Here is a 141,622-nt window from a genome sequence, read left to right as displayed (position 1 = left end):
CTATTTTTGACCCTGAAAATTTTCATTGTAGGGTAGTGTTATTTTTGTTTTTTCATCACAGTTGAAAATCTTTGCTTTATTTTTTGTCATTGTTCCCTAATTTTTACTTCAATTTATTTTAACTTATTAGGTAAGAAAATTACTTGTTCTCTTCAATCCAGTGTACATATCTTCTTTGTATGTAAGCTTTTGTTTCATCTCATGATCCAGCTTGTACCGTATATCAAATATATTTTTCTCATGCTCAAATTCTCTCAGTGCTTCTATCTTCACTATGAAGATCTATCTTGATATTTCTGAGCTTTAATTCCTTCCATCTTTATTAGAAAGATTTTGCCTTATGCCTGAATTCATATTTTCAATTTGCTACTTATCAATAGAACTTAGTATATAACAAATCCATATTCAAGTAATTATTAATGGATATAACAATAACCGCTACTTTATAATACATAAAAGTATTTTTATTATTTTTTTATATATTTCCTTGCTTATCGTACATCAGTACTTTTACACTAATTTCATCTGCTTTCTTCAGTTTGATTCTATCCCCAATTCAAATACAGATTTTTTTTATTCTCAGACATTAATCCTCATCCCTAAATAGTTATTTCTTCCCTTACTTACCTTTATGTCAGATAATAATACCCATTCTTTTGTTCATATCATATTCCTCGATCCCATACTCCTCTACCTCATATATATTGCAATTGTCTTTCTGATTTAATTCTTGAATCTCAACATTAGCTTACTTGTACTTAATCATACACATATTACACTACTTGCCTTGATAACATACACATACTTCATTAAATTATCTGCAAATCTTATTCGTTAACGCCTTGAAATCTCAATCTTTGATATTATTATACTACAATTGCTTGAGTCCATATTTAACACTACATAGATATGTTCATTCTTTGAATCCTCATGATATGCTAATACAAAATAATTATCTGGGTATTATTTTTAATTGTAGCTTGCACCGACTCTACTGCATGCTCCCTACTTATTCCTGCTACCCACAGTGGTGAAAATGTAAACTTCTTTGTCAACTCCACTTCTTTCTCTTGCCAAATCACATTTGTTTGTGCCATCATAATAATTTCCTTAATTGATTCTATATCACTATGCTTTAATCCATTGCTATCTATTAACTCAACTTCATAATCCTTCAATATATACCCACTAGGACTCCTTGGTATTTTCTCCTTTTGTAAATATAACTATTAGCTCTCTGCCTAAACCCCTATCTACTCCTGGTAAATATCCCCCACAGCTCTTGCTTCTTTTCTTTGCTTGTTAACTTATATATGCTAATGCTGACTTACTTGCTATGTATGACTTTTGATCAATATCTTTTTAGTTCTTTTTATATCGCCATTACTTCTCTACATATACTGACATATATCGTACTCTGCTATGCTTTTTAAATAAATATATTCTACTATTATTCTCTATTCCCTATATCTTAATTAAAGATCTTGCAGATCTTTAATGTTCCAAACCAAGTCCTCAATATCTTCTATATCCTCATTTCTTACTACCTTATCCTCCCACAGTATCCTAGTATCTTATTAATATTACTCCCTAAAATATTAATAAATGATCTGATCTCTTATTAACTTCGTCTCATCATTACTTTTTTTACCTCACTTACTGATGGTCCTAAGCACTCTACTTTTATTTATTTTGTTAAATTTCAGCTGTTATCTCTTTTAATATCTCTGCTGCAGACTTTTGTATTCAAAAATGATGTATTATATCCTCTTTATCCATTTTTGCACCTACTTCCTGCTCTGCATATTCTATTTTTCTATCCTTTACTTTCTCCACTATTATCTCAGTTAAGGCCTGGTTCAGAGAGAGAAAGACTTGCTTTCTCTCTCTGATATTTCATTTGCTGTCCTTAATTCTACCTTTTTTCCTTTATCTTATTTTTTATCTTCACTTGTCATCATTCTAATACTTCTATTTTTTCTTAACCTAGTATTTCTTCTTTCTTTTATGCCTATTATCAATAACTGTTGCTGTATGTGTGACATGACTGGCTGCACCTGCCTCCAGTTACTAAACTAAAATACACAGTATAAAAATGAATTAAAATCTTAGCTTATAAGGTAAATTTATTACATTGTGAGACTGAGAAACTTTATATTAAAAAAATTTACATTTTTTTTAACAGTATATTTTAATTCATAGTTGTAATACTCATCATCAATTTTAATTGTACACATTATAAATTGTACATCCTGTTACATATATTGATTATATAAAGTGCATGTTATTAACAGAAGTGTTTTAAGTCCACATTAACATGTGTATATTATTTTGTGTATTATCAGAATTTATATGTTCATATATTTTGTAAACAAAATCTTTTATTACAAAGAAAGAGTCAGTAATAAATGGTTACAATACTTAATAAAATTTCAAAAACATGTAATGATCCAATAAAACTTACATATTTTACATACTTTCAAAATTGATAGTGCGTAAATTTAGTTATTTTCAGCCACAACACTTGGACCACACACCTTTTGTAAGACCTCAAGACAAATAGGTTTCTTCCTGCATCAACACTAATATTATGCTTTTCTAGTATTACTTCTAAATGTTTCAGTTCATTTATATATTTTTAGTTGTTACTCTGAAATTTTGCACAAATTTATTTTTTTTATTTTCCTTAATCCTATCATAATGTAAATTTTCTTGTGGTTTTTTGGCTGTTGTACTAACTTTTTTTTTTTACCTCCGGATCCACCGTTAGGCATTCATCAGAGGATGAAGATGAATGATTTGTAGCGTGTGTGAAAATGTCATGCCTGACCGGGATTCGAACCCGGGACCTCCGGATGAAAGGCCGAGACGCTACCACTCACGCCATGGAAGCCGGCCTGTTGTACTAACTTAACTAAGCCTGACTGGTTTTATGATATGCTGTTTTGATTATTCTTATTAAAAGGCTCAGATAGTCAGCACTATCCAGTAGAACTGTGTTTTTTTTTCTGTTTAGCGTCTGGGAATCATCGTCAGGTATTAGTTCAGAGGATGAATGAGGATAATATGTATGAGTGTAAGTGAAGTTTACCCTTGTACAGTCTCAAGTTGACCATTTCTGAGATGTGTGGTTAATTGAAACCCAGCCACCAAAGAACACCGGTATCCACGATCTAGTATTCAAATCCGTATAAAAGTAACTGCCTTTACTAGGATTTGAATGTTGGAACTTTTGACTATGTTCTTGATAACAATAAATCCTTACATTCATGAGGTAGCCTGATACATCATTTACTTACTTTCATTATTTACAATAACCACTTCAAGGATCAGAAGTAAAACCATCTAAAGCATATTTGGCTGGCTTTTTTTGGAGTGTACATTTTGAATTAACATTTGCCTCTGAAAGGAATTAACATTTCATCAGTACAAGAACCTTCTAGTATAGTAAATATGTCCTGATAATAGAAAGAAAAGAGTAACTCATCAGTGGCAGCAAAAAAGTTAACTTACATTTTTTCAGTTAGATCAAATCATGGAAGAGAAATTTAATTTAAAAAACACATTTCTTGCTCATGATACATCTGAAAATTTCTCATCCAGATCCATCAATAGTAAAAAATGAATATGTTTACAATTTTGATTGAATTTGAATATAGCTGTGGGAAGTAACAAGCCCAGAAGAGCTTTTATTTCTATTTCATCTGCACCTTTCATTCCAGTTACATTGTGATTTTTATAATTCAACCATGTAGCTGCCAATTTAATATTAGTTCAACAAACTCTAAAATTTTACGGCACCATGAAACATAACGTGCCATCTGATTGTAAGTCAAGTTATGTGATACACAAAGAGTACAAAACTTTGTAGCTTGAAGGTGATCTTGCAGAAAAACACAAACTGTTGGTACTTTAATTCCCAAGGAAACCTCTAATTGATGGTAGGTCACACACCTCTTTATCTCAAAATATTTTCCATACTACAGCAATGTTTCCCTCAGTCACAGACAAAGATGATCAACCTGACCTTTGAGCATCTTCAAGGCCAAAATTTCCTCTTTCAAACTCTCAGTACCGCCTAAATACTATTGTAAGATGAGGAGAATCTTCTCCAAGCGCAGGAGTCATTTCCTTTAAACACTGATCAACACTTAACCCATGAGCAAAATTTCTTGGTATTCATGATTACCTCTTTTCACTTATACAGCTAAAAAAGCAAATGACACTGAGACAGTGACTAGAGCAATGGCAGTTCAGCTTGGTGCCTGTCTTAGCATGTGCTAACCGCCTGTGATGATCCATTCTGTTGTATTACAAAACTTTCCTTGTGCCCTTTGTATTTAAAATTCCAAAACTTTAAGTGAATCAGAATTAGCCATAGGAGAATATTAGCAGAAGAGTTTTCACCTCTAAAAACCTTTTGACTAAAATATTTAAAATTTGGCATAAATAATTTTTATCTTGTTTTAGCCTGACCTTCACCCCATGAGACAAAGGGTATCTCGGTACCCATATCTTTCTTACTTTTTCTCTGGCAGGGACCCTTAAGTTTGTTGACCACACTTAAGGTACTGATTCAGGACAACAAAATAAAAAAAAGGTTCATGTGGACAAATCTCCTATTAGCTTACTTTATTCCTCCCCCTCCTGCAAAAACTATATGGATTGTCCTGGGAGGTGTCAGTCAAACTTATGGGGCTGTTTCAGGAAATCAAAATAAACAAGAAACTTCATGTAGGTAAATACTCTTACCTCACTTTATTTTTCCTGTTTGCCATTTTCTTTTTTTTCAATAAAAGTTTATTTTTGAAGAATGGATTGAGGAATTAAATGAAATTTAGTACACATTTCCCCAATATCTTCTTCAAAATAAATAAGTTTGAAAATTTTACCTGACAATTCCATGGCGGCCATTTAAGTGTTTGGATCATTAATAACTCTATAAATATTAGTTTTATTGAATAATATTTAATTAAATAAATTAGCCTTTTACTGTGAACAGTATGTTCCCTCACTTACTCTAATCAATTGATAAATAGCTGTGATGTGACTATAATTGTGAAAGTGGAACAAAAATTATGTGTAAAAATATGATTAAAATTGTCAGTCTGCACCCGTACAGACAAGTGGTAAGGTAACACTTGATTTTACATTTGTTAGTCTTCAAATATCATTAAACAAAAAACATTATCAAGCTTTTGTCAAAGGAGTCTTATAAGCTAGTAGACTTAAGCTGCCAATTTTGGATAATTTTAGAGCCTTACAAGCTAACAGGTTATTTTTTGGATGGTAAACAGAAAATAACATTTTAATGGTCTTCATATATTCATGCATATTTTTCTAGGGGTGTGTGTTTTTCAAGCAAAAGGAATTGTAAACTAGGTAGGAGTAAAATATCTGAAATTTTATTTTTAATAAAATAAATATATTTAAACTGAAAACATTCTTGCAATATTAAGGTGAGCCATCAACTTATTAATAATACTTCATGTGAAATGGTTTATAAATTAAACTTACTGGAAAGAATGTTCGTTCAGTAAAATCCTTTGCCAGTTACTCTTCAAATAGCCTACAACCAAATAACATGAAGGATTTTCTACTTTACATGGCTTATTACTTTGAAGAAATTCTTCAGGTTACTGATAATACTTTATAAGTTTGTCATGTCATGTTAGTGGGCATATGAATTATGCTCATTGTAGGAGGAAACCAATATTATTTTCAAACTAAGAAAAGCACTTAAAGTACAACAAACTACTGAATGAATTACTTTGAAATTTTAGAATACAATGATCTTAACTGTTAATTTATTTTATTGTAAAAAAAACATTTTATATACTAAAATATGATTTTTAATTCACAGTTTTTCTTATATCTTGCATTTTCTAACATATCTTATATCTTGCATTTTTCTAAAATACAGAATTGTAGTGAATAAATAAAGGCCAGTTTATTCAGGATTGTTACTATTTTAATGAATTTACTAGTAATTTATAAGTCTGTTGGGCAGTTATTTATAAAATATAATTTCAATGAAAATGTCTGATATAAATAAAATCACTGATCTTTTTAATAGTCAGTATATTATTTTGTATAAGTAATTATAAAACACTGTTTTATTAATGTTCATTTTTTCTTCCATATTTCTTTAAATATTTTTTCTAGTAATTTTTTTTTACAGACTTTTCAAAGGAAATTATGGTATTACTTTCGGTTGCATGATTACTTTTTAGATATTCACATGCAGATTACACACATCAGTAATTAAGTTGATCTCTTCATTTTTTACTGAGAAATAAAAAAATTATATTCTTTCAATTAGGCAGATTCTCATTTTGAATGCGGGTGAAATATGTATTTTATTTTATTTATGACCGACTCTATGTTTATCTATTTATAATGTTCTAGTATTAAGGTATCATCCTTTAGCTGCACATGCATAGAATGCACATCATTGCTGACAGTGGAGCAGAACAGTTCAGTTAATACGTTCCAGGACCATCTGGCCATTGTGTTTCAACAATCAATGAACAAACATAAATCATCACTACTTCTTGCATACACTTAACCAAAAATAAATGAATTGTGATGTCTATAAATAATTTTAGTAATGTTTTTTAATGTTGAGTTCCATGTGAAGTGTGTTGTTGAATAGAAATTATAAAGATCCAACCACCTTTATTAACTCATCATGGAGGTTTTCAAATAAATCAGTGAGTAGCAGCACATGAAACACAAGATAGACATTGCAGTAATCCAGTGCAATGTTCAACAATTTCATACCTTACTTATAGGATTCTTTGTTAGTTGTTTAATTCTTTAGTTTGTAATTAAATCAAATTTCCTTTGTTCTTAAGTAAATTTGTTAAAATCAATAAAACACAAATATATTTAAAAACACTTATTATTAAAGCTTTCTTAACTTATTATTTAATAAAATAGAAAAAAAATTATTTTTTATTAATGTATAAAATTATGTAAATGTTATTTTCATGTTACTGTTAAAAAAAATAATAAGTTGAGAATACTTGTAATTATATGTTACAGTGGTTTTATTTTCATGTTCCATTAGTGCTTCGTGTTCTAAGTGTAATATAAAAAAATTATAATTTTTTTTTTTTTTTGGTGTGTAGTGCAATTATCATTTACTACCTAACGGATTTATTCATTTTTTAAATAATAATTTTTATTGTATTATTGAAGCCTTGCGTTAACAAGATTTTGTTTTTGAACCTTAAGAGGATCATCTTAAAGATAATGCAAATGAAACTGAAGATTTCTGCAACCCTTTAGTGTCCCAGGAATATACCAGCAAATTATTATGATGATGATTAGATAATCAAATGAATTTGAAGGAAAAAAAGGAATATCTAGTTGTGTTATGTGTTGAGCAATCTATTAGGTAACATTTCTTTACTTTTAATTTTTGTACTGATGGAATAGTTTTATGTAACCTTTAACTTAGCTTACTTTCCCTATTCTAATTTGGCCAGTTGAGATACAATGTCTTTTTTTCTAACAATGAACAAGGCCATTCACAATCTGATTAGCTTTTGGCACAGAATGAACATTTGCCTATTACTATCTCATTTTTTGACCCACAGCAATAATGTTTTTCTGTTATGTACTATAATTGGCAGGAAAGTAAAATTATTATACAGAAAATACAAAACGTACTTGTAGATTTCTTGCTAGTTCAAGAATTTTCACAGATTGATGCAAGGGTGCTACTGAATGTATTAAGTTAGTTTCTACATTGAAGTGTTACAGATCAGAATTTTTATATTTAAGTATGGTGCAAAGCAAAAAAATTGTCTTTACAGGAGCAAAAAGGAACAAATTGAAATTGAAGGATATAAATCTTATTATTGCTGGGAGTGAAAAAATATTCATTCATAAGAATGACAGAACTGACAACACAAAAATACTTCAGAATATAAATGAATTAAAGATGATGTTTGATGTAAAAATATTTTTTTTCTAGTTTTAACAGATAGAAGCGTAAGAAAAGGTTTTAGATTATTTATTCATTTAAATTACGTACATGAATAACTTAGTTGAAATTTCTTTTTTTTTATCACAGGTATGAATTACAAATTATACTTAACATTAATTGTAGTATTATTTCAAGATCAAGGTAAACAATGATTGCTTTTATTAGTAATTTGATAACAGGTACTACTAATTCAGCAAATATGTTTATCAGCTAGTACTTTAATTTAAAAAAAAATATTGTCGGATAGATCTCACTATAACTGCCTTATAGATATTACTGTTTTTCTGAATTTTATAAAGGAATGAAGTGAATTTTATTTTGTTTTCAAGTCTGATTTTGTAGTAACAGAAGGTGATGTGAATACTAATAATTTATTTGATAATAGATAAAATAACTAACTAATCAGTTAAATCAAAATTATATGCATTCATCATTTTCTAACAAATATTTAGTAAATAATGCCTTTAACTGTCTATTTCTAATTCTACCAAATTTATTTCCAAGACATTTCATGTCCTCCATAGTCTCATTTACAATATTCCTGACATCTGAAAAAAGTGGATTCATTTATTAATCTTGAGTGAAATATCTATTGTACTTTTAATCTATGCTGGTAAAGCATATTATGTCTATGACAATTCTAAAATAAAATAATTTAAAACTACTCAATAATTGTAGTTAATAACCTTTATCATTAATGGTTGCAAAAGAAGTGGTAACATTTCTTTTAATTATTTTAAAAATGAAAAAAAAATGAATGATAGCAAGAATTTGTACTCATTGTGTTATGCAATACTGAATTTAGATTATTTGTTTACAGTTAATACTAGCATGAAAATTTATTAAAACAAAAAACTACTATTTGATATTGATTTTCATGTTTAACTTAATTCATTTAAATCACCAGTTGTTGACTCATCTCCAACTAGTTTACCATGTAAAAACAGTTGAGGATCAACATGTTCCTTCAACCAAGAAAAGCAAATGCATTTCGTTTTTATTTCCGGGGAAAACGTGAATCCAGTTTTACACCACGATTCTAAACAGGTGTAATTTAGAGCAGCCTCTCGGCAGTAGCTAAAGTACTACAAGGAAGGTAAATTGAAAAATTATTTACAAATAACGAATTTTTGCATGCAGTTTGTTGTACTACTATGACTACGGCAAATACGGTAACTAAGACACCTTCCTGTGGGGTTCGTTTTCTAGTGTAAAAATTCTCGGATATCGTCGTTCCAACTCGTATTCAAAAGGACCGACTACTGAACTAGAATACGGTTTACTATTCGTTTCAACATTTTGCACAGGGTACTGGTCAAGGAAATTGGACGATAACTTGAAGGGCATGATTTTTACCAGGTTTCAGTACCGGAATTACCAATGCTTCTGAACAAGAATCTGGAAAAACCTGATCAGAAAATATTCTATTATAGATACACAAAAGATGTCAAAATGCAGTATCTGGAAGTTGTGATAACGTACTGAACCTGATATTTTCATTTCAGAGGGAAGTTTTATGGGAATTATTCCAGTCATACTTTAGCTCAACAAAAGAAAAAGGTACACTTAATTCATTTCGCGAGTCTATAATCACGAATGGAGTATTTTCTACCTGCAACTCATACCTCATAAACTCAGAACAGTATGATGAAAGTGAAACTGATCTAAACGAGTTTCCAAGTATGTTCGCAAATCAGTTGGCGCGGTGACGATGATGCTGTTACATTTCAGTCCAACTGCGGTGGAGATTGTCCGTGGCCCAAACTTTTTTCCACACAGCCGATGATGGAGTTGTCCGATAAATGGTATCGACATAATTCAGCCATGATTTCCGTTTAACACAATGAAACAGTCGACGCCAAACAGCCCTCGCATTGCGGAAGGTGCAGAGAAATTAACTCGTGGGCCTTCGATCGTCGCAGGGTCTTAGCCCTGCGACGATTCCTTACTGAACGCCTGCAGTCTTCATCCCATCAAGGAACAGCAGGCACCTTGGCTTTCCAAAAGTTAAAGGGATAAACTCATTTCCACTATCGAGTATCAGGTATGTAAAATTGACAAGTTGGTGGATTACGCTATAACTCTTTTCGCATGGGCCAAAGTAAATCCTTATATGCGATCCAATCCGCCTTCTGAACCACCCATCTGCTTGACTGACTCTGAAGCAAATCACTATTACCGACTGAGATAACAACCGATTTGTCATCGCTTCCAAAGAAGCGTTTTTGGAAACGTGTCAGGTTAAGACGTGGGAAAAGGAATGCTGAACATAAAGACAAATCGATGCATGAAACTGTTCCTGATGAAGATGATATTAACGATGGGTCTTACCACATTACAACCCATTGTTAATACGCTGAGATTTAAGTTCTGCCTTAATCGATCAACTATACTGCCTCAGGAAGAACTTGATAAGCCCCATGACTGTGATGAGCATCGAAATCGCCAATTATTAGTCATGGTAAAAGAATCCTGACCCCGTAGGGGTAAACACCCACCATGTGAAGGTTATGGTCGCCACCCTACTCCCTCCGTACCTAGTCCTGATGGGCTTTACTGGAGAATATCTTCAAAACCTCGGCAAAAGGCATGTTGCAGCCTTGTTCTTGCCTCAGACAGGATGCCAACGATGCAATGTGATATTCCCACTGGTGTACTACTTATCTACAAAAACTCAGTGATTAACAAAACACAAGTCTAGTCTTCAACAAGACTGAAAGATAAAACAAAGGAACTAAAATCAATCTACCGAACTAGGTGAAAACCGAGTTTAGCACTCAACTTAGAACAAAATATAACACAAAAACAAAAGAACAGAACATCCCCTAGCAATTCTCTGTACACCTTCAACTATCCTTTCTTTAGCCAAATAAAAAAAATTCTCTACGATCATCCATTCGGCTAGGTCCCTCCAATTTACACGGAGATCCAATGCCGACCCAATAATATCGAGCCGGCAAATGATCTCTGTGCGCATTAACTCAAATTTGGAACACACATAAAACACATGATAGGCATTTATATTACAATATAAGTACATTACAATATTTTTAATGTAAATATTCTAATATTTATCAACTACTATGCGTATTTTTATTTATTTTTTTTTTTTTTATTAAATACCTTATTATATTTCTACATGTTTGAACTGCGGTTCTGGAATTTCGGTGATAACAGGAAATATTAGTGTTATTATCTATGCAGCAAAACAACTTATAACTATTAGCTATAAATCTATGTTGCTGATCATATACAATAACAACAGCTCCTTTCATCATGACCAACATTGGACTTAATATCATCATGACCAATTATGTCTCTATAAATCACATACATGAGTTAAAATAAAAATTCTTACATTGAATTTTTCAAATTATTTTCATAAGGTAAGCTTCAGTAAGCTTACAATATAATATAATTAAGCTTATTAATTATTTCTAAACCAGATTCTTATTGAAGTATATTTGCATCTGTCGCTATGAATTTTCTATATTAGATAATTGCTTATAAGTTAAATTTGCTCTTACCACACCGTATTTTGTATTATATTTATTAATCACATTTAAATAATAAGGTGATTTTAAAATGTGTATTATGTATTCCAGAGCTAAAATATCTTAAAAGTCATGTTTGATTCTAAATACAATGTAAAAACTACCCATACAGCAGCCACAAACCTCATCCATTGCTAAACATAACAAACAACAATTATACAATGCGGATTATAACAAAAGTCTCCAGTTTGTCCTTGTTTGTATGTTGGTTAATTTCCCTACCTTTTAATATTTCATTGTTAAATAAACCAGTTTTATAACTCATTCCCAAAATTCTAACATCACGTGTTGGAAATGTAAAATCTCTGTTTTTATATTACCTCATCAACTCTCCCAGCCTAATAATATTATCCTTTTACCTGTTAAAAATATCAAAATAATCATTAATCCAAAGGCTATAGCCATTCTTACTAATTTCACTTGAAGGAACCATTGCACTCATTTGCAGAATCATATCTTAAATTTTCTTACGGTTGAAAGCATCAAGAATTGTAGGTAAATCATTCTTTTAATAAGCCTTTTCCTTGATCCAAGTTCATAACCTACATTATTTACAGAAAACAAAAATGTATTAGATAATTTTTCTATTTTTCTCAAAATATATTACACTGGTGTTAGTTGAAGTATATGGTTCAAATAACTTACTAGATAATGAAACAACTGAAATATTTGATGAGTATTTAAAGATATATTCTGTAACTTTTCCAATATAACCACTCAGAAAAAAAGTTTTCTTTCACGAGCAAACAACTTCTACTATCTTGTTTTAAGCTTTGAAAGCTTTCAACATACAAATAGCATTCCTGCTCCTTGATTGTATAGGGAACAAATGACCACACCTTGTTTGTATGAATACAGTGGGTTTGTAATGGCAATATTGTAGTTTTGATCAATATAATCGCTAAGAGTGTCCTGTCTTTAGATATTATAAGCTCATTTCCAAATAATATCATATCCATTTTAGCAATTCTGACATGTTAGAGTATATTATTTATTTACACGGATTTGAATACTAGATCATGGATACCGGTGTTCTTTGGTGGTTGGGTTTCAATTAACCACACATCTCAGGAATGGTCGAACTGAGACTGTACAAGACTACACTTCATTTACACTCATACATATCATCCTCATTCATCCTCTGAAGTATTATCTGAAAGGTAATTACCAGAGGCTAAACAGAAAAAAAGAAAGAAAATATAGTATTTAGTATATGTAAGCATCATTACTGGTATGTATTCCTGGAATAGAATTTATTCTAAGAATTGTTTATTATAGTTGAAGCCTTTGTTTTGTACATTAATTTGTCCAGCACTAACTACGTTGAATGAACATCTAACTTAAACTCACTGTTAGAATGCACATCTAACATTATTTTGTACTTATTATACTCATTTTTAATTGGAAGGTATATCTAATGTATTTATATAGAAAGATTATCTATATAAAAATTAATTTGAAAAAAAAATTAAAATTTGTTTTTTTAAAAGGTATAATTTGTAAATAAATAACTTAACTGGCACAATCGATAGAACGTCTTCAGAGAGAATTAACGGACATAATTCTTCGTCGGTATCTACCGTTTACGAAGACAAGCACAACGGGAATAAAATAATATTATTCTACGGAGTGTAGTGAATAAGTGTATATAATTCAAAACAGTAATTTTTATATTGTGTTACACATTCCAAGTAAGTTTATTTAAAAGTGAAGAAGTTAAATCAACGAAAAATCAAATTAATAGAATAGTGTACGATCATATCACGTCATGTTAACAAAACAATAATCTTATTGTAAATAGAAAATAATATTTAATAATCTAACTTCAGTATTTGTTATAATTAATTTGTGTAAAATAAATTTTATTTAGCCAAAATGACAACACTAGTGTTAAAAAATGAATAGTATTTGAACATGATCTTAAATTTTTAGGTGATCCTCCGGGTCCACAGTTAGGCATTGCTTCAGAGGAGAGAGTTACAAATACTTCCAATAGTTGCAAATAATGTTTAGAAAAGTGATATTGAATGGTTACTCAGATAAACGTGATTGTTTCACATTAAATTTAGAAATGGCAGAATTAAAACAAGAAACGAATGAAACATCTTTTAATTTTTTTGAAATCGTCAAACAATTATTAAATTTGCAAATAGCTTATTTTATAAATTGAGAATCTGTAATAGTAAATGTTTTATGTGAATATGTTGTTAGAAAGTTAGCTTTAATAGTTCTATTGAGAGGATTACAGGAACCGTTAGGTTCATTTATGCGTACTAAAATCCCAGTTTACTAGAATAAGCTTTATGTTAAAAATTTTTTTTTAGTTTAAAATTAGTAAATTGAATTCTAACAGCAGTAATAATAACAAACAATTTGTAAGAAACGTGCTCCAAACAAAAACCAAAATAATTTTAAATTTTGTAAATACCAAATCTAGCAGCTTTTCATTCAAATCAAATTTACCTTCCAGAAAATTCAATACTCCAGAGATTACTTTATAGAAATCCCAATTCCTTTGTAAGACCGCAGTTTAACCAGGTACAACCAAATTTAAGTCAACGACAACCCTTTCAGAATACCATCTGAAACCAGAGACCTAGTTTAAATGGACTCAAGAAACAGCTATGAATATTACAACGAGAAATTTTGTAGAACCACCAAACAAATATCTCAAATTACATTAAACATCAGGAAATAATAAACAACGAATGTACGGGAGGCAAATCTGCATCAAACAATGAAGCAATATTTTTTCCCTAGACCTTTCCCAACAAATAGATAATCTTAATTTAGTTAACTTACAAAACAAAATTAGTTTAGAAAATAATAAACAGCTAAACAGTTTGAACCGATCATTTTTTAGAGTAAACGAATTTAGGAACAGTTTTTAATCTACGAATTTGCATTCGTAAATTAACAAACTGTCATATATGATATCACTCATCTATGAAATAGGTCAATTGATACTGGAAGTATCAAACCTCTTGTAAAGAAATTTATTGGTTTCGAAAATGTTACAGTGTCTAGGTAAAGACCCTTTCGAAGTAATCACAGCAAATGTTACGTCGAAAGAAAATCTTATACTTTATTATCATTATTAGGAAGTAAGAAGAATAAATATTATTTATTTGATTTTCATAAAGATCTTGATTTGCTATTAGGACTAGATAATTTGAAAGAAATGAACATCGGTTTGGATTTAGTAAACAATAAGTTAACGCTTGGAAATATAGTGAGTGATACCTATATATTATTTTAATGCAAGTTAAGAAATGCAAACAGAGAACACATTTGTTAAAAAGTAAGTTACATAATGCAGGCACCCACGACACAAAATATTAGTTTCATGTAGTAAACATAAGAAACAGTGAAACAGAAAGGTGAATCTTATAAAAATATAAATGTACAAGAAATACCAAAATGTATGTAATTAATATCAAGGACTATGAACCTCATTGTACAGTAATAAATCCACATTAATAGATAAGAAATTAATATGTAGCAGAACAATTTTTGCAACTGTTAAGTAGCTATAATTTTATACAAATAATATAATTGCATAAACATCTGGACAACACATGAGATACCAGTTTCTACGTGAAATTATCGATATCCTGAAAAATATTGAAATTAAGTCGAAAACCAAATTCAATATATGTTAAATAGAAATATTATTAGACCCTCATATTCGACCTGCAACTCAGCAGTTTGAATAGTACCGAAAAAACCAGACGCCTCAGGAAAACAATAATTTAAATTAGTTACTGATTTTAGGGAATTAAATTCAAAACGATTGATGACAAATTTCCGCTACTAAATATAACAAACATTTTGGACAAATTATAGGAATAGCCCAGTATTTTAGTACGTTGGATTTCGTCTCTAGTTTTCATCAGGTAGAGATGGACTCGAGTAGCACAGAGTAAACAACGATCTTCACTGAAGAAGGACACTACGAATTTCTGAGGATGCCAATCGGATTAAAAGGTAGCTCACCAACCTTCCAACGAATAATGAATAATCTACTACGCGGAATTCAAAATGAAATTTGCCTTGCTTAAGTTGACGATATTATTACTGTTTAGTCAACTAGTTTAGAACATATATTAAGACTTAAGTTTTTGTTAGACTCAAAATTAGATCTGCTAATTTCAAAACGTAGTTAGATAAAACGGAATTTTTATATAGAAGTAACTTAATTAGGGCATCATCTTGTGACCTTAGATAGTGTTAAACCCAATCCGAATAATGTCAATACCATTAAACGTTATACAATACTAAGGACCGCTAAAGAAATTAAACGTTTTTAGGTTTATTAGTATACTTCAGAAAATTTATAAAAGAATTTGCTAATATAATGAAAACGCTTACAAAATGTTTAAAAAAATACGCGAATATAAATATTGAGAATTCAAATTGATATAAAATGTTTTGAAATGTGTAAAAATATTTTGTCAAATGAGCCGATTTTCCAATAACCAGATTTTACGAAAGAATTTAACCCTATAACATATGCCAGCAATTTTGCTATTGGAATTGTATTAAGTCAGTATAAAAACGGCGCAGATCTACCCACCATATATGCAAGTCGGAGATGTCGAAACAAATTATTCCACAATAGGAAAGGAAATGCTGTAGTTTGGGTAATTAAATATATTCTTCCATTTCTTTACAGAAAATTAAAAATATTCATCGATCATTAACCTCTGACACGGCTAATTTCCATTAAGGCACCAAACTACAAACTTTTAAGATGCTTTATTAAGAATACAATTAATATAAATGAAAAACAGATAGACATTTAGAAACCACATCAGAAAATACAAATGAGATTATTAATGAACCTGTTAATTTATATTTTCCAAATTGGATGACAAATCGATAATTGCGGCTAGGCTGTATAAAGAGGACGAGATGAGGCCGGACGTCCTGGTGGAAGCGGTCACAGAGATCTGTGAGACCATAGGAGGGGTTGTTAAAAAATCAACTGGGGTCAAGCGGATCTACTGGTGTCAGCTGAACTGGCCGAATTGAGGCGAGCTTGTTGGTCCAGCAAGGCGGCGGTTGTAGAAGTTGAACCGCGGGATCGACTCGGATAAGAAGGAACAGGCGAGAGCTTCTTTCGTCGAGGGCAGGAGAGTTTATAAGCTGGCTATCATAAAATCCAAGCAATTGTTGGAGGTAGCTTTGCGAAGATATCGACGGTGACGTCTGGGACCGGAGATACTATATTGCGGTTAAGAGATTCGGGCGCAGACTGCAGGTCGTTACGGATATCAGCTGCGTAATTTTGTGGCAGCGCTCTTCCCAGCAAGTGGTGACATTAGAAGGGAGGAGACCGTTGCCGATGATATACCTCGGTTCAGTTTGAAGAAGTTGATCGCTGCCAGCTGAAATTGAAGTCCGGGAATAGTCCTGGGCCTGATGGTCTTCCGGTTTAAGTGATCATGATAATGGTTGAGGCAGCACCATGAAGAGTGCTAGATGCGTTCAACTACATCCTGATCAATGAACAGATACCGAAGGTCTGGAAGGAATCTAGGTTGGTGCAAATTAGGAAGCAGGGACGTCCAGTTGATGATCCATCTGCCTATAGACTTGTGTGTGTGTGTGTGTGTGTGTGTATATATATATATATATATATATATATATATATATATGTGTGTGTGTGTGTGTGTGTGTGTGTGTGTGTGTGTGTGTGTGTGTGTGTGTGTGTGTGTGTGATCAACAGCTTTATGAAGCTGTTTGATAAGATGCTAATGATGAGGCACGCCGATAACATTGAGAAATGCGGTGGACTAAACCCACATCAGTACGGATTTCGAGCAGACATCTCGACAATGGACACGGTGAACAACGTGAGAACATGATAATCAGAGCGGCAGCTGGGTCGAGACACAAAGGGAACATTTGAGCGCTGTTATTTTTCGAAGTCATGAATACTTTGAACAGCCTGTCGTGGTCGTCTTATTTTTGAGTCGCTCACGGAAAAGGGGATCGATGCCTACCTTTGGAGACTGTTGCAATCCCATCTCTGCCAAAGAATTGTCATCACATCTAGCATCAGTGGCCGGGCCTAACTCATGGCCGATCGGAGTGTGCCACAGCAGTCGGTTCTGAGAGCCTTATTGTGGAATATAGTCTATGATGGGGCCCTGTCTGAGGCTAGCGTTCCCTGAAGGTATTTTTCCTGTTGCCTTCGTGGATGACTAGCGTGATAGACAGGAGCAACGAAACCATCGAATTATCAGTGGATAGCTACTCGATAAAGGGCTGGAACTGGCTCCTGAGAAAACCAAGGTGTTGATTATGGCTGGAAAGCGGAGATTGGGCCCTATAATCTTCCAGGTGCAGGGTGTATCTGTACTTTCTGAAACTTCGGTGAAGTACCTCGGGATATGACTGGACGAAAGGCGTTCCCTTCGGAGACATATATCTGAAGACGCAATGAGGGCTGAGAAGATGGTGACCGCGCTGAGGAGGCTTCTTACCAATGTTTGCGGTCCTAGGTCGTCTAAACGACGTGTTTATTCGGGCGTCATAACTCGGTAATGCTTTACGGGGCTCCTATTTGAATAAGGACCCTGGCCACTGATCGTGCAGGTTGATCCTAGAGCGGTTCAGAGAAAAATATCTCTGAGAGTCTGCTCGGGTAAAGGACTATTTTGCCGGAGGCGGCGTTCGTTATTGCGGTACGCCACCGATGGACCTGTTGGCCAGATTCGGGAATGACTGCTATTGTAGGAAGGAAACGACGTGTCTAATGACATTCTTCTTAATAGGTGGCAGACCAGGTGGGAGACATTACCCAAGGGTAGATGGGCGTTCAGATTAATTGATCGTCGGTAGGAGTTTTGGGGAAGTAGATCATTTCTTAACCCAGTTCCTCTCGGGTTATAGCTGCTTCAGGACGGACCTGTTTGCACGTGGGCGCAGCGAGGATGAAATTTGTCCGTACTGCGGCACCGATGATGATATCGACACGTGATTTTTATACGTGATAGATGGACGAATTTAATGGTGCAATGAGTGGCGATGACGACGGACCCTCTAAATGCGAATAATATTGTCAGTGTCGTGTTCGACTCCGTCGAAAAATACAACGTTGTTTTTGAGATTGTTAGGAGGATTGTAGCGGGTAAGGTGGCTGAAGGGTAGGATAAGAGAACAGCCTGCGGAAGTAGGAGGAGCCCGTCGAACTCCACTGAGTTCCTGCCCTCCCTTTCTGACTGATAACCATGCTGCTCGCATCATGGTGATGAGCATTATCGCGGTGGGGAGTCAGATGCGGGATGGAAGAATAGCCTGCGGTGGGTAAGGTGCCTTTTGTTCGCGTCCGGTTGCGGATGGACAGTTGTCTGTTGACCACCGTAGACTTCACCGTTTCGCTGTCTCCTTCTGACAGTCGATCCTGTAAGTCCTACCGGCGACGGTGTTATTCTTCTTGGCGTTTATGGTCTTCGCATGTTGCCGAGGGGGAAGGGTTTTAGTCAGTGAGAGCCCGACACTATCGTCTGTATGGGCGAACGGTGGTTGGTAGAACATAAAAAGTCGAGGTTATCATTTTATTTGTTTAAAAACTAGACACTGCATTGAAATTATAAAGATGAGGCGAAAATACCAATAACTGATGAAACAGTTAATATTAGAAAAAACCAATAATATTAGAATTAATAAAAAATAACCTGCAAAAAATTAAAATACAAAAATTGTTTGATAATAGAATAGTAAAATATCTGAAAATAAACTTTTTAATATTATTAATTTTATAAGAGAATATTTAGTTCTTAACGTAAAACACAATTTGTATTTTGAAAATAATTTTTACGAAAGATTTGCAGCAATTGCAACAGAATATTTTAAGTTACCAACTACAATTAGTAAAATGTAGAAATAAAGTTTTAGATACCACTAATGAAGAAGAATTGCAAGAAATAATAAATAATTATCATGTAGGCAATCACAGAGGAATACACCAAATTTATCAACAAAATTAAGAGAAAATATTATACGCCAAATTTATAAGTACATATCCAGAACTTTATAAATAAATGCGACATTTGTTTTAAAACAAAATGTGAAAGAATTCCTTTAAATTTAGAAATAAATTTTTTTATACACCTTCTTAACCACTGAAAATAGTTCATACCGACAGCATTTCTTTTAAAAAAAATTATTTTTGTCTATTGTAGATAGGTTTTCTAGGTATCCGCAAGTATATCAGAGTACTGGATCATGGGAAATAGAAGTAGCCGATAAATTATTAAATTATTCATACAACGAAATACCTGAAGCAATTATATCCGATTATGGATCCTAATTTAATAACAGTGTAATTAAAGCAGATACACAAAATTAAAGTACATTTTACAAGCACACAACACCCACTGTCTAATAGAATATGTGAAAGATTTCATTCCACTCAAATTGGACATATGAGAATTTTTAATAACCGACTGGAATTTAAAAACGAAAGTAATGAGAACAAAATGAAATATGTAGTTATCGCATACAACAGCAGTATTCATTCCGTTACAAAATTAACGCAGTTTGTAATTTTTTATGGACAGATTAACCCAAATTCATTATTCAAAGCAGATATATAACAGCAGATAATAAACGATTACGTTAACAATCAAAGAAAATGTGAAATAATTGTATTATAACAAAAAGTAAAATTAATTTGTCAAAAATTAAACGACCTCGCAAAATTAAGCAATTCCAAAAGAAAAATTTTCCTCAAATACAGAAAGTAATCCTTACTTAAATTCTATGGCAATCCTTCCTGTTCCTAAAAGGAATTCATCCCGGACAGCAATAAATCTCATAAGAGAGGTTTATTTCGCGAATAGTACCGGTAGAATTAGGTTTACCCAAATTAGAAGCTTCCTACCATACATTCATTCATTCATTGTTACAGTTAGGATATTTAATAATTTAGAAAATCTGGCTAATATATATTAAATTGTTTTAATATTAATCAATTCAATGATCTAGGTAAAAATAAGATTTTGTAATTGACAATAGTCATACGAGTAAGTCTACAGATGAAAGTAATTATATTAGATTTATTAATCTGTCAAAAATATTAATAAATGAAAAATTAGAAAGTTTTATTAAGTGGTAAGGTAAAAAATAAAAGAGGAATTGTCAGTGGCCTCAGTTCATGTGATGCGAGAAAAATATGAAAAATCGTTAGAACAAATAAAATATAAACAAAATGATATTGTAGTCAGATTAATGACCAGTACTCTGTTAATCCAGGTATTATAAATTAATTTAATATAACAGTTTGTATAAGTGAAGATAATTTTATAGCATTAAGTAATAACTGGTTGATAATGAATAAAAGTGTTAATGATTTTATTAAATTATAAAAATTAAGAGATTTCCTTCCTTAATGGGCTAAATATTTTGTACAATATTATTTTAAGTTTACTTCAAGATATTAAGAATTCTTTGACATTTTGTAAATTAGGAATGCTGCATCCCAGCATTATATAAACTAGAGAGTTATTTAATGAAATAGAAAATGTTTCCAAATATTACGTTAGTCAACCGAAATTATAAAATGTAAGAGAATTCGTAAATTTATTAGGTAGTTGTAAGACCAGTTCTAAGGAAATAATATATTTTCTTAAGTTGCCAATTGTAGAACAGTTGGCTTGTGTTTTGTACAAATTGATTTCTGTTCCAACTAAAAGGGACTTAGAATAAGTAACAACACCTAAAGTGAAATAGTTGTTACAACTATTAGTACAAACATTAGAATTAGGAAAATCAAAAATTACAGGCTTAGTTATAGTAATAAAATGTACTCTAAATATTTATGTTCATTTGAAATACATCGTAAAAAAAAAACATTTTTTTTTTAATTTTTTGTCAATTTGTATATCATATTACATAGGTCTATCAAAAAATGTCTACAATTTTCAAAAATTATAAACCCCGGATGTTAAACAAAGAAAAGCTTTTTGAACATTTTTACGTTCTTGTTTACCTATTATTAAACGGGTTGTTAAGATTTAGAGAAAATCGAATTAAAGCTTAACCTATGAATGAATATTTATAGAATTTTTTTTTAATTTTTTCCCCACCTTTTACAAATGTAATATTGTTTTTTTTTTTTTGTCTTTAACTCATTTAATTTTTACTTCGTTTACTCCTTTATCACAATACTTCCTTTACTTCGTACAAGAAAGTATTGTGATCGCGAAAAATTTGGGTTTTCAAATTTCAACGGAAATATCCACTTTGACCTTTGCTGAATCCATTTTGACTAGTTTCGGCGTGACGTCTGTACGTATGAATCTCGTATTACTCAAAAATTATTAGCCGTAGGATGTTGAAGTATTAAATTTAAAACTGTTGTAATACCTAGCTCTGCACCTCCTCTTTTGATTGCAATCGACTGGACCAAAAGTGCCCAAAATCAAAAAAATTCGGATTTTGTACTTTTTCTTAACTACAGTAATAAGCCCTTATTGAAAGCTATTCAACGATATATCGTAAGTGGTACTTATTTTCATTGGTTCCAGAGTTACAGTTAAATAAAATTCTAATTAATGAAATATTCGGATCTTAAAAGGGGAAGGCACATCGGTTCAAATCAGACTTCACCTCCTTTTCCTTTCTTTTAAATTTTTTATATAGATTTATTAATAATTAATTATTAACCTCTGATTGTAAAAAAAACTTCTACAATCAATTATAATTCAATAATAAACAAAAAATGAAAACATATAGTTATTAATCAAATAAAATTTTATGTACTTTTCATTTAAAAAAAAAAATGTGTGTATGTAATTTAATAGTCGTACAAGAAAGTCATATGTGTCCACATCACATTTTTAATCTCTTCGTGCATAATGGTGTCATTTGACGACTAATATTTCGTGTTTTTCCCCAAGTAAACGAACTCTGATCAGCTGAACCTTGTGGTAGTACTTTCAAAAGATCATAGATCGCAGCTCTCACCAGTTAGAAACTCCTTTTTCAACTCTTGTTTCCTGCAAATCTTATTTTGTAAACATACTACTGTTGTGAGTTACAGATTAAGTGCATTTTCCTCATATTCTATTTGGTGTTAAAGACTGCATATGCGGTAAGAAAAACTGTTTTGTGTAACTGTACACTTCACATATGCCGTTTATGATATAAATTTTACTTTATTTATAAATTATAAATAATTTACATTTTAATTTATAAATTTTATGATATAAATTTAGTTATAAATTTACATACATTTATGAAGAGTGGCAAATGACACCACCATGTAATAAGTGAAACCAATCTGCCTAAAATAATTCTGTAACTACTGCATCACATATTGTTATATTTTCCCCTTTTAGGCCTTAGAAATTGATGATTATATCTTATGATGATGAGGCCATTGATACAGGTGATTTTATTCCTACTGGGTCAAAAGACAAACTATGTAGTCCATCAGATGACAATTTAGAAGGTATGTACATCTAGATGATGATACTAAAAATACCAGATGGTGTTTATGAGATCTGTACAGATCCTTCATATTTTCCTGAAGCCATTCAACAAACTATAAAAGTTATTTAAGAATATAAAAGTTATCAGGACAATAAAAATACAAATTTGTAAGATGAATCACAGTTGTCTTCCACACCGTCCATAAGTGATTATGAAGAACTGCTGTAGAAATTACACAGGATCCTAGGAAAGACAATCTTATTATTTGAGATAAAAATATGCTCCTACATTTTTAGAATAGCATACATAAATGTTACTGGTGAGACCCCATAAGAACTCGCTGAAAAAATAGTCTTTCAAAGCAAAAGATACGCTTTGTAAAACAATAAAGAACATTTCAGACATACTTGCAAGGAGTTGAAAGTTTTTCCGGAATAGATTTAGTGATGTTCAGATTCATGTTTTCATCATACTCTTGATAATTCTAAACATCCTCTCATTTTCTTATTTTGTATTTTTTAATAATAAACCAGCTGAGCTAAGTACTATTAAGCAATTAATAACTTATGATTTTACCTTTCCTTTAAAATCTCAATTAAGCATTACTAATTTTATATCTGCTCTAGCTATAACATATACATTGTATTAACTAAAGTATGAAACTATTATGATTTAATGTATTAATTAATTCAGTATAAATTTAAAGGTAAATAAAGGAAGTGTAAATTATCTATAGTTTATTTATCCGGCAATTACTTAATGTTATTACCACAACCAACGTATTAGATCGTGGTTGGAATAGCTGTACATTTATTTTTGGTCCCCGGGCCGGATACTTAAAAAAAATTGGATTGACCGTTTAATTAAATTCTAATATTGTGATATATCAAAAATACACTGCAGCTTAGCAAATTCAATCTGCATTGGTGATGTTCAATAATAATAAACTTATAATTGAACGAAAATATTATTTTCGATTTCTTCACAACAGTGAATCTGGGTTCGAAATTTACATTAACACCATTAGCTATATAATATCTGTGTAATTTAGTTTTACTTTGTTTTTTTGGCCATGTTATTTATTGTAATAATAATGGATAAAGAACAATTATTAAGACAATAAAAGTCAATTAAAGCCTCCATTACAAGAACTGCAACATTCGCAGACAACTTTAACGCGTCACAAGGTGACAAGCCACGCCTTTCAAGTCAGATTACGCATGACCTTGAATTGGTATTACGCCATATATATCAATATATGATACGCCATATACGATTACATTCAGTCACAATTAGAAATGAACGTTGATGATAGCTTGCTTTACATCGAGAACAAATCGAAGAAAATTTATGCAACATTTACTAATCAACATATTGTAAGCAATCAAGAACGTTCTGTAGACAGCTGTTAAACAATTACAATTACAACCTATAAATTTACCATTGTTGAAAGGTGACATTTTTGAATGGCCTCACTTTTTTAATATATTTAATGACTTAACCCATTCTCGAAAAGATTTAACAAATATTCAAAAATTACATTATTAGCATTCGTCGCTAAGAGACGAAGCCATTGTCTTTTCAACACATTGTTTGAATTTTTTCAACCCATTGTTAAAAAAATTCCAATACAAATGAAAATTATAGATTCGCATTAGATTTATTGATAAAACGATTCATAATTTGTATATTTTAATGCAAATCAAAAGAGAATCATTTAGATCTTCTATGTAAATTCAATGAGTTTTTCATTTGTCAACTCATTTGAAGTAATTCCAGTTAACATATAAAGATTATCAAATAAGAGCTGTCCAAATTTTCAAGAATTTCTTGAGACTAGATGACACATCCTGGAAAATCTTATTACTACAACCTCACAATTCAGTAATGGAAATGTTAAAGGACAACATTACAACAATGCATTTAATTTTCATCACGAACAAATCCCACTTCAAACGTTAACAAGAATAAATAGTAGCAATCAATGTTACTCAAATAACTTATGTGATTTATGTCAACAAAGACACAACAGATTCGTTTATACTGATAAAACTAATTTTAAATTAAGTAATGATAAATTTAGTAATAATGACTATTGTTCACAATTAAACAAAAATTTAATTTTGTCTACTGCTGTATGTAATGATGATATTTTTGGTAATTCTCTAATTTGTGTAGTCTTGTTAGACTCAGTCAGTCAATTAAACTTTTGCACATATAAGTTTGCTAGCAAATTGGAACTTCAACTCAGTAAAGAAGATTTGCCTATTTCAGGCATAAATAATGTATTAGTCAAATCTGATTATAGTGTACTAATTACATTACATTCATGATACAAAAACTTGTGTATTGTGCTGTTTTGCCAGACAGCTAATAACATTCCATTACATACATTTGAAACTTCTCATCTTAATCTAACTCAAAATCTATTCTTTGCAGATCCCAAATTTAATATATCAAATAATATTGATATTTTAATCGGATCCCAATTTTATTTAAATCTTATTTTGCCTCGTAACTTAGAGATTCAAGATGTCTTATTACTCAAGAGACTAAGCTGGGATATATTCTTAGCAGTTGTCTTCCTACTAAATTTAAACATAAGAATGCTGGTACATCCCTTTTTACTAGCAACAATATCTTAGATCATTCAGCTATACTTGATTCTAATGTTTCATTATGTGAAACACACTTACAACTTCATACCAGTAAGAAAAATCAAGGCAGATTTATTGTCCCATTAACTCATAAATCTGATAAACTCTGGGTAGGTGATTCTTTCATTAATGCTAAAAATAGGTTCTTCAATCTGGAATAAAGATTATGCAACAATTCTAATCTTAAAGTGAAGATTACTTAAGATTAGGTCATATGTCATTACTTTCTGACTATTAACTAATGAATCAGATATATATTACTTACCTCATCACCCAATATTTAAGTCCCAAATCTAACTACTAAAATGAAAGTTCTTCGATGGCTCAGCTAAAACCTCTAATGGTTTATCTCTTATGATACACTTTCAGTTGGGCCTGTTGTCCAACAGGATTTATTTTCAATAATACTTAGATTTAGAATTCATAACTATGTCACAACATTTGACATAGCGAAAATATATCATCAAATACTAATTAAACCTTATGACACTAATTTACAATGCATTTTGTGGCGTGAATCTCCAGATCAACAACTACAACATTTTGCACTTAGAACTATAACATATGGAACCGCTTCTGCTCCATACTTAGCCACTAGATGTCTAATCCAAATATCAAATGAAAACCAAACAGATCTCCGATTAGCATGTAATGCTATTAGAAAATATTTTTATGTTAATGATTTTATTTAGAGCGCTGACCAGCTAGATGAAGCTATCAAACTAAAAACTGATGTTTCTAATTTACTCAGTTATGGTTTTCCATTTCACAATGATTCTCTAACAACCATAATATTGCTGCTTCTGAGCATAATTGTTACCCACCGGGTTGGTCTACTGGTTAACGCATCTTCCCAAATCAGCTGATTTGGAAGTCGAGAGTTACAAAGTCCTAGTAAAGCCAGTTATTTTTACACAGATTTGAATACTAGATCGTGGATACCGGTGTTCTTTGGTGGTTGGGTTTCAATTAACCACACATCTTAGGAATGGTCGAACTGAGAATGTACAAGACTACAATTCATTTACACTCATACATATCATCCTCATTCATCCTCTGAAGAATTATCTAAACAGTAGTTACCGGAGGCTAAACAGGAAAAAGAAAAAGAAAGAGAAGAGCATAATTGTTATATTCTTTTAGCCCAGGAACATGAGTTTATATATCTTAGGCATTTTGTGAAACAATTCTGCAGACAAATTATCATTTCAAATTGCTCAATTTATTGATACTAAAATTTATACTAAAAGAATTCTTCTCACTATTATTGCAGTAGTATTTGACCCATTAGTCATCCCATTGGTCCTATTGTTTTCTCTTGTAAATGTTTTATGCAATCTTTATGGTAACTTAAAATTAATTGGAATGATAAATTACCTACCACAATGTTATCTCAGTAGCATAAGTTACACAATCAGTTGCACTTAATTGAATTACTTAAGATAAGTCGTCCAATTAAATTCAGCAGTGATGCTGAGATTAACTCAATCCAAATACATGGATTTTCAGATGCTTTCATAAAGGGTTACAGCTGTTGTATCTACATTCGAACTTTATTTTCTAATCAAACAATTTCATGTAACTTACTTTGTCCAAATCAAGACTTGCCTCTTTAAAGCAAATAACAACTACAAGGCTTGAATTATTTGGTTGTTTATTACTGGCATGTTTATTAGTGAAAGTAATAAATGCTCTGAATATTCATAGTGATGAAATACATTTATATTCAGATTCAACAATAGCATTATCCTAGATTCATGGGCATCAGTCTGCTTGGAAGATATCAGTAATAGAATTACTGAAATTCAAACAGATACCTCAAATGCTAAATGGTGCTACATTGTCTTTTGAAAATCCAGCCGAAATATTGTCTAGGGGTTGTAATCCAAGTAAATTAATTGATATGTCGCTTTGGTGCCATGATCCTCCCTGGCTTTTAAAATTTTCATTTCATTGGCCAAATAATCATATTAACTTCAATAACTAGGATCAGTAAGGATCAGAAATGTCTTATAGAAAAATATAAAGGCACATCAACAGCTTTAGTACATACTGTGTTTTACTTTATTACACATAACAGTTTTCATCTTTGCATAAGCTAACTCATATGTATATTCGGTTATTGTTTCTGATTTATTCACAACCTTAAATTAAATCTGACTGAATAAATCACTGGTCATTTTACTACATGGAAATTAAATCAAACCCTTACCTTTTTCATAAAACAGTCTCAACATGTATATTTTAGTGATGAAATAAATAAATTTAAAAACAATCAAATTATTTTTAACCAAATTAAATCATTTCACTTGACCAATTTCTGGATGACAGCACTATTACGAGTGGGAGGTTGATGACAACACTCTTTATTATATTATCAAGCTAAACATCCTGCTATCCTATACTCAAAGGCAAATATAACTAAATTAATTATTATTGCTGAGCATTTACATCTTTTACACTCTGGTATACAATTAACGCATCATTCATTGTGCCAGAAATACTGGAACTTAAATGCTAAATCAAGCATTTCATCAGTCATTAATAAACAACATTATAATTGTTTTTGTTTTAACACAAAAACTCAAGTGCAACAATTAGGTCAGTTATCACCTTTCAGAGTAGTACCTTCCCATCCATTCTGTCTGTACAGTTGACTCTGGAGACCTTGCATAAGTTGTGTTTGCTGCCAGTGTCTGATATTTAATTGAACACTATTTATTTAAAATAAAAAAAATACTTCATATTACTAATTGAGAATATTGTTAAAATAATTTTGTTAATTAATTAATTATACTTATTGTAATTCATTTATTGTATTTTATTAGTGCTTTAAATTGTGATTTATATTATGGTCATAAATGTTACATATTATTATTAATGTACTATTGTGTATATTTATATCTTACTCGTATGCTCTTCTAACACTACAGAATAATTATTATAGTACATTTACATGTGCTACACACTAACACATATGCAGACAACACATACAACATACACACGCACGCACACACACACACACACGCACACACACACACACGCACACACACGCATGCACACACGCACACACACACACGCACACACACACACACGCGCACACACGCGCGCACACATACGCACACACACGCGCACACACACACACACACACACACATACACACACACACACACACACACACACACATACATACACACACACATACACACACACACACACACACACACACACACACACACACATATTGTATCTATGTTGGATGCGATAAGTCACTAAATATGGAATAATGTCATTATTTACACTTTCCATCCCTGGCACTATGGTTATTCGGACCATTGGACACACATTCTCCTGCATCACAAACACATTTAAAGTAATCCTAGTCGCTGTAGATTATAGGTACAAGTATGCAAGATAGTGTGGTATATATATATATATATTTATTTTTATTTATGTACATTATTACAAATTATTAATATTATGAGCATTATGATTATTCTTATATTCTTATTGTATTACTATTCTTACATTGTCACTGATTTATGATTCACTATTATATATTGATAAAAAAATGTAAAATGCATGTGTACAATTGTATTATAACAATATACTTGATTTATCTTGTAGTACTGAATAATATTAAATATTAATATTAATTGTATTATAATATTAACATTTATATACCTTATATTATGTTCTCACATTATTAAGAAAAAAAAGAACCTCTTTCTTGACTGGCAGTATGTTCAGATTCTTGTTTTCTTCATACTCTTGAAAATTGTAAACATCCTGTCATTTTCTTATTTCTTATTTTTTAATAATGAACCAGCTGAGCTTAAGTATTATTTTAATAACTTATGATTTCACCTTTTCTTTAAAACGTCAACTAAAAAACATTAATTTTATATCTGTTCTAGCCATAATATATATTTGTATTAACTATAGTATGAAACTATTATGATTTAATGTATTTATTAATTCAATATAAATTTAAAAGTAAATAAAGGAAGTGTAAATTATCCATAGTTTATTTATCCGGCAATTACTTAATGTATGCTGTTAACGCAACCAACATATTAGAATGCAGCTGGAATGGCTGTACAAGTGATGACACATATGCCTCCCTAGATTTAGAACGTATTATAAAGCTTATGTAAAACCTAAGGGCTAAGGGCTAATGGCTAATATTGTTGACCAATATGTTCTAAATATATATTTTTTTTTAACCTCTGGGACCACTGTTATTAATTGCTTCAGAGGGTGAGATGAATGACAAATGTAGCATGTGAAAATGTCATCCCTAACTGGGATTCAAACCCGGGACCTTCAGCCTTTCATCTGGAGGTCCCAGGTTTGAATCCTGGTCAGGCATGGCATTTTTACATTTACCATTTGTCATTCATCTCATCCTCTGAAGCAATACGTAATGGTGGTCCTGGAGGTTAAAAAAAAAATTTGGAACGTATTTGTCAACAGTATTAGCCATTAGCCCTTATGTTTTACTGCTGCTTCATTGACTGTAAGTAGATTTGAAGAGATTAAATGATACTAACATTTCAAAATAACAAAGATCAAATGGAAGATGATGAAGGTAGATTTTGAAGTTGAATTCAATAACTGAGAGTCAATATAAATCATATCGCTAATCTGGTGATAACTTTTAAAGGTTGTCGTGGAGGTACAGTTTACCTAAGAAATGGGATTTTAAAATGTGGGTTCATTATAGTAGAAATAGATACATGCATTGTTTTGAGCTGTATGGAGGAAAGAAACACGTAACTCTTTTAGGTCGAGTTGCTGTTATGGTTGAAAGATAGTGCCATGACATCAAAAACAACAACCATTAAATTGTTCATTGATAATTTCTTTGTAACACCGCCTCTACATTTTTCCAAATAATTACCTAATTCACATTTGTTTTTAATTTTAGCTGTAATAAATAAATAGTTTCATGTTACATTTTTAAGAAATAAAAAGATTTTAAAAGTTTTTTGAATTTTTTTATATTTCTTATTGCATGGAGGTGTCATATACCTCTCCACCATTTTATAAAACAAACTGAAAAAATTCTGAAAAGGTTTTGTTTATATCCAGGTGGGCCCTAGTAATCAGAAAATCACAGAAAATGTTTATTTCAACTATTTCATTATTTATACACTAAGAGTTATATTTTTATATACCTCATATAAGATATATACTATCATAAGATATGTTAATAAGCACTCTTTAAGAAATACTCAAAAGCATCACTGTTTATATCACTATCAGATGCCATAAGGTTGTTTTGAAAGTTTGTTAATTTCTTCAAAAATATAAACAGAGTTAATAGAAAATTCTTTGCTAAAAGTATTTCTGTTTTACATTAATTTTAATCCATACAACATCATAATCAATTCATCATAATCAAATTATACTTGTTCATTTATAATACTATTTTTTTTTTTTTGTTATGTGTATTTTTTCAAAAGTTTCAGTTATTGATTTTTTATTTGTTTCTAGAGTTGATACACTTTTAATTTTGAACATGTATGTTTATTTTCGTGTAGAGTATGTCTCCTGCATAATTAGATTTTGTTCTTTATAATAAAAATGATAATAATATTATAAATGAACAAGTAAAATTTGATAGCAATGAATGGATTTGGGATATAATAAAATTTTATTTTTTTATATTTTAATATATATACGAGGTGTGTGAGAAAAGTAATGAGATTGGTAACACTGTGAGCAATCTGGCAACGCTGTGTCTACTGGTCTGTGCTAGACCAGTTTGTTCATCCCTTCCTCGTGCTCAGTATGATTTTCAACTCCGTTTAGCCAACACATTATTTTTGACAGCGCCATCAGTGAAGTTGTGATTTTGTTGTGTGTTACGAAAATGGAGCATCGGAATTTAGAACAACAATCTGCAATCAAGTTTTATGTTAAACTTGGGGAATCCGCGAGTGTGACCTTTGAAAAGTTGAAACAGGCCTATGGGGAACATTGCTTATCAAGAGCACAAGTTTTTTGCCGGCACAAATCATTTTTGGAAGGCCGAGAACACGTTGAAGATCAACCTTGCTCAGGCAGACCTTCAACTTCAAAATCTGACGAAAACGTTGAGCATTTGAGGGTTCTTGTGAGATCAGACCGTCGTTTAACAATAAGGATGATGAGTGAACAGTTAAATTTAAACACTTTCACCGTACATCAAATTTTGACAGACGATTTGTTCATGCGAAATTGGTGAGAGGATTGACAATGACCGAGAATTCTTCAATCGTGTGATCGCAGGTGATCGTACTCAGATATCCATCTGAGTACGATCCTGAAACAAAGCGGCAAAGCGAAGAGTGGCACCTCCGTCATCTCCACGACCGAAAAAATTTCTAATGAGGAAATCAAAGCTCAAAATCATGCTGATTTGCTTTTTTGACAGTAGGGTATTGTGCATAAAAAATTTGTTCCTCCAGGACAAACTGTCAACCAAGTGTTTTACAAAGGTGTCCTTGAAAGGCTCAGGAAAAGAGTGATTTGCGTGAGACCAGACATTGCAAACAAGTGGATGCTTCATCATAACAATGCCCCATGTCAGACGGCCATTTCCATCAGGGAATGTTTGACCTCAAAACACATTCCTATGTTCCTCAACCTCCCTATTCAGGTGATTTGAGTCCTTGTGACTTTTTCCTTTTCTCAAAATTGAAACATGTCTTAAAAGGACGTCATTTTGGAACTCTAGAGAACATTCAAAAGACTGTGACCGACCAGTTGACGCCTTCCAGCGCTGCTACCAGGAGTGGCAACAACGACTCCGCCAATGTATAGCTGCCCAAGGGAACTACTACTTTGAAGGGGATAACATTGTTGTTTGAAAAAAATAAAAACTTTGGTAAATAAAAAGTCAGTCTCATTACTTTCCTCATACACCTTGTATATAGCCCTATATTTTATTTTTATTATTTCTAGTTAAATTCATAATCACTAGATGCAATAGCAGTGGTCTTATAGAATCTTGATTAGTTTTTAAATTCTCTAAAGTTTTTAACATTTAACTAATTTTATAATATATTCCTATGATGCTTATAAATACATTATTCTTTAACACTGCTTAAAAAAATTAGCTTTTCAATACATACAATTATTCAAGAATGTAAAAAGAATTAATTTAAATAAGAAATTTTATAAAAACTGTTTGAGCAATAATTTTATTTCAAATTACTGAAAATCAAACTTAATAACAAATCAATAAATATTGTATTGTAGAATTACAAATACATTTAAATAAACATGTTAATACATTTACATGTTAATAAACATGTAAATTAATTATAAATAATTTATAAAGACAAATTAAAATCTAAATTGCATAATGTTCACTTACAATTACCAAAATATTATGGAAGTCAAACTTCCGAATTGATAAGAAGTTTATCTGTAGATGATAATAATGAACAATTTTTTATTTAACAAAGCAAAAATAATATCAATAAAAAATTCCATAAATTACATATGGATAATAAAGTAAACCAACCAAACAAGCATAAAACATAATTTAACAAACTTTATTTAACCATTTGTATGCTTATTAAATTAAAAATATACATTTTAAAAGTACATAACATTTTATTTCACTAATAACTTACAAATTTTTTCATAATTTTTTTTTTATTGTTATTATTGAATTATTATTTATTGTAATTTTTTCTTTTACAATAAGAGGTTAATATCTATGTATTTAAAATAAAAAAAGGTAAAAAAGATAAATTTAAAAAAATAATGAGATGAGAATCAGAAGTCTGATTCAAACCAATGTGGCTTCTTCTTATAAGATCCAAATATTTCATTAATTAAAATTTCATTTGGCTACAACTCTGGAAAAAATGAAAATAAGTACCACTTATGATATATCGTTCCAATTTTTTTTTGGATTTAAGCCTTTTTTGGACACTTTTGATTCAGTCGATTGCAGTCAAAAGGGAAGATGCACAACTAGATGTTACACAGCAGTGCTAAATCCAAAATTTCAACATACTACAGCTAATCGTTTTTGAGTTATGTGAGATACATACGTATGTATGTACAGATGTCACACCGAAATTAGTCAAAATGGATTCAAGGATGGTCAAAATGGATATTTCCATTGAAATCTGAAAACCTAAATTTTTCACGATCACAATATACTTACTTTATTTCATACAAGAAAGTAAAAATGTAATACTAGATTTGCTTCATTTTTTTACTGGTTCACAGTATTTCTCAAGAACACAGTGCAATTGGCTATCTTATTAACTTGGCTATTAACTATCTTCAATGTCTTCCTAACTCTATTTCACAGCTATTGCATATGTTACTGTAATACTCATGTAAGATTTTTTTACTCAACATACTTTTAACGATTGTTAGAATACGTTCACCAATAAAAACTGTTTTTAAATTTTTTTAGGTTTGCAAAAAGACTAAAGTGGTAGTGAAATCAGTTAAAGAAGGTTTGCTTGGTTGAAATATTTTGGATAAAAATGGATAAAATGAATGATATATCAGAAAACATTATTCAACAAGATGATTTTTCTTCTATGTTTAAAAATCTTTCAATTGCTGAAAACCGAGATCAAGGTAAAAATTTGTATGAAAGACAAAAAGGTAATGATTCAGATATTAGCAGTACTAAATATATAAACAAAGTAAATACAAGCTATGATGATGATAATAAGCTAATCGGGCATGGTGGCTCTGCTGTGAGCATAGAACAAGAGTATTTATCTGATTCTGACTGCATATATGATGAATTTTCTTTTCCCAGGTGTGAATACAAAACTAGATTTAAAGGCACCAGCGCATTTCCAATGGATGAGAAAAAGTATTGGGGCACATATTTTCGATCAACAGTTAGTGGTGGTAATTCTGATAGGATTGCAAAATTAACCAAGTCTAATAAAACATATAGTAACACTAGTATAAATAAATCACCTGGAAAAAAAATACAAACTATTCCAAAAGCTAAAACTGGTACTATTAAGAGTCCATGGATTCACAATGAGTATAAAAAAATTTTTAATATTGAACCTAAGGAACTTAAAATTAATAGACATAGTGGTATTTTGTTATATGATCAGCTTCTTCAGTATAAAGCACATATTTGTACTACTGTTATTAATAGTTTTTCAGCACTAGAAATAACTGATAAGAAAATAGATGTATATTTTGAAAATGATTATCCTTGCATTTTGGTACAAATCAAAAAATTTGCTGCACAACTTGAGCCAGAAAAAGAACAAGCTAGTTTGTATAATATAGTGATAGCATATTTTACTGCTATAACGAATAAAATTGCTAAAGATTACAACATACCTGTTGAATTAGTCAACAGATCAAGTTTTGGTCATAATATTCCTAGTGTGGCAGCAACTGCGAAGAATTTTAGAATAAATATTGGAATTGTACCAAAAGTTTATGCTTCTAAAGTATTAGCTAACAGTTTAAAATTACTTAATAATCAATTTTTAGTACCATTACTTAGCAGTGATACAACCAAAACATTAAAGTTAGGTTTTACCCCAGATGAAATTAAGACTCATAACAGTGACGTTACTAATTATAATCTGATAAAAATTAATAAGCGAAATAGTTCAAGAAGACAACCTTTACAAGTTGAACGTTGGAACGAGAATGAGGATTTATTTATTGTACTTTGTAAAGTTGGAGATTCAAGTGGGAGAAAAGTTTCTTTTCAAATTACTAGATGCAAAGCGTATATTGATTTACTTACTGATTATGTAACTGAACATTTACAGACTTCTAATACATGTCCAAGCAATCTTTTATTTACAAAACCTTTAATGGATATACTAAAAAAATTAACTTATAAAAGTATAGTAACTTTAGAAATTAAGAAAGATGACTATCATAATAAAAAACTTAAATTCAGCGATGAAGAAGATCCAAATATTAAAGGTGATGACAAATTTTGGAAAACTATACAAGATATCTCCTCAATTTTTGAATTATTAGATATTAATACATTATCTTCTTCTATTAACAGTAAAAAGATAAACGGTTTATACAGTATGCTTGAACGAGGAAATTTAGAATTTATCAAAAATAGTAATATCCAACAATCTGAAGAGGGATATGGCAGCGATAGTGATTGTGAAGTTAGTGTTGAAGACACTACTTTTTATTCACGAAAAATAACAGTATCTACTGGAATGAGAGCAATTAATTTAGCTCATTTTTTGTTACTCCTATTCCGCTCAAAAAATATTGATGTAGATTACATGTATTATGAGGTAGCTGATATATTAAAAAACTTAGTATGCAATATTTCTGATTCATGTTTTTTTAGCCAAACATCAACAAAATTAGTAGACAATATTTTTGATTCATTTTTTTTGAGCCAATCACCAATGAAAGTAAAATTAAAGTATATTGATTTAAATCACTGTGCAGCTTATCCTAATGATAAAGTGGATCTTAAAGAAATTCAACAAGATTTATACTTTGTACAAGCGATACTATTAGATTGCACAAGTGCTACAACTGCAAAGATTAGTGAAGCGATTAGTTTATTTATTCCGAAAGTACCTTTACTGTTATTGGTAAATAGTGGTATAAAAAATGAACAAATTGGTGCTGATATGAATCCTTATGGCACATTAAGAATTATTGCAACAGATCAGAAAAATCTTAATAAGATGTACTATATATTAAAAGCTCATTTAATTGTAGCTGAAAATTTACCAAGTGAATCACATAATATAAGAAAAACATATAAAACTGTTGGAGCTGTGGTAAAAAGTGCAGATATATTTAAAAAGGAGAGAGGATATAATTATAAGCCTAATACCAATAAAAATGATAACTCAAAATATTATGGTATTGAACCCAGTAAGTTACCTGATGAAATGGAAAAGATAGCTACTCTATTTTCTAGTGATTATGAAGATGTACTTATTAATTTAATAAAATGTCATAAGAGCCTAGATAATATACTGCAATGGGACTTAAAAAAAATAGAATTTTTAGGTTCAACCAAGGTTTTTAATGTATTAAAAAAGTTATGGCCTGGTGATATTGAAAGTAGATTTAATCAGATAGCAGAGTCATATGATACTGATTGTAGCTTTATTAGTGAATTAATAAATATTATTATGTAACTGGATATTAGACAATATAAAGATACAGAATGGATTTTAGACTCGCAAAACTTTATAAAAAAGAAAAATGCATTAAGAATGATTCTAGTGAAGATGATACAAATATTATAGCAAAAATATTGAATCAAAATAACTAATGGTAAAATGCTATTCTATGATGAAAATTATTACGATGATGATGGGAGTGGTCGTAATGATGATGATGATGATGATGATGATTATTAGTATTATGATATTGAGACTCTCAGAGAATGCTTTGTTATAGGTAAACACAGTAGTTCTATCAATTCAGCTTGGTCCACACTACCAGGAAGTAATAGTGAATCAATACATATTTAAAGCAATTAGAGTGAGTTTTTTTCATTTAGATGTTTTTTATTTTTTTCAAAAATTTTAATTCTTTCTTTATTTGGAGGCTGTATAAGTCTAGACAGATTATTGAAAAAGTATTTTCATACCCATAAAGCTAAATCATTATGAAACAATTATAGTGATACAGAATAAATTAAAATCTATGCTATGACATATTCAGTAGATTTAGGAAAAAAGTACTTGCGATAAAAGAATGGGAGGATATATTTTATGAAGTTATTAAAGTGTTTTGGTGTAAGAAAGAACATGGTATTTGTCTGGACTAAAAAACTAAACTTCTTATAAATAGAACAAAACACCAACAAAGATATCTATCGAAAGATTAAAACAAAATATAGCCCAATATAGTAACGCATATCAGTATAAGTGAGCAGTGTAATTAGGTGTCAGTTGATCTGGAATACAGAAGGCTTCCAAGAGATTGAACATCACTTATAAAAAAAAATTTTTGGTCATCCAAAGGCAAAGGAATAAGAAACAATGGAATTTAAAAATAAGATACAAAAATACAAAAAGGCAGGTAGAATTATTGTATCAATAGATGAAAGAGTTTTTATTGATAGTGTATCCAGTCTTCATGGACATTCAACAAAAGGTGAGCAGTGCCGTGGAGTTCATTATGGCATCCTTCAAAAAGAACTAATGTTATCGGTGTGTTGGTAAAATATACTTCCTTAATGTGAAGAGTAAGAAAAGTGGTTAGGTACAATTTGTTATAAATGATTGTTAACCAGGAAAGAAATTGTGCTTTTATATTTAGGAATATTATCAAAAGACACCCATGATGAATCACCAAATGCTTCAAAATTTGTATAAAAATTATTATTAGTAATAGGAATGCATAAATTTCTACAGTTGCTCAATTGGATTAAGGTAATTAAAAATCCAAAATGATTTAAATAAATTTAAAATGTAAACCAAAGATTTATATATTAATATATATTTATTTAGCAAACTAAGTTATTGTATACCAGGATATAGATATATAAAAATTCTTTTTCGACAATACATTAAATATTCTTATTTTTTTTAAATAAATTTTTTTTTGCATAGGATGTCATTTTGATGAAGTTTTATTATAAAATTATCATTATATGTACCAATAAATAAAAAAAAATTTATATATAAAAAAATATTGTTTTTTTCTACTTCCCCACCTCCAAAATCAACTTTCAAGAATATTTTTTGACTTTTTTATATTTACTATGATAAAAGGACTAAAGTAAAAATATTCCACTAAAAAATTTACAACCAATAAAAAGTAACCAGGAAAATTTCTACTTGGGAGTTGAATTATGATGAAATTTTGTTGTAATATTGTTATTAAAGATTTATTACTAATAATAAAAGTTTAAGTACTTTTAATATTAAAAGTTTAAATAGACAAAAAAGTTTTGAAAAAATTAAAACAAATTGATATTTTTAAACTTTGATCAGTTCCCCCACCTCCAGTATTGCCACCAAAGTATTTTCATGAGTAGAGTGTTTTGCGCTACTACTATGCCTAGGAAGACATTAAAAAAAAAATTATATTATTACATTAATAAGTATATAATAAATAAAAAGATAACTTTTTCGATTTTTAGAAAAGGAAGAATTTTGGTGAAAAATGTTTTATAGATGGTATATAATATTAGATAAAGTCTATAAATTTCATCAAAATCAGTTTTTTTCCAGCCAAAAGTTATTAACCTTCAAACATGTCAATACATGTATAAACATCACCCCGCACATTTTTTTTGTTTTTTGGGATATTTAGGTCATAAAACATCCAGAAATATAAAACCCATATCCCACTATTTAATCAACTACCATACTTTCTTTCTTGCAGCATAGTACTAGAGCTATGATGCCCAGGAAAGTAAAAATAGATAAAATTAAATGGAGATTAATATGAATTTAAATCAAAAAATAATAAGCCAAAATTAGGATTATTAGAATTAACAAAGAGCATAGGGAACATATCAGCAGGATGTAAAGCAATGGGATACACAAGAGATACTACAGAGAGATACTATAGATTTCAAGAGCTATTTGAGACAGGTGGAAAAGTAGCATTATATGAAATCAGCCACAAGAAATCATTAATAACAAATAAAGTCTGCGAGACGAGTGTGCAAGACTGACGTCTTGCAGACTCATAACCATGACTCCCTTCACTGTATTAATGTAGTAATGTCTCGCTGAACAGAACTGATTTTTAGCTGGTCTTCCAGAGATATTTACACTGCTAGCTTCTTTACTTGCCAGACCGGACTCAAGTCACATCGTGAGAACAGTCAACTAAGGCTTTTGTTCCCACGAATTCCAAACCTGGTCTTTTCTCATCGTACAAAGGTGTTCATTGTATGTTACCGGTAAGTATAACAAAAAACAATTGTAAAACGGACCTATCCTTTACAAAAAGGGTTCTCCTTTTTGTCCCTTTCTGGATTCTCCAATTATTATACTTTATATTACTTTCATGATAATTGGTAGGAACCGTTACTCAGGCCTGTTATACCGGTCTTGTTACAATATTAATGGAAGCACAACTAGGAAGATGTAATGCAAGAGAAGCACATGATGAAATAAACACAGAATATCCAGGTTATTAGGGATGCCAGGATACATATTGTGTAGCTAATTTTAAAGGAATAGGTAAAGTATATAGTCAAGTACTTATAGATAGCTTTACAAGAGTAGCTGATTCAAAGTTATATGATGACAAGACAGCATTAACTGCTGCTGATATGCTTTATGATCAAATATTACCATGGTATAATGAACAAGATATACCATTGCTTCGTATTCTCACTGATACAGGTACTGAGTATAAGGGAAATATAGAGCATCATGGTTTTGAGTTATTTATGACTACAGAGGGTAGAGAACATACTACAAATAAAGTGTTCACATTACACTATCAGTATGTGCAAACATTTTCATAAAACTTTGAAACAGGAATGCTTTGATACTGTTATGCATAGACAGATTTATTCTTCTATTACAGAATTACAAGATTTAGATATTTGGTTACATTATTATAATAATAACAAAACCTCTTTCTGTAATGTTTTATTAAGGTAAAACTCCTATGCAACTTTTAAGGATAGTAAAAAATTGGCTGTTGAGAAAATAACAAAAAGTTGTTTCTCAAATATATATCTGATTGTCCCGTACTAATCTGACAATCAGAACAATATTCTACACTGCCAGTAAGATTTCCGGCTTCTGTCTGGACTGTAGGGTCGATGACACCGTGGACCATGTCCTTTATATATGTCCCCGGTACGAAGCTGTCCCCGGTAGCAGAGTTGCTAGGGAACTCGAGAGAGTAAACTCTATTTTGGATCTACGAGTCAACTGGAGGACTCGTAGAGAGTGTACTATAGTTGCTGGCTTCCTTCGCTTCCTCGCCCTGAGCAGGGCTGCCGAAGGGATCTAGTAGGTGATAGGAACCTGGGTGGCTAGGGACCGCCTGGGCAGTTGACTGGCCGAAGGTAGGCGCTTAAGGCAGCGTGCCTCGGTTAGATGTATTGGTGGTATTTATTTAATCAGGCTGTCGGCGGAATTGCGGCCGTTGTCGGCGGGCGGGATTATTCTTGCCCGGTGGGTGCGGACGCGCTCCGACGGGGGCACTAATGAGCTAATGACACTGTCGGTGGGGCTTCTCTGGGTACTGCTTTGGTGGTATGCAAGGGAGTCTTGGCGGCAGTCTGCGAAAGATGGTGAATGTCATGCAGGACTCCGTGATGGCGCTGTGCGGGGTAGGTGTTAATTCTCCTCTCCCGGGCAGACTGGAACGGAGTCAGATAGAAACTCATTTTGAGTATTAAGTGGGGTTCTTAAGGGAACTAGGTCTAAATTTCGATGTACAAAACTTTAGTGGGAAAGTTTATTGTTGAGGTTGTTAGTACGCATCTGAGACATTCAGAAAGTGGCTCTTTAATAGTTAGATCTAGGCGCGGGGTCTTCGTTCCGTGGTTAGGTTTCTAGCTCAGTTCTTGAGGGCGACATGGTAGCTGCAGGTGTCCGTTGTCTTCATTCTGAAGGCATAAACATGTAAATCTATCTCGGGGTGAATTTTTACCGATGTAGATGTCCCTCGGGGCATCTCTGCGGAGCCTGGACTGAAAGCTGTGTGGCACAATCAGTTTGAGGGCGAGAAGATGTCCTCTGTTAAAGCCACTACTGGCTAGGAACGGGAGGGGGTGGTGTAGCGACCGGACATGCTACGAGGTGGGATCTTCTCCCCTCGGGGGGGAATCGAGATGCCAGTAAGATTAAATCTAAACTTTTATAAAGTTCAACGTCTCTACGAACTCTACCACAAAAGGTGGCGTATCAAAGAATACTAGAAATCATTTAAGCAAAATGCTAGTTTGGCTAAACCTCCGACTAGGATTACTCATTCATAATGTAGTCATACTTTTTCAGTACTTGTGGCTTAAGTAAATTGGATAAACTTAAAATCATAACTCGGTTTAATAATTTTGATATAAAAAATAAATTATTGGTAAAAACTAATCAAATAGTCTTTAAAGGACTGCAAAATATGATTACTACTAAAACATAGTAAATAATATCAGTATTTAAGCTTCTTCATAGGTAGATATATGCAGCTCCTATTCCTATTATATTCATATGTTCTAGAACACAATTTCTACCAATAATAAATCCGTATTCAAGCAATTGTTGATGGATATAACAATAATTGTATTCAGTATTATGTGTAAATATTTTATAAAATTTATTTAACTTAAATTTATTTTAGTTAAGTTATTGCTCCATAACAATTTGATTTTATAATACACTATAGAACAGTTAATAGCTAATAATTCACATTGACTTGCCTTTAGTAATTTATTTAGCTAGGAGTTGACAGGACTTTTTCTATTTTATAAGTCCAAGTTTTTTAGCTTTTCCACAGCCCAATCCCTCTCTATTGTGCTTTTATAAAAAGCCTTTTCAAGCTCATCAGTTTGGTCTCTAATTAATAGATCTATATATGCTTTTGTAGATTTAAAGGCTACTTTGGTTAAAAATTATTTCTTTCAATTTTGAAGTCTTAGCACTGACATCATATTTTGATGCAATTACAATTGTTGTACTAACTGACCTCTTTTAACAACTAACACTATTTTTGTTTCTCATCACAGTTGAGAAGTTTTGTTGTATTTCTTTTCATTGTTCCCTAGTATTTTAATTTTATTTTAACTTATCAGGAAACAAAATTACCTCTTATCTAATTTCTTCAGTCCATTATACATATATTTTTTGTTAGCTTTTGTTTCTTCTCTTGTTCCAGCTTGTAGTTTACACCAAGTATCATCTTCTCATGCTGAAATTCTCTCAGTGATTACATGTGTTTTCTTATCTTTCTATCTTCACTATGCAAATCTGTCACTTGGTATTTCTGAGCTTCAATTCAATCTTTATAAAAAAGTACTTGCTTCATAGCAGAATTCTATTTTCTACCTGCCACTTATTCCTCTTTGTATCTTTCCATCCCAAAATACATCCTTACTTGACATATTATGGTAGTTTTACATTAACTTCCCTGCTTTCTTTTGTTTAGTTTTATTCCCAGGTCGTATACTGTTTCTTTGAATCTCAGACATTAATGGGAATGGACTCATGCACCATTCTATAATTTATTTTTTCTGCTACTTATTGTAGCAGAATAAACCTATATTTATCTTATCTGTCATTGAATCTTTAATGACTTATTCCCACCTCAATAATCATTTGTTGCTCATCATAACAATACCAATACCTTTTCTAGTAATCATTTGGTTAGTCTCATTAGTAGGAGAAAATATAGTACGACTCCTTAACCACTAGACTCCATTCCATCACAAGCTTAGTATGTCACAAAATATATACACAGTTAAAGAGTTAAGGAAAAATGTATTAGGTGAGATATTTTAAACTATATGAGAGGGTGGCACTACCATTCATCCTCCCCCCCCCCCTATATCTATAAAGGAAAAGTTATTTGTAGAATAATTTAAAATCTTACTCTTACATAAAATATTACTTAATCCTTATCATATACAAATATACAAGTATATATTTATTGTAGTCTCTTAATACCAAATACTTTCCTAATAAAAATTGACTAAAGTAACGTGACTATGACTTTTCCACCAATCCAGAAGATGTATTATAGGTATTGTCTAAATGCTTGCATACTGTTTATTGAACGATAATCAGATCATCATTTGTTAATCTAAAATATCTTCTGCAACTATATGATGTACAACTTTAATTTGATGAGGCACTATCCTATATCGATAAAGGAGTTAGCTGAATATCTAAATTCATACCAAACATAAGATATTATCTGTAAGACTTAGAATCCTCACATTATTTGGCTAAAATCCTTTAGTATATTACATTACTTGCTCTAAAACTTCTCCAGATGTTTGACTATGCCAGACCAGCCTTCTGCTTAATAATGATTGGTATCAACTTTGTAGCTTAATCACCTTCATTGTACTGAAAGCACAGTATCTGCTAACTTATGCCAGCAATTTTTTCTAAATACAGACAAGGATTCTCTCTATAGCTAAAATTGTTAAATATCTCTGCTACAAATCGATCCTCATCTGCTCCTTTCGCTCCATCCCTATATGGTAAATTTCTTTAATGATTGTATATTTTTCCTGTGTACTTCAAAAAGAACTTCAATGCATTTTCTGACTTATCTGCTTTACTAATAGAAAGTTTTAATATCTCATCAAGACTGACATATTGAACATCTTCATGACACATGCTCTACTGATCTCATTATATTTCTTTGCATTATCAACACTATCATAAATATCATTCTTCTCTACTATAACTGTTAAATACTACCTGTTGATTTGTTAGCATTATTACAGTAATTTCTAAATATCCTCATCAGATTCAGTGTATTCTCTTTCTTTAAGTGTTTTCCCTTCATCTGTACTAAATGCTAATTCTTTTTTCTTATTATTTTTTCTATTACTTTCTGTAAATATAAATATATGTTAATATTTAGAATTTCCTATGTATAGGAAACAACCAAAAAAGAAATGCGTGAAAACCCCTAATTCCTGCTAGAGCGTAAATATGATTGTATCTGATTCATGAAAGATTGGAATCTTGCTTGAAAGGAATGGTCTCTGTCAAGACTTGCTAAATTATGACTTGTATACTCTTGAAGTAATAATTCATCTAACTCACATTCTTTTGTTTTTGCTTGCTTTGGCAGTTTTTTATTATTCATGATGACCTCCCTGATATAATTTTTAAGAGGTTGTATTAAACTTATTTACGTATTTCCTGCTAACTGATACTCTATACTAGAACTTACTCCCAGTGCTATAATCTCTTCTTGGCTCTCTAATATGTCGGTACCTACTGGTTCTTTTGCCAGATTTTTTATAACTTCATTACTAAACTGCTTTCAATATCTCTTACACCCATAATTCCAACTTCTGCAGATTTTGAGCTTCCTTGATTCTAAGTGAACCAACCATTTCAGATAATATATCTGCAGTCCTACTTGCTCTAATTAATTGTGCTATTTCACTAACAGAAGAACCATAGCTTAATCTATTGATAAAAATCTGTTTACATTCTTCAAAATCTTCCACATGCCACACATTACAGAACATATCATAACCTTAATAAATTTTTATCATCTGGGACAGTTACAATACTAGCTAAAGCAGAATATACAATGAAGTAGAATAGTCACCATGTGTTACATCATCTGGTTTAAGATAACCAAAAAATTTCAGCACTACAAATAAATAAATAACTACGTCTTAGTGTAGATAGAGTAGAATACTTTTGATTCTTCTCTAAATCCTTTTTAACTGGTCATGATATTTACTCTCATCTAAAGCTCCTATTACTGCCTTAGTATCATCATTAACCAACTATGTTTATAATCAAATGCATGAATAAAGGTAAAAATTCTTGCATTGAACTTTTCAAATTATTATAAATTTCTCTATATTATTTTTTACATAATTTAGCATATTGATTGTTTCTAAAAATCTTTGCATCTGTCGCTTCTCAAGTAATAGTATTTTAATATTAGGTAATGGCCATAGTGAATAAAAATCAGTAATTACTGATAAGTAACTGCTGGACAAGTATAACAAATACTGATGAAGTATAATAAATACTGCAATCTTTGTGAATAAACATTTGCTATTACTGATCAGTAATTACTGAAAGAAATCAGTAGTTGCGTGTAGTGTACTGAAGTATATTCAGTATTTACTTATATGATTCACTTCTTACGGACCAATAAATGTCAACACATTCATTACTAAGCTCATCTGGTACTGTCTTTTAGTCGGTATGAAAGAAAATTCAGTGAATTTTTGTTGCTCAAGTTATTCATATTTGTAATTAGTTCATCCTGCTCGGCCAAAAATATCTAGCGATAGTGAAACTCAGTTTGATATAACAAAATCTGAATGCAGTAGAGCTGCATTTATTAATGATCTTAATAAGAATTCAGTTGTATTGAACAGGTCATTAACCTCAAAAATAGTTTCCTCAAAAGAACAGGCCTGGAAAGAAATAAAAACTGAATATGAGAAAAGTATTGGCGAAACAATCTCCTTTGAAAAACTTAAGAGGATCTTAATAACCTAAAAACGGAAATAAAAAAAAAGATTGACAAAAAAGCCACTTAACAAAAGTATTAATATTAAAAAATGGGAGAAATATTTCATTGAAGTGCTGGAAAAATATGAGAACCCAACTGTAAATAAAATACCTGGTGGGATTACAGTTGGCATTGTCACAAAACAGCTAAAGCGTGACTCTAGCATTGCACACGAAGAAACATCACCTTCAAATAGCATGTTGGCTGAAAGTACCTGCCAACTTTCAGACTCTGCAAAAGCAATCCAGAAAAGAAAACGAAATAGTTTTGAGACAGATGAATCAGCTGCTTTGTCCATTGCTGAATTGCAGTGACTTGCTCTTATCGAACAACTGGCCTTGATAAGAACCCAACAAAAAGAAGTGGACTTGAAACTGGAACAATTGCAGATTGAAATAAGAAATAAAAAACAAGAAACTCAAGCAAAAGATGGAGAAGGAAATCTCTCTTTATCAGAATTTCTTGTCCTGAATTAATTTATTTAATAAATGTTTTATTGTTGTCATTTAAGTAAAGAAATAAAGAACATTCCTGTACCACCTTTTCTGCCTAAAAAAAAATAATAATTTAATATATTTTACATGAAAATGGCCTTTAAAAGTTTATAGGGCTTCCGTGCACCTCACTAACGGGCATTATCGAGGTTGGTGAGGTACAAAAATACAGATCTGGTCAACCTAACCAGACCTTGGAAAAGACAAAGGAAAAATTCTTCCTTGTTTCTTTCTTTATTTTTAGTATTTATTAGGTATTCTTTTATTTTATTAAATTAACGGATAAGATTATACAGAACAAAATGAATGAATATGATTTACAAAATAATGTTGCAATTTAAATTATTTGTTGCAAAATTGCCATCACTTTATTTCTCTTTGCTTGACCTCTTCGTCGTAGCTCGAATTCTGTGATTTCAATTTCAGCGTTTTCAAACCAGTCTTCAACGCTTGTTATACTCTCTTCTGCATTGCAGGTGTATTGCACATTAAGGCTTGCATAGCCCTTCCTGTTTATGTAGGAATCACCAAATGCTTTTGGTTTTCTAATCTCTAAGTGAGTGCACTCAACTGCTTCAGTAACACTCAGCATTTTAAACAGGTTACTCCATTTCTCTCTAGCTTCTGCAACTTCATCCACGGTTCGAGGGTAATGAATCCAATCATTAGCTTTACAAGTAACTTTCTCAAGAACATCATTAGATATTTTATTAACTGTAGTTCTATGAATACCAAAATCTTTGGCAACATCATTTTGGAATCCCAGAACTGATAGGTATCAAAGAAATACTTCCATCTTGCGTTGTGGACTTACAGCACCACCAAGTTTCATTACTTTCTTCTAAGAATAAAGTAAAGTACTGCACCGGCTCCTGGTCAAATCAAACCAGTTCCCTGTACCTATCGTCACTTAAATATTTACGTTCCCTAAAGTTTTTAGTTTTACATACTCTCATAAATACAGCCATGTTTCTCCTTCTGTATAAGTTTTCAGTATGGGTCTTGGATTACTTAAAAATTATTCAGTAATTACTGATGGCTTTAAGTAATTTTAAATTTTTATTCAGGTCTTTTCCAGCAAGTACTGAAAAAAATCAGTAATTGCGTGTAGTTTCAGTAAGTACTGAATAAGTAAAAGAAATACTGATGGAAGTAATTATGTAAAATAATAACTTACTCTTTATTCACTTACACTTCAGTATTCACTGATGAGAAGATCAGTATAAGTAATTACTGATTTTTATTCAATTAACCCAATTTCTCATAAGTTGAATTTCCTCTTACCGTACTGTATTTTGTATCAAATTTACTAATCACATTTAATAATAAGGTAATTTTAAAATGTAAGATATATATTCTGGTATTAAAATATCTTAAAACTCAAGGGATTCAAAATACAATGTAAATACTGCTTGCATAACTGCCACAAAACTCATCTGTTACTAAACCTAATGAACCAACAATTATACGATGCAAATTATAACACAAGTCTCCAATTTGTACTTGCATGTATTATTCTTTAATCTCCCTACTTTTTAGCATTTCATTGTCAAATATACCAATACTACTTTACTCACTCCCAAAATTCTAAAATCATTTGTTGTAAATTGTGAAAGCTTTGTTTTTATATTTACCTCCTCAATGTAATCTCCCACTATAATAATAATATCCTTTCACCTTTTAAAAAATTCAAAATAATCATAAATCCAAAGGCTATAAACATTCTTACTAATTTCACTAGAAGGCACTATTGCAAATTCTATTTCTTGAATTGGTTTCTTATGGTTGAATGTGCCAAAGAGTTGTCAGTAAATCATTCTCTTTAATAGGCCAACTTCATAATCTACATTATTTACAGCTAAGAAAAATGTACTTCTTTTAGAGTCTATGGTTCAAATAACTTTCTTAGTAAAGAAACATTTGATGAGTTTTTAAAGATACATTCTCTAACTTTTCCAACATCACCACTATCAGACAAAATTTTCATTTATGAGCATACCTTGTTTGTTGTGAATACATTGGGTTTCTAATAATATTGTGTTGTCATTAATATAATTGCCAAAACAGTCTTATCTTCTAATATTATATGCACATCACCAAATAATATCGTATTCATTTTAGCAATTCTGGCATTTACTGTAACCTCAAAACTATATATTGAAAATATTTTCCATTACTATATTAAAAGAAGCTCTAATTTTTATGTATCTAAAAGCTTTAATTAAAAACACACTTGTGCCACAAAAAGGATCGTAATTGTCTCAGAAATTTTTGGATTTATCATACTTATCATAGTTTCTTACAATGTTTCTTGCTATAAAACATTAATCCGAATCTTTGAATTTAAACATTCTTTAAGAAATGGTGAAAACCATCACTATTTACAACATTATCATATGCGGTAACATTACATTTTGAAAGTACATAATCAATTTCTTAAAAAATATCAATATTGTTAATAGGAAGCACTTTGCTAAAAATTACCTCTGTATTTTGCTTTAATTTTAACTCACAGAACTTCTTTACATTCAACAAGTGTATTTTCAACATTCAACTTTTTAAATTCAACAAGTGTATTATCTTCACTGCCCCACAACTTAATGCAGAAATTTCATCAAGAATTTCAAGAAATGAGATAAAGAGCATGCACCAAATCTACTTGTAATCCATCCTCTATTAAAAGATTTGCACCATTTTTAAATATTTTAAGTCTTCTCTTGAATTTTGAATAGAATTAACCTCTGAAAATATTTCAGAATCTTCATTTACATAAGGCTGTATGATAATTTATAAATTGCATAACATCTCCGTTTATTTTAAGATTTCATCTGTTATACAAAATTGTGTTCTATATAACTTCCATTGTATGCAAATATTTAAGGACTATTTAATGGTGTTGCATACAAATTATAGGCTTGGACTAATTCTTTTTATATACTCTTATTATGCTTCTTGGATTCAATTATATTCATTGGTTCATAGCTTCCATATGCTCATTGTTATTTTATCATCGCCTGGGACAAAACTATTACAAAAAAATTATATTATTTTGAATGTTAAACTTTAACGTATACGCGGTCATAAGTTTCAACGCGTCCGCAAAATTCAGTTCTAAGATAGTTTTTAGGCTTGACCCTAGGTGGCGTTCGAACAAACGAGAACGAAATTGCTTGTCTGGTATAGATAAGTTGTTAGCGCTGTCAAAAATTTGTGTGGGGTTAACTTCATTGGTTGATGTTTTGATTTGAAGTATAATATTTTGTTTTTGTTGTAATTGAGTGCTTTATTTTAACTTCTTTGCCGTTTTATTATTTTTTTTAGTTGCTTTATTCGATTACATCATATTGTTCAAATTTAAAAGAGTGTAGGTTAATTATTAATCTCATACTTGGAGGATATGGTCGGAATGACGGAGCATCAGGGTAATATTACCGAACAGCGGGAAAAGGTGCTGAAGATGATGGATGATAAAAATAAACTAGAAACAGAAATTAGAATGTTACAGTCTGTATTGGAACAGGTAATTTCGATCAGCTTATGTTTAAGTAATTTTTTTTTTAGGATATTTGTTTACTTGTGAGGTTATGTTATATGCGAAAGAAATTTAGTAGTTAATGATCTAATATGTAAAATCATGTAAAACTTTGTTTTTATTTTATTAATGCAGACGTTTAGGATTTTTTTTAGATTATATTTACTGTGATTTGATATAAAAAAATATGAGCTACAGAATGTAAAATATCAAATAAAAACGTTGCAGTTATTAGAATCTTAAAGAAATCATATGCAGAGAAAATTTATATATAATTAAAGAGATTGGGAAGATATTGGAACTTCAATAGTGAAGTTGTAAGTGCAATCTGGGTCAACAGCTCATATAGTGAAATATCATTCATTTTTTTAATATTTTGTATGTAATCTTCAGGAAAATTCAGTTGATATTTGAGTTTTTGAATCTCAGTAGTTTTGCATTCTTATAACTTGCATATGAGCCACCCTGTTTTTTACCAGAATACTCACTGATGTATGAATAGAATACCTCATTTATGTATGAATGGATAAGGTAGAAAAATGTTCTCTTATCTGCTTTACTTTCCTGTGTAATATAATCTCCAGATAAGTTTAGTGAGTGAGAAATTTTTCAGTAGAGTAAAAACTTTGACACCTTTCAGCAATGGTACTTCTCCAATTTTTTACTGAAAATATTGTTTCATTCATACAGAATCAGACTGTTATCATTCAGTTTGTAGTGACAGCTTTTCTAAACAACACAATTTCAAAGAATTTGTTACTCATAATGTTGATTGTTGTTTTGCATGTGCTAGCTTAATCCTGGGAAATAAAACACTATGTTCAATTTGAATTGATTGTAAAAAATTTAGACCTAGATTATAGTGCTAACAACTTAATGACCTGCAGTAGTTTTCTATAAAGGCTTTATTGTGTTATTCTATCAATTTTTGAGTTGAATATGAAGTATGAAAATCTTATTTACTATCAAACAAATGATAATCCATTACTATGTAATTTAATGTTTTATAAATACAGTTGTGTGTAATTTGTAATCGTGTTTTTTTTAAATTTCATATTTTATAAGTTTATATTATCATTTATAAGTTATAATCATTGTCATCTGGTTTTTTCCAAGTAGCAGGTCCCTTGCACCATCTCTATCTACCTATTTCTGTCCAAGTTTATTCCTTCAACCCCTTCTAGTTTCCAATCTTCACCTCATATTAATTTTCGTTTTCTTCCTCACTTCCTTTCTTCTTCTACTGTCCCTTCCAATGTATTGTCAAGGTTTCAATCCTTCTAATCAACCATTTTTTCTTTTCTATTGTGTACTTCCAACACAAGTGCTCTTTCTCCTTTAATCCTGTACATTACTCCTTATTCTCCCCATATAATATCTCAGAAGCCTCAGTCCAGCCCTCCTCCCTCTTCCTTATTATGCACATTTCACTTCCATACAAGACAGATTATACATACTGTTTGGATTACCATTTCCTTAACTCTAAGTCCAACTTTTATTACATAGTAATTCCCACTTATTACAGAAGACTTCTTTGCCATTCCTATCCTTCCTTTTATTTCCACTGCGGTCTTCCAACCCTCTGTCACCATAGTTCCCAAATGTCTTAAAAAGTAAAATATAGAAAAGTTTTATTTTTTCCATTCTTTTTTCAATTGCCATTTCCTCTAAATTTTCTTTATTGTTTACCTCCATTACATTAATTTATCCTATATTTATTTACATTTCTTACTGTTTCATTCCTTTCTCTAGGACTTTTAACAATCTTTGAAGTGCACCTGTGCCACCACCCAAAATTACCATATCATCAGCAAATTTTATGCATCTTATTTTTTGTCTTCCTATACTTATTTCTTCTTCTGTTTTTACTAATGTACTTCTTATCACATTTTCAATGTAAATGTTCAACATTGTGGGTGGGAGGCTGCATCCTTTTCTATCACGTAGACCCACTTAGTCAGTTACATACTTAGTACATTCTCATTTATTTGATTTGGTTTCGTGTATAATTCTTTAATTCACCTTCTGCCTTTCCATTTTATATCATTCTATCTTTAAAAATCTCCATCATTTACTTCCATTTGTTTTTATCAAAAAACTTCTCTAAATCCACAGACTCATTCCTTTTTCTCTCTCTAAATATCTTTCTTCAACCATGCTTAGTAGCCCAATGATATCTTTGTTTTCTTTCCCTTTCCTAAAGCTAAACTGTTCCTCTCTTACATTATTCTTACCAACCTATGGTTTAGGCCTCATTAACAATATTTTAGTGGCATAGACTATTAAGAATTATTTTTTGTGAGTTGTACATTTTTTGGTTTCAGTTTTTTTTAAAATCTTTTTTCATAAAATCTTAAGGCCATTCTCTTGTAATGTATATCCTATTACATAGTAGAATTATTTCTTCTACTGTTTTCTCATTTAAGCAGTTATCAAACTCTATGGGGGTTCATCTCGTCAAGTTGAACTCCCTCTAACAGTTTTTTTATTTGTTGTGCTTCATTTCTTTAATTACTTTCTGTATTTCAGATTTTAATATAAATGGTCCTTTATCCACTTAAGCTATCTCACATTCCTTTTCTGTGTTTAGTTCCACAGATTTCTTACTTGTCATATACAGGTCCTCCGTGTATTCCTCCCATCTTCCTCTTGATTCCTTCCCCTCATGTAGTATTGTACTATCCTTATCCGTAATCTCTCTCATTTCCCTTTCCATTTATCCCATATAATGCTCTTCACTTCCTCTTCAACCACCTTTCCCTAGCTTTGTTTCCCTCTTAAATTCATTATTTAATTCATAATACAACTCCTTTCATTTTCTCCTCTCTTATTCTTATACTGCCTTCTTTCTTGCATTTTCTTTAGGATTTGTTGTTACCCATGGTTTCTTGGCTCGTATTTCTCTCACAATAGCCTACTTCAACTGCTGTTTTTACTATGGCATTTTTTATTCTCATTCAGATCTCCTTACTGTTCTTATATTCATTTTTGCTTTCTTTAATTGTCTTAGATTTTTCTCATCCAATTTCTTCAATTCTAAGTTCCACTGCTTAACTACCTTCACTGTCTCCACTTTCTTTTAAGTTTTTCTTAGTTACATCATAAGTAGCACATAATAACTACTGATATCTGCATCTGGTAATCCATTGGCTTTCTTAGTAGCATTCCTAAACCTTTCATATACAAGATATGGACTATCTGGGTACGTGCTATGTCCACAGTATATTTTTTCTTTTATGGTTTTTTAATGAAGTGTTGGTTATAAATAGCATTTTACCATAGCAAAATTCTACTAATCTGTCCCCTTTTTCGATTCAACACCCCTAAGTTAAATTTTTTCACCACACTTCCTTCTTCAACTTCTCTGACCACAGCATTCAGTTTCCCATCAGTACCTTACAGCAGTTCTTTCTGATTTTATTTCATCTTCAGTACTTTCATACATCTCTTCAATATCTTCTTTATAATTCAATGTTGGCATATATATTTTTAGTATAATTAGATATTTTGGTAACATCCCCATCCTTAATGCTTTTAATCTCATTTATGTAACATACTTTCTTCACCCATTTTGCTACTTCATTGCTCATAATCATTGACACTCCATTTTTCCTTTCTTTTAGAAAAATTCACCCTCTCCCTACCTTCTTTTATTCAGTCCTAATATATTAATTTTATTTGTCTCTATTTCCCTCTTCAGATTCTCTAAATTTTCATTCTGTAACGCAATTAGTCCTTTAATTTCTTTTGTGGCTTCTCCCAGAAATCCAAATGGAAAGCTATTTTAACACCAAAATATTTAACGGAAAAAAATTGGTATCACACAGTAATGCAAGGAATTATATCTATGATCTTTAATACAGTTGTTTTTCATTACCTTCTGTATTCTAATACAGTTGACTTCATTAAGAAGTTGCTCCACTTTTGAGGGCAGTTTTCCATGCCTAGGGTAATTTAATTACTTTGTCTCCTGTACTTACCACTGCTCATCCACCCTCAGAGAAGGCCATTGGCACTTGTAAAGGAGGGAACTCCCTATACAGGAGTAATTCAATCCTTTTATTCATTAGCCGCTTGTATACTTGTTTTATTGTATAAAAGCATCCTAACAGCAATTAAATATAATAATTAAAAATAAATATAACCTGGGAGTTTTTTAAAATAAATTGTGGTAGTGATGAGTGGCAAATTTTATATTGGTATGGCCAATAGACCTATTAAAAAAGATACAAAGAACATTTACAAGCATACAAATATCAAAAACAGAAGTCAAATTATGCATGCAGAATATATAAAAACAAAAAAGAAAATTGGTAAAATTGATAATAGAAAAATACAAGAAATTAATTTTGATAAATATAAAACAATGGCAGTAGAAATTACTTATAATTAAAAATCGTAATTAATAATAAAGATATTATAAATTAGCAATTGATTTTTGATAAGGATGAGTGGATCAGAAAAATTAAAGAAAAGTTTAAAGTTTTGGATTAGTTTTAAATTGCACCACTAGGTCAATTTTGTAATTTATTGATAATAGCAATTTAGTTTTAATGAAGTCACAGAGATTAACATATTTTCTTTAATTTTTAATTCTTTAATGTTAATTCCATTTATTTCAATAAAAACACCTGCAAAAGCCTTGGCCACGACGAAAGTGCTTGTGTAAGTTTACAAGTTAGAATTACAGCAGTACTTTAAAGATAAAAAAAAAAATAATAAATGATATTTGTATATGCTAGCAGTTAATATGTAAAATCGTTACCTCCTGTATACCACAGGGAGATGAATATCAGGATTTTTTCCTCTACTGAATTACTGACCTTAACAACATTTCCCAGATTCTTTTGTAGTTTTATGAGAGAGGTTTCATAGTACATATAAGCAAATATATACACTGTATTTACCTGAATACAGTCAAGGGTTTTACCCATATTTTCTTCCACAGAATAGTGGGTGAACTGTATGTTGGGCCAGATTTGGATTCAACCGGACTTTTAAGTTGTTTCTTAGTTTATTTTCGTTTCTATATTTGTGATGGGGGACTTATTACGGTTTATTTTATTTTTACGGTTTAAAGTGAATTACAGTTTATTTTATTACGGTTTACAGTCTACCATCAGTTATTGTTATTATTATTATTAATAATTAATGTACCTAATTAAGAATTTCTTATTTTCATAAAGAATTAAATTTTCAAACTTTTAAAGAAAGGAGATGATTAGATGAGTCTACGTAACCAGGGAATATTTTTAATTTTCCCATTTCTGTGAAATATTGTTTTTTTATTTCATGTATTTTAATCTTTTCCACAGATATTAAGTAAACATTTATTTTTTGTGAGTATGTAATAATTTTTTTCTATCTTGATATGATTCAGTACAAGGATTATCCCCCGATTTATTATCTTCCTGCATTTACAGTTAAGGGTTATGAACAGTTAGGATTAAAATGTGCAAGATAAACACAGGTATCCTTTGTGTAAAGATTATTCCATTAAAACTGTGTACTTTGGATCTGGGAATTTTGAAATTGTCCTTTACATAGAGGCGTCTGTTAAACAAGTTTCACTGTAATTCATAATTGTTTTTCTTTTTTTTTATATATAAACTTGGTTTTCATTCTCAACTCTCAGTTTAAAGCTATTTGTGTTGATCACCCCATTTTAAAAGAACTATTTATTTTAATTTTTTCCCCCAGAGAGTTGAAAGTGTAAAAGAATTTCACCAAAATTTTGACACTAAATTTAAATTACAAGTAATAAATGAAGCCAGAAAGTCTAATAATTGTAGTGGAGCCAGAAAATATGGTATTAATAAAAACAACTTATATTGTTGGAGGAAGCAGAAAGACTCCTTACTGATCACAATCTCTTCCTAGAAATCTTTTAGAGGTCCACAGGTAGGCCATTATCAATAAATAGATGATTTAGTTGTCAAATTCATTTAAAAAAATATATAGAAATAAAGGTTTTTAAATTATAAGAGATGTAATCATGACTGAAGGACCTGCAATTGCTGAAGAAAAGGTGTAGACAGTTTTAAAGAAAGTTTAGGTTGGTGTAGGCACATGCTGAAAAGGGTTGAGCTAGTCATAAGATGTCATACAACATTAGCTCAACGATTACCAGTTGATTACGAGAAAAAATTTATTGCTTTCAAAAAACACATTCATTTAAGAAAAACGCACAATTATTTACTAGATAGAATTGGTAATCTGATCAAACTCCTAATTTTTTTTTTTTTTTTTTTTTTTTTTGATATGCCTACAATCAATGCAAACTGTGAACAGTAAGTGCAAAAGATGAAAAATCTGTTTTAATTGAAACAAGTGGAAATGAAAAAGTACCATTAATTGTTAATGTTGTGTGTTAGCTGATTGATCAAAATTTCTACCATTTGTGATTTTAAAGAGAAAAACACTGCCAAAAGAAACTGCTAAAAAATGTTATTTTATGAGTAAATGAAACAGGTTGGATGGATGATTGAGTCTTTGGTTAAAGATTGGTTTAAAACAGTCTGGTCCAGAAACTTAGGTCTAGAAGTCAGCAATCCATATTAGTATTAGATGCATTCAGGGGTCAATTGACTTAGAATGGAAAATTCAAAAGTAAAAAAAACTAAACACTGATTTAGTTGTAATACCTGGTGGTACGACTTTGCAGTTTTAGGATATGGATGCAGTTGTGAATAAACCTTTTACAAATAATCTTAAAAAAATTATAATAGTTGCATGATAAGCAACAGTTATCAGCTAATTTGTTTTAGAAAAACAAAAAAAAACCTTCTGTGAGCTTAAAATGTGAGTGAATACAAGGTTAGATTATGCTATCTGAAACACTACATAGCATCAGACAAGGATTTAAAAAATATTGCAGTAGCAGTACATTAAATGGAACTGAAGACGATATTCTGTGATACTCTGTAGGAGTAAGAATCAAACAATGAAAACAAAATTTTAATCTCAGATGACAGTAGTGATGATGATGTCAATTCAAGTGTTATGTGTTATAAGTGAATTTTTTTAATGCAATTTTTTCATGAAAAAATATAAAACCAATTAAATTAAAAATTTAAAAATTACAATCATTATTATTCTTTTTAAAATATCTCATACTAAAAATATTTTGTTCACAATTTTAATTTTTTTTTAAGTTGCTATTTGGGTATAAAATTTAAGCAGAAATGTATAAAATCATTATAAAACTAGTATTATTATAAAAAGTATGTGTAATATAATGTTTAGTAGATTTCAAAATTAATTTCTTATTGGTGGTAAAAAAAATTCTTCCAAAGTTTTTCCTGCAAATTAAATTCAAGAATGGGGGGGGAGGTTCGACCTACATTCAGGGTCAATTTAAATTTGAGCAAATGCAATGAATGTTTATTTATTATTTATTTGAACCTTTTCCGTTACGTGGCAGCATTTTTATTTCTAAATACATTTTTATAATGTAAATACGCTTTGTATAAGTTGGAATGACATTGTTGCATATTGCTGATAACACTGCAGTGATTGGTCCGCTGCATTGAAAAAAATTGTAGGAATACTGTAATTGAATGTTCCCAATTTTCAGTAAAATATTACCTTTTTCAAAGAAAGATGCTATGCCTTAACTGGTGTCGTTTTCCTTTTTTCGTAATCTATTTTATATTATTGCTTCCTTAAGTTTTATGTAAATGGATTTTTATTCATTAAAAATATTTGTACAAAGGACTCTTCTGTCACCAAATATCCACTGTTTTGATAATGTATGTGAGAGATTTTTCTGCTTCATAATCTGTACTTTAAACTTTCACTGCCAGTATTTTATGCATGTCTCAGTAGTAAGTTGTATCTCAGTGACTAGTTCCAAAATTATTAGTACCATTATAGTACCAAAAATATTAGTATATGTCAGAAAACAATTCAATTATACATATTACTTTTGGAAACAATAATACAGTATACTTTAAAGAAGACTGTCAAGAGTCATCCTGTCCATTGAACATAAGTATTTCAATACCTTAAAATTCTTTTGCTGTACAGATGCAGATGTTAATATTACAACTTCATTATAAATTGTGGAACTAAATCAAATGGCTTATGTACATATTTTAATATTATACTTTATGGAGCCCACAAATCTGCTTGCTCTTTGTTTAATTTATGTAATAAGTTTAATTATAATTGTCTAAATTACTTTTAGAATTTGTCGGCTTAAAATTAACTATTGGTTTGTTAATAAAAAATGAAGGAACTATTATCACTTATCAATCTTTAAAATTTTAGCCAAAACTTTCATATTTCCTTAATCTGAATATGTAAGTAGGCACTTTCATCTATAGCCCCAATTATTTTTTCAAAATTTTAAACATTTGAAAAATTATTAACCCACGATTTACAGCTCTTGTCAATTTATTAGCACCAGTTTTAGAAATTATCTCTAAAGCAAGATATTTTAGATTTTTTTTTTGTTGAGGACATTTTTAAAACTATGTCGACACACTGTGAAGACATCTTTGACAGTCATACCACTAAACCAGCAACATTCATGCAGATTACAAATCTTTCATTGCATTGACTGTAATGCTCTTATTGAATTGATGAGTATTATTCTGATTTATCTTTTTAAAAAAAAAATTAAAACATTGTCAAATTTTTGCTTAATCAACAATTAATTTTAAATGTTAAAAAGAGTTTAAAATTATAATTTTAATGCAATGGAATATTTGTAAATTAGGATAAATAAAATATGTAAAAATGTAAATATAAAAATAATAACGTAGAAAGTACAGTGGTGCCAATTTAAAAGCACAATTGCTAAAGGCATGTCCACAATGTACATCATAGATTTAAAAATGTTGAGCTTTAATGGAAAATATTTTATTTCAGGTTTTTTTTTGCAAATATAAATCCACTAGCCCTGGGTGACTAGATAATATGAGAATTACTTTTCATATTTATTTATCCATTTCATATGAAACATCTATATCCAAAGAGAATTTTTTAAAAGCTGTAGAAAATTCTATTTAGCAGTTGTAAAAATTCATTTACTTGATGGATTGTAATCTATATAACTTTAAATAAGGATAAAATCCCTACATTGTGCTTTATAAATTGCGTAGATAGTATTTTCCTTTAATGATAATAATATTATCTCTGTTGTCTATATGTACCCCCTCAACAGTATGTGTATGTTGCCCCTCAACAAGTTCCACTTTAGTCATTCTCTCTTCTCTTCAAGAGCTTTAGGTTTTAGGGTCTCTTCTTCTTGGCCAGCAGTGGAGGAAGGACAGGATCTTTGCTGGTTCCTTGCCTGGCTTTTCAGAAGATTTCTTCCATTAGTAAATCTACTTTTTCCTGCAATTTTTATCCTCAATCATCGAGCTTTTGTTTTCCACCTTCTGCAGCTGCAGCTGCTTCCTCATTGTGCCCACTCCAAGGGGGATTTTTCTCCCTGTATTTCTGTTACCCTCCTCAGATGGGACCTCTCAGACTGAACCTCGTGATCAATCCAGTTCAATTCGATTACTCTTCCTTTTCTCTTTCCTATTGGGAGAGGTCTTTCCTGTCCTCTTGTTACAGCAAGAGGTCTGCATCATCTCCTGTGTAGGGTTTTACCACATGCGCTGTCTTTCTTCTTTTTACTAGTAGCACCAGCAGTTTTTAACCATTTTCCTTCCATTTCCTTGAGAAAGTTCTTTTCTATCTCAAAGTATTCTTCCCTCCTCACCTCTCAAACCTTTCTAAGCCCATATTTTTTTTCGTTTGTCTATTTGTCTTGGCCAATGAGCTCGCTGCACCTCCTACTAACCTCATAGGTTCAGTATAGGTACAGCGTCTCTATATGATCTGCTTCTTTGCTCCCGCTGTGGGGAATTAGTTGTCGATCAAATTTCATCAACATTCATAGTCATTACATCCATAGCCGTAGATTAGTTCTTCTGCCTTGATTTTACCTTTTACCACTACTTCGTTCCTTAGTAACTCTTTTCCTCCTCCTTGATCTCCTTGGCTCTCAGATCAGTCTGCCTTTGAAGCTACTCCATTTCTTTCCTTGCCTTCCCTTTCATAAATAATTTTTTATATCATCTTGTAGTCCACTTAGTTTCATACAAGAGATACATGTTCTTCGAGTCATCACTATCTCACACTTTGTTTATGATAGCTGCAACCTAATTCCAGTAAATATTTTTAATAATAATTTTAAAGCTTTTGTCATCCAAACCCACATCTAAAAAAAATAAATCATTGTAAAATGTTGAACATTAGTAAATATATCCTTGTAATCTGTGGAACAAGCATATGTTTGAACCAATTACACTTAATGTCTCTGTATCTGTGGAAAAGTTCCTGAATGCAAAAATCTCATTATTAATGATTAAATCTGAAGAAGTATTGGTCCTATTTGGTTGCTCATGTACTCTAATCATTGATAGATCAATATTAATTAAACTTTGTAAATTTGCTCTAATGCCATATAGACTGCCAGATACCAGACAGTAATTAATACTTTGATTATACCATCATAGTGTATAAATGAAAGGTGAAGCCTGCCTTAATAAACCCTGTCTCATCAGTGAGATGTTAGAAACAATTAGATTATTGGCTTGTTTTAAAACTTGTTCTTTTTTAATTAATTAATACATTATCATTGTAATTTAAAAAAAAATATATTAGGTCATTTTTCAACTGTTAATAAAAAAGTGTTAGATTTTTATGTAGTTGAGTTTGAGGTCATATAGCTCATGCAATTTGTGTTAAAAAGGTTTTCTTGTAGAATAGATATTCTTGTATATGTTTTTAATACGTCAGAAAATCTTTAGCCTTCTTGGATTAAAAGGTTTAGGAGTTTAAGAAGTCTTTAAAAAATTGTTACAGGTATTTATATTCCCAAAGCATGTAGCAGAATTTAAATAATGCTTTACCTTGTATTATTAAGGAAATAAGGGAAAGCTGATTAAATTTTAGTTCTTGTGGAGGATTTTTCATAAAAACCAAGAGAAGTACTGGAAATAAATTCTATGAGGAATTAATGAACTGATTACCTGAATTTTCTTTTGTGATCAGTTGATTCTGAAGATTTATGTTCAAAGAACTCTGGGTTTCAATAAATAATAAGCTCATTTGTATTTCAAAATGCGAGGAAGTATTGAATGATTATTTGTTTCTTGCTTACCAGACTTTTAATTGGGATGATGTGGATATATCAATTATTCATGAAAGTGTTTAAAATAAAAAAAAGATTTATTAAGCTGACATCAGGCAAGAGATGTATTACTTGTCTCTTTATTAATGCTACTTTAGCTCAATATGTCTTCATTTTTGTATTTTCAAGGGCACAACTAATCAGATGCTAGAAAGGATGTCTCAGATGGAAGTGCTCAGAACAGTGGATACATCATTGTTACAATTTTAAATGCTGATAAGAATTTGTCAAACTAGTTAAGTCATGCAAAAGGAAACCTTTTTATTTACACTAAATGAACATTTTCTGCAGAATATTTTCGAAGAAAAAGAAATACCAAATGGTAATGGCTTAGGTTGCCTCCTCATAAAACTCACAAACTTCACTCTAGTTTATTCTATTATGAAATTTTTCAAGGACATATACAGTAAGACTTGTGGATAGGATGCAGAAAGTACAGTAAACTAGGCTTAAATGTTTCTGAACAGCACATAATGTAGTTTGTTAAGGAAAAACATTCATTGCCATTTTTGGATGAACTCCTAAAATGCTTTTAGATTAAAACCTCTTCTCTAACATATATTTTTTCCATGTATAAACTAATCAATTCCAGAATAAAATTATGTGAACAAAATCCTTTTTAATACTTAATCTGCACTAAGTAAAAGGATGTGGTTGCATTGAGTAACTATTCTTATTCTTGAGGCAGATCTTATTAGCAATTCTGTTAATGCAGATTTAGAGACAAATATGCAGAAAAACATATTTTTATCTTTTTATTCAAGGTGTAGTATCATTTTAAGAAGAATTTTGACAAATGTTTTATTAAATTTATTATCTAACCGTATGATTTTGCTCACTAAAATAGTTAATGAAACTGAGAGAAACAAACAAATGAATTGAGACATGAATGTTTTTTTTTTCTTATAATGAATATGAATTATAATTTTTATCTTTGATTTTAAGCCCCTGGAGATGAATCACTACTAGAATATGATTGTAAAACTGAGTTTATCCTATTCTGCATTTTGTCTGTGAGCCTAAATTTTTAAAGGCTGACCCAAGGTTGGATTTATTTATTTTTTTAACTAACATCACTTTCTGCTAACTCTACATTTCATAAATAAAAATAGAAAGTGCATGATGTGTAATCTGCTTCATATAGCTATATGGTGGTTAGAAAATTACATAATGTGCAATTGTGTATAATATTCAATGTTACCCATTGCATTTTGCACAATAGTTTACAGTACTAACATTTTATATGCTGATTACATTATCCACACAATGCAGTTCAAAAAAATGATAATATAATTTTATTGTGAGAATTACACAATTAATTTAGTAGTTGTTCTCTCATTGAATTACATAAAATTATTTTCCAGTTTACACTTCTTGTATTTGTATATAATATATATATTAATTTAAAAAAGTAAAATTTAAGTTTTATTACAAGCCCCATTTGTTGTATTTTTCTACAAGTCCTAGTTCATGTTGCCCTTTAAAAAAAGCTAGTAATTTTCAAATTGTCATCAATTTATATTACCCTAAATAATTGTGGGTATAAGTGATTAATCTGTTAGTTGAATGTGGGAATAAATATCCTTAACCACTTCTTAAACACATTAATTGAATAAATTTATAATGGTATTCTAAAACTTTAAATAATCTATAGCAGCCAATGCTAATGCAGTCTCCTCTAATTTATAATAAATTTTTTCTTAGTAATCATGTGAATCGCTATCCATAATACTTTTGTTTTCATTGATTTTATATAGAATGGTGTTGGAATGGATGATCCGCTAGTTGATAATCAAGGATTTCCAAGAAATGATATTGATGTTTATCGAGTGAGACATGCAAGACATTCAATAATTTGTAAGTTACATTACCTATGTTTTAATTTTTTTTTCATTATTTTATGTAAATAGATGTGTACATATTGCTTGAATGAGAATTTTTAAAATTGTTTGTTTATATTTTATGAAGCGATCTGATTGGTGTGTTTCTCATTTACCACATTCATTCAATCATTGCAGTCTTTTCAATCTTGAAAGAAATGTTAGAGCTTAAGAGGTCAGTTTATTCCAAGTATTTTTTTTTTGTCTCATATTCAGGCTGAAAACTTGTAAAAAAAACTTGATAGATTTTAAACAATTATATATCAAGATTTCCTCTGGATAATTCTGCATTGTGTTATCAATAAAAAAAATTTCAAATTGAATCAGTCCTGTCAGTTTAATGCTTTTTCTTAAGTTGTATAAAGTATTCTATATTATTGTATCTTGCAGAACATTCTGCTTAATTCATTACTTGACAATTATAATTATAAAAATTTTACCATTTTAGCACATTATGTGATTTGTCAAGTGTTTGATATTATATTGCATGCAATTGTAATAGAATCGAATTGATTATCTTATTCTGTTATTAATTACATTTTCTTTCAAATAAAACTTATAACAAAAGAATATAACATTTTCTACACAAATGTGGTCGTGTCTGTGTGTGGTATACCCATATCTGGCATGGTGTTGATTGAACTGTCCATGTAATTATATAGTTACAAAGAAATTATCCGAGTATATAAAAAATTCCTCAGAATTGTTAGCTTTAATCCATAAAACTGTTGTTTAAGTTTAGTAAATAATTTTATTCTGTTTTTAAAATGCATTTAAATAATAGTGAGGGACAGTACATAAAATGCAAATTTGCATTAGTATAAAAAAACATGGAATATTCATGAAAACTTTTTTATTTACCCTAAAGAACAATTGAAAATCCACTTTTCAATATAATCACAAAGTTTATTTCAACAATTATAATAGTAAAATGCAAGTTTTTCCATTTGTTGAAAAACTCCCATATCATATGCAATAACCATTCTTATATTACATTATGGACTTCATTAGTATGAAATTGCTGCTTCCCAAGGACCTCTTTCATAGGACCAAACAAGTGGAAATATAACAATACAAGGTTAGGACTGTAAAAAGGATGTTTACACATTTTCCACTTAAATTTTTTCTGATATATGCAGAATGAGGTGCTGCGTTCTTCAAAATCATCAATGCTTTCTTTAAGTTTTCTAGTCATCAGTGTTTAATCACCTTTTTCAACTTCTTCAGGATTTCACAATAAAGATTCTGGGATTATATTACAGTTTGTTATTGACTTCAGTATGCACATCTTTTTTGTCAAAAAAATTGGTGAGCATTTGGCAGATGGAATATTTTAGTACTTTGTTGGGAATGGTGAATAAGATTGTTTGTAATGTGAAAAATTATAGACCCAACACTCATCTCATCTCTGGTCACAATTATGTTCTTTCAAAATAATGGAAAAAACTAAGCTGTTTCCCTGTATTCTTCAGTCAACCAAGCAACTTACTGAGCACAGATTTTTTGATAATTCAGATGCTGAACTTACTGTGTGAAAATTCCTGTTTCAGCTGCAAATTTTTCTGGTGTAATTCGCATTGTATTTACAAATGATTCATAGACATCTTCAATGTTGTCAACCATCATCAAAGTTAACGGCCACCTATCCTGTAAGCTTGCTGTTTATCTGTGTGCCATTTTCAAGCAATTTAAACCATTTTGTGATCACCAGAAAACACTGCCACCATATACTTCACTCAGTTGGTAATAAATTTCTATAGGTTAATCTCCTTGGCCACAAAAAATAAGTTTGCCACTATTTGGAAATTGGAAGCCACACAGAGTTCGAATTTGGATGCTGTGGCTAATAATTGACTAATTGTTCCTGCCACATGTAAAGTATTATTACAACTGGGAAGCAAAAGTATAATCAGTGTTGTCAACAAGTTTCATCCAAATATCTGTTTTAGAAAAAAATAATAATTCAAGTGATCTAACATTTTGACTGCTGATTGTATTTATATCAGAAACATTTATGAAATATTCAATATACTTTTTCTTTGTATGTAATTATTTAAATTAAAGGGGTGGCTTTGAAGATTAAGTTTTTGTAATTTCTTATTAATGAAAAAGCCTTCATCAAATATGTTATAGTGTTAATAGTGTTAATAGTGTTATAGTGTTATAGTGTTAATTTTTTTTCTACTAGCAATTACAAAGTAAGTTATAAGTGTTATTAAAATCCATACTTATATTTATAGTTTAAAATTTGAAGATCTATTTATTATTACACCTGGAACTTGAAGTTATTTGACTTTCTTTTTTATTTACAGTGAATTATTAGATTTGCTTCATTTTTTAATGGTTCACATTATTACTCACAAACTTCAACTGCGATTGGCAAATATTAATTTGTTTATTGTCTTTGTAAACCTGTGTCATAGGTATTGCATATATTGTTGAAGTATAAATTTTTTAACCTTTTTTTTTTAGGTTTGCGGAATGACTTGAAAGTGGTAATGAAATCGATTGAAGAGGGTTTGCATTTGGTACATGCTGCTACAAATGGTGTTGGCACTGCTGATTTTAATTTAAATAATTCCAATAATGTTAATGATGTTAACACGGAACCCATTGCTCGTATAAAAGCTGTTCTTTCTGATTCACCAGCTTTCATATCTGTGAGTGTGCATGTTTCTTAAAATAGTATTTTAATATGACATATTTTGTATTTTAACCAAAATGAGTTAAACAATTTCTAGAATTTTATTTGAAGTGCAGAAACTTAATATTTTTGCGGTATAGAAAATAAAGGGTTGTTTTTTATAAAAGATTCCAGATACATAATATGATCATTGATTGTGAAATATGAATATAATTTGGCCTTAAAAAAAAAATTATAAATCAAGCCATTGCTTCTAGAATACATAAACTGAACTGCCCGCACTTTACAATTTTCTACATTGTCAAACAGGATGCAGGTTCAAGCAATGTTTATAATATACTTAAATCTAAAAATCATTAATTTATACTTAAAAATTCACCAAGGCAAGAATTTCATAATATTTAGATTAAGTTATTAAAAGATGAACAATATTTTATCACCACCACATAAATTCAATCATGTCATTATCATTTTTTAGTAGGTGCATTTTATTTATGTAGTGCACTGTACTACATATGATTCTATTCTATAAAATTGCAACTGAAGAGGAAAAGTAGAATGAATTTATCAGAGCAGGAATAGAATTGTGAAACACCTTTTATTGGCAATTGTGTGGGTGAGCAGGCAGACTAACATTTTTTTAAGAGCTTATAAAAATGCTGTATCTTAATAGAAAAGATGAAATAACATTTTTTAAGAACTTATAAAATGCTGAATCTTAATAGAAAAGATGAAACATCATGTAAAAAAATGTATGTAATATTACTATAAAGTATGCTTTCCATTATATTGACTTTAAATTGCTGTATACTATAGTTATCGATAATGGCATGCATAATATACTTGCTGATGGTTAACATACGCATTTTTTTGTACAACTTTTTTGTTGTACAAAACTTTATAAAAATGTCAGTTTTAAAATGTAAAACAATTATGTTTTTAAATTTACAAAAAAAATAATCATTGAAAACAATTTCTGTTAATGAACAAATTCTTTTTTTTCAAAATATCTTTTCAATAACTTATTTAGTTTTTTGTATATACTTTTTTTATCCAACCCTTATTCAAGTATAAGAATTATTCATAAACTTTAATTTTCTGAATAATTGGTCAAAAAGTATAGGTAAATTAAACTCAATATAAATTATGTAACCACTACTTAATTTGAGACATTTAAATTCCTTTCATTCACTGAACTCCCGCCCCAGTGAGAGTTGTGGTCGTAGGATTTATCCCCCAGTCACTACACTTTGATCTTAGCCAAGAGGCTGAGTTTATTTCCAGTCACTGACTTACTTATGTATTTGCTACATCATTACAGTAAGTGTTTATGATATTAATCTAATATGTTGGTGATTTATATGCTTCATTTGCTAATTAGATCAGATTGTAATATTATAGTATCAGTCATTCAATTTTATTGAGAAATTTTTTTTAATATTGTGCTTACTGGTAATCAGTAAAAAAAGAGCCGTGTGCAGATATCTGTACATTGTTAAAAAATGTTTTACCCATCTCCATGGTAATTGTTTAATATATAAAATTGCAACCACCCAGCAGTATGGTATGTACATACAGTATTTGTATTAAGTGTCAATAAAACAAGTGTCCTAATTAATATAAGGAAAAAAATCAACCACAAAAATTATGTAGATTTTCCCATAAATAACATACTCAGAAAAATGAGAAGAAAAGTGATCTTCTTTCCAAGGCTAAATGTACTATTGCTAACTAGCATTCCAAACTCTGAAATGCAGAGGATATTCAGATGACACATTCACTTTATTTACTACAGAGTCTAGCAGTGTAGTGGACTCAGAATACTAAACTGATTATATCTTGTACCTCAGTTGCGTTTTGTACATCACAACTATAACTGAGTAGAACAAAGATTGGGATAAATATTGCAAAGCAAAAATTGGTTTATCCCATCATTGGGAAACAGTGTAATACACATACTGTTTCACTGTAGGAGAAAGAACTTTGATCACAATTCTGGTGGTAACAATCTTCATTGACAAAATGTAGAATTATACCATTTTTTATGTTGTTTAAATTTTAACTTCTAATTTATAAGTTAACTGATTAACTGCCAATGGTGCATAAACGAACCTTTTCGTTAACACTTTTTCTTTTTAATTTCTACAAGGTTGCACCTTGTGCAGTTTGATTCTATTCTCTTAAGTGTTGTAATCACAAAAAAATTATATGGTAATAGCTTTTTCATTAGCGAGTTTATTTACATATTAACTTACTACTGTATTTTATGAGATTGTGTAACTCCTTCTGAATAAGGTACATAATTTCACAATATGCTTATTAAAAATAATAATTCTATTTTTTAGAATTAAATTAAAATAATAATTAAAAATAATAATTCTATTTTATTTGATTATTTAAGGGTTGCTTTTATTCTTCAGTTCATGAAAATTATTTATTTTGAAAACTGTTAATGAATACTGATCCAATGACACATCTTTGGCTTATGGAGTGATGAACTGAACACTAGGTGTGCAACATGTTATTCTTACATTACAAATAATAACTTTGCAATCTCGTGTTATACTATTTTTCTGTTTGAACCATTTAAGTTTTGTTTTGTCTATCATTTATGATACAGGGTTTTCTGTAGTCATATTTTGTTTTGATTTTACTATTTTTATAGAAAATGTTATTTTATAAAATGCGGTTTCTACAACTATGTGCTCAGTCAATTTCATATGTTAGTGAAGTAGTAGTGTTTACTTTGTGATATCCTTGCAATATATTTAAAAGTTTTAATTTTGTTTTTTTGAAGTTTAAGAATTTGTTAAAATGTGAAATTTTGAAAACCCATTGATGCATGAAGAATTGTGTTGCATATTAGAAGATGAAGATAATATTTCACAAACAACTGCCATCGATGCGACTTATATTCCAAGGAAAGTTGATTAACTTACTGACAAAGAAGATATTGATGAAAATTTGCTAACTGAAATCCCTTGAGGTTACAGGTGTTTCAAAAAGGATGCAACCCTGTTGTTTGACATAAATTTATTATAAAAATGTCAATAAAATACTTGTAAAAAATATTGAAATTACCTTTAATAACTTTACAATAGACGTTCAAAATGATTTCCTATGATCCCAATGCTGGTTTGTACAAGTTTCAAAAACGTTTGCAGCCACCTTTTGCAATGTTTGAAATCTCACTTTCAATGTTAGCCTTCAATTTATCAAGTGTAAGAGGATTTTTTTTTTTAAACTACAGTTTTTAAATACCACCCAAAGGAAAAAGTCTGCCGGTATAAGATCTGGGGATCTTGGAGGCCACAACCCTTTCAATATCAAACGATGGCTAAAAAATTCCCATAACATATCCAGCATTTCATTAGCAATATGACATGTTGCATTACCCTGGTGGAACCAACATTCTTGTTCGTGTAAATCTAAAGGCAAACAAATAAAGGCCCTATTGCATAATGCCGGGTGATTGCACACAAACACCAATTTTACATGGGGTGTAATGATCGTTCTGAAACATGTGAAGATTTTCAGCACTCCATATACAGTTTTGGCTGTTAATGCAACAGATTTTGCAATTGCTAGATGGAATAATAATGCAGTGATAACAGTTGCCATTAACTATAATAGCATATATCCATTATTACCAAATACAGAAAGTTACAGCTGAAAAGAAAAAGACACCTTTACTGCTCAGCCATTAATGATAGCAGAATATACTAAAAGCATGGGTGGTGTCGATTACCATGGCAGTGGTATTGGAAATTATAGAATTCAAGTGCATGGATAACATGGTGGTGACCATTATTTAAAAATGCTGTTGATTCTAATATAGTATGTAATTCATGGAAAATATACAGTCTTGCATATAATAGTAAAATTAAATTGATTTTAGGTCTTCTCTTGTATTACAACTGATGTAGAGGGAAGAAATAAAAATACTATAACACTTAGCATTGCTGGGAATGAAGAAAAAAATAATTTTCCTTCACCACCAAGGTTGGTCCGTCAAAAAACAGTTTGCCAGAAGATATTCATTATGATCAAATAGGGCACATTATTTAGAGGATGTGAAAAAATCTAGTTGAAGATGTAAGCTATTGAAAAACCATACACTTTTTTCATGTATAAAATTTAAAGTGCATCTACATTCAAAATGTTTTCAAGAATTTCATTTGCAGCCAAGAAAATAGATAATTTTTTAATGAAAAAAATATTAAAAGTAATTTATTTATAACTGTATGTATTACCTTTAGTTTAATAAGTTTTAATATAAATTGTTCATGTTTTCTTATGTTCTTCAGAAAATGACTTGCATGCTTTTGCCAAAGGTGCTTAAACAAACCATTTTATTCCTGACAATTGATTTTTTTTTGTTAATATGAAAATATTTCTAGCCTTATATGTTGTGGCTAAAAGAAAGGGTTTATTTAGGAAAAAAATTGAGTATGTTTTATGTCCGGCTGTTAATGGGTTAACCTTTATAGTTTTCATTACTGAATACTTTTGTGATTTTGGCCTTGAATTTTTTTTTACCTGCTTAACAGGTTAATTTTTTTAGTTGAATTATTTTTTAAATAGTACTTTGGTCATGTTTCAGGGTTTACAAGCTGATGATCTTGTTATAGAGTTTGGGTCAGTAAACAGCAACAATTTTAAGGCTCTTGAAGATATATCAAGAGTTGTTCAACATTCTATTAACAGTACAGTCCATTTAATAATCCAAAGAGGTCATTCTAGATTACCTTTACAACTGTGTCCTAAGCAGTGGTCTGGACGTGGTTTACTTGGCTGTACTATATTACCAGTTGAGAACATTGAACGCTAAATATCTTTATTTTTTTGTCTTGAAATAATTTATTTTTCTTTTAGGTAAAGTTATATGTAATATATATATATATAGTTAATGTGAAAATTATATGTTATTGCGCATATTTATTAAATATGTATGTGCAAAACTTAAAAAGTGTAAAAAATTTGTATGACTTATAGAAAATTAATTATGCACATTAATGAAGTTGCCGCTGGTAAATGGCACATATCTATGGCAGGTCAATCACAAAATGATTTGGAAATTCCTTCTATACTATCCTTCTTCTATCTATGTTAAGAGATCAAAGTTATTTTTTTTATATGGTGTGTATAAATCTGCATGGTGTGGTTTGAAGTAATTAATGTTTCCTTATTAATTTTATTTCTAATATGTATTTGTAAAAGTCAGTTCTTTCATTTGTGTTACTATCTCTGGGTACAATAAATAAATGTTTGCAAATTACAGATCGTTTTTTTTTTCATTTATGTTGTTTGTATCTGTGGCTGATTGTACATGTATTTAAAGTTTTACACCCTTGCAATGCTGTATGATACTTTGTGTTTTTTTCTTTGAAGGTGACTCTGTAATCTTTACTGAAATATTGGCAATTATATGATTGATGTAATAAATATATTTTTGAAAACCAGATTTTTTCTGAATTTATATATTATATTTTCTAAAATTGTTGTAACCATTAATGTTTGTGTACCTGAGGTAAGTTTTATTTTTTTCCTAAGTATGCACTGCAGGGGTGTGCATCTGTTTTGGATACAGTAGTGTCCTATCCTAGTAAGCTAGTGATTTGCCATGGCCATCAGTATTCAATGTAAACTTATATTTGGGGTTTGAACCGATCTAAATGTCAGAACTGTATGACATTTGTCATCAACTCAGCATGAAAGTATATTTGAATGCACATATGTTATTAAATGGTTATAAAAGCTAGGTAGTGTGATTGGATGCAATAGTTTTGTGCATTAGTGTTGTTTTTAAACAGCACCCACAGATAAAAACATATAATGAATTGTTGATCTTCAAAAATGTATCAGAAGCAGGATGGATGTGGAAACATTTACCACATCAAATTTTATGATATACATTTTATACGCATCATTTAAAAAAACTTGAAACTAATATATACAATTAAGTGAACAAATAAAAGAAAAAGTAATGACTTATTGCATACTTGTACATGGCCACAAAGCCAATAACACTGTCTCTAGTAAACTGCACCAAAGAATATGTAACTGCTATTGTTATTAATGTCATTACAAATGGTTAACTCCATCAAAAGAACTATTTCTTTTTAAGTTTTTTTTTTACTACTTTTTCCTTCTGAAACAACATTATCAACAAATAAATTTATGAATTATGAAAGAAACATATTGTACTATTAAAAATCAAGTAAAAGGAAAAAAGGATCTTCTAAACACAAAATGGAGCTAATCTTCTAATATTAATATTGGATTTGTATCACCTGTGACATCTTAAAGTAAAAGGGTGGTAGGATAAAATTCTCTGTGAAGATCACGCTTCATTAATGTAATATATTTCATCAAAGGTCAATGCTCGCGGATAATTTTCATTTGGTAGTAGTAGTCTTATTTTTGTTATTTAAAAAAAAATGCTTTTATTTGCCAGTGAAGTAAAAAATATTTAAAAATATCATTAAGGAAAATAATAAAATGAATTTATAAATAATCTATTTTTAATTACTTTTTGGTTTAGTAATATATGATGAAGTTATAACTGAAAGCAAAGCAATTAAGAATTAATTAACTCAACACAATAAATCTTAATTATATTTTATTAACTCATGCTATTACAGAAGTAAAATATACGTGCTTGATTTACGCTTTTTATTATAGACAGAAATAAATACAAAATGAAATTAGTAAATGTACAAGGGTTATTCCGAAACTGATTTCAGGTTGGCAACTGTAAATAAATAGTTGCTACAGCAACACAATATGCTTGTGCAGTATCTATTACATCTTATTGCTCATCCATCTCCTGACCGATCTGTTTAATGCTGGTAAAGAAATATTTAATGACACTAGCTTTTCCTGCCAATTGGTGTAATTCAATTTTTACAAGCAGGATTTTTAGTTAAATTTATGTAGTAATAATGCTGAGATTGGTGCCACAAATTCAGAGGGAAGCAAAGATGTGTGTGTGTATCAAGGGGAAAAGGGCAGTGCTTTTATCATAACCTTTGAAAGGTTATTTAAAAGGTTAACAAGTGTGCAATGTCATTTCACAATTTTTAAATTGCACAGATAATGCAATTAGATAAATGGAGCTTAGTGACTACCATCTCTTGACCAAGATTAAGCATTCTAGATAACTACCCAAGCATACATATTTATCCCCCTCCAACCTAAATAATCAATTTTGGAATAATTCTCAGAATTACAAACTCTTTTTTAAAAAATATTATCAACGCTAAAATAAGTTTTTTCTTAACAAATTTTTGTTAAAAAGGCTTGTCTGCAGTAAAACTATTATAGAATATGACATGTAAACTGCTACTTAATAGTGCAGGTATCCTAGAAAGTTGTACATACATTATCAGTACGTGAAAAGTAATTTTGAACAAATGCCATGAAAGAGCAAGCTTTCATTATTTAGAATGTTGGATCTAAAAGACTACTACAACTACTTTTTTTTTTGTTGTATAATCAAAAAAGAAAAACCAGGAGTCAAGGAGATTAAGCAATTAATATTAATAACAATAATAATATTGATATTCCCAGCATCTACAAGAGTTGGTAAAACTAAGTAAGCAGATTTCATTCATTGCACAATACCAAATAAAAATACAATACAAGGGATAGTTTAAAAATAAAGAGATATTTTCCTGCACCAATACTTGCTTTCACAATTAAGATTGAAAATCCATATCTTCAGTAACTGAAGTTATGAATAACAAATTTCAATGTTGTCAATGTTCTAATTGGGAAAACAAATATCCTTTTATTTTTTCAATTCTCCTTATAAATAGGAACATGAGTAATATATTGATACTTCTCAAAAGATTCTATTATACCTCAAATACAGTTATTTAAGCATTAAAAAGGCACATTAGATTAATATTGCACACATAAGCACCACATCATAATATACATATACAATGAATAGAATGTTGTAGAAATGTATACTGTTTTAATTTCTAAAAGAGATTTTATGGTGTATTTATATTAATTAATGTTGGTGTTCTCTCTGTAGTCGCTTAATAAATAAAAATTTACACATAAATATAAATAAAAGAAAATTATTTATCATGTAATTTTTAATTCTCTTTTATAACACCAAACGTTTACATTACAAATTCATCATGTATTACATCTAACTAACCAGAGCAAAATCACTTAATTATACAAAGAATAATGCTAACAGTCAGCTGTTTCTGTGCTGTATTGTTAGCATAATATACTTACAATAAATAGTAACTAAATTTGCCGAAGGTAATTTTGAAGAAAATTTTCTGCACTAATCGCACAATAAACCTACATGCTAAATGTTAAGAAGCTAATACAGTTTCTGTTATATTGACAAGGACACATTAAATTTGATTAAAACAAATACTGTATAAAGACTAACACACATATAGACACTCATGTCTGGAAAGCAATACTTAAAATTGTTTTCTAATTTTGTTTTTTCTAAATACTATAAGACCATATCATATTCCACAACTAAAAGGATATGGATTAATGTGAAAAATTCAAGAAACAACAAAAAATCCTGACCATAAAAGATATTTGTTTCATATTCAGATTGCTCATCTGGGTCATAAAGAATAGAAAGTTATGGAAAAGATTATTTAGAAATATTATTTTAAAAAACAATGTCTTTTTGTCTCAGACTTTAAAAATATGCTGAGTCAAGATGATATCTACTCTGCATGACGGACCAAACTGAAATGCAACATTTGTAGAAAAAACAGAATTATCTTTACTACAGTCAAGGTAAGGATGAAGTATATTTGTATGTAGCAGAATATTTTGAATCTGTTCTAAAAGTTAGAAATAAATATTCTGAAGAACTTTTCAGACTCATTTCAAAAATTTGTCCAATAATTTTATTGTTCACAGATTATTTTTTGTCAGGAACCATTAGGTTACTGAAAAAATAATTTAAAAGAGATGCCTCTATTCTAAGAATTTAACCAGCACTTAGAAGAGTCAATATGAAAATATAACATTTTTATTTGATAAATAACTTTCTGATCATTTTATGTAAATATTCATGCACAAAATGTTACAGCAGAAAAAGTTAAATGCTGCTCTACAGCAGTAAGCCCAGTAAATGTAATATTAATTAACCAATATATATATGTAATACACTAAATATATAGCCAATGAATGATCAATAGCATGTATTCATCCAAGGAGTGCAAGAAAGATGGATTTGTAATCAGCATTGCAATCGCTCTGAGAACAATAAAATAAAATTAAAAATGAGCATTTATTAAAAAAAAATATCACTATTTTTTTAAATATTATCATGCAATCTTAAAGCACTGAAAAATCATTTGACAGGAGGCAGTAATTAATAATACCGTTCTACTGGTATTTTTTTTTATTATTTAAAATTTATAAAATAATTTTTTTTAATTTAAAAATCGATTAAAATTGAACAAAAATAAAAAACAGTACATAAAGATATATAATTCAGCCTATGAAATAATATAAAAAGTATTATATGATAACAAATTCCAAAGATATATATATATATACACACACATTTTAATCATTATCTTATTGGAAATAATTCCTGTTTAATAAATACACATACATATGCATATCTACATTTCATTCTAACTTTGGTACTCCAAATTTAAGATAATTAATTTGAATAATGTTTTACTGATTATATATAATCAGTCTAAATTTTATTTAAAAGTTAATAAAGAACCCATTTAATTTTTTTAATTCAAACTATTTTATAGTAAAATTCAAATGAGTATTGTTTATATAGTAGTAATACATAAATAGTAAAAGTTATTTATTTATAAACTCAATAATGCAATGTTGAAATAGGTAAATTCCCTGTTACAACACAATCACACTTGAAAAAATAGAATAAAAAACCAGCTTAAAAATGCTTAATAAGAATCTGTGAAGAAACAGGAATTATATTTTTTTTAAATATTAAATTATAAACAATAAATAAATGACACAGAAATATAATTTATAATACAAATAATAATAATATAAACTTATAAGTGGTGCGTGTGGCAGACAAAACAATGTTTCAACGATTATGAAACCAAAGTCAATAACAGTCGTTTATAATCACCAGAACAATCATCCTAAAAAGCAGAACACAAAATGAAAAAAAGATAAAAACAAATAAAAATAATTAAAGTTACTAAAAGCTGTCTTATACACTGTATAATAATCATGTAAATTTTATACACTTATCATCTATCATACAAGTACACCAGTATGAATATACTAGGACTACTCCTTTTTCTTATACGTAAAGGAACACAGCTATGCTGTCTTTTGTAAACAATTTTCAATAAAAAGTACAGAAATTTGCAATAAACTTGTATTTAATCAAGAACGCTTTTTCATTTGCCCAAGAAAAGCAAGCTTGGAAGTATTCTCAAGTTTTTTACCATGAATATGGTAAAAATTATAAGTTTAAAAAATTCCATATTGAGGGGGAATAAATATTCACATTATGTTGGCCACTGTACTATTTGTATATTATCTGTCTAAAATGGGTGTAAATTATCAGTTTGTAGAGATATATGACTTACATCTCCAATTACAAAAAATTCATTGTAGAATATTTTTTCAGGTCCTATGAATAATTTTCAAACTTTCTTCGTTGTATACTTATTAAGCAAGTATAACCTATAAAAGTATTCAGTAAATTAAATTATTTGTTAGTTTGTATAAGACATTTAAAATGTAAAAATTGATTATTTACAATTAGTTAAGAATAGCAAATTTATTCTTTTAATAATCTACAACAAAATTCATGAACATTGCAAATTCTGTAAAGAAAAATCTTAAAATCTAGTAAACAATAGATAAAAAGACTGCACTCCCTCCTTGAATCTCTCACCATTTATTTACATTTTCACTGAGAGAAACTAGGAAATTTCTCCAGGATTGAATCTGGGGATTCATTAAAAAAGTAAATACACATGTATCCTTGTAATAAAAGAAAATGTTTTAGTCAATTAAACCTACTGAACAACCCAAAGGAAATTTGTTATCAGTTAAATAATTATTTCAGTATTAGAATCATGTATACAACAAATTATTATTCCTGTGTATGTTGCAAACTGTTCAATTAATGAACAAAATTCAGACAATTCGGACCTCTTAAAATTGAAAATTTTTTTTTTGTTCTTTTGCTCTATCTCCCTTTGTTTTAAATATTTTTCAAAACTTTTTTGTAAGTTTACACTTCATATATGGCTATCAAAATATGTCTGTAATATTTCAAAAAATGTTAATCAAAAAAGTCTTCAATTTTTTTTAAATTATACCGTTGGACCTAAAATTGAGAAGAGGTTTTCAAAAATTTTCATTTTCTTGTTTTAGCCTTTATTAAAGGGGTTGATAGATTTAGAGAAAACTTTACTTAAGCAAATTTGTTAAGATTAACTTTTTTATGAATATTTCTAGAAAGATCTTTATTAAAATTTATTACCCACCTTTAAAAATTTATTTCTTTTCTGGCTATAAATTTTAATTTTTACAACTGATAGCTACAAAAGGTCATGTTAATACTTGGCTAGCTTTTTTAAATTGTTTTCAATTAAAAACTTATAACTTCAGAAGTTACTATTTCAAATAAATTTAATTTGAATTAATCAAATAATAATTAGTTACTTATCAAATTATTTTTGCCGTAGATTATTCAATGACGAAAAATCTTTGAATAATTTTTTTTTAAATTTGATAATTTTCACTTTATGTGTGTGTAAAAACAAAATCCTTTTTGTAGGAATTTTAATTATGTATTTATTACAGAAAAATTTATGATCAGATGTAAAGTAAAACTTAAAATTGTCTAGTTAATTTTAAAAATGATCAGTTCATAAAATTTTATTCATTTTTAATTTATATGGGTGGCACAAGGAAAAGGGAAATTTTGAAAGCAGTAGTGGCAGCCCTGAAAAGCTGGTAGAAAGGTGAGAGTGGCATCCTTCTGTGCACAATTACCTGCCACTTAGTAATCATGGACCAGTGGGTCAGTATACAGTGTGTATTTGCTGTGAAGGCATTTTACAAGTGGTAACAGTGTGACTGCTGCTCAACAGGAATTCCAATCTCATTAAAATTTAGGATGTCATGGTCACATTCTATCTTACCATGCCATCAGGTCATGGGTTAAGAATTTTGAGGAGACAGGTTCAGGAAAGAAACCACCAGGAGGTCAATGAACTCCAGAAACATTGAAGCAATTCGGGCCTCAATTGAAAGGAGCCCACAACAATTGGCAAGGAAACACATAGCAGCCTTAAAGTTAAACTGAATAACTGTTCATCAAATACTCCACAGTGATTTGAAGTTTCACCCTTATAAAATTCAGTTTCAGTCCCTGTCCACAAACAGGAACTAAATCCATCAGACCATGCAGTGTGATAACAATTCTATGATAAAATGATTGAAAAAATTAATGACAACCCTAATTTTGCTGATAACCTTTTCATGTCAGATAAGGCTCATTTCCATATCAGTGGGTATGTAAACAAGCAGAATTGCAGATACTGGGCAGCTGAAAATCCTCTTCCATTGCACGAATGACAATTACACAGCCAAAACGTACAGTTCGATACACCTTATCAACACAAGGTAGGTGTGATTGGGCCTTACTTCTTTGAGGATGAGAGAGGGAATGTAACAACAGTAATGTGTGAATGAAATGTTGATATGCTTGAAACTTTTGTAGCAGAACAACTTCAAAACTTTCCTAATTGTCATAATCCTTGGTTTCAGCAAGATGGAGCAAAGTCCCATACTGCCAGAGCATCAATGGCAGCTGTTCGACAACTCTTTGGTAACTACTTAATTTAAGGTTTGGTGACATTCATTGGCCCCCAAGATCACCAGATTTATCGGTGTGCGATTTTTTCTTGGGAGGCCACCTCAAAAGTAAAGTGTTCATCACTTGCCCAACAACAATAGCAGAGTTGAAAACAAGGATTCGAGAAGAAATCACTGCAATTCCCATGGAACTGTTTTAATGTGTCATGCAAAAACTCAGCCATTGCTTCCAGAAATGGATATGTTCGAATGCCCATCATCTTATGGACAATGTTTTTTTAGAAAATAATTTTTTTTTGTGTTGTGACACTTAATGGCGTGTAATTTACTATTTTTTTCCAGAATAAAACTAGTAAATTCATTTTTTATTTTTGTGAGAGTTACTTCAAAATTCCCTGTTTCCTTGTGCCACGCTATTATTTTTTTATATTTACTGGAGTTTGTCATTTTTAAAGAAAATATAATCTGATTTTATATTGAGAGACACATCTGCTCTGTTCTACTTAAACAGACTTGGTATATTTACATTTAATTGGCAAGTGAATAACTGTGAACCTATTTGACATGTTTGGAAGTGTTATTGTATCCCCCCCAAACAAGTGTAAATTATCAATGATAATACTCATCCATCTCCACAAGGCTATGGTATAAATGTGTATTTGTAATGCAAGATTTCTTCAGGTATATGCAATATGTCATTCTGTATGTAAAAGACAGACAGGACGTGAACCTCTCTTGTATAAGTAGTATTTTTGTACCCTTCCTCCTTCCTTTCTTTATATCCCTTCCCTCTTGAAGTGCATCCCTAAAACTATCTACATATGAACAATTCAGTACACAATCATCTCACCGCAAGCCATTTTGAATCAATGTTTTCAAGAAATAGGGTCAATCTATGTTCAACAGACAGGCAAGTTAATGCGAGCCTATTTTGTTTGTATACATGTGTACCCCTATCAATTCCCCCTCCCCCCATGGATGTGCACTTCATGAAAATTTCATGTGTAAAGCATAGCATATAAATCCCCACTCATCTTCATGATCCTATTTTTGTGTGTTTCAGGTGTAATAATAGGATAAAATAAAGGTACCCTCAGTAATGTCAACTTAAAGTTTATTTCCAAAAAAGTTCATTAATAAATGTGTTATCAGAAAAAGTATTACAGAAATGAAAATTTATGAATAGCTATTCTGTAGCAAAAAAATTTATATATTTTTATTTTTCCTACTTTTGATATTTATTTATTTTTATTATACGCAAAATAGTTTAGAATCGCTTAGATTTAGCAATACTTTCCCAGTTATTTTTATAGGTGACTTTTATAAACTTTGGTTTGTGCACAAGTAGCAAACAAGGTGAAATAGTAATAAATGAATGAACCAAACCTAAGCAAAAAACTGAATTCAAAATGTTGCATATTAATTGGCTGCTTGATAATAAAACTTCCAACAAATTACCAATCATTTCCACCACAGAACAATATTTCTATCTCACACAGGGTAACAGATTTAAAATATGTACAATTGTAGCTTTGCTTTTTCAAATACATGCAAGTGTATATGAACGGGATGGAACAAATAAGAATGATATATGAATGGTTTCCGTTATTTTATGGAGACCTGGTCAGGGGCAAAAACGTAAACTGCATCTCAATCTAATAATTCCATAGCAAATGGAACATCTCCAGAAGTAGCAAACTGAAAATTAAGAGCATGAAGCAAGGAGCTTACTACCAAACTATAAACTAGTTCTTATAGATTATCAAAGTTAAACAACCCTGACTGAATGCAGTTTGTCTGGATGCTGCTGGTATTAGTAAATAGCTAAAAACCATAACAATGCCAGTTTGAAAAAAGTGCTAAATGCATAAAATAGATCAATTAAAATATTCGTTGACAAAAAATGTACAATTAAAATTAAATATAGTGGCCAGCCTTCAGTTATCAATAATGATAATAATTAAAAATCATTAATAATTTTGAATTTAACATATTTATTTCAATTTGGAAGGTTCTTACTGGAATAAAAATTATACCAAATCACAGATTATAAGTAATTGTTAGTTTGTATGAGTAATTCATATCAGAAATCACAACAATGGAGCTATATGGCATAGTAGTACAAAAATATTGTTAGTAGTCATGAAAAATAATTATGGCATTTCCTAATATTCATCAATATATCACATTAATTGCAATACAAATGTTAACTTCATATTATAATAAATAACCTTTCAATTTCATTCAAAATCAATTAAGATTATTTCATTATAGAAAAAAACCTTGGTCAACACAAAATTACTTCTGCCAATTTAAAAGTATAAACAAAAAATAAACATGTGATAAGATGCTGTGCATTTGCCAATGCAGATTTGCAAGTAAGGTGCCCATAAACATAAAAGTATACTCTTAATGCATAAAAAAAGTTATAATATCCAAAATTAAAGCAATTACCAATTTGGCTAAACAAAACAAAATAAAAACTTGCCATTTTCAAGTAGCAATTATGTACCACTTCAACCATACTTAGGTTTTTTAATAACATGATCTACAATCATAAATCTGTATTCACATAACTACTTGTTTTTTAAGTAACTTTTTATAAAGTATGTTAATTGAATAAATGGTATTCAATTTAAAAAATCATTTTCAAAAATTTTCTTTAAATGTATACTAAGCATTTCTTTGATACTCAAAATTAAGTAGGATAATTTTAATCTTTCAAGTCACAAAATTTCCTATACAGCAATCGAAGCATCATCTTGGAGGGATTGTCAATTAAATTGGAACTAAATTTATTATTAAAAAAGTAAAAAAAAACCTAAGTATGATTAAAATATTGTAAAAAAAACTTTTACTTACAGCAATACGTTCTTCAAGTGGTTTTCCATACAATTCAGCATATTCTGCTTTTATATCTCCAAGGTCAATTTCTGAACGGGCAACAATAATCCTAATCAGTGTTCTATCTTTAGTACCAAAACCTGCCATACTATCTTCAAGACGCTCAGCAAAGTATCTTGATTTATTTTTGACACACTTAACTGAAAAAAAAATTATATCATCAATATATCGTTAATAAATACATACAACTTCAAATAAAAACAACACTTATTTCATAAGCCACCCAGTTAATTTTTAGACTAGAAAGGGAGAATGCCACCTATGCACATTTTTTTTTAAAGTAATACTAACTGCGTCTAACACATTTATCTGATGCAGTATCTAATAATCAAAAATTGCTGTAATTTTACTTTTATCAATACTATTACAAATTTTATTACTCCATGAATAATCTTCTTTAAAAATAAAATAAATTACAAAATTTCAACTTTTCAAATTATCAATATATCAAAAAATAAAAATGGAAAATCAAAGGACTGATTTTTTTTAAACATATAACAAACAAGGACATCAAACAGTGTAAAAATAGTTAATACTACAAAAATATAAAGAGATGATGACATAACTCAAAACGTCATTTTTAAATATTTATAAAACAAAATTTTTTTTTTCTAATTTTCAATCAAAGTCTAGGGTATTTTACCAAAACTATCACAACAAATGTACAATCACAAACGAAAAATACGGACAATTAATGTATTTACCAATTGCAAGGAATCCTTCTTCAAGACTTCCACCAACTTCTGATTTAATAGCCTCTTCAATGTCATTACCAGTTAAAGTTTCATATTCAGAGAAAATTTTTCTTAACTGCGGGTATGATCTAGATACCAATATAGCATTGAAAGTTGATTCATCTGTCCCCCACTGACCTTCCCCTGTTCAAAAAGTATAAAATAAAATAAAAACATGAGAAGCAATTAATAACAAAATATATTTTACTACCAAATCATGCAGCTGCTTTAAAATACATAATCATCTACATTATAATTAGTTGTAAAAGTTATACAGTCAGCCAAATAACTTCAGCCCATATAAAGCACCTCAAATACAAGACTGAACAGAGCTGCTCAGCCTGTAATTAATGATATTCATTATGCAGTCTTTACAGTGAAAATATCATCAGCATTCTGACACTGACTACAGTCAACTTATTTCACTTGCTTCAAAGCTAACACCAGATGTATAATAACTTCATATTCTAGCAACAAGAAGGAAAAATATTCCACTTTAACATAACTTCTCTATAGTTAGATATACCTGAGTGTGGTGACATTCTTGTTTCCCCTTTAACTATAGTTACTGCTCATTTTCAAACATGTATAAAATATTTATGGTCATAAAAATGTTTGTAGAGTGCTACTGTTACTTCAATGTTCAAACTAGTATATTATAATTCATATTATTACCACCATCAGCATTACGTAGTTTAAAAGTGCATCCACACTTGTATCTGTATCATATAATTTTTCTAAGACAAGTGACTGACACTTTATCAATCCATACAATTATATCTATGTAAGTGAATGATATGGATCATATCATCTAATCATTTGCAACAGGATAATCTTAAACAACATAATTTCATGCATCTTATAAAATAAAATAATACTGTATTACACTTTAAATCAATAAACTTTAAAATTGTTACTAAACCTATTTTTATAAACTATCACTGATACGAGATGTGTAAACATAAAAACAAAAAAAAAATTTTAACAAGTGCATCAGTGCGTGAACACAGGACGGAAGCAAAGCTTCTTATGCAATAGGTAGGCATAGTGAAGGAATCATGGCGCACGACACTCATTTTTTCTCAGTTGATTCCCCATTCAAAAGCCTGCATTAAGAAGCTTCGCTTCAAAAGACCAGACAGTGCAAAACCTATTTATTGTTTTTTCATAAACAATTTTGTTGACATAATCATAATATTGAAAAATGATTATATTATCAGAAAAGTAAGTGATTGCCTCAGATGTCCATCCATACCACTGCATATCACAATTTGATAATAAACAAATACTGAAATGAACATATAAACAATTAAAAATTTTATCAAATGACTAGATTCTAATCTACATATTACAACTTTTATAGCTTCAAATCTTAAAAGTTTCTTTCATTTTCACATCGCATAATATGCAAGCGAGTTGCACATGAAAAACAGAATAATAAAACATATAAAAACCATCAATTTAAATGATAAATGCTCAGAATTAATTATTTTTATTGAGAAATAATCAGCCTGACATTTTTTTACATGTTGTGCTCATTTTTTTGCATCTCCTGGATTCCAGATACCGAAGAAATATTTTTATAAAATATCAATAAGAAATAATACTTTAGTGTTTGTTTGTTATTTTTACCTTCAGAAATAAAAAAAAACAGTCTGTGATCAATCGGTCCCATTGGCATGCTGACTGAATTTTGATCGGAGTTGCTGATGAGACCAATCAGTCACCTACTTTCTTACCTTATATAATATTCAATTTATTTCAAAACAATATTCACAATACTTAAAAATAGTGAAATTACCATTATCTATAATGATTATTTGATTTATGATTTTTTATTCCTTAAGATTTATATATTTATTTATTTAAGAAAAAAACAGTCTTTTTGTTGGGCATATGTATAATCTTTGACTAAATTGTTCAATTTACTTAGGACCAACAGCTTCTTTCAATTTATATATCTTGTAGATAACCATGTTGGAGTAGCACTAGTGTTCACTTTTATGAAATTGACTGTTTTCACCATGTTCATGGGCAGAATATTATGAGAAATATTTTCTACACTTATTTTTACCATACTTTAATTCTTTCAGACATGATTTTTCAACAACTAAATGATCACTATCTGATAAATAAAATTCACAAAAGTCAAATTCAAAATATCTACCTTCACGATATAGTCTATCTTCTATATCAGAATCTGAATGCAAATAATTTTTTCTTGACACACAGCGCCTTTTTGCATGTGAAGGCCCTAAACATCATTCATTTTTTTATTTATTTTTTAGTTACAGGGAGAACCTCTTTCTTACTCGTGGATGTACTGACAACAAAACAGAACAGAGGTACTAACCAAGCTGGTTCCCCCACTCTAGCACACCCACTCTGCCATTCAGCTCGGAACTGCTTGCTGCATAAATAGCAAAATTACCATTTATTAACCCTCGTAGAAATTTATGGACTACCTTTAACTACAACTATTCCTTATCTCCAACTAACAAGTACGTGTAGTCTGTGAATCTTTTACAGCACAAATTTCTAATGTGATACAAATCGTAACAAATTTCTCCCCTATAACTTTATTTGGCAAAAAGAAATATAAAATTGGGGAAACTTGAAATTTATGTCAATTCTGAAATGAACAATTAATGCATTTTAATCAGAAGTGTCAGGTGAACAACCACTATATCAGTTTCTAAAATAGTTTCTTTTATCATATAAAAAATAATGGTTTTACATTAAACACATAACATTAAAAAAAAACTAGCACAAAAAAGCATAAAGGACAAAAATAATCACCTATTAATATCAAAGTGAAGTTCTGTAGATTTATTTCAACAATAAACACAATCTGAAAGATAATACTCAGAATGACATTCTCTTAGCCCTAAAATACTTTTTGCATTAAGATTAAGCCCCAAAACAAAACGGTACACAATAAATGAAAGTGTACACTGGCAAAACAAGTATTTTTAGAACATTTAAGCTCACAAGCTCAGTGAAATATTACACATGTGAGTTACTATTGATCTAATCAGGTGCAAGAGTTCTTGAAAATAGTCTCTATATGGAAGAAAACTCTCATATTTTAATTTTATGATTGTAAAATATAAACTACAATTTAACATAATTTAATTTTAAATTACGTTTTATATTAAAAACAAGTACATACATAGTAGTATCATAAATAAAAAAATAGACACAAATATAATAAATTAATGTTTGGCAAAGGTGATAACTAATTTCCTGGCAAATGTCTTGCATTTTTTTTACAGTTTTATCTTCCTTAAAAGATGTGTACAGCATTTCCTAGGTCATAATAAAAAACAAATTTAAAAAAATTAAATTCCAAGAGAAAATGCATTTCATGTACTAAAAATATTTAAATTATATAATTAATTTGACCAACCAGCTGCAACTAACTCCTCAGCATCTCTAACAGCTGCTTCATCATCAACTTCAGGATTTTCATCTCTATTTGCCTGAAATGAAAAAAATGCATGTACTTGTATACTAAAGTAGAGAAACTAAATTAGAAAAATTAGGTACATTCACATACAGCTATATAAAAGAAAACTACTTTAAAAATGTAATATCAGATGATAACTAAAAAACTTTATCCTACACTAAATTAAACTTATTTTGTCTTTTAACATCTGTTTTTCCCAGATCTCTGGCTGGAGTTATGGTGGGATATGGCAGATCTTTACAGCAAAATGTACCTTCAGACATCAATCTATTAGAGGGAATTAGATACAAAAATTTGTAACACATGTAGCATATGAGAAAATATCAAACCAGAATGCAAAAACTCTCTCCATACACATCAGAAATACAAATTCCTCCTTCTGGGTTCAATAATTAAAAAAAATTATTTAACACTGATGTAATTTTATATTTCAGAAGGTTATCATTTTAAGATATAATTTGTCAAGTTACTGAGTCCTGAAACATAATGCACTTTCATAAAAGAATATATAATGTTGTTGTAATATGTAATATTTATTGGAAAGATTATAATAACTATTAACACTCTTAATGACTAACTTAAACAAATTTACACTCACTGGATCACATATCAAAGCATTCTCAATTAATCAACCAATTTTTGTCGCTGACAGTAGCACTGCTATTTTGCTCTATGATTCCAGGAGTTGGTAGCTTATTGATCAAGAAGAAATGTACTTAGGATGAGATCAAAAATGCATTTAATTTAAATGTATAATCCTTTAGTATAGCATAATTATGAGTTTTTATGTCTGAATATTTTATAAGGTTCAATTTTATTATATCCAGAGTGTTATTATGTTAGTACATATCTGTATTTTGTTTATGTTAGTAAATGTTGATTCAATGTTACTGTTGAGTACTTTTATGCTTTTAGAATTCTACGTTTAGATTGCTCATTTACCTATTCAAGTTTCCCATTTTTTCAATCTGTATGTGCTTTTCAAGCATTATATAGAAATAGCCTAATTGGTTTTTATAGCCTAATAGTTTTTAATGTGATCAAAAATCTTCACCCTGTTACAGATCACAATTTTTAAATTTAAATATCTGTAAGGAACCCTAACCATTCTTGATAAAAATTAGTTATTGGCATTTATTCAAATAGAATGTGCTTAAAGTTAAACCTTCTGTAAAACATTCTTTTACCAGCAACTCCCTTCCAGGAAATAAATAAGAACCATTTCGCTGAGTAACTGTGGGAAATTTCATCATTTTTTTATAATTATCATTTATTATTATTATTGCTACAGATAAAATTTATGAGGCTCATTATGTTAGATGCTAATAAGTTTTCTAGATTTCAAGAGAAAAAAGAATCACAGACATAAACAATAGAAAACCAGTGTCAAGATACTGAAACTAATTTTATAAAATTATAATGAAAAAATACATAAACAAAAACTTTAATATTTATAGCAAGACATAACAACTTATAAACAGCAACCAAATTAAATTTTTTAAGTGATTAATTATTTTAATGTGTTTCAAAAGCACGTAATTTATTATTTTGTTACCTAGTGTTCACAATATTAAATATATATTCATAACTCACACTATGTTTATTAAACAATTAACATACAGCAATTACCATTAATTTCACATCTTTTGAATTTAGATGTCCAAACAGTACACAACAATCAAATTATTTAATTCATCACTGTTAGTATTTAGTTTATCCTACCTGCTCTAAACCTGATTAACAGTTGTTTTATTTCTTACCCAGTGCTCCGTTAAATTTTTACTTTTATATATAAACTTACATCACTAATAAACTTGAGTGATCATATCTCAAAAAAAACTGTGGTCCAAGTTTCATGATTTTGTGATCATCATTACATTCATGAAGCAATTGCATATGTGTATCTTTCTTTATATTTGATTACACTCATATATTAAATGATCAGCAAGTGTTCATAGGTTAATTTTGTTCAGTTTTTTCAAAAAATATATAATATAATAAATGAAATATTATAGCCTATAATATTTAATATTTTTAGTAGTTGAGAAAATAATATATAATAATTATTATAAATACAAAACATCAAAACCAAGTATAAAATAATAGGGCATATTACAACAATATGTCATACAAAATAATTATACTGCAATAATGAATTATATTTTTTTAAGCTAATAGTCATTCTTTTTAATTGTGCCTACTAGAATGACAAACAAATTAGACTATGTTGATCTGTCTATTCATTTTTAATTAAAATATAACTTTTTCATATGTGTAATTTTTATTCTAAAAGTTATATTTTTTTATATAACCTTTAATTTAGTTTAATAACCTTTTGAATACCGAGATAAAATATATTGTTTTAGTAAATGAGATTTGGAATATGAATCAATAGAATTTATACTTTTGATCACAACAGCGAATAGTATCAGAATATAGAAACAACAGGCCACAACCCACATTGAATTTTAAAAACAAAGACGAGGTATCTTTTATAAGTAAGTACAGTTTTAATATATATCCACTGCAGCACAGCTGTTGTCATTTCGTGCATGTGCAATGAGTAACTACATCTCATGATTTGCTACAAACGCCATTACATGATTTTTAGTCTTTGTTTAGAATTTCCTGCGCATGTTTAAAATGCCTATGATTACAGACAGTATCACCAATTGTGAAATACTTACTGTAATTCATTTCTTAAATGAAAGAGGTATAAAAGCGACCAAAATTCATCAATAGATTACAGAAGTGTAAGGGGATTATGCTATGTCCTATGGAATGGTGAGAAAATGGGTTAGAGCATTTAAAGATAGCTGTACAAAAACACATGAAACGCCACACAGTGAGTGAAAATTTGTTATTACTCCTTAAGGGCACGGTGGATCCCTGTCTAACAATGTTAATGTTGGTACACTTTTCTGTTGAATCAAATAAGTTATATACCTGATATTTTTCTATTTTACAGGTTAATATGTTTTACATTTTTTCTCAAAAAAACATTGAAATATTTAAAACTATACACTTAGTTGAAAGAGCTAAACAAATTATAAATTTACAAAAAATTTCAAGTTTCTCTCATTTATACTACTTGAGAAAAGTGTACCTAAAGACAAAAAAAAAATCAAGTTTTGTAAAAACTGCATCTAAAGATTTTATAAACAGAAAACATACCTTTAGTACTGTTCACCGCTATAAGATGGTGTTTCCTGGTCTTCCTGCAGTCCATAACTATCCTCTAATTTTCTTCTGCTGAGATTCCTCTTCTGCCTAATTTTTTTCTCTAGTTGTTGGATATCTCAATCGCTCATCTAGTTTTTTCATTGCATCAAGTGTGTATTTGTCTGGATCTAACTTCATTTCTACTAAAGCCAAAACTTTTGCTATATTGCCATCATTAACTTGAAAATGGCATTGTATATTCCAACGTGAAGAGTTTTAACACCAACAAAAGTTCTTTTGGGCATTGTCGACCAAATTGTATTGTTCAAACTTTCATTGACATTTTGGGTTTTGCAAGATAAACATTTTTCCAGCAACACACGATCAAATAAATCCTTGAAAATTGACTTAATTTCATCCATGATTATTTTATTCAAACAGAAGTGCTGATTATGGTCGTATGGTATTTTCTTTTTTCAGCATCCTGGTACTTACTTCCCTTGACTACTGACTTCATAATTTTTATTCTTTATAATTACATATTTCATTTTTAATCAAGTTTTTTTTTTAATAAAATGTGTGTATTCCTCTTTATAAACTACTAATGTATTTATCTTCTCATGAGCAATGCTATTATACAACATATTAATCATTACTTTTTAATAGTAATATCTTTTATATTACTTAATTTACTTTTTATTGTACATATATATGTTTGTATTAGTCTACTTTTGTATATAGTAAAAAAATCTATTTTATTTATAACCCTATGAATGGCCAGGCACATTGTGGTACTGATACTATTATGACTTCTAAGTCCTTTATCTAACTTACAGCCGCATAAATATTATTTGTAACCTTGATTTTGGTAGCTGACTTATTTCCTAAATTTTAACGTTGTATTAGAATTAAACAAGAAAATATGTTACTAAAATAAAATAGATAGTTGCATTATTATCATACATATTTCATCATTGGGACTTTGTGTAGTTAAATAAAAAGAATTTAAACATTTTGTACAATCCTCTGTGTTTTATTACAGAATCATTAACATTTCTTAATGATACTGTAATAAATTATGTTCAGTTTTGTTATTAAGGAAAGCATCTGTCAACAAATCTAATAACATTTGCCTGTTATAACTATGAATTATTGTAAATATTCTTTTATTTGTTGTTTTAATGACTGATGACATCATTTTTAAATATTTATTTAATAATTGCATTTGTGTTGTAAAGATTTAAATTAGATCACTATTATAATTATAGTGTTTTAATTTCCTTGATGAAGTTGTACAGTAATAAAACAGGGTAAAGCAATGATATTCATAATTTACTTAGTACCATAGTAAATTGAAAATAAACAAAATGTAGGTGTTGTGAACAAGTTCAGGCAAGTAAATTACTTTCATGTTGAATATATTGAGCTAACCTTAATTATTCATGATATTTTGTTTAAGAAGCGTTTTCAAATAATTTAAATTTTTCTAAAAAATTGATATTTAAAGCTAAAATCATTTACTGAACCATTATTAGTTATTATAAACAGCTCATAACAAACTTTACCACGTTAAGTTTAAATCTCAGTTCTTAAAATATTAACTCATTTAAATAGTAATTTATTGTACCTTTTTTATGTTGTACCAATAGAGTTTTAATTAATTACTTCCATATATTTCAGGGCTTATGAGCTGTAAGGTTGGCCAATGAGAATTTAAACTGAGCCCAATGTGTAAAGCATTGTTTATATTTTCCTTTTATCTAATTCATTATACACACTTTATTTGCTATTCTACAGCTTGTATTTAATTTATGATTAATCAGTTTTAGTGGTTTATAAACAATTGATAAAAATATACTTTAAAGGAATGGTTAATTATTTACAAAGTAGAAATGGTTGTAATATAAGGTAATACCAAAAATAAAAGTTCCTCTACTGTTTATAATAAGGACATTAAAAACTATACTATGATATAACACATATACACATTACTATATATATATATATATATTTCTTCTCTGTGTGTATGTGACTGAACTCCTCCTAAATGGCTGGACTGATTTTGATGAGATTTTGTGTGTGTGATTAAGTTGATTCGAGAATGGTTTAGATTGATTCAACAGAAAATGTTTTTTTAATTTATTTATTTATTTATGTGTTGTTGATCTTGGGATGGTTAAAGTTCACAACTGGATCCAGTACGCTGCGATCGCGTTTTAGAATTTTTTTTAATTTTTGGCATATCAGTCAGATCCAGTAGTTGGTGCTGTGATCAGATTTTAGAAATTTTTTAATTTTGTTGCTTTTTCGCATATCAGTTACTTGCATCATAGCTTAGTGTTGTTATTACATTAAAATTCATATTTTTAACAGACTACTGTATTTGGAGAGTAGTTTGAATTAAATCCAATAGGTAGTGCTGTTCTAACAATTGAATTTATTTACATTCTGACTTTTATAAAGTGAAAGGTTAAATTTTATGAAGTTCCGTAATGTTTTGAAAGTTTCTTAATGTTCAGTATTAATTGTAATAATTTTGCAGCCACACCTCAATTCGTTAAAAAATTATTTTCCACCAAATAATGTGATCAGAGAGTGGTGTGAATTAAATCTGACAGGTAGTGCTGTTGTTTTGCCATTTGGATTTATTTACATTCTGACTTTTATAAAGTGAAAGGTTAAATTTTGTGAAATTCCTAAAGCCCAGTTTTTTAAGGTTTTATGAAATTTTCAATTGTATTCATTTAATCTGTATGTATACTCAAATCTAGCAATAGCGAAGCACTGCCAAGTCTGCTAGAATTGCACGCTTATTGAGAATATTATATTATTATTTATTGAAATAACGTTTTAAAGTGTAATTAAAAAATATACATTGAGCAAATTTGTAAGGTGCAGTATTTGTGAGTATTTTACATGATTTTTCATGAATTTTAATGATGTGTACAGGTGCATTCAATAACAATCAACTTACTACAAATTTAAATTGTCAGTTCTCATTTGATTCTATGCAACTTATGAAGTACTGAACGGCTCTTTGAAAATAAAAATGTAAGTTTGTAAAATAAATTATAACATTTATAAAATTAAAATATAAGTTACTTATAATAACTATTATAGTTTAAAGTATACTTAAAAAATTGAAGTTATAGTTTTTGTAGCTTATTAATATAATAAAAAATTGTCTAAAATTGTTTTTAATTTACAATTATCTAAAATTTGGTAAAATAGATGTTAAAATAAAAAATGAGAAAAATTTCTATTAAAATTTTAACTACGTTGCTTTTTTTTACAGTGCTTTAATTTTTTTATTAATTGATTAATTGAGCTATCACATGGTTATGAAACTTCAAAATTATTAAATAAAAAAAAAATGTAGGCAGTACTTTTTTAGAATGATCTAAAGTGAAAATTAGCAGTAATGTAGATGCAAATTTATTAATTACACCAATTATTAATTTTACGATGTTTCGATTTTTTTACTCAATTTTCATCAGACATCTCAATATTTAGTGAAAATAAATATTAACCATATTACACATAATTAATTAATAAACGCATTACAATAATACAACAATCACAAACTGAAAATAGTCATATTAATGAAATTTCATCCACATTCCTGCTAATTTTAACTTGAATAAGTTACTTATATTTATGTATTGTGCATTTATTACAGAACAATGTCACATCAGGACAACGTCTAGCTAGCGGGTCCGCTAGTGTATATATATATATACTATAATATATATATATATATACACACACATTCTTAAAAAAAATATATATATATTTATATAATCATCAAAATAAATTAAATTAAGGAAATAATTATAAGTTTTACTGATATAATATACTAATAATAATGACAATTAATGATAAGCACATTAATCAAATATCCAAGAATATGTTAACAAACAACTAAAGCTATTACAGTACAGATATTTTACACTTCTTAATAAATTTAATACTGAATCGAAGATAAATAAATTCTTGAATTGCATCCTACAGTAGCAGTCCATTTTTCTATTACTACATGAAAAAAAAAGAATAACAAAAAAAAAACCATTAAAAGCAATTTTCAATGCAAGATGCAAAAGAAGTATGAAAAATATTTTCATACGAATAGGCTCTTTCTGTTCTATTAAAAACCTTAGAATGGTAAAGAGATAGCTAATGATAATAATTTAACTTGTATTAGTAGTACTGCTACTGTTTGATATTAAACCAAAAAAATCAGAGACTCAACTAACAAAACGCAAAGAAATAAAAAAATTAAAATATGTTTTTTTATTTAACTTTATCAAATATCAGATTAAAAACGATACTGAAATTAGGAAGAAGGAGGTTTTAACATTTGGACAGATGATTATAATAGTTTACTGATATAATATACTAATAATAAATATATAACATACTAATAATAATGACAATTAATGATAAGCATATTAATTTAATATAAACACCAAAAATTTGGTGCTGATATTAAAAAACCTATGCGTGGACATCATTTTAAACATATATAACAATGTTTTATACATGGAATAAACCTCAAAAAACTAACAGATAAACAAAAAAAAATGTAAACCCAAAAATATACAAGTATAACCAATTTAATTAAAGATAAGTATAAGTAGTGTAAAAAAAAATAACATGATTTTCATTTTATTTCATCATAAATGAAACAGTAGAAAATCTCATCGATGTTATAAAATTATTCACTTCCTTTTTTTAAAATACACTTCACTAGTACTTTTTTATTTTTCATATACATTATTAACACAAAAATAATTGCTACATTAGGCACTAGTGTATAGAAATTAAAATAAATAAATAATTAACTATGTGCATTGTAAGAATTATGGATAAGTTTTGTAATTAAATAATCAACTATTTCATTATTACTGCATAAATGGAAACTGAAAAATGAACAATCTGTATTACATAAAAAATTCATTAAAAAGATATCAAATTACCTGACAGAGCGAGACTAAAAGCCTTTTAAAATTTCCAGAAGTATCACTTTTTAAATCATCTTCAAGTGAATTATCATACACTGAAAAATATTTATATTAATATAAATTACAATTTTAAAATCAAAAGTTGCTTAAAAAACTATAGTGCATTGAAAAAATCTAATTTTTATATTTTAATTAATACAATCTAATTTTATACATTATAGTAAGTTATATATAAACACTGTTTATAAAAAAAAAATATAATGAGAAATAACATGAGTGGTGGCTTAAATGTAATACACAATCGCTCATAACTCACAAATGAAAAGAAATTAATCATATAAAATAAATATGGCACAAAAGTACATTTTATTTGCACAAAACTTAGATTTATTTTTCCATGTAGTCACCATCTAGAGCTATACATTTTTCTCTACAGTGAACCAGCTTTTCTCATTCCACCAATGAAGAATCCTATCTGTCTTTCCTTGACCACACTATGAACTTTAGTTCATCATAGAGTAATGATCCCTTAACAGCCCTCTCTAATAGCAAAAAGAAGTGAATATCACAGTGCACCAAATCTGATGAATACGGAAAAGGTTCAAATTTCAACTTCACAAGAGCCTCAGCAGTTGCACACAATATATGGCTAAGCATTATCGTGTTGTAGAATTACTGGCTCCACAGATTATGACACACATGTCTCTTAAGATTTTTAAAGTCTTTATGTATCAAACAAGATTTACAGATGACCCAGCTTCCAGATAGTAGTCATGTGCACATGTTTGGAATCCCATAACACTGTCGAAAGAATCTTTTTTTAAAGATTTTTGTGTTTTGAATATTTTGATTGTGGCTAACAACACTCTTCTTCTTTCTTTATATGTTTAGCCTCTGTAACTACCGTAAGGTATTACTTCAGAAGATGAAATGTATGAATCTAAATGAAATGTAGCCTTGTACAGTCTAGATTGACCATTCCTAAGATGTGTGGTTAATTTAAACCCAACCACCAAAGAACACTGGTATCCAAACTCTAGTATTCAAATTCGTATAAAAGTAATTGCCTTTACTAGGATTTGAACCTTAGAATCCTTGACTTCAAAATCAGCTGATTTGCGATGAAGAGTTCACCACTAGACCAACCTGGTGGGTTGGTGAACCATACTGCCATTTTTCTTCTGGTTAGAAATGATGCACCTAAGTTTCATCTCCCATCACAATATTGAAAAGGAAATCATCTCCCTCATCAAAATAATTTTTAAAAGCTGTTCAACATTCCTTTTATTGTTGCTTGTTCTTTTCTATGAGTTTGCATGGCAGTCACCGCAAACCAATTTTATGGCAGCCCAGCTGCACAATAGTATGACCTACTTATTTTTTTCATTATGCCTATTTGGTTGGCAATGCGTTGAGCTGTGCGAATCATTTTGAATCAACTCGTCCACTTCCTTTTAGTGCATCTTATCAGTCCCAGAAACTGGTCAAACCACTGTGAGGTTCATCCTCAATATTGGCTTAACTAGATTCTGATGCAAAAATTTTATTGCCTACCTATACTCGCATTACTTCGATCAAGTTTCATCACCATAAATGGCTTTTACACAACAATGAATTTCACTAGTATTAACTTTTCTTGCTGTTAAAAATTCAATCACTGCATGTTGTTTTAGTCACTGCATGTTCACATAGCAGGCGTATTCAACTCCTTAACAATGATGACTAACAGAAAATGAGAGGCAATGAGTTTTGGAATGTTAGTAAGTAGGGGAGTGAAAGTAAAGTTGACAGGACCAATTACTTTGTGCGATATTTTGTCCTCTTTACATATTCCAGTGTGCAGTACATTTCAGTCTCCCCTCATATTAAAAAAATAATTTTATTATCAAACCTAATTACAATTGCCCTTTGGAAAATATCCGACTTCTCTAGGTAAATTTTTTTTTTATCTTTGAACCTGAACCAAAGTTGTCTCCATTCAAAATTAATGGTAACAATTTGTATTTTCACCAAAATATAATTAACATAAATTTTAATAAAAGTGCTTTATACTGATTTGAAACCAGCTCAAAGCCCAGATAATATGGCTGCTTGGAATACCAGATATCTATTAAAAGGGGTTTCACAGTATAATAATTCCCTTGCTTTTCATGAAGCACACATTCAATCTATTAATTAATAATAGCAAGACAATGTTACTTAAAAATGGGTTTTATTTTCCAAAATTACAGTAAAACAGTTGGTAATTTCTTTTGCTAACTGAAAGAATTTTCAGTCACCCACTGCTGTTATTCTCCTTCAATAAAGACTAATTTCACTACTCCGTATTTTTTACATTATTTGGAAAAATTAAGTAATGTTTTGAAAAATAAAAACTTTTAGCATTATTTAAGAAAAAAATTTGTCTATTGAAATACCTTTTTATAAAATGAAAAAATCAAAATATGTACATACATTTCTGATATACAGCTGATATGGTTTTAATTCCATAATTGCTCAATGAACAAAGTATTTCAACAATAGCTTCTTCATCAGTGCCAATACCAGCAACTGCATCATGTAATTCTTTAGCATAAAATTCAGGTAATGGGGTCATTAGTGCAACTACAGCATCTTCAAAATTACCACCAAGCTCACTCTTTAGATCATCTAGCAGATCCTAAATAAAATAAAAAACAACAGAATGTAATTTTCCAGTATACAAACATTATAACAAAAAATCTGAAAAAAACATAAACTTTTAAAATAAGTAATAGTTAAGAACTACAACTATTACCATTAAAAAATATTTATTACAAGCAGACCCGCCAATGCTTCGCTATTGCTAGATTTGAGTATATATACAGATTAAATGAACACAATTGCAAGTTTGGTAAAACAATAAAAAAATTAACATTACAGAACTTCACAAAATTTAACCTTTCCGTTTTCCCTTATTCCCTTTCATTCCCACTTTTCCCCTTCTTCCCTTTTCCCATTTTCCCCTTTTTCAATTTTTCCCTTTCTCCCACACATAAATCGGTCCAGTAGTTTTTTAGTTTATAGCGGACGTACATATGAACATTGCCTTTTTTATATATGTAGAAGAAGAAAGTCTGTTTGTATATTTGTTTTGTAAATATCTCAACACTGATGCCACCTTGCGGGTGTATAATTTTTGCAAAAGTTTTTCTTTTCACGCAACTAATATATATTCTGAACATGAGCCAAATTGGACCATAAATGCAATTTTTTGAAATATCTCGACCCCAGCATCACCTAGTGGGTCTAAACTAATTCAGAAACCTTCGCAGGCATGCGCACAACTCAAAAGTTTCATCCCAATCAGATGAATAGTACAGGAACCCAAACTGGACAAACAAACATTCATTTTTATTTACATATATATATATATACATACAAATAAAAATTTTTAAATTATATAAAATAAAAAATTAATTAAGTAATTATTATTTAAAATTTTATAAAATTATTTAAAAAATTATAAATACTTATGGACAAATGATAATTAGCTAGATATCAGTAAACAGTTACATTATAAATCTTGGGCTACAACAGCAGACTGTGTTGCAAGCTATTCATGAAACCAGCAATAATAAAATAGGTGCAATCTGTAATTTGTAACTGATAATATAATATATAGCATCTCATATTTTCCAGCACTGCTTATGTTCATTGAACATAGCAAAATCTACCCTATATTTTGAACCTTATTATTAAATACAATTGCAGAGGAAGAAATAAAAAATCATCAATATCTTCTCATTGCTCATGTTTATTCAAATTAATTGTAATTTTTATCAAACTTTGATGATAAAGTGTAACGTATTTGGAATAACAACAATCATTTACTTACTACATTAACTACATCACACACAAATGAGTATGCAATGTTAACACTGACATACAATCTGTCAAGAAACTAATCAAGATAAAAAGAATAAAGGTATAAAATTTCACAGAAATTTCTAATTCATCAGGAGAGTTTTTTAGAAAAATTAATTTAAAATATTGAAACTGTAGAAAGGTATATTTACTATCTCAGTCACTGATATAAAATTTGATTTAATCTTTTTATCAGTTATTTTAATAGGGGAAATAATTTTTTATTTGATTTGTGTACATTCATTTAAGTATTGTTTTCATAATATTTACCGTACCTGGATAAGAAAACATTTTTCTGGGTACTTTTTGATTTATTTTTCAATATGGTCACCACTAAAAGGTTTATATACTTAGCCCAGCCTTCCAGAAGAGAGCTTATGTCAATTCCCTAAAATAATCACACCTATGGTGGCAATAACTTCATTACTGGTTGAAAATCTTTTACCTCCAAGCCATTTTTTTTTTTTTTTTTACAGAAACAAGCGATAGCACTGGGAATCTGATTAGATGAATATGGAGGGTGTTGGAGCAATTTGAAAAAGTTGCCTTAATTTTTTCATGCATAAAGTTGTTTCCACTTTTTTGGAAGAGGTTGACCTTTGTCAAACCATTTTTTTGATGCGTTTTGTTTCAGGAGTGTATTAATAAACCCAATTCTCATCAACCATTACAAACTGATGTAGAAATTCCTCTCAATTGCGCCAGAAGAGATAGAGATAATTGCTTGAAATGTTTTTTCGGCACTGCTTTTGATCCGGTATGAGCGACATGGCACCCATCTAGCGCACTACTTGTTCATGTCCAAATGTTCAAGCAAAATATTGCGCACGCATTCTGCTGACATGCCTACAGACTCTGCTAACTTGTTCACTGTCACTCGTTGATCTGCCAAAATAATTTTACGCACTTGTTCTAACATCTCTGGCATAGTCACTTCAGAAGGGCATCCACTGCAAGATTCATCACTAGTGTGTGTTTGACCCTTTAACTCTGAGACCCAGCGTTGAACGTATTTGATGGAGATGAGTCTCCCAATATTTTGAGCACTTCTTTAATTTCCTTTGCATCTAACCCTTTCAGAAAAAAAATGTCATTACTGCAAGAATTCCCAGTTTTCCTTTTTCCAAAAAATACTCTACTTCTCCACTTTGTCAGTCTCTAAATACTCTATGCTGTAGCAACTTGAAACTCTTATAATAAATTAATTAAGAGTGGAATCACGCAATGCTGTTCAGAAATTAAGCATACTAATTCCATCTCTGTGGGAGGCCTGGAACTTTTCACCCCACCCTTGTAGTAATTGATACAATCATTGTAATTTAATTTGTATTCTGCTAGATTATTACCTTTTTCAGTGAATTTTTATTAATTTGCTGAATAATCTTATGTATTTTGACTGTAGTTTAGAATGCCGACACTGTAATCCTTATTAAAACATACTGACAGTATTGAATGATCTCTGATCAATGAACAGACAAGTTTATGAATTTTCTTGTTCTGTTTCTTTGTTTTGCGTTCATTCATCATCGAGATATTGTTGTAAGTGTGGATAGGAGTCATTAACTTGTGCCAATTGTTTTTTGTACCAAGTTTTTCAATGTAGTTGTTAATTGACAAAGATTATGATGCACCATGTATGTGTAAGGAACTTGTATGTTTCTGCTGTTTGTAGAATGGTTATAGGGGTTGGAAATAAATATGTCACATATAATAGTTTTTATACATTTAAAACACATTATTCTATAACACACTATAGAGGTTTAAAAATTACTTTAACACGATTAACTACAATGCCACCACTGGTAACTCCACTAAAGCAGAGTTGCAAAATTACTTCTGAAAAGTCTTTTAATTTAAGATTTGAAAACGAATCATTAAAATTTTATAATAATATTAATATGACTTTAACATTACCTCAGGTCATTATCACTGTAATTAATATCTTGACTACCTTAAAAGATTCTTTTTACACATGAAGTTCAAGCATGTTATCAGGGACAAACTTGGAATCTTACAACTTAGATATTCAGTCATATATACTGTAGATAATGGTAAATAATAAAATAGAATCCTATAACCTGATAGTTCTGTAATACCAGAATTTAATTTCTAACAGTAGCTCTCTAAGTAAAATGTAGTGAAAAAAAGGACAAAATACAAACCACAATTATACTTGTTAATTCTGCAAGCAGCTGCTCTTTGGATGGATGGTGCATTCTGGTGACAGATACATCTGACACCACATTAATATTATTAAATATTCAAATACATAATGAAAAAAAGTGTAATCTGATATAATATATTTAGGGATCCAGAATCATTCGGAAAGTTCTTGGCCTGACGCAAAGATGCTACAAATATGACAATGATATTTGTCAAATATGATCCTTTAAATGGCATGCTGTAAAGTTTCAGACAGATGCATTTAATTGCTTGCTTTTGGCAATCGAGTAGGGCAAACAAGATTTTACAACTTCTGAAAAGTGGATAAAACTGAAGATTAAGCTGTCATAAAGTACACTGTTTTAAAAGATTTAAATTTGACAAATACAAAAAGAGTTAGATTCCACTTTAAACAATCTTTCCCCTTCATTTTTGATAATAAAATAATGGATTGCTGAATTAGACATGGCTATACATCCGTCCAAGATGATGAACAATGAGAACGCCTAAAAGTCACTACGATAGACAAAATTGTCACAAAAATCCACAATACCATACCACTAACATCTCAATAGATTGTGATCACCACACTGTATACAATGTTTTGGTATGAAAAAGCTTTTCACTCACTGGGGTAACACTGCATTTATAAAAAGTTGACCAAAAATGCATTCGACTGAATATTTAATGATATTTAGGTTTACTTAAATGTGATTCCGCTGATTATTTTGACAACTTATAACAACAGATGAAACATGATTCACTTCTACACACCAAAGACTAAACAATGGGTGGGAGCAGGTGAAATTGTGCCAAAGAAAGTGAAAACAATTCCACCTACAGAAAACATCATAGTTACAAATTTTCACGATTCTCATGGTGTGGTGCTCATAGACTACATGGAAAAAGACTGGACCATCCCCAGGGAATTTTAGGCTTCATTACTGGACCCACTGAAAGATGTTATTCAGAATCAACGTCGATATATGATAAAAACAAAAGTGTTCTTTCACCAAGAAAATCCACCTACACACACATCTCAAGATGTTGCTGCAAAACTCATAAGTGTGTGTATCTACATTCCAAAGTATTTTCACATACACCATATTCACCAGATTTAGCTCCCAGTGATCACTTCGTTTTTCCAACCCTGAAGAAATGGCTCAGTGACCAAAGATTCAATTCAAATGATGAGGTCAAAGCTGAGATAACCGCTTATTTTGCAAAGATGGACTAATCACATTATAAGAATATTAAAAAGTTATAAAGTTCTTAGTCTAAATGTATCGAATTGAATGGTAACTACATTGAAGAAATTAAAAACAAAATTCTGAAAAATGTTGTTTTCTTCATCAGGGCAAGAACTTTCCAAACCCCTTGTAAAAGATGAGATAGTATTGTTCACAGAGAATGAAAACTGGCCTTGGTCTTACTCAACAAAAACTGTTTCAACCTTCATGGGCTCTACTATTAACTAGACTGAATTTAATAATCTATAATCATTGCAATACCTTATCTGTGCCTCACACATATACATATGCATGCATGCTTGCATATGTGTACATAAATTACTATTATTAAAAAGCTTTTATTCTTAAATTATTTTTTGAAAATCATAATTTCCTTATAAACTCTTATAAATAATTTATTGTTCATAACTTTATGTTATTATGAATTTAATGATTCTTGATACTAAAACACAATTTGTCAGTTTGTGTTGATTTTTTATATTTAAGTGCTTATGCTATCATCGAAACCTTTACTAATAGATCTGTAAATACAAAAAAATATTTTTTTTTTAAATTAATCTTTTTTAACTAATGAGATATGCATCTGTTTTCACAGTTAAAGCCCATCTACTTTTTTGAGACAAAATTTTTTTTGTTCCTCATTCATTTACCACATTGTAATTATATTTCTCATTTAATAATAATAATAATGCATGACTGCTATCGCAAAATATTATTTATTAAGTTAAATAGTTTAGATTATGTTAACAAAACTAACATGTCAAATGCACAAAAATCTCAACATAATGTATAAATTACTGTTATTTTTATTACAATAACAATAAAAACAACAATATAAATTAGCTGATAAGTTAGTTTGCATGGTTTTGTTAAATGTGTAGCAATTTGTACACACAAAATATGCCACTTTCAACCATTAAACAGCCCAGTCATTGGGCAAGGTTAGGACAGCTATTTAGCCCTGTCCACAGTACAAAACCCATTAAATAAGTAATATTAAAAAAAATTATAAAATTTAAGAAATAAATAATGTTAACAATCCCTAATAAACATAAAAGTACCATTCAAATTTAATATTCCTAAAAGCATAAACAAATTTTTTTCTCTTTATGATATTGCCACATCAGCTTAGTTTGTGTACGTGGGTTATGAAAATGAAATTTTTTAGTGTATGAAAAATGCCATGCCTGACTGGTATTTGAACCCAGGCCCTCGAGTGAAAGACTGAGACACTACCACTCTACCATGAAGATAAGCACATTAATAATACTTAATCTATAAAATTTTATCAGGTTTTATACCTTTCCATATAGCGTCTTGAAACTAGCAAAAATCTCAAGTCTCTGAGCTATTGTACGATGGCCAAGTATGTCAATGATTGCCTGCTCATCGGTTCCAAAACCTTTCATGGCTTTTCTCAACACAGCAGCATCTTCATTTGGATCAAATGAATCAGCTGGGAAAACTGTACCACAGCACTAAAGGATAAAACAAATTACAAAAAAAAAATTAGAAAATTATCTTCCATTAAAAAAGCTTAAATCTAATACCCCCAAAAAAATAAAGACGTGATTTTCCTAGTATCAACTCATAAAGCTAACAAATGAGTTTTTATTTTTTTTCAAATAAATCTGAACTCTGTAACTCAATGTTATTATTGAATACATTCAATACAATATAAGAATACATTCATGATTATTCAACAACCAATGTGTACAATAAAAAGCAATATTTCATATTACTAAGATAAAAACTTATTATTAATCAGGAGCATAGTTACATTCTGAGTAACTATTCTATATACAAGTCTAGGTAATACTGAAAAAAAAAAAAAACTGCGTAGGTTTAAAACTTATAAGAATAGTGATACTTTCTCAAATATACAAATAATAATGCAATATCTGGCCAAGGGTGTAAACTACAGCTTTCAAGTCTAAGTAAGTAATTCACTGACACAGATAGATATTACAAAAGCAATTCTGTATACTAAATACAGGATATCAGAAGTTTATGGAAAAATTATCTAGTAAATTTAATCAAGTAAAGATCAAGTTTTACAAATATCTCGCCTGCATACAATACCACCAGTTCAACAATAATCCAATAAAACAATAACTTCTTTTATAAACTGGTGGCATTTGGTGTAAAGTAAATTAATAAAAATCCTATTATACATAAATGTGTAGAGTTGTTAGGTTAAGGGTGACAAATTATTTGATTAAATACTATATAAACACATTTTTTTCAGTAAAACACATCATCTAGGAATAGTCTAGATGTTACAAATTTTTTTTAAGCCTCAGAGATAAAAACTTTTAGCATGTGAAAATGTCATGCCTGACCAGGATTCAAAATAGCAGTTACAAATTAGCTAACAGAATTGATCTAAAATAAAATGAATCGTTTCAATATACTGTGATTTACAAGAAAGGTCACTACATATAATTCATTGGGCCATTAATAAACAGTAACACTTTCTAAATTTATTAACTGTACAATATTTATAACTAGGTATTGTATAAATCGTAAGATCTAGTGTTTTCTTCTATTAAGAAGTAGGCTTACCTGATAGACATAGTACGTCATCTTGTTCAAACAAATCTAAAACTGCAATGTACCTGAAAACAAAATTGTTAATATCAAATAAGACAATACGAATGCCGGAACCTAAAATTAGACTGAAAAAACACAACTGGACGTAATACTGAACTGCACTTGTCCGACTGCTCGATCACCCCTCCACTAAGTTAAATCAAACAACTGAGTCAGTCCGATAGTGGGAGAAAGTACATAAACGATTCAACATGTGATGCGCGTTTTGTAGAACGTTATATGTTAGTTCTTCACAGCGATTCTAAGAAAATGCAACATTATAGTTTTCCGCATAGGAAATTCAAACAAAATAAACACCCTGAACGAAATCATCAATCACTGTATTAACGATAACGTTATACTGTCCAATTACGGAGTCGTTTAAAAATGATATTACCTTGAAGCAAAAAGTTAGAGAATTAAATAAATCTTTATTGTATTACACTTGCTTTCTAGGTATAACAGTACACAAATTTTCCGCCGATAAATAGTTGTTAGTTTTCGTCTTGTATTTCTGCATCACCGCAAATTTCGAATGCTTCCCTCAAATGTACCCCGCCTGATTGATGATTTAATTTTGAAATAACATGCGCGGTACAAAACGTACTAACTTACTTACATATTATATTCGGTTATTCGAATAAAATAATTATTTTATTGAGTTTTTTTTGTCTTCAGTCATTTGACTGGTTTGATGCAGCTCTCCAAGATTCCCTATCTAGTGCTAGTCGTTTCATTTCAGTATACCCTCTACATCCTACATCCCTAACAATTTGTTTTACATATTCCAAACGTGGCCTGCCTACACAATTTTTTCCTTCTACCTGTCCTTCCTATATTAAAGCGACTATTCCAAGATGCCTTAGTATGTGGCCTATAAGTCTGTCTCTTCTTTTAACTATATTTTTCCAAATGCTTCTTTCTTCATCTATTTGCCGCAATACCTCTTGCGGCAAATAGATGAAGCAATGCTATATTATTGAGTAATTATCAATAATATAGCCAACCTCCGTGGCGGAGTAGTAACATTTCGGCCTTTCATCCGGAGGTTCCGGGTTCGAATCCTGTTCAAGCATGGCATTTATCACACGCTACAAAATTCATTATCAACCATCGGTAACTGTAAGTGGGCGAAAGCCTGTTGTTACTGCACAAATAAATAACTAAGTAATAATTATATCTTTGTTGATATTAAAACCGCCATTGCTAGTGAGAGTAATCTTCAAGTGGCCATCGTCCTTGCATTTATGGCCGTCTAAATACGATAAAATTGTACTTATTTTTTCACAAGTATTATAAACAAAAATGGACTAATGAATTCAAATAGCTGTGGTAATCAAGGAAAGACAAACGATGACGATATTTTTCTATGATGCTAGTTCCAGAAGCAAGTTACAGATGAAATAAATAAAAATATTATCGATCATCAAAATGAAGCTACTCATTTTTCAATGTAATTACCAAAGCCTCTTAAAGCATTTGCTTCGACATGACTGTTATCTGTAGATATTCTGCACAAAACTTACATCCATATTTATCAACCGGTTGTTAAAGCGAAGTTTCTTAACGCAGGCTTTGGGACGGGGAGTCAACTGATAAAAAAAAAGAAGAGCGTCACGAAAAAAACGTCACGTGCTTGCCGTTAACACAGTACATTCAGGAATTGAGTTCAAAGAACTACAATGTTACTCTTTTGTGAACACTCATATTTGATCACGCTCATATTTAAATCATAGATTGGATTTAGCCCTTAACAGATTGAATTTCATTGTTAGTTCAAATTTCTTATTAATAAAAAATTGTATCATTTGTGTATACTGCGAATACATTATCTTGCGCCATTAATAATTCATGTAATATTACGTAAGAAGGTTCGCTTCCGTAGTGTGTCCATGCACCGACGCACTCGTTTTAATTTTTTATATAAGATAGAGTAGGTATAAGATATAAGAGTAGGTTGAAAAGATTTTGAGCTATGAGCTACTATCTTTCTGACCGCTTATTTGAGATGTTTCTATCCAATAGAAGCAATTAAAGTGATTTTGATGTGCAAGTCGCACCAAAATGTTGAATTTTTGTAATTAATTACTCCAAAATGTTGAATTACTTACATCCATTAAATGGATATTTTTGGCAAAATGGATCATTAAACCAAGAACAACTTCTACATAATTTAAATAATTATGAAAAATTACAACTTTCAGGACAATATAATTGTATTCCGATCGCGTGCCAAAATGACGCTTGATTTGTATCACTGTGTATTTAGGTTACCTAACACTGTTATCACGCTATGTGCCTAACCAGGAATAAAAACTGACAACTACTTCATTTAGATTCCTTGAATTCTGAGAGTCAGTGAACTTCTAAGAATTTATATTTGGACTTTTGAATGTAAAACAATCCTAACTTTTCGGTACGGAAGGTTGACAGGCGAGATCTAGCCAAACTAAACACATATTAACGTTACCAAATCTGTAAGTTCAATCTGCCCATCACTACTTATAGTTTAGCAAATTACTAACACATCCTTATATGCGAAACCTTAACTGTAACTTAGCTACAAGTAAACGTATCATTTTCACTACATGAGCTGGGATGAAGTTAATCTAAAAATATGTCCTGGAGATTTACGTTTTTTCATACAGTCCCTCATACATATCAATGAAAAATATTATTTCATTACTTAGATTTTTTTCTAGGTTAGACAATTTTTATAATTATACTACCCCTTTTGATTATTCACTTTACAGAATCTTTAAAAAAAAATAGAAATAGAGAAAATTGAAACTGCACGAGCCATTAATTTCATTATGAAGACTACATTTTTTTTGGGGGGATGTACAATGGAGTCTAAAAAAATTTTAAATCGTTCAAAGATTACGGACACTTCCAGTCCTATTCAAACATACAAAGTTATTTCAATTTCATAAGCTTACTTTGGATACAAAGAGGAAGTTTGGCATTTATCTGTTTCAAGTAGAAACAGTTCGGAATTTCCAAATAACATTTTTTTCGAAAATTAAGAAGAGTTTGAATCCAAGAATTTAATTTTACCTATTTATTTTGTAAAATTAGTTTTTTCCTTAGCTTGATCAGATTATGTACACCTGATTAACATGAGAAATCAGAAAACATCAGAAAAATGTTTCTAGGTAATACGGTACGGAATTTTGCGGTAAACTCCGTACTCTTATTTATAAGAGTGCATTTAAATATATAAAAGTATATTAAATACATAAATTTTAAATATAATAACTACACAAATAATTAATAACTAATAAAGACGATAATTTTATGTATTTCTATAAATACATAATGTATTGGTTTGCTTGGCGTTTCTCCCGCCACCACCCCATTCGGTCGCCCTAAAAGCATACAAGGTATACATAATGTTTACGTAACAGGGGAAAAAGCAGTAAATATTTACAACACTTTTTCTAAGTCTAAAAAAACTTGTTTTAAGTTAAAAAAATAAGATACTATCGATATAGTTAACTAGCACGCAAAAGAAAATTAATACATTTAGACATGTTATTAGGCATAAAAATAAAACCACCCTGGAAAGGTCTGGATGACAATCGAGATTATATATATATATATATATATATATATATAATCATTTATTTTACGATTTCAGTTTTTCGAATGATTCGTCAAAATTATTAATACATTTAATAATCCACTAATATAATTTACAGTTTACATTACTTATATTATACATAAAACACGTAATACAATTTTTAAATAGAAAGTTTCACGTATAATTCGGATAGGATTTTTATTTTCACATTAAATAAATTATTAAAAAGAAACAAATGATCGTAAAATAAATAAATCGACTGAGTAATAAATTTTTCGTTAAATCTATTTATGGATACTTTCTTCATAAATTTTTGTCTTATGAACGCAATGAAATTCTGAATTATCATATTACAATTAACAAACATAAAGAATAAAATTAAAATGCATAAAATAGACGAAATTTCAGTTGGAATTAACCAACTATGACTGTAATTTACCTTCTTCTACACCCTAGTAAATGCTATATTTCTTTCTTTTTTTACATTTTACTTTACAATCTTTTTTCGTCATGTCAAAAAAAAAAATCTTCTTTTTTTTACTTAACTGTTTTAAGTGGCATACGTCACTACTATTCGTACATTAATCTTAAAAAGGTTCAGCCAAACAGGAGAATGTTTTCAGTAATTAGTATTTGGGTCACCCGTACATATTTTAAATTTAACGACCCTTATTAGTTAATTCCTGTTAATTTATAAAGCGTAAATAGGTAGATAAATATTACTTGATTTTTATTTATGATTTATTCACACTTGTTAAAAAAAAATTGCGGATGGGGATAAAATAGAATATTTGTAATGGACGAAAAATATCTAGTCTTACTGGGGGATTCGACACGGGATCAACCGAGTGAAAGTCATAATAATCAATTATTTTACGATTTTATTGGGCCAGCTGAATTTGTAACATTTTATCGACGTTAATAAACCAACGTGAAAAAGAAAAAATAACAAACAGCCTAATAAATTAATTTAATTTTTATTATCGATTAAATACAACATGAGTATGCTTTTTACTTAGATAAAACCTGAACAGATAACATGGTGGTATCGTTGCAGTTTTCAGGCTATAAAAAAAGCAAAACAAAGCGCGAAAAAATGTCAAGGCAACTAACTGTTAACTATATTAGAATTATTTGGAGTTCCGATGACAATCGTTCGTAATTACCAAAAATACATTATTCCAATTATTAAGATGATATTTATGGTCGACCTCACCGTTCATTCGACTGGTAAAGGTAATTTTCTAAATACGAGTAACGAAAATCTACATTCTCAGATAATATAAGTTCTCTAAGCTTACAAAGCTTGTGCTTTTTAGAAGTTAAGAAAACAATGTGTTATACCATGGTAATTGCGAGTGTAATTCATAGCATGGAAATAGTAAACGATCGTACACGGCTAATTTTTCACTGCAAGATGAGCGAGTAAGAACAAATAACTAGATCATACAGTAAAAGGAACGTAGAAAATTGCTCGAGACCAAACAAATTAAAAATTGTTGGTACGGTTAGAAGCAAAAAGGGATTTATTTTTTAATCAAATTTTTACATACGATAAAACTCTGATGCATCACTACAAACCACAGACGAACGAATCAGTGCATTACCAAACAAAAAGGGGAAAGTAGATCAAGTAAACGAAAAAATCCCATTGTCTACGGGTAAATTTCTTGCCACATCAGCGACTGTAAAAGAGTTAAAAATGTCAATTTTCTTCATAAAAAAATAATAAATACATTAAAAAAAATGATACATATTATAATCAACGGTAAATCAAGGTCAAGGCAATATATCGGTTTAAAAGGCGTGAAATCTCGATCGCAACGCGTTGCTTCTCACGACAATGCTAGATCACAACCTGTCGCAGTAAACGAACGAAAATTCTCTCAAATGCATTACGCTACATTTAAATATCCCCAACTAAGCGCCATACGATATTACTTGCTTCTAGTGCTCGACGAGACGTTGGTGATCAACAATTTGAAAATATTGAAGAGGAATACTTTGCATGAAATCGGCTTCAAAAACTTTCCATTATTTTCTACTACAAGGGAATTAAAAAAAAAACCGACTTTTTCAGAGGCAGAAATGTTAAAAATTTATTAAAAATTACGTAAAAAGATCACATTTTAATGAAATATTCATTGAATAAAAATATTACGAGTGCGGTTTATATTTTACTCTCTTATTTCTCCGAACAATCATTTATTTATACGGCTTAAAAATTTTTAGAATACAGATGTGTACATCAGTAGTAGTCTGGCCCATAAACATGAATATTATGTATGTATGTATGAATATTTAGTTAATTTCTACTTCCGTATTAAAAAATCCAGTAATAATAACAACATCCGTTCTACGTTTATTGTTCCTTTCTGTTCACTATATTCTGCTTATTTTCTTCGGAGATGATACCAATAATTTATATCAGAACATAATTATTTAACAAGGTTACAAAATTCTTCCTTAACAGTCCAAAATATCATTCTACTGGATGGATTTTCACTAAATAATAACTCTGAATATGGATAAAATTGCAGTGCTTTTCAGGTAGACATACTGGCTTCGCCGCCAATATTAAAAGTTGTTACTGCGGAGAGTCGAGACTTCTGATTTCTATATAACTGGACAGGGGATCCCCGATATTGGAATTGGCAAAATTTGAAGCATACACTAATGCCACTAAATGAGTGGTAGAACTAAATAAAACGAAACGGCGCATGCGCAAGGTAAGTGTAAGAGTAGGGATAAAACACTGCCCTACCATCATGATTATACTCGTTCAACCGTATAATGGTTTTATTTAGTTCCCAGCATCTCATTTTGCGGCGCTGAAGTATGCTTCAATATAGTTTTTTTTTTTTTTTTTTTTTTTTACTGCCCTTTTTTTAACCACACCAGGTAAACCGGTAACCGCCTAAAAGATGTTGCCTTGATTGACCTAATGTGACGCGGCGAAGACTAACCTCATCGCCTCCCATCAGCAATGTCCGCCCATCGGACATACCCATCGGGGTCCCAACTGGTTCATTGGGGCAACACGACCTCCGCTTCTGGTTGCCGTGATGCCCCTCCCCAGAAGAGCTATCCTCCCCAATATCGAACACTTAATTATGTTTTACGGAATAAGGATTCCCTATCCAGTTTTATCCACATCAGTGGTCGAGACCAACAGTAGCGCTCATTCTACTAACCTTCTGGCATAACATTAACTTGGTTGGACAAGATTGGGTGTTATTGGATAATAACTTGATCGCTTTTAACTTGTTCACTTTTTTCCGAAAGTCACAGTAATTTATTTACAATTTTTTTAGAACCTTTTTTTTCAAATTTTAAATTTGTTACAATTGATATATTTCTTAATTTTTTAAAAGATTTTTATAAACGAAAATTATATTACTTTGTCAAGTGATGTTCCTTTTTGGATCTTTTCAATTCGCTCTTTCACAATTCATTAGAATATTTGCATAACAGTAAACATAATTTATTTTTTATTATAGAGTAAAATCAGATAGAGAGAATAACTGGCTTGTCATCTCCTATTTTATACTGTAATTTTATTTTAATAATTTTATTAAAACAAGGTGTTATAAACAAAGTTATTTTGTGCTATAATTAAAACCCGAAACGAACGGAAACCTACGTTATAAGATGACATCTTTAGAAAATGATTTATAAATCCTTTCATCGATTTTTTCAACTTTCATATGATTTTTTCATCCTTTCATCAATTTTTTTCAGAATACGCAATGGGTGATGAATTTTCACGAGTTACTTTTTGAGAAGCATTCATTCACAAACATGATCTGCATTACTTTTTAATATTTCATTTATAATAATTAGTTTTAAAATTAGACTAAAAGTTTTAGTCCATTGTATTATAATCAATGGACTAAAACTTTTATTTAATTTGCGATGAAGGATTTTTAATTATATTATTAACGGATTAGATTTAATTAATAACAATAAAATACTAAAACGTATAAAAATCTTATTTAAAACGAAAAATTAGACTTCTAGAAAAATTTATTTTATGGAGAGCGCCTACTTGTATCGGTGAAACAAATATGAGGGAATATTTTTGCCACGCACCCTAATTTTAATTTGTCACAAAAGCCTTCAAACAGGAAGCTTAATAGCTTCCTGTTAATTAATTGGTGGTGTGGTATACACCACCGCTAACCGCATAGATAGTATATATCATTAATTATTATAATAGTAGGGTTGGTCAATAATTAAAAGAACTAATGACCGCAGAAAAGTTACTATTTATTCAACAACGAAACTAACATTACTTTTCAACATAATCCCAGCTAGATTCAGGTATTACCCCGTCTTTCTACGAGCTGTCTTCTTCCAGTAATAAGGAATTATTCATCTAAGAATCAAAACCATTCCTGTACCGCATTCTTGATTTGCTTATTGTTGCCGAACTCGGTGTCACGTAAAAATTATTTACAAGAACCAAACAAACAAACAAAAACGTGATAATGCAAAATCTGGACTATATGGATGGATGTGGTAACATTTCCTAACCACTTTTGAATAGCTTCAATTGTTTTTTAAGCGGTATGGGAACGGTCATTATCATTCAGAAGAATTAGGCCTTTTGAAACAAAATCAGGACGTTTCCGGCTTACTGCGAGTTTCACTTTATTTTTTTAACGTCACAAAGACCTTGCGCAGTTGATTCTACGTTGTTCTTCCAAAAAATTGAGCTTTTTTAATTACAAAAAATCGTTAGCATCACTTAACCGGCTGACTACGTAGGTTTTGATTTTTTAGGTGGCCGGTGAACTCGACTGTTTCTACAAGTTATTATACAATCAAAAAAAAACCATTACCTTCTAAATGTGAATTCAGGCGTTTGTGATTTTGACTGTCTCGGAACCCACCTAATACAAGTTTTGCATTAATTAAGGTTATCATGAATAATAGAATGGTAAAGCCAATACAAGCAATATAAATTTCAGCAATTTCCCAACCTTGTATGCGTATGTCCTTGCGAATAAGATCATTATTATGAATTTATAAAGCGTAACTTGAAACTTACCCCCGGTCTTCCGCTACGATAAAAATTGTTGACGTTCTGCTCGATTTAAATTATTCAATCCACTTACAAAACTTTTCACGGTTAATACACTTTTTACCATGCCGTTTTAACATCCACCAGCGAATTTCGAATTTACATAATTTCGGATTAAAGTTGTAAAAATCTTTTTGAAGGTTTTTTTATATATCTTCAGAGAACGAAAATCTTATCAGTAAACTGTTCTTTCACGGTTCACGTTTCAAGCGAAGCCGAGATTCCGAGATAAAAGATTATAATAATGGAAATTGTTTTCAAACAGCTGATATTTTTTATATCAGGCATGCCAACTTGAACGGCAAACAGTTTCAGTTTATTTTATTAAATTGTTTTTCTGCTGTTACCAATTACCTCTTCAATTATTTAACGACCCTCGTTAATATTGTTATTTACGACTATCGTAGTATTATTTATTTTGCCCGGTGTTAGATTTTTGGACGTTTTGTTAATCGATAAATTTTCATAAGATGATCAACCGATTTCATATGCAATAAGATTAAACCATCGATTAATAAATTAGGCATTATAAAATATGTACTACAGCTACATATAATCCAGATAAAATTTAACATTACAGCTTGGAACTACTTTTAAAAAATCTAAACGAGATTTCATGAAATCTAACGCTATGTAGAGTTTTGTTTAGTACCGGGTTTTGTTAGGAAATTAAAATTTTCAACTTATTAAAGAAGTAGTTTTATACTGATATTATCTTGTAACAAATAAGGCAATATATTTATTTTTTGCGTTACAAAGAGTAATACTTAGGTGTACGAGAAAAGATATTATGTTCAGTTTCTATACGAATAAACTACTTAACCACCTATAAGATCTGCCAACTTATTGATTAAAATCGGTTATGATCATTAAAATAATAATACATAATATTATATATATATAAATACATACTTCTGTCCCTCTATATACGTATAGATATTAGCATAAGAGAAAGAGAGAGAATTATTCTAAAAGCACTACTAAACCAGGCTCAATAATAAAAACGATCAAATTAACAACACAATTGTAACATCAAACGCACTTATTGCGAGAGAGAGAGAGTGAGAGAGGTTTATTAGATTCTGACTGCAGCCAACAGTTAGATCGCAATAAAATAATAACACAACAATTTAATGCTATTAATATATCTGTCTTAAATTCTCAATTGCATGTTTAGTTTGCTCATTAAAACAGTAATAAAAAAAATATTATTACAAACAACAAAAAAACTTTTTATTTAATGAAACGTTATTTAGGTAGCTGAATAGTATGGTCCTTGGTATTAATCTAATAAAAACTTTTATAGCCTTGAAAAATTATTATACCATCCAGAGTTGACTTAATGAAGGATTAAAAACAAGTATAGACATACATTATGGTCAATTGACAAAGAGAAAATTACCAGAGAACTAACCTTGTACCCTATAAAAAGAAAATTAAATTTAGCACACTCTCTTAGGCGTTATTAATAATAATAATAATAATAATGATGGTAATGAAAGACAAGAAGAGAACAGATAACGAAAAATAGCAAAATGCCCATGTAACAGAACTACGCAATTTATTAATGGATTTTAGTTTGGATTTCTCTTGTATTCTGTTTTTGGTGATGTTTTGTTTTATAAGTTATGTTTTTTGTCCTTTGTTTTGTTTCAATATTACTGTGTTGTTATTGTTATAGATACTTCGATTCCTTTGATTAGTTAGGTCCTTTCAGTCTTACTTAAGACTCGGTGAGATGTGTTTGTTTTGAGCTCATTAAATAGCAGTACACCGATGGGAATGTCAGTCATGGCATTCGCATCGGTGGCATCCTGGGCGAGGCGGACTGGAATATATCAAAAGCCGAGGTTTCGAAGATGACCTCCGGTAAATCCCATAAGAGCTCGGAATGGAGCGGGTGTCTTCCCCTAGGTAAACTAATCTAATAGTCCAAACTAAACTAATCTACATGTATTTTGTTTTTATATTAAAATGAACCACAACATAGATTTGAATCTTTATCTCTGTTTGCTCACAGATTACACAAAAATGAGATAACTAATTTTAATGAAAAATTTTAGACTGAAGTTATTTTAAGTTTAAATCTTAGAAATTTCTTAACTTAAAATATTTACAAGGAAACCACCACCATTACACTATGAAAAAATAATAATTTTCACCATCAGCTAATTAAGAATAAACTTCAGTTGTGGTTATAAAAAGTAAATCCCATAAAATATTCTACATCACTATTAAGAAATATTTTCTGAATCCCTGATTGAAGAGCTCTAATTTTCTTCTGATCGAAGCTACACTTTTAATTGATATATTAAATAAACGTGTATTTCAATTACAAAACCCAACTTCCAAGAAAAACAATTTTTAAAGATTGTAACGGGGACTTCATTCTACCACATTTTTTTTTTTAATGACATTCGTTGAGAAAGATTTTCCGAAAAAAAATTAAAGGATCAAAAGTAGATATAATTTTCATTAAAAATAATTATTACTTATTTAAAATTTCACACCATGGTTCCACTCATCTCCTCCATCCACCAGTGTTTTATTCTCTGAAGATGAAACTTTATTCAAAGGACAAAAATAAGACAAATAAATTTTTAAAAAACGTTCAGAATTAAAGATCTACGCACGATATAATTCCATAAAATTTAGGAAATCGTAATAATTTTTACAAAAGTTTTAGAGGGTAATTACATTCTTTTTTTTAAAATTACACATTTTATGATCGAACAGCAATGAAATATATAGAATTTATAGCAAGGAGAAATGATAAATATTACATTAATTTTTTTTAACAGCCTTATTAACTAGACGAGATCTATTTAGATATTTAGCCCTTCTAACATATTTTAGAGATACGATACAATATAACAAGATGCGATCGTATTTTTATGTAAAACTATTTAATTTCAAGAAAGAACATAATTTAAGCCTATTATTCTTAATCAGTAATTGTATTAATATTAAAAAATGTTATAAAACCTGATTCAAGAAAACAAGATCAGAAATTTAAAAAAAATTCAATCATAATTTATGTTATTTTACAGACATTTTTTTAGAAAACAAATCAATTCATTTTTAGGAAACTGTATATTCATAATAGTAAACAGAATTGAATTATAACAGTAATCAATAATATAGATTAAAAAGCTTGACATGAAATTGTAAGGTAATTAATTAGTTATGGACATAACGCTTATTATCCTGATTCGAACAAAAGATAGAGGAGGGGATAAAATGAGCGTTACAGTGTAATCGTCCTACCTATTCTCTCTCCCGTACAAGGTCACGCAAAATATTAAATCCACGAAGAAAAAACAATCGGCTTAAGCCAGCGAATACGAATAAATAATATCAGAAAGTATATTCTCTAACGATATAAAAGTCACCAGAAAGATAAACAAAAGGTCAAAATAAAAATCGATAAATATAACAACGAACTGACACTAGTTCTAAAAGAACTAACAAATTGGATTTCACTAAACTAATAGAATAGATACAAATACTTATGCATAATTTATTTCTAACGCAACTGAAATATATATGTAGTATACAATGTAAATAAAGAACATCAGTCGTTCTTCAAGTTCTACTTCTTTATATTATTAGTCATTCAACACCAAGGGTATGTAAACGAACAAGTGACAGCTGACCTTCAAATACTCTTCATTTTTTAAACCTTACAAATGATTACATAATTACTCGTACCAACAGTATAAAGGTGACCTGCACATGCTCGGTATACTTTCAATACCTACGTAAACAAACACTTCCAGTCCAATTACAGAAAAATAAAAAAATAAGTTACCTATTATAATTAAAATAAAAACACAATTCAACTAGACAAACACTAATTACAAAAAACTAATTTTTTCGTCCAACTGCAAAAAAATACATTACAATACATCGTATGTCATTATTAGCCAATAATGAAACTAAATCTGAAGTTTCAAACAACATTTTAGATAGAGCAGGACGTATACTATAAACATATCAGCAGAGACGTATGCTTTTTGACATAATCCAATACTAACAATAATTATGGGTTAAGTATTAAACCGTTATATTGTTAAGAGTTGTATTATTATGAACTGTTATTACATACTTTTATGAATTTAGAACTCAAACACAAAAAGTAGCGATTTAACACACAACTTCAACAATTAAACCTAGTGATATATAAATGTATGGTGCATCCTCACTTTTATCTTTATCAATGACAGAGGCAGTGATACAAATTTAACAGTGATACAATCAAGTCTAATTACAGTTGAATGAATAAGAATTATATGAAATGACGATCCGTATTTGTATCGCATTCATAACGATTTTTATAATCATTTTTACTAAAACGGTGATACGGGAATATTAGTCATACTTACATGAATAATAGATTTAATGAATAACAGCTCTCAACCGAAAAATCATTACTAACGTGATAATGGATGTTGCACAAATACAATCGTGGGCTCACTATATAGATACGGATGATAATATGAACCGTAATTAGAGTTTTTAACACGAAAATGATACGATTATAAGTATGAACCGAACCTACCTTTATATAGTTTGATTACGTAATCTTCCTTTAATATTTTTTACAATTATTTATAGATCGAGATTACAGCACTACTAATAACCAGTACTTTATTAAAATAAATTACTTGTACACAAAAAAGACATTTAGACAAACATAATTAAATAAATGTATAATTTTATATGTAATCTTAACACTGTATGATGCTTAAACATGGACACTGTGGAAGAAGGATGAAAGAAGATTAAAGACCCTTGAAATGTGGTACGGAGAAAAATGGAAAACATATTACGAGAAGATAAAGTAAGAAATGAAGAACAATTGGGAAAGAAAGGTAATTCTTAAAAAGCTAAGAATAAACACGAATCGATTAGGATACTGGTTGAGAAAAGAATGTTTGCTGAACACTGAAATTGAAGGAATGATAAATGGAAAGTAGAAAAAAGGAACATGATATAATAACAATATGAAATTGGCACAGAATCTTTTACAGATTGTTAAGTAAGGATCTACCAGACACGTTAGAATCTCCCAAAACGCAGAACAAAATCGATTGATTAATTGATTATTTAGTTTGGATTTCTCTTGTATTCTGTTTTTTGTGATGTTTTGTTTTATAAATTATGTTTTTGTTGTTCTTGTCCTTGTTTTGTTTTGTTTCAATGTTACTGTGTTGTTATTGTTCCGTGTAATATTTTTACGTTTCGTGTTGTGTGTTGAACTCACTTTTACCTTCTACGGGTAGATAGTTCGATTCCTTTGATTAGTCAGGTCCTTTCAGTCTTACTTAAGACTCTGTAAGATGTGTTTTGTTTTGAGTTCACCGATGGGAATGTCACTCGTGGCATTCGCATCAATGGCATCCTGGCCGAGGCGGACTGGAATATGTCAAAAGCCGAGGTTTCGAAGATGACCTCCAGTAAAGCCCATAACGGCTCGGAACGGAGAGGATGGCGGAGGATGTCTTCCCCTTTGGGAGTCAGGATAATTATTTAGTTATAAAATACAATACGTTCATAATATTATTATATACATTTTGAACTGGTTCAGTTTACTACAACCCATCCCAACTACTTTAATACAATTCTATTTTTACTTCTCTTTTTTTAAAGTCCACATAAACACGAACTGTAATAAAATTATAAATTATTTACTACAAACTATTTCTAGTCCCCATCGATTCAAGTGAATTATCCAAACCGTTATCTAAGTTTTCGTTAAAGAGATGATTTTACTAACTAACCAACAATAAAATAGGATCACACAAGAGAAAAATGAAAGCAGTTTTTAGAAATGGTTTCAGAAGTAAACGGAATCAAAAATACAGTAATCAAATTAAACTACCTGAAATCTATATTTAATGGAACGTACAGATACAAAGCATATCAGCCTAGAAAAAAAACATAAATCTATTCACTTGTACAACCTACAAAATCGTACAAAACATAGATTTAATGATGAAACAGAAATATCTTCGTAAATCTAATTTAAAATCACAGCAGTGTAAACATAAAACGTTTATCACAAGTTTACATGTTTTCGACACATTAGACTTCAACACGTGCAGTAAAACGTAGATAAAGTTACATATCGTTAAGTAATTTCTATTACTCAGAACAAATAAGATTTATAAATCACGCGATTTTATATTCATGCTTAAAATTTTCTGAGTCGAAACGGGTTATTCGAATACGTTACTGTAATAGTTTATATATTTATCTTAATAAACAAATATCTTCAATACAAAATAATTTTTTTTTAAATGTTTTTTCTATGTTCTTTTTAATACAAAAGTGGTTTGGTACCATTTTTTGTTTTTTTTGTTTAAATTTATGCAAAGAAGATTATATAACTGTTTACTAAAATCGTTCATCAATATTGCAACAAACTGCCTACCGTTTTGTAAATGGAATCCAAATTAATGTCTATTATACCTCAATTTCGTAAGTCTTAAAGCTAAAAAAAATTTCGAACCGGACAAATTAAAAAAAAAAAATGCATTTTTATAAAAACTTCATGTGGTTTTTTAAAAAAATTACAAACTTCTGCAGTTTTGATGAATTTTCTATTGTTACACAAAAAAGTGAACTTTTTACGTAGTAATATTGATTGGTATTCACAAAATATACATTAAACTTCACACATACAAGCTTTTTAGATTTCAAATGACACTAATTACCCTTTTTTTCGATAAGCTGCTTTAAAAGTTAACTTACTTATAACCTCTATTTTTTTTTTTTTTTAATTCGTTATTTTCAATCGGTTTGCCTTATAGAAACCATAAGTAATTTTTATGTCAAATATTACGTGAAAGAAGAGCATCGAAGGTAATACTCCTCAAAATCAAAACAAATAATCATTTAATAAAACAATACATAAATAACCCTAATAATTTGATTTTTAAAACAAAATAATTTTAATCCAAAGATAATTGTTAAATTTAGAAGTAACCAATACGTAATCGTAATAATTATATAACAATCGGAATAATAACCAATACATAAACAATTGTAGAGCCCAGAAAGTAAACACACATTCGGAATTTAAACCGCAAATATACCATCATCATAATTAACCTAGCATAAACCCGTTCGAGACACAGATCATCCTCCTGTATTGTTCCGTAACTTCAGTCGTACAACTTAGGAGGCTTGTCATCTCCACCATTAGGATCCGATACCTAAGTCTAACGCGTGAAACCTTTTGAGCCTTCTGGGATCTCGTTATTGTCCAACAAATTTAAAACGAGAGGGTTAACATGAGAGTTAAGTCGTGATATATACTTCGTGCTCAGATGTCCAATCTTTCCAAGACAAATGAGATCCCCAGTTACTCGTGAATCTCAATATTTTTCACGGACCACGGTGTTGCGCTCTGCTCCTTACAATTTTTCTCTGAAACCTATCGATGACCTCCACGTAGCTCTTACTAACAGTACCTTACAGCTGAATTTCGTATATCCAGTCTGGCTTCAAGAACACCTTGTATATCAGCACTTTATTCGACAGGGAGAGTTGAGAACCTCCACCCCCTGGCAGTATATTTTCTTAAATTTGACGTCAAACTGTTTTCGTTTTTTCCGGTACGTCTTCCCTCCACGTCATGCGGCGATCCAGGTATAATCCTAAATACCGAACGCTGTTGGAATGCGAAATACCTGCATTATGAAAATGAACCGGTGGACAATCTTTCCTCCTCAATCGTAAACGTTACACGCTTAAACTTTACCGGGTTAACCCGTATATTTCATTTACGTAGCCATAAATTGATAACATCCAAGCCGTTTGAAGTTTTTCCGAGGCCAAAGCCGAGTTGTCGTCAACCGCCAGTATCGCTGTATCATCCGCAAAGAACGCATCAGTAGCACAGTCCAAGATAGGGAAATCCGCTGTGAAGACCAGGTACAAACTCGGTCCCAAAACAGAACCCTATGGAACACCTTAGTCTCAAAAAAGCCAGGCAGCTCCTGGCGAAATTTAACTTGCAAGAACCGACCATCTATGTAGTTACGCAACACTAAATAGAAAGGTCGGAGCAGTCACGTCTTTAACTTATATAGAAGTCCACGTAACCAAACCTTGTTAAAGGCCTATAGTACATCCAGGAACGCCGTCGAACAATATCCCTTCATTTCTAGGCACTCGTTGATGACATTAATAATCCTACGGGTCTGTTCGATAGTAGAAAGACCAGTTCCAAAACCAAACTGGCGAACGGATATCACATCATTGCTATCCGAAACAGTCCATAGTATTAGGACAAGGCTCTTGAATTCCTTAAGATGTAGTCGACAGCAAGCTGATATGCTGATAGGCTTGTATGAAGGCAGATCCTGAGCTGGTTTACCAAGTTTCAGGACCATTGTAGTTTGAGAAACCTTCCATTCTGTCGGAATAATGCATAACAATAGTAATAATAATGTATAATATTATAATCTCTAAATATAGCGGAAATTTTTAATGTTTAAACGATAATTTTTATAAACCTCCAAACATTACGTAATTCATTCCGGATACATTAATAAAAAATTAAAAGAATTCAAAAGAGGGAGAGAATACATTTTCATTAAAAAAAAAAAAATGTGATGGAAGGAAATGATAAACTCTCTTTCTTTAAAATTGTATTTATTTTAATTCTTCAGCCTATATTTAAATAACTTACGCTATATTAAACTGCAAGGTACTCTTGAAACTCTGACTTTGTTTTGCGTTTCACTTTCATTTCTTACCTATAGTAAAATCTTATTCAAAAACTATGATTCTTACAAAAAGAATAAATCCTTTTTTTGTAAAATTTTTCTATTTTTTAACCTTACGATCTTAGATTTTACGTAGTAATTTATTTTTAGAGATATGAAAAACAAAAAAGTAAACATAAAAAATACACATTTGCCACCACTTTTTTAAAACAAAGCACCAGACATCATAAACCTTTATTTTACCTAAACATGAAATATCACTTATATGGAAAAATTCAGGCAGGTCTGGAATTTTTGGGAGATTTTGGTAGAAATTTTACTTTAGTAACCGATTAAACACACTTTAGTCCCACTACTGCCAGATTATATAGGCCAATCTCCTCTTAGGCAAACCATCCTTAATCAATAATCACCACCAATAACCGACAGCCTCATAAAGACTTATACCCGCACCACCTTCTTTCATCGACTAACTATTACTAATTGGATGACCGATTTTATTCAAACATAAAATATTATATGAATAGAAAAATATTAAAATACTAATATTATATGACCTGAATTAGGTTCCATATTAATAATATAAAAAAGTATATAAACAAATAAAAATTATGTTACACATGATTTACTAGTAGGCTTAATTAGAATCACAAAATAACGAGAAAAAACTTCGTTAATTCAAAGGTGTGTGTGAAAAAATTTAATTATATTTGACAAAAAAAATCAAATTTCAAAGCATCTTTATAAATATATTCAAATGAGCTTCCAAAAGATATTTCTAAGAACCTATTGTAAGGTCTGTCGAGATTGGTATTGCCAGTCAAAACAGACCTTTTAGCAGCCCATAACTTATTTATTAAGTGATTTCTTAGAAAATACTACAGATATGGAATTTTGGTGTATCATTCACTAATAAAAGAGTTGTAAAAAAACTGTCGTAAATACATCATTTTTAAAATAATAAAAACAAATTGTACAGTAAATAAGTTATAGCAATTTTTTGTAAAAAAAAAAAATTAAATTAAAAACCTTTTTAAGCCATAAAATGTTCATTCTTCCAAATAAAATCCTTAATATCAAAATTTTTTCTACAGTTTAATTACAGAATTTAGAGCAACTTGTGACCAAAAAATAAAAATCATCAGTTTGTTTCGATATGAAAAAACTACAGAGTTGTTTTTTCCAGAACATACAATCTAAGCAAACGCAAATATACAATTGAATAATCAATCAATAAATAAAAAACTGTACACCTTATTAGCTTTTTATTTACTTAAATCATCCGTATTAAACATTGATATTACAGAACATACCAAATCTTCTTCTGTATCAGTCCTTGTTTAACAGAATTAAAGCATAAAATGATACATTTTAATCAGTCAATAACAAATATTTTCTCCGTAACAAAAAAAAAGTACTTCGACTTAATGAAAGTTTTCCGAAAATAGACGATTGATTACGCATTTTTCTAGATTCGTTATTAAATTTATATTTCTGCCAGCAAGTAACTTCTTTTTTTTTATTTAATCGTGGATTTATTAATTAAATAAATAATAAGCAAACTAAAAACTGCTGGCGAGAGAATGTTCGGAAATATCTGCTTTATCCAGCATTACAAAAAAAAATCCGATGTGAATAGTTCAGCTTTGTTTTTCATTATCATGCTCATGTAATTTTCTGATCACTCAAAAAACTGTATATTTTTTTCTCCTAGTATTATTACAGCTAGAAAAATATCAAAAACAATATTATTAAAATTATTAAAACAAAATCACGAAATTTTATTATTTTCTATTAAAAAAAAAAGTAGATTAATTAAAAAATAAAATAAATCGTTTAAGAACCAATTTTTAAAAAAGATTCATTGTACAACACTATGTAAGTAAAAATAAAAAAGTAAGATTTCCTTGAAAAACCAAAGAATATGTGTTTTAAGATTATCTGATTGATACGCCTTTTTGGTCTAAAAAAAATTTAAGCTAAACTTCACTAACAGTTATAAAGAAAATTCTTGTTTTTATGTTTCAGTAGTCAACAATCACAATAAGCCCGCGCTATTAAATTGGCTTTCAACCCGAAATTGAAGAGTTCAACAGTTAAGATAAATGAATTAACGATGAAGATAACACAATTACATGCTGATATAAAAAATAGCAATGATAAATTTCTTTTACCACAAAAATGTGATAAATCTAATGTAAAGAGAGTGAGCGCGTATATCGCGCTCACTCTCTTTCTATCTCTCGCTCCCTATAAACATATATAAAAATAAATAAACAAATAGTATAACAAATTATTTATTTTCTCTCTCCTTTCATTTAAACATTAATGACGCATTTCAAACTGATGATCATAAACCGCGATAGAAAACAAAATAAAATTTGTAAACCAATCGAATGTGAATGTAAAAACATATTCGGTTACTGTTTTGATATTTTGTAGATAAAAGCGAAAGGAGGTTAGGAGGGTGAGAAGAGTGGCGACAGTCATGCTTCTGTTGTTTGAAGCAAGGACGAGACAAACGATCGATCGGTATGGAATGCCAACACCGGCAAAGAGAGCACAAAATAGTAACAGCCAACGAACATGATAAAAAAATGTTGAATAAAAAAAAATATACAAATGTATATACAAAACATAATTATATACAACAAAAAAAATAATTATACTAATATATTGCCATATTTTGTATAAATTGATAACATTTCAGATAAAACGCGCATTCAGTTTACCATAAACAATTCATTTATAATTCAAAATGGAGAATCACGTTATATGATAATTTAACATTAAAATGACATATTATTACTACGTTTTAGTAAATAGATTTTCAATCAACTTAAACAATTTATTATATGCATTCATTAATTTCAAATAGATTAAAAATTTGGATTTATTAAAATAATTAAACCTAATAAATTAAAAATGTTTAAATGTATACAGTCTTCTTATTTAGTTAATATAAGTTAAACATAAAAAAAAGATGAACCAAATTTTCTTAAGATATTATCAATAAATTGTAAATTTTAATCTGAAAACTGTATATATATATATATATACTGGTGTATATATACATTTGTTTTGTAGCGTTTCATAAGCAAGTTTGGTTGTCAAATAATATTGTTTATTTCTTTTTTAGCAACTTTTCGAAGAAAATTACGGTATTACTTTCGGTCGCACAATGTGATTGTGGTGGGTAAAATAGAATTTTCTTTACGTTTTGAGGAATAAATAGTATTAAAATATCATTCACTTAAAAAGTAATTTTCATGGTTTGAAGAATACAAAAAAAAGTTTTATCCTTATCATAAACAGCCAGTACAACATCTACACCCAGAAGACGGCCCGCTTCGTTTGAAGTTCTGCCACTAGTGGAATACAAATCGACAACTCTACAAGTATGTTTTGTTTACCGACGAGGCAAATTTCACTCACGATGGCGTCAACAACTTACGCAATGAGAATACATGAGCAGAAGAAAATCCTCATGAGACGATGGAAGGTAATTTTCAACACCAACTTGGCATCAAAATATTGTGCAGCCTTCTTCACAATCAGCTGTTTGGACCGTTCATATTACCTAGCCGCATAAATATTGAAGTCTACTTGAACTTTCTTCAAGAAAAATTGCCGTAGCTGCTTGATGTTCTTGTAACGCAAAGTTGCGAAGTATACTTCCAGCACAGTGGCACGTCTCCCCGCTCTTCTTGCATCGTTTTCACTCACTTAAATCATTATTTCTCTGAGAAACGGATCGGTCATGGAAATAGACATTCCTGACCACCAAGAATGCCTGATCCTTCACCTTCAAAATTTTGCGTCTGGAGCTGGATGAAAAGTATTGTATACAAAACAAAAATACATTCTCATGAGGAATTAATTGTCCGCATTACGGATGCGGTTGAGAAACTTAAGGACAGCCCTGAAGAACTAAAAAGAGCAACAAAATCAGAACAAAGCGTGCCAAAAAATGTGTTGAAAATGCGGGCTCATTTTTGAACATTTATTATAAACTGGTACGTATACTCTGGTCTAGTGTACTGTTTCTAAATAAAATTCAAATATTTATAACTTTTCTTTGTTTATTCAACTTATTTTACATAAGTTTGTTCAGAATTAAATTCTCTACAAGTTTTGTTTAAAGGTTTTATATAATTCGCATTTATCAAAGTTATGGTATTTCTAACATAAAAAACAGGGTTTTTTACCCCAATTTTATGGTTTTCATCCCAGATTTCTCAAAATCTACTGCAGATACGGTACTGAGACCGATTTTATTCAATTTTTCAGGTTTAAAACCATACACCCTAATTATGCCCCTTAATTAACGTCCTAAAAATTTCAGTACGACCTCATTTCATCGGGGTAACTGAAATCCGAGCGAAATCTTTCACTAGCCGTAATTCGCAAAACGAAGAACAAATGTTTATATGAACTTTTTCCATTATTTGCACAAGAAATATACTATTTATATAATATTAGAAATATATTATTGTATAATTATAATTATACAAAATCGAATATATTAACGACTTATACACTTTCGAACATACATGAAATTTTTTTTTTTTCATCTAACGTATGTAGCGCGTTTTCCTCTGAAAATCACTGCGTTTCTGCCTGAGAAATAGCGAGGGCGTCGGAAACGATCTTCTTACGCAGTACTGCGCAAGAATTTTTTGTTTTGTTTTACATACGCAGTCCTCTTTCATAATGATAAATAATTGTGTTTAACAATCCAAACGGCCATTCAGGTTTACATTTCAAATAAAATCTTTTAGAATTTGGTACGACTTCAAAACTTTCATTTTCCAATTTATATAAACTATATTAATTTAATTGTTTTATCAGTTTTTGTATTTTTAGTTACTTTTTTATTGCATGTAGTATTTTAATAAATTACAATATGAAGAATGAAAGATAATCGTCTTAAGTAGAATGTATCTATGCATTCATTAATTTATATTCTATCTACCTATTTATATCAACACAAAAATTGTTTTATCTCATAAGATATTTGCATTTATTCCTAAGTACTGAACTACGAATCCGGTTATATTGTTCAATAGAATTTTGAATTATATCTGAACATAATCATGCATTATTATTATTATTTTTTTTTACTTATTAAAAGAATTTCTATACTTTCATGGGGCGGACCAGATTTCCCTGGCCCATCCCCATCCCTCACGTGACTTTTCCCCTGTTCCGCCAGAAATCTCATTCAAAAAAAATCTACTAATTGCGCAATGGATTCTAAGTAACAAATAAATCGACTTTTTATTTATTAATTTTTTTTTAAATTAGTAATTATTTCACTAAATTATAGAAAGCTATATCAACATCCATCTGGAAAAGCAAAACATTTTGAAATAATGGATACCTAGTACATGCACTCAAGTAAAGATACCTCCTCAATTCAAGAAAGCGTATCATTATGACAGTAAAATAAAAAATAACTGTAAAAATTCTTAATTAGAGGTGCTTCACTAATTCTAAGTTTAAAAAAAAAGAATCAACATTAATATTAATATGAATATAATAAAATAACCTTTAGAAAACCTACATTCTTTCTTTCTTTTTCTGTTTAGTCGCTGGAACCATCGTAAGGTATTATTTCAGAGGATGATAAGTATGATTGTAAATGAAGTCTTGTACAGCGTCAGGTTGACCATTCCTGAAATGTGTGGTTAATTGAAACCCGATCACCAAAGAATACCGGTATCCACGATCTAGTATTCAAATCCGTGTAAAGGTAAACTGCCTTTACTAATGCAGAAAACCTACATTGGATATAATTGATCTACCTACCTCACAATCTTTAAAAAATGTAAATCTCTAACTCGATTGGGATGTCAATATTGAAATATAGAACGAGTCATATCGACAGGAAAAATAACGAACAATTGCTAGCAGAAATATATGAAAAAAGGACACTGAAAGATAATTCAGGAAAGAAAAACTAAGTAGATTGGATATGTAATGTCATAATACGTTTTTAAGTACCTTCTCTGAAGGATTTATATTTGTACGAACCAATAACTTTTACGAGATTTTCTAAAAAGTGTCCAATTTTCGTCCAAAAATGATGCAGTCATTCTATTTTTCAATTATTTTCTTGATCGGATGATTGAAAATACGAACGTTAATAAAATAAAAATCTATCAGCAGAATGAAATTTTGTTTCATAGTAATTTTCACCGTAATACGGAAGGGTTAACAATTAACGTGTGTACACTTAATACCTTTACGGATCCGTATAATACCTAATTGTTATAATAGATCATTTATGTTCCTATTCCTCCAGTCGCTGTATGGAGGATACACGTTCAAGGTATCTTTACGTCTAGGCAAAAAGAATGTAATAAATTGCATAATTCCCGTTAATGACTATCAGCGAAAATGGTGATGCTATTAAAACTGAGAACCATCGTGAGAATACAGGAACAGGAACGAGAGACAGAGAATGTAGTGTTGTGTGAAAGATCAATGAAATAATAAGGGTGGAATGGAGAGAAAATCCGACTAACAGAAAACGTAAAATTATACTGCTAGACAACTCGGCCGCAACAAACTTAGTGCGGGGGCAAAGATGAAAACGATTAAATTTCAATGCGCGCCATTTTTCGATAAATACGCTATTGGGCGATTCTGTTTCAGTTTAGTCAGTTTGTTTACATTTACCCTCATAACTTTAAATGTAAACAAGATCGGTGATAAGGTCATTGCCCCGCTCTTTAATTCAAAGACTGAAGTAACTACTACAAAACCCCATATCGATTACTTTTTATTTTTGAAATAAAGATAGTTATGAATAACAGAGAAAAGCCCCGCAGAGTTATGTAATGATAGTAACTTCCTTTAATTCCAAGCCACTAATAAGTACCTATAATTGCGTCAGGAAGCTTCGTTCTTAAAAACTCCGTTTTTTTAATTAGTGCAGAAGTACCACACCCAACCTATAAATAAATAACGCAAATGTATTCGACTAGAATATAAACAGTTCAATATCTATGAACTAAATTTTTATCAGATAATATTACGAAGCAAATTATTTAATTTTACGTATTTTTCTCCAGTAGAAAAAAGCATGGACTTCATCTTGTTCTGATATTCAAAATAATACGTATGTTAACAAAGATAAACTCGTATTAATTTGCATTCATTTTAAATCTCACTAGTTTGATAAATTAAATTTACGTCAAATTTTATTGTTTCTGTTTTGTTGTATTAATTATGTATGAATACAACTATACCAAATTCAGTTAGCTAAGTAGTTGAAGTAAACAAACTGCGCATACGAGTGTTCAAGCGGCCAATTCACAGCATTCCCGTAAATCCATGTAAAAGAAACTACGCGATGTTAACAATCAGTAACGCGCTATTATATTTTACAAAAATTATATATATATATAATTTATTTATATATATAAATATATATAATATATTTTTAAATTAAAAAATATATATTTTTTTAATTTAAATAAATTAAGACATTTTATTTGAGTTTAAAGAGTTATGAAATTGTCAATTGTACACAAACAGTAAAAGTTCACTAATATCTTCGATTAAATTTATATTATAATAAATAATAAATTCAATTCAGTTTCCGCCAACTGATTGCGAGAAATCCGTAGTGCTGTCAGTATTAAGAGATGCAATGTGAGGTTTGATTTTGTTTTCAATTATATTATCCAATTCTCAATCATTTCGATCAACAGTATCAATTACAGATTTTATACAGTTTTTCCATTCCTACTGGCCCGTTTTACCGATGGCTTTTAAGCATAAATCTTTAACATCAGATATTTTAAAAGTAGTATTTTCTGATGCTACGCAACTTTTGATTTGTCACCAAATTGACTCGGTTGGATTAAGTTCACAACGATAGGAAGATAATCGAAGCACGGTTTTACCACTGAATCTTGCTAACTCATCAATTTTACACACATTAAAATTACTTTTAATACCCGAAACCCTTTGCAATAATTGGACTTTATTCTCTTCAAAAATCACTACTTTTAAACTAAGCCACGTTTTGATATAATTCTTTTTCCAAGATATGGCTGCAATCTTTTCCTTTTTACATGAATGATAAGGGGCGTTATCTAAGACAATAGATCTCAATCTCAAAAGATGTAACGTTCATCTCGTTATGATACACTTGTAGATTTAGATTCAAAAACCCACAGACCACTATGAAAAACCCGCTATCACTGCCGATATGCGTAATTATGAGATGTTTATCTTTACCCGATGGAGCCTCATTACCGATTGATTGTCCACACAGAAAGGCAAGGTTTGTTTATTCTTCACTCTATAAGCTAACTGAATACAGAATACATCAATTGTTTGTAATACAAAAATTAAAAAAAAAACATAATTAAATCATTATAAAAAGGCATTAAGTCACCGAGCAAGTAAAAATGAAATTTACCCCAATATTCCAACTTAGTACTTTTTTCTTTTTTTTTATATACGTAGGTATTTTGTGTATATATAATCTTTTAAAACCCTTATATAAACTGCAAACAAAAAATCTGACCAAAAAATAAAAACGAACAAATATCAATCAGTAAATGATAAAAACGTAACGTAGAACAACATATATACATTACATAAACTAAGAAAACATTAAAACTAGTGATATGTGAATAAAGAAATGTACATATCTGGAAATTAAAAAAATACCTAAGAATAAATAATAATAAAAAATTAATACCTAAGAAAAAAACAGGTTGATATCAATAAAACACAAAATGTACCTAGTTTACTGTAAATACATATTTACAAGTATTAAAAATATAGATTTCAAATTTATTACACCTGTCAGTCGACTTTCTGGCACGAAGAAAAGATATACTTCGTAATAAATAAGTAATCTCAACAGGAACTGGTAAATAAACGTTAAATTATTTAAAATTAATTATAATGTATTCACTAAATTTGTTTAATTAGCCGTATTCTTGATTTAAAACGAGATAATTAAAAAGCAATGAAAAACTTAACTAACATAATATTCTTACAATTTTCACGTCGCAGTACCTAAAGCAGACAAAACTTGTAAATGATCGAATATTAATACGTAGACATAGATTTAACGGTTTAATAGACATTAAAAAAATTATGCTTAAAATTTTATTTTCTTCTAACCGGATAGACCGTTTTTCTTAATAATAAACTACAAATGAACCACGAATTCTGAACGAAACTTAATTCTTTATATAAACTATTTAACCGGTGTTTATTAGTTACAAAATACATTAATCATTAATGACATTAAACAAGTCTTTTTAAAGTACCAGACTGAAAAAAAAATGCTGATAAATATTACACGCTCTTAATTACCCAAACGTCAGTATCATCTGTTAAAACGCTTAGACTGGATAGTAACAAGCAATAATAATCAGTAATAACATGAAATAATCTTCAGTGCAGAACGCTCTGTACCTATTCTTCATAAACAGTAAAATCTTTTAAATCGAGATTCCTCAATAAGACGGAAATAAGATTTTTTTTAAAAAACTTACCTTAGATAAAAATTAACGTAGCAATGGCAAGACACGCCCACTACAGATGTAATAAAAATAGACAACAATTCTTGGCTGCAGAAGAAATCGTGTTTACAGTACGGGCGCTGGAGAAACAAGCGGAGAGTAAGTCACTCACGTAGCCAACACAACAAAACAACTTAACCGCGGTTGTTTCATCTAAACAGAATTACAAACTTAACAAAATCAAAATTCCTTCATTTTATGTAATCATTTGAATATAATATAATGTTACGTAAGTGATTCTTGTACCCCAGGATTTCATTATAATTTTATTTGAAAAGATAATATTCATTCAAATTTGTTTAGATGTTAAAAAGTTATAGTTAATGAATTTTAGCATAAATATATATTTTATTATTACAAAAAGATACATCGTCGTAGTTTTTATTTTCCGCTCATAACTTGATAAAGTAGCTTCCGTGACAGTGCATTAGTTATAATTCGTTTTCAATGTAACTACAGTTTAATCTGACCCAGCATTTTTAATAAAAATCTATATACAATTTTAAAATAAAAATAATTATTAGCAAAAACAATACTGTTTACAACAGCATTAAAGTAAAAGGGTGTATTGGTTGTAATACCCAATTTCGCAATACTCGCTATGTTGTTAACACTGCCTTTTATCGACCGCAATCGGGAGAGTTGTAGTTACTATCACAGTGATTTTGTGACTACGTATCAGATGTTTGTTGTCACACGTTTACTTGTTAACATTTTGGTATAATTTAGCTAATTGTCAGTAGAACATTATAATAAAACGTTTAATTTTATGTTATGAGCGGCACGGGCACGAGTCCTGCGCTGCCACCAGTTGTAGGTTGTCGAATGTTGAGATCACCTTCTCACGAGTCCGTGACAACTGATTTGTCATTATTTTCTGTCTCCTCTTTGGCAACCTCCGAGGCGGCTGGTCGCGGTCCACGATTAGTTAGCTTTAGATCTTGTGACATTGCTCGCGGTCCTAGTCCAAATCCTGATAAAACTCACACACCCTCCAGGTAGGACTGCTGTTATTTTGAAATAACCTACTCGAAATTAAATTTTTAAATTATGCTCTTTATTTTATTTCAGGATATTTACATAAAACGTCAATAAATATGCCGCTTTCTTTCCAAAAGTTGTTGGATTAATTGTCAATGGATATTTATACCAGTTACTTATGTAAACAAAATAATATAATATTGGGACAAATACAAAATTTTGATACAATCATTTTGGTGTAATTATTTAGTACAATTTTTGGATTACTAAACGGTAATCTGTTATTCTTGTTCATTTTGGAAGTAGTATTGATTTTTCATTCCATGTTATCAATGTTAAAAAAAAATTAAATGCAAAACATATATGTAGATTTTTCATGATATACTTACTGAGCCCTCATAGTAAGTATATAACAGATTATTATAGCTCAGTCTTGTATTTAATCAGTTATTTGTTTTTATTTCACGAAATTGTATGTCTTATTTTGTTTTAAGAATGTCAATTTGATGAAACTGAAAACAATATGTTGTTACCCATAAACAACATTTTTTATTAAGCATTTAGTTGCTTTCAAATATAATTATTAATTAACATACTATAAATACTGAGCATGAGATGTATAAGTAGTAATACAATTTGTTCATGATTGTGTTATTTAAACCCAATTATTGAAGTAGTCTTTCCAGTGGTTAGCCTTAGAAAGTAGCACACATTCCTCATAGTAAAACCTAATATCAGAACGTCTTCAATTGTTCACAATTTTTTGCTTAAACCAGGTCATTAATAACACATTTAAAAAAATTATCAGCATAATGTTTTGATGTAATAACAAATACTTTCATGATCTCAATATTGCAGTATTTTCATTTACCTTGACTTACTCGCATTTAACCTAAATTTTTTATAAACTCAAGAATAGTTAATTGCATTTAATGTTGAAAATTTTTTTTAGACAACAAAAGTATTTTACACCAAATTAAATCAGATTATGACATCAGCTTTTTTTAACTACTTTCAATTATCCATGCTGTTGAATCAGTGATCAGGCATATTTGAAAATAGTTTGATGTTAAGATAATCTTGACTTATTTGAAATTTGGATTGATGTGATATAATAATAATAATTATATTTAAGACTAACATTCACCCCTCTGTTGCCTATTTACTTTCATTTTTATTTATATAAGTAATAACTTTTTACTCATATTAATAGTTCGATCCTGTGTTCTTTTTGTGTAAGTTTAATAATGCAATATTTTTCTTTTAGATTTTTATTAACTTACATTCAGAAATAACCTTTAATCTTTATTTCTGTTTATTTAATAATTATATTAATATACAATTAATTATAAAACACTTACTTTTTAACTGATTATATAGGGCACCTCCACCAGACATTCCTGAAATTTTATGGTTTGAAGAAGAAAATGAGTTGATTAGAAGTTGTGCTGTCTTAAGTTCTGCTCTAGGACTTCAGAAAAGTTTCAGTACAAGTGATATTACTGCTGCTGCAGCTGCTACGACGTCAACAAACGGATACCTTCCGGCAGCATTAGGAGGTCGTTCTGCAATATCAGAATTGGCTTTGAGTGCTGTTCAGAGGACAGGTTTTCATCCTCGACTTGAGCATGCATCTCGTTCTTGTTCCACATGGGTTGCTGTCGGTGATGTTGCTTCAACTTCACAATTACCATCACCACATGGTGGGCAATCACAGTCTACTACTTGTACAACATCAACCACTCAACAGACCACACCTCCTCCACCATCATTTACTGCTGCAGACCTAATAAGATCTGTTAATAAAAAGGTGAACTTAATAAATGAACAAAAATATTACGTATTAGTCAACATTGATAGACATAATTCATTTTTAATTTTTAAAAATTTTTATTTTCTTACTGATTTTGTGATAAATGTGTTTGATATTTACATTGATTTCTAAGTCTGATATGATTTGGATCTCTGCCAGATCTCTCTGCATATAAATGCGAGTATTGTATTAGGGGATACTGTGCCCTTACTGGGAGTGTCTGATAAAAGTCATTTTAAATTTTATTTCAATTGCTAAAGTTGTAATAATTATAGATTTATTATTTTTTTTAACCCCAGAATACAATTTAGACTGTATGGTATCTTTACCACACAATTAAAAATGTTCTTTGCAATCAACTTTCTAACACATCGCAGTGAATAAAATAAATAATTTATTCTAATCAATATGCAATAATATGTTATATGGAAAATGTCAGAAGTGAGCAGATATGTAATTCCGCACCTAAAAAAGGGACTGCCCTGACATATGCCTGGATGAATCAATTGAAAATGTGGTTAAACCTTGATCAAAGAAGCAAACAAAGTTAGATGTTTAAATCTATATTAATGCATAAAAATAGTAAATATGTGATATTACAATAAATCATTGTGAAGATAAATATATTAAATTTATAAAGAAAAAGAAATTTATAAAGAAAATTAAATTTATTAATTTATATTTTGTATTAAATTTAAAAACATTTTGTGGAACCTGAACACATATTACTTGTACTTTTTAAACTTAAGGATGCAGAAAACTTCAGGTTTTTTTTTTTTTAGAAATAACTATTTTTTTAAACACATTAATGCATTAATATTGTTTTTTAAATCTTTTAATTTTGTTTTAAATAAATTAGTAGAGAAATGTTTTAAAGGAATTAGTAATTTAATAATAATGGTGACAGAAGCGTAGTATGACCCTTTCTAATACACCATAGTATACTATACATGATAAAGAACAGCTTTGTTATCTTGTGGAGTCAGATCCATTCATCTAGAGATAATAGCATTGGTTTGGGGCTAATTTTTGTTATCAAATAATCAAAAAGAATTAGCAAATATTAATTACAGTATGGCTAAATTTAAGAGCATCTGAGCTGGGATTTACCATGTAATCTGGTTCCAAGTGTTTGAGACAAGAATTTGTCCATTATTTCTTTAAGAAATAGCCTTACCTGTTATCATCACAAGAAGCTTAGCCTCTTGTGATGATAACAGGCTTTCAGAGGCTAAGCCTCTTGTGATGATAATAAATAGCAAGATTTTTCATTCTTCGCACTATTATTCACCTCAACAAAGTAGGGGAAATAATTTTAACACTAGAAAGAACAGTGAATTGTTGTAGTCACAAAAGTGAAAAATCTGTTTATACAGATTATTTATAAATTTTATAAATACAAGATTGAATTTTTCTATGAGATATGCAGTATGTTTGAATAAGAGAAATATTTATAAAGAGCTGGGTATAAGTTTGATGCACCAAAGTATACAGCTCGTAAATATACTGTTAGATTATATAGTTGGGCATAAAGAAAAATTACTCTAAATATTTTCTTTCTTAAAATCGCTCAAGTCCAACTTCATTTTTATTCTTATAAAACTGATCATGATAACATGTTTCTCTGATAATTTTCATAAAATCACATTTATATAAATTTAAATAAAAATATTTATTTTCTTGAAAACTATTTTCTGTTCTAACATTCTTTTATTAGAATAAATAAATGATGAAGTTAAAGTAGCAAGTACAACAGGTATGCCTTACTATTAAAATTAAATCTTGAATGTCTATATTACCTGTAGTTGCATGAAAGTTATAATGTTCTCTAACAGAAGACAGTGAAGTAACTGAATATTTTAAAATTAATTTAGAAATTACTCTAAATGCTTATTATATAATATTATTTAAATTTATATGATGGCTACTGGTTTTCAATAGCCAGTTGGAAGCCAGATTTTTTTAATAATATTTTGTTTTTTCTGAGCCTAACCAGGAGGGATTTGGCACAATTTTCAGCTGCCTGTCCAACGTGATGAAATTCTGTCTGAATGTCTGTAAACCAACACACACCCAATCATCTATTTGTATCTTTCTTTCTTTTTCCTGTTTAGCCTCCGGTAATTACTGATAATACATAACTTTATATAGAATCTGTGCATTAACACAACTGAGGGGGCAGGCAATCTTATAACTCATAATAATGCAACAAAATTGAAAATGGACTGTAAATTTTAGGACCTATACATTTAACTAATAGCAGACACATTAAAATATAATTACATTAAAAATCATTGAATTCAACAAATTGTATACTTATTGTTTGTTTTAAGTCTCTGTTTGTAAGTAGCCATCATATTTTATTTTCATCAGTAATATTAATTAATAAATTCTGTTTTTAAACACAGGTTCGTCAAAACTATATTAGACGTAGATTGATGACAACATATAAGGCATTAGAAAGATTATCACAGAGTGAATTTAATCTTGATCGATTGGAAATGGCAGCAGCTGCTGCATCATCACCTAGTCCAACTAATCAAGAATCAACAACGCCTAGCAATGTAGTACATTTACAGGTACCAGGAACACCACAGCCTACACCGCCACCAGCAGCAGCAGCTGCTACCCTTTTAAGAGTTGTTGCCTCTAGCAATCTGCCTCTTACTGTTACTGATGTTGAACGTGAACGTGGAAAACCATTATCTAAGTATGATCGAAATATGATGATATTTAACTGGCTCCATACACTGGATGATTCATCGTTTGAAGGACTTCAGTGAATTACTATATGTTATATTTATATCATTATAACATCTTACCGTCCTAGTATGTGCAATGTCTTGTGATTTACAAATATATCACTAATTTTATTTTTTTTCTTTCTTTTTATTGTATATTTATGCACTACACTAGAACTTACATGTAATGTGAAAATTAAAGAGTTACTATTTATAATTTTAAGAGTAAAGAGTGATCATGAAAGAGATAAGAGTGTGATAAAGTTGTCTATATTATTACGTACCTCAAACTTTATGTGTAAAGTACATTGATTATAACTCTAACATATACAGTATTAGAAAATGTCACAAAATGACGTTTCCATTTAATTATATCAGTTAGTATTATTATAGAAAAAAAATGTAAATCTTTTAATAGTATTTTATTCATGATGCTGTTTTTCAGGTATTTTATCAGAAAAATAAGTTCCATATTTTACTATTTACAAAATGAGACTGAAAAACTATTTCACAAAAAACCACAAGTAATATCTATAATGTGTTTTTAAAATCTTTTTTATGTCTTATTGTTACTATCTCTCTGTGAACACATTTATCTGGATTTGATAACATTGCTTAGTTAAATCTGGTTTAATAACTACCTAGAAAACTAATCTAATTATATTATTTGATATCATAAATTGTAATAATTAAAAATAAATTAGTATTCAAACTGTAAAATAAATTTTTGTTTTTTTTATTAGGTAAAAATAAGTGGAGATAAACTCTAGCAGCTACTGCAGTTTGAAAATATTTATTTATTCTTAATAACATATAATTTAGTGATTTTACAAGTATGCCTATGAAAAACGGTTGTCTTAATTAATGATAGATACATCAGATTATGTTAATGATGTATAATAAATAGCTGATGATTAAAAACCGTAATATATTTATTATTACAAGAAAATATAATTATGAAGGTTGATTTCTTTTTTTAAGATCCATGTCGAAGAAATCTAGCACCACTCTGCACGCACTCCTGCCACTAATCTGAAGGTTTTTCATTTTCCACTGCAAATTAAATAATATCTAGTGCAAATTATTTATTATATTAGATCAGAAAATGTAAATGAATCATATAAAAAATGCATTAAAGTCAAAGTTTAAAAATCATAGTTAAAATTTAAAAACAGTTACTAGTAGGACCAGTGGTCCTACTAACGCATTAATTTTAACTCCTGATGATGGCTTTCAAGAAAGCTGAAAGATCTAAAGAGCGTTTCAACATGCTGGTAAGGTGGATTATATTAATTGTTAATTTATTTAATTAACATATCAGCGGTACCATGTTTGAGAAATTAATTATAATAATTATTGTATGAAATAATATTGAAACAAATATGTAAAGCAATGCAAAAAGAATAGAATTACAATTTTATATAGGCGGCGTTTATATTTCAGTATTTAATCATGTGCATTATATTAAATAAGGATGCAAAAAATGTTGGGTTTATAGATTTTGTCCTAAATCAAGCTTCTTCAAATCTGTAAATTTAAACCACAAATTCTCTTTAAACTCGTCATGAACAACGAAGAGCTTTCACAATCTAATCTAGATACCTGTGTGCTATATCCAACAGCACAGTACTCACCACCCTTAGCAAAACTCTATGATAAAGTATGATTATAAGTGAATATTAATTAGGTAAAAATTTTAAAAATTGTAGGCCTAATAAAAATTGTAGTAATACAGTGAAAAAAATTGTATACAAATATATTACTCCTTGCTGTGTGTCTTCTGTTACCATTTTTTAATTCTCATTACCTTATCAGAAGAAAAATCCTTGGTTATAGTATCCATTAACTCTAAATGAACTCTCATAAGAAAAAGCCTCTAGTTTTCTTGGTTTGTTATAAGAAATTATTCATTAGCAATATTTTCCTGTTTAGTTAACTTGATTGGATTTAAACTTATCTCCTGTTGCTGATGTAGGGATGTAAGAGTCTATGAATCATCATTTTTAAGTTTCCAAAAAACTGTGTAATTCTGAAAGAGCACTGTTAGACAGCTATTACAATCATTTTTAATTTTCTTGATTGCTTACCATATAAAATCAAATAGGCTTATAGAAATTTAAGAGACTTAAATACCTTTCTTGAGTACCTGTCTTCTTTGGTACAGAAGTTTTGTGACTGGTCCTTCAATACATTATATTTTGATTGGAAATAAGATCCATAGGATGTCAAAACTGAGAAAAGCACATCATATCATATCTGAGTCAGCAAGTTTGAAGAAGGCCCTGATAACAAAGAACTCTGTGCTAAATCTGTTAAATTTAATTTTATATTTTAGCAAATGGTTTATCCCTACTCCTGTGTATATTCCCTTACCATTAATTATGTATTTTAATGTTGTCAGATTTATATAAAATATCCTTTAAAAATCAGGTATATTTTTAAAAAAAAGACTTATGCTGTAATGTTTTTCCTTAAGACTAATGAGCACAATTTTACATTTGAAAAAAATCTCAAAAAATATTTTTTATTACCATTTTCTGCTTGCAAACTGATTTCACTTATAAGCTAATCAATTTTGAGGTTCTTTAATTATTAAAATCTCAGATTATGAAAACCATCTTGCTGCTTTAAGATTGTGGATTGTAGCCAAATGTGATGTACTTATGAAGAGCATGCAGGAAAATTAAAACTAATTTATATCTTCAAAATGATAGAAGTTGTTTTCTTCTTTAACATTCTAATAATATCTATCGGCATTATCATTGAATGAATGAACTGCTACATTAGATATTAAGTACAAATTAAAAGCTTTTTTATTACATTAAAATTATAATTTTTGTGATTTTTTTTTAAAAATGATCAAGGTTAACAAGTCATTTTTATTATCAGTCCAGATAAGTGAGTTTGTAGTATATTTTATTGTACAAATTTTTATCTATATATCTAGAAATCTTTTTTATAAAACTATTTTTAATATCAGCATGATATCTTATCAAAATTTCTGGTAGCTTTGTAACTATAATTTCACTTCTTAATATTCAAGAAATATTTTAATTTATATTACCGTATAATTTTATTCCAGTTTGAAATAAAAAAGTATTTTTTACCTGGAAATTTGTTCATGGGTGGACATGTTTGACATAAATTTATATAAAAAACTGTGAAAAGATAATTAATTATATTTAATGATAGGGATAATTTTTTTTCATGTAATAATAATGTAACGTTAAATTATTAGAAAAAGTTTTTTAATTTAAATTGCCTTAATGTATAATTCAAAGTAGAACTGGAAGATATTGTTCATTAAACAGATTTAATTTTAATTCTTTTAAACAAAGTTTTAGTTCTACCAGATGATAAAAACTTCAAATTATTTTTCCATAATATTTTGCTCATATGTACTTTTAACATTAAAATTAAATTGTATTCATTGCATTTAACTGTGCTCAAATTTTGTCTTTGATGTGTTTTTAAATTATTGAAGTTTATTATTTAACCTTTTACTTGGTTTCCTTTTTGAAACCAGAACAGTTTTTAAACGTTGGATTTCTGATAGAATCATTGTAAAAATATTTTCATACAGAGAACTAGGTGTCTCATCAAATTCTTTCTGCCTTAATGTACTTTAAATTAAATTTTCATAATGAATAATTAAATAATTTTGTTTTACAGAATTGAAATGCCATGAAATAAATTTTCCATGTCCTTTTAAATTCTGTAATGTATACAGCTGCAATCTAATTATATGTATAAATAATAATTTATAATTTTACATGAAAATATAAATTTTCAAATCATTAATTGCAAAGGTAATTAAAAATTTGTTTTTCTACATTTATGTATCTATCATTCAAAATTTTATAGAGATAAGATGTATTGGTATCCATAAATGAATCCTAAACTGATTTTTTTTTAAAATCATAGACTGAATTTTTAAAATTATCTTTTTATTCAATAATTTGATCGTAAATTGTAATGTTACACTATTGGTAAGTAAATTATTATCTTTAATAAATGTGAAAAATGTAATGAAATTATTTGAATAATTATATGATAATCTTTATAATTATTTTCTATTTTTTAAACTGTTTTCAAAATTAAATTTTAAAATTTTACATTACATTGATTGTAACAATGCATTAATTAAAAAAATTACTGCATGTAGCAGAACTGACCGAGTATGATATATACATACCCATTTGGGCCTACAGTCTTTAACACTTAAATTACCATAATTAAACAAAAAATTGTTGTTATGAGAGTTATGAGAGAGTTATTGTTGTCTCTGTTAACTAAAAATTGTTGAGGATGTGAACAAAATAAAGTATTTTGTGTACTAATTATTTGGAGGTGATGGCTGTTAAAGAAGATACAGGTTAAGTACCTAAATATCTTAGTTTTTAAAATAAAACCATAAGTCTAAAAAGCATAAATACAGTTCTAGCCACTAGAAAAACCTAACTTGTCTACTATTTTAAAGTGTAAGCATAAATAATTTACAGATAAATGAAAGAGAAGAAATGATACTAGATTAACGCTCTTCGTAGTCTTATAAATTTAAACATGTTTGTTACATTGTTCCTTCTCCCTGTTGTCATAACGAATAACAAATTTTTAGTTATAAATGTACATTTTTGGTGTTTGTTAATTATACCAGAAAAATTATTGAAGCTTTTAACAGCTATATAAAAGTTTTATTTTTATAAAAGAATAAGAAATTGACATTTTTTTGGATGATAACAATAATGTTATTCTAGTTGACATTAACTAAATCTTTACAGTTTAATTTGTATACTCTTGGGTTTCTGTGTTTGCCAGGTGTGTTTTGTTAGTATTCTATATCATTTTGTGTATGTTGTTTTGAAAGCAAAAACAAGTTAAACTACACTATTTGTACAAAATACTACATTGGACAAACCAGAAGCACATTGACCTTTAAATACAATGAGCAAATAAAGAAAGACATTTCTAATAACATAATCAAATTTTGCAAAATATCTCTTAAGAATAGAAGACACTTAAAAAAATGTTAACTATTACATGCAAATTTTAAACATAGGACATGAAAACAAAGATTTTAACACACCACTTTAACATGTATAAAACAATGCAATAGATCAATAATATTATATTATTCTGTTCTATTTATATATCTTTTTCATGCTGTTAACAATAATTAGCTGCAAACAGAGTTTGGAAGAAAACATCTCATTATTTTGAAAGTAAGTCATTTAATATTTAACAGTTTTAAATTATCATATTTTGTTATGCTGTTCAGCGAAGTGAAGTGTAAAAATTTATTTTTTTATGCTTTTTAATGAACTTCTAATTAAATAAGCTGTTCAAACAAGCTGCTTCTAATGTAATGAGTAAGAATTTTTTGTCAATTTAAATGTCACCTTTTTCCTTTCATTTCAAGAAAAACTAGCAGCTTTAAAGCATTTGAGTGATAAAAAAATACATCATTTTAAGCTCGATGTCTTTTTTAATTCAGGGTAATATAAATAGCCTTAACTTATAAAGACTTCTAAAATCTTAAAAAAATTAATTGACAGGTGTTCCAAAAATAATTCATAAACAGTCTAACTGCTATGTTTATTAATCTATCTGGAAAAATTGCATTTTCTT

At 29.6% G+C, this 141,622-nt stretch overlaps 4 protein-coding genes and 1 long non-coding RNA gene across 6 annotated transcripts; 4 read left to right on the top strand and 1 right to left on the bottom strand.

The window, feature by feature from the left end:
• Nucleotides 1-22,561: 22,561 nt before the first annotated feature.
• LOC142325023 (uncharacterized) lies at nucleotides 22,562-62,874 on the top strand. Its single transcript, XM_075366273.1, has 4 exons — nucleotides 22,562-22,654; nucleotides 34,081-38,035; nucleotides 49,616-49,814; nucleotides 62,775-62,874. Exon 2 carries the CDS (start codon nucleotides 34,154-34,156, stop codon nucleotides 36,788-36,790), a length of 2,637 nt encoding a protein of 878 aa, XP_075222388.1. The 5' UTR covers nucleotides 22,562-22,654; nucleotides 34,081-34,153; the 3' UTR covers nucleotides 36,791-38,035; nucleotides 49,616-49,814; nucleotides 62,775-62,874.
• On the top strand, nucleotides 49,701-70,372 carry LOC142325684 (26S proteasome non-ATPase regulatory subunit 9). The gene is made up of 4 exons (XM_075367715.1): nucleotides 49,701-49,814; nucleotides 62,775-62,874; nucleotides 65,370-65,557; nucleotides 70,145-70,372. Exons 1-4 carry the CDS (start codon nucleotides 49,701-49,703, stop codon nucleotides 70,370-70,372), a joined length of 630 nt encoding a protein of 209 aa, XP_075223830.1.
• Nucleotides 70,373-72,146: 1,774 nt separating this feature from the next.
• LOC142325024 (annexin B9-like) lies at nucleotides 72,147-130,585 on the bottom strand. 2 transcript variants are annotated; one of them, XM_075366274.1, is made up of 9 exons: nucleotides 130,433-130,585; nucleotides 103,469-103,521; nucleotides 102,205-102,381; nucleotides 96,060-96,264; nucleotides 93,621-93,700; nucleotides 85,423-85,495; nucleotides 81,984-82,157; nucleotides 81,238-81,419; nucleotides 75,463-75,674 (listed from the first exon to the last, which is right to left on the bottom strand). In XM_075366274.1, exons 2-9 carry the CDS (start codon nucleotides 103,487-103,489, stop codon nucleotides 75,624-75,626), a joined length of 963 nt encoding a protein of 320 aa, XP_075222389.1. In that variant the 5' UTR covers nucleotides 103,490-103,521; nucleotides 130,433-130,585; the 3' UTR covers nucleotides 75,463-75,623. The 2 variants fall into 2 exon arrangements, with proteins under 2 accessions (XP_075222390.1, XP_075222389.1); XM_075366275.1 differs by lacking the exons at nucleotides 75,463-75,674; nucleotides 130,433-130,585 and adding an exon at nucleotides 72,147-74,793 and having other exon boundaries at nucleotides 103,469-103,658.
• LOC142325025 (uncharacterized) lies at nucleotides 74,208-78,743 on the top strand. Its single transcript, XR_012756471.1, has 2 exons — nucleotides 74,208-74,328; nucleotides 78,328-78,743. It is a non-coding gene; the product is annotated as an uncharacterized LOC142325025 (long non-coding RNA).
• A 511-nt stretch (nucleotides 130,586-131,096) lies between the features above and the next one.
• LOC142325022 (uncharacterized) lies at nucleotides 131,097-139,566 on the top strand. Its single transcript, XM_075366272.1, has 3 exons — nucleotides 131,097-131,457; nucleotides 132,821-133,250; nucleotides 135,662-139,566. The coding sequence occupies exons 1-3, from the start codon at nucleotides 131,234-131,236 to the stop codon at nucleotides 136,034-136,036; spliced, it is 1,029 nt and encodes a 342-aa protein (XP_075222387.1). The 5' UTR covers nucleotides 131,097-131,233; the 3' UTR covers nucleotides 136,037-139,566.
• Nucleotides 139,567-141,622: the final 2,056 nt, after the last annotated feature.

Source organism: Lycorma delicatula, chromosome 5, assembly GCF_047948215.1.
Source record: "Lycorma delicatula isolate Av1 chromosome 5, ASM4794821v1, whole genome shotgun sequence".
Taxonomy (NCBI): domain Eukaryota; kingdom Metazoa; phylum Arthropoda; class Insecta; order Hemiptera; family Fulgoridae; genus Lycorma; species Lycorma delicatula.
The sequence above is the reverse complement of the archived record's forward strand: the minus strand, read 5'-3'. Positions and strand labels throughout refer to the sequence as shown.

What these genes read in the sequence shown, in the direction of transcription:
- LOC142325023 (XM_075366273.1), top strand. Translation starts at nt 34,154, where the DNA reads ATGGATAAAATGAATGATATATCAGAAAACATTATTCAACAAGATGAT.
- LOC142325684 (XM_075367715.1), top strand. Translation starts at nt 49,701, where the DNA reads ATGACGGAGCATCAGGGTAATATTACCGAACAGCGGGAAAAGGTGCTG. An exon ending in TGCAAGACATTCAATAATTT is followed by an intron (nt 62,875 to 65,369) that starts GTAAGTTACATT and finishes TTTTTTTTTTAG; the next exon opens with GTTTGCGGAATGACTTGAAA. An exon ending in ATTCACCAGCTTTCATATCT is followed by an intron (nt 65,558 to 70,144) that starts GTGAGTGTGCAT and finishes GTCATGTTTCAG; the next exon opens with GGTTTACAAGCTGATGATCT.
- LOC142325024 (XM_075366274.1), bottom strand. Translation starts at nt 103,489, where the DNA reads ATGACGTACTATGTCTATCAG. An exon ending in TGACGTACTATGTCTATCAG is followed by an intron (nt 102,382 to 103,468) that starts GTAAGCCTACTT and finishes TTTATCCTTTAG; the next exon opens with TGCTGTGGTACAGTTTTCCC. An exon ending in TCAAGACGCTATATGGAAAG is followed by an intron (nt 96,265 to 102,204) that starts GTATAAAACCTG and finishes TATTTTATTTAG; the next exon opens with GATCTGCTAGATGATCTAAA.
- LOC142325022 (XM_075366272.1), top strand. Translation starts at nt 131,234, where the DNA reads ATGAGCGGCACGGGCACGAGTCCTGCGCTGCCACCAGTTGTAGGTTGT. An exon ending in AAAACTCACACACCCTCCAG is followed by an intron (nt 131,458 to 132,820) that starts GTAGGACTGCTG and finishes CTGATTATATAG; the next exon opens with GGCACCTCCACCAGACATTC. An exon ending in TAAGATCTGTTAATAAAAAG is followed by an intron (nt 133,251 to 135,661) that starts GTGAACTTAATA and finishes TTTTAAACACAG; the next exon opens with GTTCGTCAAAACTATATTAG.